This window comes from Monodon monoceros, unplaced genomic scaffold (assembly GCF_005190385.1).
Source record: "Monodon monoceros isolate NGI ecotype Baffin Bay Population unplaced genomic scaffold, NGI_Narwhal_1 Super_Scaffold_14, whole genome shotgun sequence".
Classification (NCBI taxonomy): Eukaryota; Metazoa; Chordata; class Mammalia; order Artiodactyla; family Monodontidae; genus Monodon; species Monodon monoceros.
This window is the reverse complement of record NW_021703770.1, coordinates 15,519,957-15,664,135: the sequence shown is the minus strand read 5'-3', so window position 1 is coordinate 15,664,135 and position 144,179 is coordinate 15,519,957. Positions and strand designations below refer to the sequence as shown.

The window sequence follows — 144,179 nt, the reverse complement described above, 5'->3', positions numbered from 1 at the left end:
ACAGTCTGAACACAGGGCCAGTGGCTGCATGACACCCTCATAGATCCAAGCAAACATTCCTAGATGTTTGCTTTTCACCTCATGGTATAACATGGCAGCTATAGCTCCAAACATTGTTCCTACATTCAAGGCAGCATTAGGAAGGACAAATGGTATTGCCTGCTGTGCTGGCTCCTTATATTAGGAATCTATATATATATATATTTTTAAAAACAACATGCATTTATTATCTCACAGTTTCTGTGGGTCAGGAGTCCTGACATGGTTTAGTTGAGTCTTCTGCTTAGGGCCTCACCAGCCTACAATCAAAGTGTCAGCTGCTCTGTAGGAATATATAATTTTTAGAAATAAAATCTTATTAGACTTTGTCTGACCTGTCAGTAACCAGAAATATGTAACACGGCCATGTCTAGCTGAAAAAGGGGATATAAAGGCAAACGTAGACCTGGGCACATTTTTCATTCCAAACCCAAAGAAGTGCTATTAACAAGGAGAAATTGGGAAATGACTAGTTTAATGCATGTTTCCCTCACAGGGATTACTAAAGTCCCTTTCAAAACTCTATGATGGGGAAAGTTAGGATAGATAAAGTTTAGTGGAATTGCCAAGCTGGTGTTAAGAAATCATTGTTCAGTCGTTAACGACTATTTGGAGAGTTGCCTGAAACTGAGAAAGAACCCTTGGGTCTTCTCACTTATGACTACAAAATAGAAGTTTCACCAAAAAAAAAAAAAATTACATGATTAGAACACTAACATAACAGGATAACTTCTAAGCTTTTGGAAAGATTATCAGCATTACTTCTAGGATTCATGGGCTTTGTGAGAAAATTCCTACACAACTTTCAATTAACAGTTGTCAAGATGGTGCCTTTTTATATGGCAGCCAGATGTATCTTTTTAGTCTGATTGTACTCATACTTTTTCTGCCTTTCTGAAAATGGAAGTATATATATATATAAATCTGGGTATTTACTAGATTTCTTCAATCTTCTATGTGTGTGTTGTATGTGTATGTATGTGTGTGTATCTGATGACTGAAAATAAAATTACTTTGCCATAGGATTCTGAATACTGAGCATACAAAACCAAAACTTAGCTAGAGATTTGGGAGGGTTCAGATATCTTAACAGCTATTCTCTTCTGCTGAATTACTAGAATCAAAGAAGCTCACATTACCGTGCGGAACTTTGGAGCATTCATTTATGCGATCAACAAATATTTATAGAGCAATTACTATATCCTGTATGACAGGAACTGGGGGTTATAGTAATGAACAGGGTGGAAAAAACTCTTGCCTTCATGAAGCTTATACAGGCCTTTCACAAATTAGCTTCACAAAGGGGACAACTGGAGTGGAATCTGAGGGTACAAACATTAGCTCCTACACATTTATAGAGCATTACCAAACTGACAAAGCACTTTCATGTAGTATACATGTACAACTTCTTTGAGGCAAATTTTCTACATGCATCTTAAAAGTTTAAAACTTAGATACTATAATCTATCAACAATTATCTGGGTCTCTTAATAGAAGACTTTAAATGTTTTCCAATTACATCAGTTTGAACAATGAACCCAAAGAGAATATTAGATGGCTTAGAAGAGGGATGGGGAACCAGGAAATTTGGGGCAAAGTCTTGGCTTTAGCTCTAGCTGTTTGTGTTACTCTGCACAAGTAACACAATTTACCTGGCTCCCTCTTTCATCATCTTAAAATAAGAAGTCAGGAAAGGCACTATAAAGTCCCTTAGTTTCCAGACCTAGAGATATACAACAATGTTTACTTCCCTTTATAGGAATACAGAGTGTGGGTGAGAAGGAAAAGAATCAGGAAGTAAAAGAAGGTTTATGGATAGACAAGATTAAAAAACCCTATTTATAACTCCCCCCTCTTCCTGTTTGTGGAGGCCCAGACAGGTAGACCCTGCCAATAGATCACCCAGGCTCAAAACTCATTCTAAGAAGGCCTCACCTGGAGAGTTACTGTGCCTAAAGGTAAAAGATGAGAGCGAAATTGCATCCATAAGAGACTGTCAAGAATTAAAATATGGAGAAGGATGTCGAAACATGTTCTCAAAATAACAAGGGCTTAGCAATTCCAGAATTTCCCCCTCCCCCAGCCCCTGGAAACCACTATTCTATGCTTAGCTTCTATTAGTTTGACTGTTTTCGATACCTCATATAACTGTAATCATGCATTATTTGTCCTTCTGTGATTGGCTTATTTCACTTACCATAATGTTCTCAAGGTTCACACATGTTGTTGCATATTGTTGGATTTTCTTCTTTTTTAAGATTGAATTATATTCCACTGACATGTCTAGAGATAATGATACTATATTGTACACTTAAAAATCTGTTGAGAGGGTAGGTCTCACATTAAGCATTCTTACCAAAATGACTTTTTAAAGGAAAAAAAATTTACAAGGCCTTAAAGGAGACATTAGAAGCTATGTATGGGGGGAAATTAACGAAAAATGGAAGTGAACAAATGTGGGATCCAGGAGGCTAGGCTGAGCAGATTCAGCAGTATTTTGAATTGATATTTCAAATCCATTTACCAGCTTGGGGCATGGTTGTTTTTTGTTTGTTTGTTTTTTGCGGTACGCGGGCCTCTCACTGCTGTGGCCTCTCCTTCTGCGGAGCACAGGCTCCGGACGCGCAGGCTCAGCGGCCATGGCTCATGGGCCCAGCCGCTCCGCGGCACGTGGGACCCTCCCAGACCAGCGCACGAACCCGCGTCCCGTGCATCGGCAGGCGGACTCTCAACCACTGCGCCACCAGGGAAGCCCGGGCATGTTTTTATAAATGATAAAAATGGAAGCGTTAGTGTAGTCAGTGTTTCACTGGAACATTTTAATACTGTGAATCATATTCAGTTTTCAATAGCACAACTTTCAATAAGTACACAGAGAAATTTTCTACTGAATTCAGAAAGGAAATTAATTTATGTTGGGTATATAATAGGCGTGCCTCCCCCCAAAATGGTATAAAAACAATAACAATATGCCAAATGTTTAGAAATTATGTTAGATAAATAAAAAAGGCATTACATTACATAGATTAAATAAAAATATTTGCTATTTGATAGCAAGTAAAGTTGAATCTACTGATAATATTTTTGCCTATGGTAGGACTGTAGTAGAGAAGGATACGCGTATCCTTTAAAATGTTTACAGAGGCTTTGCCTACACATCTAAAGTTATTTTACAAAGCATTAAATTCAGTCAACCAGTAAATATTTTGTAATTCTTCTATAAATTGTTTTGTTGAATCATGCACAAGTCCCCCCAGATTTAGTGTTTGTTGTTGATTTTTAAATAGAACTTTCCAAATTACACACTAAGAGAGAAGCACCTCATTTTGCTGGACTTATACCATTAGTCGGTAGTTGAGTTAAAATTTTAGAATTAGATGTTTAGTTTCTACCTTTTACTCGTCTGGTTAATAGACAGCCCATATTTTAGGTTCTGTATGAGAATGGCAGATTGTCCTCCAATTATAATAGGCTAGAATTCATGATTCTACTTTATATGTGTTTTATACATAATAGCTCAGTGTTATGTGTGTGTGTGCAGGTATATGTGTGCAAGTGTGTTTCTTTTGGAGAGGGGACAGATTGTTGTGGAGGATGAAAACACTTAAGTCCCCATGTGTGAACCTTCAGCCTGCTAGAAGCAGGAGGCAGTGACAGAGAGTCTGATCTACCAAAGAAGTGTATCTGACATTTTGGGAAGTGGATTAGCTCTTACCTTAAAATTTTCATAAAATAGTTTTAACATCATTTTATATTTGGTAAGTGAATAGAAGGTATCATTTTCACAATGAAAATTAGGAGAAATATTTAACAAAGATGTTTGAGAATTACTAAGCAGTCTGCTAAAATTACTCTGGATTAATTGATTCAAAAATCAAATATTATATACACATTTCTCGTAGCTTTTCCTCTATGTCACTGTAAAGACTTTTCTTTGTCATTTTTCTTGGTTAAGATTGCTTATTCTTCTATTCTCCATCTCTCTTCCACCCTATTAGCAAGTAGAACTGGATGAAAGTTGTACTGGGCAAAGTAAACCATCAGTCTTCTAAGAAAACAAGTCCTCACCTACCTCACAGCACAGAGGAAAAAAGCAAAACCATGGATTCAGAAAGACCTGAGTGAATATCACAAATCCACAACCACAACTTAATTGTGCTACCCTGGATAAGTTACTGTCTATACATTTGTAATTTCATATTAAAATAAATTTGATAACTAAATTGAAGGTGATTTGAGGATTCATGAGAAAACTATTTGAAAAGAAGTATGCATAAGCTCAGTTTCTTTGAAGCTTAAAAAAGCATATTTGTAATATTAGTAACAACAATAATGGTAATAGTGTTATTTTAATAGAATAGCGATAATAATAGAAATAGTAATAACAATTGTTATCCATAGCTGAAGTCACCTTTAGCAAAGCCTATTTTGGTATGAAAAAAAAATCATAAGAATAAGACAGTTAATTGTAAAAATATGAAGTAAATATATATTCCTTATTTATGAGGAAGGCCTCAACCAGCAAAGTAATCTAAACTGAGGTGCATCAAAATAAACTGTTAAGTATTCACTTCAGTAATATGATCCAGTTCATTATCATAAGCAGAACCAGGCAGAGTTACAATTTTTTTCCTAAATCTTATTTTCTTTATTACCAAATATTTGTGTTTGTTTGCTCTTGGGAGGTGTGTGTGTGTGTTTGTGTGTAAGAGACAAACTCAGGACTGAGTTTTCCTTCATAGTAGAAAAAAGTATTTGAAAAAGAATGTTAGAGTGCTTCAGGAACAAAACTCTCATGCCTCACACATACTTAAGATAAAATTGCCTGTCTTTGAGATAATGTAAGGTGTCTCCTCCAACAGATGGTAAGATCTACAAAAACAAAGAACAGTTTTCTTCTTGTTTCATTTTGTTGTTGTTTGTTGTCACTTAGCACCCACCACTTAGCACAATGCCTGATACAGGAATTTGTTATATCTGGTGAATAAATAGATGAGATAATTTCAAATGAGTGAATATCCACTAGAGCACCCACCTATGTAAATAGATGTTGTCATTTACATTCATCTTGGGGACAGAACTGAGTTGTTCCCCAGCTTGTGGAAAGAAGTTCTCTCATCTCTGGCGCTAGGAGAAAGTTGGATATAAGACATGACAAGACATGACATGAAAACTGAGGCCTCTTATTGGGAATTAGCTTGCCTTCAGCTCAGTGAAGCAGCAGGGCTTTGGAAGCTACTCTGAGGGTGGATTTGGTTTTTATTTCTTAAATATATCTATTTATAGTAGCAAAATGTTCAACTAATTAATTACTTTGTTTCATAGTCTGATATATACATCGGACTGGATAATTACATATAGTTATATGTAGTATACATATTTATATACATAGTTATATATTTATTTATGCTTTAACATTATTACCCAAAGTATTTTTAAATACTATAGCCTTGAACTAGCGGCAGTTAACCTGGAGGCACAAGATTTTAGGTGATTTCCCAAGAGTCAGCTCGGAGTAGAATGACCAGTTGGAGAGACAAGTGAAATATAGGATAAAATAGTGGAGTGCATACATGTTTTTTGAGGGGAAATCTCAGACACTGCTCTAGAAGAGGGACGTGGTAGAATCAGAAAGGATTGGAGCTTGAATTTATTGAAATTTAGGTATGAAAGGAAATGTCACCTTATTTCTAAATAAAAATTGGTGAGAAAGTAGATACATTCATGATATATATGACATCCCTAGGAAAACATTGTCTGGCATGTGACAAATCCTCCTAAGGTAATATTGTTACCATTATTATTTTTGTAATTGTTACTGTCATTGAGGGTGTGCCTAACCAAACAGTACATAGAGAAGCATTTATTGAATGCCCTGTACTTTTGTAGATGTGATGGGTGATACCAAAACTTGATAACACCTGCAGTAAGAAATGCAAATTCACCTCTTCAGATAAAGCGTTTGTTCAGAAAAGATCTAACCAACAAAGAAAAAACTGTAAAATTTATTTAGTACAAATTTATTTAGTACTAAATGCTAGGAAGCTCATTCAGTTTCACTTAGTGCTTTGAGTCCTGTCTGAAAGAAGGGGTCATGAGCTCCCAGAGAGAAGTCATCTTCTCTCTAGTTGAGGCTATGACAAAGATCAAAAGATTTCTTGTAGTAGTTTTGCTGCCCACAGAACCTAAGAGTTTAATGGAGACTTAAAGAGTGACAAATTAGAGGCAGGACATGGTTTTCAGGTCTTACTTTTTTTGCCAAAGAAAACAAATGTCATTTTCCTTTTTTTTTTTTTTTTTTTTTACAGAGACACAAGCAATTGTAAGGAAGCTGTCAAGAGATCCAGATAGTGAAAATTCATGGGAAAAATAAGGTATCTTTTTCAAGGCCCAAGAGTTGAGAATAAATGTGGTTATTCAATGTGTAGGGTGTTTTAATTAGGAAATGAGCTAACAATTTCCTTTTGAGTAACCCTCTCTATTGCTGTTTGTCTGAAGCAGAAATGTTCAGAGAGGCCAAATGTGTGTTCATGTGCTGTGTGGAAATGACAACACAGGAGACAATATTTTGGCCAATAAATTCAAGCCAAAACAATTTTTGCATGAATTATGCAAAGAGAATATAAATCTCCTCTTTTCCTTATATGTTGGGCCAGCATTCCTTGAACAGAAATATTTTATATCTTTCCTTTGGATCATAAGACTTGTTAATGGAAAGGCAGGAAGGACACTGGAGATATAAATCTTTAAATCATTTTTTCTGAAGATATAATCAAAGATTGGTTAAGTGGTTTTTCTGAAGTCTCGTTTATGCTTATTACCATCCCAGTATAAAAAGGAAAATGAATTGACTTTCTTAAGGAAGGTTTTAAGAACAGCAAACCTTAAAACTGTAAGCTTTAGTTTATATGTTTCCAAATGTAAAAAGTATTTGTCTCTGGCACCTAACAGGTGCTTATTAAAAATGCTTACTGTAAGCTAAGGAAAACAAGTTGTATGGAACTGGAAATTGAAAAAGTGAACTTAAGTATAAACCTTGCACTCTTAAGTTATTAAGGGGTGGGAAAAATTTCAAAGGTAACTCAAGTTAGAAATTTGTATAAGCAATCTAAAGGAGAATAGTAAGCTTCTCCTTCTGATTTAATAACTATATAAAACCTGAAGGGTTTATTTAATAGCTAATACGTGGAAAGTACAAAATAAAAATAAGAGGTTAATACAAACATTAAGAAAAGTATAGTTTACAATAGGGTAAAGAGAGAAAACAGAGTAGATTATTCATGTATTTATTCATTCACCAAATATATTTTGGCACCTACTGAGTACTTAAAACTATCATAGGTTCTAGGGACCAAACAGTGTGCCAAAATGAAGGGAGAAAAAATGAAATTAATCTCTAGGGGAAATAAGCTTTAATAGACTCTTCCACATCTACCCAGGACCCCAACTGTGGAATAAAATCTGATGAATACAAGAAGATGTGTTGTATAAAGGCAGTCTGCCCTTCTCTTTCATTTAATTAATTAATTAATTAATTAATTTAGGTCACACCACGTGGCTTGTGGGATCTTAGTTCCCCGACCAGGAATTGAACCCGTGTCCTTGGCAGTGAAAGCACTGAATCCTAACCGCTCCCACCAGGGAATTCCTGCCCTTCTCTTTTAAACTTGTGACCTACTGGGTATATTTTATTTGCAGGTTTTAGGGTTCTGTGATGTTAAGGATCTCAGAAGAAATGATAAATCAAAGCAAAAATCTGGACAAGATGCAAAGGACAAGTGCTGTTTTCTCTTGGCCTAATGCATTGCAAGTACACTACCAGTGGTCTTTGACATATTTCTGTCAATTCAGAGAACACAACTATCATAGAAAAAAACACTATTATGTAATCTTCATAGCTACCAAATATACTCCATATTACCTTATGGTTACAGGATTCCTGATGTTCTTCTACTGTAATGTTGATTTTATTGTTACCAGATGCTTGGCCATGTGCCTTGGGTTACCCAGGTTCACTGGTCCAACAAACAAAACAAAATTGGAATCATATTGAGTACATACATCTGATGAAATAACGATATGTAAGAGAAATAAGAAGAAGAGTTTCAAATGGAAAAAAGAATTGAAGTACTATCTTATGAGGGTAGGAACATGAATGCCAAGAACCTTTAAGAACTGAACTCAGCATTCTCAAAAAGGCTTTAATGTGTGAGCAAATTCCAGTGGCTACCAGGACAAAATGTACTTGTATGTTTCACACAGCTTTGTTTTAAGGGACTTGGAGGACTGGCTGTGTAAGTGATGAAATGCACATTCCCCTCATGTCCTAAAACCCATCACAGGGATATTTGTCAAAGCCTGTCTGCATAAAATCCAATTTGTAATAATTTTAATATTTACATTAGACTGATCTTGTCAGATGTTTTTTAGTTAATCCCTGTATTCAATAAATCATGCTGAAGAACTTACCTTAGAGCACAGACTTCCCTGTGGCTCAAATAAAAAATAGCTGTGTGTTTAGTAACTTAAGGGAACGTTCAGGCAATCAAACTGAACTTGACCACACAGCTTCCCACCTTTTCTGGTTCCTACATACTAGCATTATTGACTGTTCTTCAATTAGTCCCTTAAGTTCCTACCTCCTGAAAGATGACAGATCGGAGCATCAGTGACATATATGGGATAATGAAAAAGAATGTGTCACTTGGACCAGAAAACCATAGGTAGAGTAATAGCTCTGCCATTGATGAGGTGTAGGACCTTGGGAAACCACTACCTCTTTATGAGTTTCAGCTTCATTATTTTTATCTATGAAAAGGGGATTATAATACATTCCTTGTCTATATAATAAGGTAGGCGTGATGACTGAATGAGAACATGTGTGGAAAAGCTTTGTAAATTAGCAAGTGCCTTACCTTTGCAAACTATTTGCAATGGGTGAAAATAACATTGCATTTTGAAACTTGAAACGTTAGTACATTTGACAGTGCGTAATCGATACTTCAATAAATATTTTGGAGACATTTGAACAAATCTTGTCATATCCTTCAATTTATTTTCAATTCCAGATGACTTGAGAGAACTCTGACTCCTTGTTGTTAAATGCCCATGTAATTGTACATTCAGAAAATGTACAATTGCCCATGTAAATGTACAAATGCCCATGTAATTGTACATTCAGAAATATACAATCAGAACAAGTGTTAAGCCACTCTATGTTTCCACTGAGATGTATTTCTGGGGAATACAATTTATAACAAAAGCCAGAACTATAGCCTTTGAATTCCTGATTACAGAGACCATTTTCCCCACCAGAACATAGAAAGGTGTTTAATCACTTTTTTGGTGGTAAAAAAACACATAACATTAAATATACCATTTTTAAGCATACAGTTCAGTAGTGTTAAATATATTCTCATTGTGAAACAGATCTCTATAACTTTTTCATCTTGTAAAACTGAACTCTATAACCACTAAGCACTAATTTCCCCTCCCCCCACCTCTTAGCAATCGCCTTTCTACTTTGTTTCTATGATTTTGACAACTTTAGATACTTCGTATGCATGGACTCATACAGTATTTGTCCTTTTGTGACTGGCTTATTGTGCTTGGCATAACGTCCTCACCGTGTTGTAGCATGTGACAAGATTTCTTTCTTTTTTAAGGCTGCATAATATATCATTGTACATATATAGCACATTTTTTTTATCCATCTGTCTGTCGATGGACATTTGGGTTGCTGCCACCTCTTGGCTATTGTAAACAATGCTGCAGTGAACTTGGGTGTACAAATATCTCTTCAAGATCCTACTTTAAATTCATTTGAATACATACTAGAGGCAGGATTGTTGGATCATAGGGTAATTATATTTTTAATTTTTTGAGAAACCACCATGTTGCTTTCCAAAAAAGTTACATTACTTCATATTCTCACCAACAGGGCACAAAAGTTCCAATTTTTCCACATCCTTGCCAACATTTGTTATTTTCTGTTTTTTTTTTTAAAGTGACCATCCTAATGGGTGTGAGGTGATATCTCATTGTATCTTTGACTTTCGTTTCTCTTATGATTAGTAAAGTTGAAACTTTTTTTCATATATGTGTTGGTCATTTGGATATCTTCTTTGGAGAGCTGTCTATTCAAGTGCTTTGCTCATTTTATAACTGGGTTTTTTGTTTTTTTTGCTATTGAGTTGTATGAGTTCCTTGTGTATCTTAGATATTAACCCCTTATCAGATACATGACTTCTTATAAATATTTTCTCCCTTCCACAGGTTGTTTTTTCCCTCTATGTACAGAAGTTTTTAAGTTTGATATTGTTAAAATGTTCACGGCACCCGAAGTTATCTACAGATTCAACACAATCCATATCATAATTCCAAAGGAATTCTTTGCAGAAACAGAAAAAAAATATACTAAACATGCAAAAGAATGAAGTTGAACCCTTACCTTACACCTTACACACAAAAAAACCCTCAACATGGATCAAAGACTTAAATCTATAAAATCCCTAGAAAAAAGCATAAAGGAAAAAGTGTAGGACATTGAAGTTGGTAATGACTTTTTGGATAAGACACCAAAAGCTCAGGCAACAAAAGCAAAAATTGACAAGTGGCACTACATCAAACTAATACACACTTTAAATTAAAAGTACAATGTAATAAAAATTATGGTATGAAATCTCACAATATATCAAATAACCACAGTAGAAGGCACTCTAAATTATATAGGGACCTGTTGGCAAGGCACTGGGGAAAATGTTGGCATTAGTTAAGTGAAATGGAAGGAGTGGACATAGCCTGAACCCCTGTGTCATGGTTTAGAGACCCGAGATCATATGACCCAAGTAAGAAGGTTTAAGTAGTCATCCCTTGGTATCTGAGGGGGATTAGCTCCAGGACCCCTACAGATATCAAAATCTGAAGATGCTCAAGTCCTTATATAGAATGGTGTATTATTTGCATATAGCCTACAAACATACTCTCATACACTTTAAATCACCTCTAGACCTGAGAACCAGACTCCCACCCAGCCCTACATTAGGCCAATTACCATGGATGCAGACCTTCAACCAACCCCAGCACCAGGCTGCTCCTACAACCCCAGGTTTCTTGCCTACCCCAGTGCCAGGCTGGTCCCATTGACCTAGACTTCAGTTAGTTCCTACGGACACAGGCCCTCAGCCAACTCTATCACCAGGCCAAACCCCTGTGGTCCCAGCCTTGAGGCTTGCTCCTACAGACCAAGATTCCCAGGCTGCCTCAGCCTCAGACTAGCCCCCGCACACCCAACTTCCAGGTAGCCCCTTGAGCCCCTAAGTTACAAGCCTCATTTTAACATCTGTAAAAGAAAGCACAGAACCTTCTTCTCACATAATCTGGTTGTGTAACCAGCTACTACATCTAAAGATTTTTAGAACGATGTTTGGCGCTGGTAAGTGTTCAATAAAAGCTGGCTATTACCATTAATTTATCCTAAATATTTATTTTTCAAATTTAAAGATTTACAGATGCAGGATTATGATTTATAAAGAAATACATGTCCACCTTGTTTTTATTGCTGTCAGAGATTTGATAACTCACTGCAATTTCCTTATAAGAATAGTAAGACTCTTACTCTCTGGAGTGTGAGATTCCTTGGCCCAGAGGTGAAGTAACAGAACTTGGTACAATATATGAATGCTGAGGCTCTTAGAAGTTGTGAACCATATTATCGAAAGGAAAATGTCTGGGCCATGGATCTGTGCTGATTCACATAACTTGGAGGAGATAGGAGTGGCACATTCCCTGAATAACAAAGATGTGTGGCCACAAAGGTGACATTAACATGGATTATGTGGCACAAGGATACCTGGGTACCAAACAGTTAGAAATTGGGCTTTGGGAACTTCAAGGAAAGTGATAGTAGCCAGCTGGTATGGACAAAGTGGTGTCTGTGGGCAGCATAGAAACGGAACACCCATCCGCATGCAGGCCACCAAAGCTTTGACAATACCATTTCTGTGTCAGCAGAATGGATAGACAACTATAGCGCCCTTTCCCCCAAAACGTTCTGCGTTGCATAAGCTCCAGCATACATGTGTTTGCTATGAATCAGAATCATAGTGAGAGTTTGGGTCTCCAATGAATGGACGAAATACAATGTCCTGCCAACCTTGAGAGAGATTTGTTTTGATAAAGCAAAATAATGTGATTTGTTTTGAATCTGAGAATTGTGGAGTATAATTATCCCATTATATTAACTACCAAAGGGCTCTAGAAAAATACTCTATTAGACCCAGACCAATGTCATGTTATAGAGCATGGCCTGCTTCGCTTCACGTCTGTTCTTTATTGTGGTGATTGGGTAGATGAGTGGAAATGAAACTAATAATATCAAATGTTCTTTCCACAAACATCAAAAACAGAGATTCGATGAATTGGAAACATGCTAGGTCTAAGGTTATGCTTAATTAGAATGAAGGAAACCCTGGAGAATGAGAAAGACCCCCATATACATGAGTAACTTAAACATTAAATGGTCACATGTGAAAAAAATTGACAACACCAGAAACATGTTGCATCAGGAAAGTTTTACCAGTTAGACTTGACAGAGAAATCTAAAGATGACACAGTGCACTTTGAAAGTGCAAAGTGGAAGCTGTTTGCAGAATGTCAGCATGCCAGAGTGTGGCAGAGTTTGAATCCCAACTCTGCCATTTATTAGTTGTGCATCTTTGGGTAAAACATTTTATCATATTCAGTGTCCATTTCTTCTGTAGTAAAAACCGGGATAATAATGGCCCATTGGGCAGAATTATTATTAAGAGTTACATGGTAAATTCACATAGGAAAGTCCCTCACTCAGTACATGACACATTTTAGGAGCTCAGTTGGTTTGGTTCAGTTCAACTGAGAACATTCAAATCAGGAGTAAATTTTTTTAAATGTTGGTCAAACATCTGGTTACTTTGGTGTTATCTAGACATGCGGGGTTGTTTGAATGGTTTTTAAAGAATAAAAAATTCTTGACTTTTAATAAAGAAAGGGATCTCTAGCCTGTGAAATGAAACTTCATTGTGAAACAAATAAAATATTTGATATTGAAGACTGTTGCTCATAATTCACCTTGTGAAAATAGAAGAATATATATTCACACACATATATGTATCAATTTTTACATCGCTATCAATATACTGAAGCCAAATTTAGTTGAACAATCTTGAAAAAACAAGAGAAAATGATTATCAGAAAAAATAAATAGCAAAAAAAAATCCAGTGGAATATTCAAAGTGCTAAAAAAAGACTGTCAACCTAGAATTCTATACCCAGTATAATTATTTCTAGATCTATATCTGTACCTGTATATCTATGAATATATATTCATGAATAGTTTCCTTCTTTTAATTTGTAACTGCATAAAGCAAAACATATAACACAATTTTGGTTGGTTTATTTTATACATAATGTAACATATATGAATATAATAACATGAAAGATAGTGGGGTAAATGGAACCCTACTTTGCAGGGCTCCTAATTAACACCTGCAGTAATGCAATATTAAATCTAATTAGGTTTTGATAATTTAAATACATTATAATTCCTAGAGCAAGCTTTAAAAATAATTCAAAGAGACACACCTATAAAGCAATAAAAGAAATGAAATAGAATCCAAAAAATTGTTCCACACAAATTTTTTTCCAATACCAAACAGGAAGTAAAGGAAGAACAAAGGAAAGAAACTTATTACACAGATAGTAGCAATGTAGTAAGTGGCAGACCTAAATCCCCCAATTAAAGGAATTACTTTAAATTTAAATAGATCAAGTACTCTAATCAAAAGCAAAGGCTGCCAAAATAAATGTAAAAGGAGACAAAACTATATATACTTTTAAAACTTCACTTTAAGTACAAAGATACAAAGAGTGTGAAGGTAAAAGAATGAGAAAATGCAAACGAAAATATCAGAAGACTAGAGTGGCTATATTGATATTAAATTATACAGCCTTCAAGACAGGCTTATTTATTTAGAGATAAAATTCATAATGATATAAAAGATCAATACATCAGGAAGCTATAGCACCTAATAACAGAGCTTCAAAATACATGAAGCAAAAACTGACAGAACAAATGACAGAAACACAGGTATCTTGTTATAAGAAGTACGAGATTAAAGAGCATGTGATGAGTAGGAGGCAAGTATGGAGAAGTGGGTACAAATGTAAGTGTCACCATCAGGATTTCTGTGTTACCATCATTTTCACTGTGAAAATGATTTGATAATGAACTTTGAGGGTCATCCATTCATTCATTCATTTAATAAATATTTTTTGAGCATTTATGTTTGGGACAATAAAGTTAGGGTGGTTATGTAGTGGGGAATAAAATAGACGTAACCTGCCACCATAGAACTTGGTGTTTCTTTTGGCCAAAAGCTGATTTACATAATAATCTTTTTTCAGGAAGAGGAATTCAAGTTGTCCTAGCCAAAACAGAGGCGGAAAACAGAGAAGAAATGGAGAGACTGATGACCAGACTGGATGAGACCCTGAGCAATCACAAATAGGAAGAAGGCTGGATTAAATATGCTAGAGGAGGGCTTTCCTGGTGACACAGTGGTTGAGAGTCCGCCTGCAGATGCAGGGGACACGGGTTCGTGCCCCGGTCCGGGAGGATCCCACATGCCGCGGAGCAGCTTGGCCCGTGAGCCATGGTCGCTGAGCCTGCGCGTCCGGAGCCTGTGCTCCGCAACGGGAGAGGCCACAACAGTGAGAGGCCCGCGTACCGCAAAACAAAACAAAACAAAAAATACATATATATGTTAGAGGACAGGGAGCAGTATAAACACAAATGGGATATAATCTTCTTTGGTGAGGAAATGACAATAGGATCAAGAAGACATGTGATAGACCATAGAGCTGTAAATGTGGTTGGTGTAATATGAATTCATAAGAGGCTATAAAGAAGAGTGAAATTCACAAGAGAAAATAAAATATATGTTATGAAATTAATAGGAGAAAATTAAACATATAAATACAAATATATATATGTGTATATATGTATATATAAGTAAAATAGATACGTTTCAGAAACAGGCAAAGTTTTGAGTACTGTTTGGAAAAGTGATGGAAAGCAAGAAGGCTTTTCTTGGCAAGTGTGATTAAGTTTAGGGAAGAGCATTACAAAGCAAAGCCATGTGAAATTTGAGTAGAGATCTTCCAAGGGGAAATGATAGCAGATACTCTCTGCAGTGGCTGAGGGAACACAACAGGAAGTAATGCGAAATAAGGTTGGAGGAGAGAAAGGGCTAGGAAAGAGCACCTGATGAATGCTGGACAAGCAGGCTTTAAGTGGAAGATAGAAATATGAGCAACAGAATAATGCAAGTAAAAGTGATGCTAGTGAAAAATTATCCTTGCTGCTGTGTCACAGATTTAGAAATGAATTATTATAACAATAAAAGTTGATCAAATAACATTTTTGGATGAGGGACTTTGGTGGATAATTTCCTCACCCTTGCAATATGTTTTCATAGTGAGGGAACATCTATTATTGCAATGTTCTGGTCTCCTTATTTACATTTTTCCATGGAAAAGGAAATGAATTATTTGATTAGTGAAGTTTATAAAAGGTACTGAGCATGCATGACTGAATTCCCTTTTCCCTTTGGTATTCAAATTCTTATAAGAAGCCCCAGTTCATCTCTGACCCTCCATGACATATGTTTATGAGAGTAGACTTCTAGGAAGGAATTCGTGTGGGTGGGTATATATTTAAATTTGGCTATAATATTAGACAAGCTACTGTTACCATACTCCATCTGCTTGACCTCTGTGTTTCTCAATATTTTTGAGCTTCGATGGGGAATAGGATCATTATTTACTATCTCCATCAAGCCCTAGGATAAAAGAACTAAAAATGAAATACAGGCTATTTCTTAAAATACTCCTATTTTAGCTACAGTCTTGAATGTCTAATTATTAAATGGCAATACTCTGGAAAGACGTTAGCATTACTTACATAAATTTGGGATTCATTGTTTATTTTATTCATCCATTTTTTTCTCTTTAGGGAGTCATCATGTTCTAATGGAGGCATATAAATTGTCTGGTGAAGAAATGAACAAAAAGTTTCAAAATTAAAAAAATTGGGAATTCACTATGCTAAGATAATATTTAGAGCTATGAGTGATTCCGTTGTCCAGAAAAGAAGAGTGGGAAGGTAAGAGGACCAAGGGAAGAACTTTGTGATTGAAGTCATGGACTGTGGGGAAGGGAGTGAAGACAGGAAGTGTGTATCCGTAGAATGGAAGAAAAGTGGGGTGCAAAGGACATGAGTGGTACTAAGGAAGTAAGAGAAATGGAAGAAAAGATAAATAGGTTAGAAAAAGTAATCTAGGCATTCACATATTTAAATGTAGACTAAGAGTGATGCTTAGGTCACAGATATGGAAACAGAAGTAGTCACTGGAGTAGAGTGATGGTGACAACCACTGTTACTGCATTGATGAGTTATCTCAATTACATCCTAGTAATTCAAGATGATGGCAAGGTTTTGTGTGAAGTGGTTAGATTTTAGCTATGTTCTTAAAGAACGATTAACAGTCACCATACCTGAATTGAGTTTTTGCTAAATGCCAAACACTATTCTAAGGCACTCTTGAGTCAACAAAAAACCAGGCTGACAAGGTTCCTGATTTCCTTAAGCTTATATTTTAAAGGAAGAATGAAATATTTTGTGAATAAACAAGAAAAAATGTCACACAGTGATAAGTTCCAAGTAGAAAGTTTAAAAAGAATGATGTGATGCAGAGCGACAGTCTGGCTTCTTTAATGGGTACTTAGAGAGGCCTCTGTGTATGTAAGGAGGTCCCTTAGGTTGATAAAAGATAGTGATGGGTTGGACAGAGTGTGGCATGAGCCATAACAGAAGATGGGCTCTGGTCCTCCAGTGCCAGGCATCATTCCACGAAGAATGGTTCTGCCCTTCCCTTCTGAGAAAGCAACCAGCAAAAGCTTCTTAATTTGGTCTTGCTTAGTTGTGAGCAAGTTTATATACATACCATTACGTTCCCTACAGAGTGGAACTAGATGATCAAATACATTTAAATCTGGAAGAGGAATAATTACTCAATCTCTTTGGAATACTAGGTGCCTACATCATAGCAAGTTTTATACTGTAGCTCAAGTTGGGCATATTTTCCATTAACTTTAAGAAATGAGGAAATTGAATCCTTGAAAAAAAAATGAGTCATTTAAGGCTTCATGTTGACTCTGGGGCTCAGCCCAGGGCAAGGCTAAGCTTTCTGATTCTAGTGTAAAGCATTGGAATAGTCAAACTCCCCTAAGCTGAAGTGACACTGTTGGCTAATTTTGTATTATGTATTGAATGCCTATATTGTAGTGGCCACTGGATGGATTGACAAAGAGAAATTAGACAAGCTGTTAGAATATCCAATGGCTGACTAATCCCTAAAATAGATTCAAGGAAAACAATGTCAAATACTCAGAAATACACAATTTGGACTACATTTTAAAGGCATATTGTGGGCACATCTCAGAGAACCAAAATGGCAGCTCATCAAAAGCATACTTATTTGGGCTTTAGCCACAGAGAAAATCTGGAATCCAAAGGCAATGACTCTAAGCACATATGGGTTTGTTTGCTTCCTTCTTTCAAACCCTCTCTGCCTTCTGCTTAGCTATCAAAGGTAGCCTCCACCAGCACAATCAGAGTTGAAAATACAGACTTATAAAAGAGGGAAACATCCGAATCATGTTTCCCAGATTATTTACAGGTAGTAAAACCAAAGACTCTCTCCGTTTCACCAAAGGCAATAAGTGCTTCAGCAAAATTTGTGATCTCTGCTAAGAAAGTGGCTTAATTGTTAATAATCTGAAAGCCTGGCAGAGACTTAGATAATGATAGAAAGCATGGACTCTTGATGTTTGTTTTTACAGATTACAAAGGGGGCTTGAAATCATTGTATAAGGGTTTTGATGTGCTTGAAACCAAAAAAAAAAAAAGCAGGAAATTGGGTATTATGAAGAGTCCTTCGCTGTTGAACACAAAAGGGTGAGAGATTTAGGTAGAAGATATTTCGCTTGACTCAGAGAAGGCATCTTATAACACTCAACAAGAGGAAGGGAGTGGGGAAAGAAACTGTTCAGCAAATGTATATAAACACACAATATATTGTGTGTTTATTTGAGGCTCCATAATAAACAAAAACAAATTAGACTTGATCTGTGCCCTTGAGAGCTTATAGTCCAAAGAGAAAGGCAGACCCATAAGGAGATATTTCGAATAAAAGATGGACATGCATATAATAGAGGATCGTTGAGGTTGTTAATGGAACACAGAGGGGTCACATAAACTTAACACAGAGAAGTCAGGGAAGATTTCCTTAGGAGGCTATGTATTGATATTAGCTAGAGTTTGTTAATTTTTCCTCAAATTGGTTTTTTTTAAATTAATTTTTATCGGAGTATAGTTGATTTACAATGTTGTGTTAGTTTCAGGTGTACAGCAAAGTGGATCAGTTATACATATACATATGTCTGCTCTTTTTTAGATTCTTTTCCCATATAGGTCATTACAGAGTATTGAGTAGAGTTCCCTGTGCTATACAGTAGGTCTTATTAGTTACCTATTTTATATATAGTAGTGTATATATGTCAATCCCAATCTCCCAATTTATTCCTCCCCTATCTTTTCCCCTTTGGTAACCACAAGTTTGTTTTCTACATCTGTGACTCTATTTCTGTTTTGTAAATAAGTTCATTTGTACCATTTTTTTTTTTTGCGGTACTCAGGCCTCTCACTGTTGTGGCCTCTCCTGTTGCAGAGCACAGGCTCCGGACGCACAGGCTCAGTGGCCATGGCTCACAGGCCCAGCGGCTCCGTGGTATGTGGGATCTTCCCGGACCGGGGCATGAACCCATGTCCCCTGCATCAACAGGCAGACTCTCAACCACTGTGCCACCAGGGAAGCCCTGACCATTATTTTTAGATTCCACATATAAGTGATATCATATGATATCTGTCTGACTTCACTTAGTATGACAATCTCCAGGTCCATCCAGGTTGCTGCAAATGGCATTATTTCATTCTTTTTTATGGCTGAGTAATATTCCATTGTATATATGTACCACATCTTTACCCATTCATCCATTTATAGACATTTAGGTGCTTCCATGTCCTGGCTATTGTAAATAGTGCTGCAATGAACATTGGGGTGCATGTATCTTTTCCAATTATGGTTTTCTCCAGGTATATACTTAGGAGTGGGATTCCTGGATCATATGGTAGCTCTATTCTTGGTTTTTTAAAGAACCTCCATACTGTTATCCATCGTGGCTGTACCAATTTACCAACAGTGTAGGAAGGTTCCCTTTTCCCCACATCTTCTCCAGCGTTTATTTTTTGTAGATTTTTTTTATTATGGCCATTCTGACTGGTGTGAGATGATACCTCATTGTAGTTTTGATTTGCATTTCTCTAATAATTAGTGATGTTGAGCATCTTCTCATGTGCTTTTTGGCCATCTGTATGTCTTCTTTGGAGACATGTCTATTTAGATCTTCGGCCTACTTTTTGATTGGGTTGTTTGCTTTATAAAGTAAGTTAAAATGAAGTCATAGCATCAATGCATGTTTAGAATGGGAAAGAATCTTCAAAATCACATATTGTTCCCAGACTCAGAGAGGTTTAATTCATGAGCCCAAGAGTCAATGACAATGGCCAAAATAAATTGAGCTATTACGTGGCATGTGAAGTTCCAAACACATTCTCACAGGTTCCCCCAAGGGTAGCCAAGCTAACTGCTTATTAATGTGTTTTGTTTGATTAAATTTCATTAATACTCTTATGAAAAGTCAGTGAAGCTAGTGAGGAGAGAATTATTTTCCCCCCAAAGGGTGTGCTTTAGATGTTTAATAGGGCAATTTGACTATGCTTAAAATTGTCTTTCTTTTTCCCCCAAGAATGTCCCTATCTGCAGCTGTCAAAACTGACTTCATTCAACCTCGTTTATTGAAATGTCTACTGAACTCCCCCAAGCCTCTCAGTCAACAAATAAATTTGGGGCATAGCAAAACTTTCCTCAAATGATTTTTAGTAAGGAAGAAAGGAAAGCTTTGCATATTAGCTCAGAAACAATTGAAAATAGACATATAAGTACATATGTATTCTCCATATATTAGTTCTCAGAGGGTTGTGCCAAACTATTTAGTACTCACATTCCAGAACATACTTGGTATCTGCCCCCTTCTTATAGGAATAAAGGATTCCTTCAACTCAAATGCTCAGGTCCAGCAGTTTGTGGAAGATGTGTGCTTATATGCACACGTAGCCCACTTTGACATTAAAGGTACATTTTTGAGTTTTTAGCTGGTTTTTGACTTTTGAAACAATTAAAGAAAAATCCTCTTTTTTCAGACATTGTATTGGTTTCATACTGGTGCCATAATGAATTACCAAAAACTTAATGGCTTAAATCAATACAAATTTTTATCTTATAGTTCTGGACATCAGAAATCTGAAATGAGTCTTACAGGGCTAAAATCAAGGTGTCAGAATTCTGTTTATTCTGCAGGCTCCAGGACAGAAGCTGCTTGCTTTTTCCATCTTCCAACCTTCATACCTTGGCTCATGGCCCTATATCACTCCAACCTCTGCTTCAATTGTCATGTGTCTGTCTCTGATTCTGACCCTCCTGCCTTCCTTTTTTAAAAACCCTTGTGATTACATTGAATCCACCCGGATAATCTGGGATAATCTCCTCATTTCAGTATCCTTAAATTCATCACATTCGCAAAGTCATTTTTGCCATGAAAGATAACATATTCACAGATTTTGAGTCTCAGAATGTGAGCTTCTTTGGAGATCCATTATTCAGACTACCACAGACATCAAAAGCTAAGTAAGGGCAAAAAAGAAAAATAAATAACTTTCAAGAAAGTAATAATTTTGAAAGCAATGGCTTTCAAAGGACTTCTTCCGTTCCTTTTTTCCCCCCCCCAAAAAAACAAAAAAAACCAAGACATCACAGTACCTTTACAACCAGCACAATATGAACACAATACAAAATAAATGTAAGATTTTAAGCTTCTTCCAGAAAGTAAATGAACTTTTGCCAAGTAAGTCATAGTTTCTAATTTCTGGTGTGGTTAAGGACAAACAAAAAGTTACTCGGCTATATGAGGAAACTAATATACACATAAAGAAGAGCTCATTTTAAAACACATTATCTGCCAAAATAAAATTGCAATTTTAACCTACCAACTTGAAATTACACAGAAATTTCAAAAGTAATTTAGAATTGTGAGCTGGAAGGGATTACAGGCAACGTAATACCCTAAATATGCATGACAGACGCTTATTTGTGCCAGAAGTCAATGCTCACTTATATTCTGTATGTCATCAGCTGAGCCAGACAAAGGGAGGATGCTACTGGGGGAGAAATGGATTGAAAGAGGAAGATCTGATATTAAGATACACACACAAAAAAGAGTGAAAATTAAATAAATTTTAAGAATCTCTAAAAGAAACCAAAGAGGAAGAGGAAGAAAAACGAAACAAACTACCAATAATTTTCTACAGGATCAATCTCTAAGTATATGAAAACAGGTAAGACACTGATACTTGTTGGGCATTCTACTATGCATTTGACACTAATCCTGCATTATTTAATTTAATTCTTTTGGAAGTCCTGTGGGGTAGACTTACTGATGCCCATTTTATAGATGATGATGCTAGAGAACAAAGATCTATTGATGGGATGAAGGTCACAAAGCAAATTTGGCAGCAGCCAAAGGGAAAAAAAAAATCTAAATTGGGTCCTTTGCTTCCAATGCCCTTTTTAGCATGCTATTCCTGCTATTTCCTGCTGCTTTAAATTTTCTGGAAAAAATGGTCTGTATTATGTTTTTTGTTTTTGTTGTTTTTGTTTTTACTTTAGAAGACACAACTAAGACATAGTATTTTTCTCAGTGTAACTAAAGTCAATATTTTTTTAACTGTGGTTAGAAATGATATTGTGATGGGTAGATAGGGTACCTAATATGTTGAAAAAGCTAACTTTTGCCTATATTCTCAAAACAAAACCAAAAACTATTCAAGAGTAAAACACATCAAAAATCCCTACCAGGGCTTCCCTGGTGGCACAGTGGTTGAGAGTCCGCCTGCCGATGCAAGGGACACGGGTTCGTGCCCCGGTCTGGGAAGATCCCACATGACGCGGAGCGGCTGGCCCCGTGAGCCATGGCCGCTGAGCCTGCGCGTCCGGAGCCTGTGCTCCGCAACGGGAGAGGCCACAACAGTGAGAGGCCCGCGTACTGAAAAAAAAAAAAAAAAAAAAAAAAAAAAAAATCCCTACCAAGTGCCCAACACTGCTCTAGGAGGTTGAAATCCAGTGATGAACAGGGCACGCAGAGCTCATGCCCACGTGGTGCTCACTGTTTAAGTGGGGAGGAAAGGTAACTGATTATATTAAAATTGAGAATAAGGGGAGATGAGTATTATCAGACAAGTTTGAGCTATGGTGGGTATGCAGAGCAAGGACACCTAACTTAGTTTCTGAAGAATCAGGAATGGCTTCCCAGAAGAAATGGCATTTGTCCTGAGACTCAAGGGATAGTTAGGAATTAGCTAGGAGTAAAGGTAAATGTTGGTTAGGGGATATTATCTAATTAAGCTTTTTATTTCAAACTTTTAGGTTCAGTGAGCACTTAATAAACTGATTTTAAGAAGGAAATTTAAAACGATGAGTACTATTCATGGTGGCAGTTAAGGTATATGATTAAAACCTGAAGCCGTGATAAAAGGAAATGCAAATTCTCCCCCATATCTTTCTCAAATAGAACTGGATAGGGCCTGCTACAAGAAACTCTGAAAAAAATCACTTTTTAATGTTTAGTAGCATAAAAGAACTGTGAACTTTGAAACACTATAGACCTTAGGCTCAATAAGATGCTTTACTTCTTTTTAAATTTCCAGTGCATACCCAGCAATTCACCCACTGTTTAATTAGTGTCACTATGGCTCTATGAGGGTGTTGCCCACGTGTTGCAAAGACGGAAACGTTCTGTAAGTCTGCATTATCCAATATGGTATCCAATGGCCACATGTGGCTATCGAACCCTCAAAAAGTGGCTAGTGTGACTGAAGAGCTACATTTTAATTTTTATTTAATTTTCAGAAATTTAACAAAAATCTAAACAGCACAGACCTATAACATGAGAGGATAATAGAACATATTATTTTCAAGAAGAATCTTAGGTGAAATGGTAAAAGCATTCAGATGACTATATAGTTCTATAGCTAATATATTCGATGTTGAGATCAAGGGAACTATCATGTTCTCTCACAATAGATATCAAAGTGTCAGAGTCAAGGACAGAACATTACCTGGGAGACAACATGTATGCAGTCCTGTGGCAATTTATGAGGCCTAACCCTTATCTAAGTGCCAGCAATGTACAGTTGTCTTGGATTAAGCTCTATGTAGATCCTTAGTATCTACAGATTTTTGACAAATGCTACAATCTCTTTGAGTGTCAGTGCCCTAACCTGGAAAATGAGGATATTTAGTAACCACAAAAAAATAGCATGTGTTATCTGAGTAGTTCAGTATCTCTCCTTAAGAGAAAGGAGTTGATTTCCCTTTCCAGAAGCATCTAACTCATTTGGAAGGAGAATAACTTGACCTTTGGGCCTTATTTCATATTGCAGATTCACTTACGAGTACTTTCTGAGAAGTCAATGAAACCTGAATAGGAGCGACTATTAAGACGTAGACAGTGAGGAAAGAATAAGACAACAGGTTAATTTCAGACTATCCCAAAGAGCCAAAATGGAGCAAGAACTGCATTTATCTATTACAAATCATGGCTGAAGTTAAGCTGCTTTTAATCCTTGGAACTACTCAGACTTTCCAAGGGGAGGAGAAGTTTTACCTAGAAAACTGTGTGTGGGGAAAACCCACAGAGCTCTAGGTAAAACTTTGCAACTGTTTACAAGACAAAAAGGAACTCTCTATAGAAACCAAATATAAACAGCATATGTTATTAAACTCAAAACACATGAAAGAATAAAAGAAAGTCACGTATATTTTCTCAATGTGACAGAGTCTGAGGCAAGTCTTGGGAGAAGTTGAATAAGGCCACAAAAAAGGCTTTAGCTTCTTTCAAAGATCATTAAAATAGCCCCCTTCCCCACAAAAGTATTTTGCCTCTTTAATATGGATGCCACTCAGAAGCCCATAGAATACATTAAATTCTTAGAGCATACATTCATTGTCATGTGATGGAAAGTAACTATAGCTGCAAAATGTGAATTTATAACTGGGTAAAGAAGGTCTTTCCTGCTGAGCCCCTTGAAATGGATGGGGATTGTGTCCTCGACTTATTTTTCATTTTAAAGGTTTCATTACAGTTTCATTTAAGAGGATGGTGAGTATCATTTATTATGGAATTAGTCCTCGTGAAAAAAGTGTGTCATCCTGTGCATTGGTTTTCTACTGTTACCACAAATTTGGGGGGGTTTAAAACAACATCCATTTATTAGTTCAGAGCTCTGTAGGGTTATCTGCTTGGGGTTTCACAAAGCTGATGCCAAGGTGTTGGCTGATTGCAACCTCATCTGGAGTTTGGGGTCCTCTTCCAAGTTATTCCGGCTGTTGGCAGAATTCCGTTTCCTCACTGGCTGTCCGGAAGGGCCTCTCTCAGCTTTTTAACGCCACTCACATTCCTTCTCCAGTGGTTCCCCCCTCTTCACACCAGTAACAGTGAGTCAAGTGCCCCTCAAGCTTTGAATCTCTCTGATTTCCTCTTTCTACCACTGGCCAGAGAAAATTCTCTGCTTTTAAAGTGGCTCATGTGATTAGATTAGGCCCACCCTTATCATAAGGTCGACTCTGCCGTGTAATATACATAATCACCAGAAAGATATATTTATGTATTCGAAAGATTAAGGCATTTCTGGGGGACTTGGAATTCTGCCTGTCACACTGTGTATGGAACTCACAGGAGGTCTTCTGAGGAAGGCATGTAGTATCAGCAGCATTGAAATACTGCCCACAGAGTTTGCTCTTTTATTTAAATAAACATCACAAAATGTAACCCATTTTCCTGTACCACATCACTCCCAGAAAACTGAAGACTAGCTTCTGGGTTAGTTTATCTAATTCTGAATATATTAATTTAATCAAAATCTATTTAGCCACACTAGTGGCTAAGATATATACTGCTTTCTCTAGATACCAACTTGAAGAAGACAAGGTCTGTGGCCCATAAAGAAGTTATATTTTAGTGCAGGAAATGGATACACAAACCACTATGACAAAATGTGATAAGTGTTCTGCTGAAGGCCTGGATGAAGAGCCATCCCCTAGCAGCTCTTAATAGGTGAATAACAGTACCCTGGATGCAGTGTGACAGAGTGTAAAAACCATACACCTTGGAGACCACAGAAGGGATTCATAGATGGGTTTCCCCACTTACTAGTTATTCAACCTTGAGATATTTGCTTAACAACAATTTAGTGGAAATTACTAAACGTACTTCATGTGTTTGTTAGAGGATTATAAATAATATGACATATATGAAAGCATGCAAGTAGCTCTTAGCATTTATAGGTTTTTTCCTCTTTCAGAGAAAGTCTTTGTAACCTCTACCTCAGTGTAAACCACAGAAGTTCAGACAGAAGATGTGTCAAACAAATAGCTTTGTTTTCACGCTCATGACTGTCTACCTTTTCACCCCTCAGGCTTTCGTTTGTGGCATTTCAACTAAGATTTGATGAATGGTGCTCTACAAGTTAATATGAGTGTGATAGAGAACAATAAACACTTGCATTTTTTTGCCTTTCAGAAGCTTTCAGATTACTCACAGATAATAACCACCTAGCATGTGATGACAATTATCTTAAAATAACAAAACACCAATTAACAACACATGTTGGAAAGCGACTTAAAGACAGTTGGTCAGTCCTTGTATGTCAGATATCTCTTGAGAACTTTTATTTGCACTATTGACTTGCTTATCAGATTTTTCTTCATAGGCAGATAAAAAGATATATGTCACACAGAATCTTTGAATGACTCCAGATTCTAAATTAATGGGGCTTGAATCAGTAAGATATTCATCAGCGTACATGTTCTTCCAAGTATTTTTCACTTGGGTTGTTTGTGAAATTTCAGAATTCATCCCACGGAAGACAGGCTCCATGTGAGGCTTAATTCTGAAAATTATGAACTTCCTGTGTTTATAGTAAACACTGGGAATTTGAGAGGACCGGGCTCTTTGTCAATCTCATGATGAGTGACTTTGTAAAGGTGAACAGATCCAAACGTAAGATAAGGCCAGGAGAGCTGGATCATGTATCTTAGCTGCCTAAACTTTGTCAATCTGTGAGATTTAACTGTGAAGGTTATTCACAGTTAACCACAGCAGGAAGCTCACAGTAACTTACTGGTCTTGGATTTTAAAACAACCTCAATTACGAAAAAAAAAATCTTATCGGATTTCAATGTTTCATTTTTCATTTTAAATCATATTAAACAAAACAATTTTTAAGGCAGTATATACATGACATATGAGCTCTACTTTTAGTCTTCAAGGCTCCCTGCCCTTCACAGTAATCCCACTGATCCCTTTTATTCTACTTAAAAGGTGATCAATAAGGGTTTAACACAGAGCAGTTGAAGAACCTAAGGATGTTTCCATCATTTTTATTACCTGGAGAAGACTGCTAATCCACCCTTCATTTTTCCACAGATAAGAGTATATAATATATATCACATATATATAGATCTATATGTATGTATATATGTATGTATGTATATGTATATAGATATATGAAATAAAATGAGCTTTTAAATATATCTAACTTCTCCCTGATTTTTTAAGGATTAGTCAGTGCTGCATCATGTTCCCATTAATTGTCTCTGAAAATGATTTTATCTCCTACCTTATTTTGAATTATTTCTTTGTTAGAGTATCTCTCCTGTAATTCAGTAAACTCATCCAGGGTCCATTGACTATATTTAGAATTCTACTGCAAACACATAGCTCAGGGCCTTGATTAGTAAATGTGCATTGAACTGAAATGAAATTATGGTCAGAGTTCTCAGCAGTAAATTTATGTGTCTGAGTCAATCAACCTGTCAGTATGCACCTATACCTTGATTGGCTTCTATAAGGCCTAATTTACTGATACATTTCTGGGTCTAAAGAGGAAAAAAAAACATTAAAATTGCTAACTTTTATTATAAAAGGCTGGGAAGTATGTTGTCTTAGTTGAAGCTGAATTTTAGAGGAAAATGTCCCAGATTAAAACAACACTTTGGCATAGCTACTCTCTGTTATCAGAGGTTGAATATAACATTCGTGGCTTCCTCCTTTTTTTTTCAACCTCACAGATTGTGACCACTTCACTGATAGGTAAAGTATTTTTCCATAAGTGTCACTACTAGCAAATATAAATACAAAATGGTAAAAATATAAAATATTTTAGGAAGACAATGCATCAAATAACAATTAAAATGTACTAGGTAATTTATCTATGATAGGATTTATTTAGCAATACCACAGATTCCCAATACATACTGTACAGGGGCAGCATATTTCCTCATCCATAAATTGTAAAGAGATTGAGTTGTCTGACAGATTTCTACATATTTAAATATGTAGAAATATTAACTACATATTTAAGTAATTATCCTTTTCAGAAAAAAAATACCAAGATGTCACTCTTCATCATTAAACTCTACAATTTCAATTCTTGTGTTTTTAAACAAAACCTCATAGCCTTATTTTCTACATTTTCGGAAGAAATTCACTTATCAATAATTATTCACAAACAGTTGCAACAATCCTTTAGAGTAACAATTATTAATCTCAATTTTAAAACCTAGGCTTGAAAGAGCTGTGATTCCAACACAGCTGTTTCATATTTCAATATCTCTTTTCACTATACCAGCTATCACATGGCATAGCTAAGTTACTAAGCTACTCATAAATTGACATCCCAGACTTATCAACATTTAAAACCATATACCTACACACTGCAAGCAATTTTTATTTTAGTTTCTTGGAGAAAGTGATTCTTGAGGTAGTTCTCAAAGTTTATATGTCATGTTTAGATTGATTAAACATCCATCCACTAAAGACTTAGAACTGGATAAGTTGTTGTATATTACTAGGAGTATCTTTTCTTGTTCTAATTTGAATTTTTAAATTTCTATTTTAATTTTCAACCTAATAAATAACCTTGCAGATATAAGAGACATTGATCATCGAGAGGTACGTTAACAAGAGCAAGAACGCCAGTCTGAAAGTGCATGTTACTCTTTGAAACGGAACCAACAAAAAAAGACGCCTTCGTCATAATTCCTGAGTCTTCATAGGGCCTTTTTATGCTATAGGGAAGGAGATGGATCTTGTGGTTTCAAGTTTGGTAAGAGGCGAGCTCATTGACTCCAGAAACGAGGGCGCTAATGGTGTAGAGAGAACCTCTTCGTCCTTAGGCACTTGGCATTTTGTCAGTCCAGGTTGGGACTGGCTCCTGTGGCGCTTCAAAGATATGTGCAGGGGGCTTCCCTGGTGGAGCAGTGGTTGAGAGTCCGCCTGCCGATGCAGGGGACGCGGGTTTGCGCCCCGGTCTGGGAAAATCCCACATGCCTCGGAGCGGCTGGGCTCGTGAGTCATGGCCACTGGGCCTGCGCGTCCGGAGCCTGTGCTCCGCAACGGGAGAGGCCACAACAGTGAGGGGCCCGCGTACGGCAAACAAACAAACAAACAAACAAACAAACAAACAAAAAAAGATATGAGCAGGGAGAAGGGGCCTATTTTTGATGGATGATTGTCCTCCAAGAAGAATAATCCACACCCCCCATAGTTAGGTGGAACAGTAGTTTGTTACATAGATTTAGAACTTTGAACACTTTTATCTTATTTTTGATGTTATGAGATTTATAAAAGAAGTTGCCATATTTTAAAATCTTTCATAGAAGGTTTATTAGGCAGCTTGTTGAGACTGAGCATTGTGCAGGAGGGGTTGCAACTCTTTCTCTCTTAACTCAGCCCAACTTCCCATTGCTTATTTTTGAAAAAGCCCTACGGACTCTAGTCATCAAATATTATTGAAACCCCATGTAAAATAACCAGAACATTTGTATTTTGTTTCCCTATGGATTATGCAAGGGTTTCCAAAATAATGCAAAATTTTTTGGCTAGCTTGTTTTGCACTTTGTGAACCTAACATTAAAACAAACCCACAAAATAGTTTTGTTTTGTTTTTTCTCCATGACATATGAACCTAGTACACCCCTGGCTTTGTCAATTAGGCCACTAATAAGGAAATGATAGGAAACGAAAAGCCCAAAGAATGGATTTTCTTTACAACCAAACAAAATGCCCATCTAGCAAGTGGAATGATTACAGTCAGAGAAGCGCTTGTAAAACAATGTAGTGGAATCAGTGAGGCATGCGCTTGAAGGCAGACAGACTGTGGGGCTTCAGAATTGCTTTACCTTTCACTAGCCATACAGCTGACAAATTATTTGTCCTTCCCAAGCGCCGCTGTTATTTTTTCAGGTATAAAATAGGAATAATGGCAATTATCATTCATTTATATTCTACATGTGTTGAGTGCCTATTACAAGCTACACACTCTCTGGAGCCAAGGAAATAGCAATGAAGAAAACAGACAAGAATCTCTGACCTTGTGAAAGGCACCCTTTATTGGGGGTGAAAAAAAGATAAACTTAACAATTAAATAAATGCATAGTGTGATGAAAGATGAAAAAGAGGTAAATCTGTAAGATAGGCTGTACAAGTGAAAGTTATTTCAAGTAGTGTGGTTAGAAACAGCCTTACTATAATAGTAACATTGGAGAAATTGTTTTGAAGATGAGGGAGTGAATAGATCATAGCCAGGTGAAGATATTTCGAGAAGAGAGAATGTGGGTCTGTTTTTTTTTTGGCCACTAAGTTGCTGTTCTCCAAAATAAGAACACTTTGCTCTCATTTGCAGTGTCCCATTAGGATCAACTTGGATGCAGGCTTCAGTGAACCTGGATTCAAGGTTATCCTTCCAGCAGGGATGCAGTTAGAGGTCTCTCTAAGAGGGAGATGTTGGAATTAGAAGATAAATGTATGGCCTATGACCAATATCCATCCTATGTATCATAGCAGAGAAACAGTTCAGAAATGGAGAAATGGAATTTTAAATTCTTAGATTGGCAATTTTCCTAATCTGTAAATCAATCATGAGAACAGGAAAAAGAAGGGGAAAAAAAAAAAAACCCTTGATGTTGTTCTGAATGAGTGTTTAAAATTAAACAGAATCACAAACACTAGGCTCTGGTGATTCTTTTCCTTCACAAATAATTTTTTTTTTTTTGATTCTCCAGAAAAATCCATGCTAAAAATGGCCACATACTGGAAAGTCTAGTTTAATATCAATACCATTAAGTTGAATATTAAGTCAATTGTTAAATATTATTAAACTTAATATCACTATTAAGTTGAATATTACATTGATTCTTAAATATCAAATATGATTAGATCCTATAGGATAACCTTCATTTTTAATTTGTAGGAAAAGCTTATGAAATGCCCCTTGCCTTACTTATAGGCATCCGATAAACCTATCCGGCTATTTCTCCACTGGTAGTTTAATGGGATCCTGCTGTGAATCACTTTGTAAAACAAATCAAGTGCTCTGAATGCTTAGATATTTATGTGTCGGATTTTTCTAGAATGAGGAATATCTGTTTCTCCAGCAAGAAGGACAACTCAGTGCTATAGGAAAGTAAAACTAGTCACTTTATTTCTTTACTTCACTCTGTCTTGCTCAGGCTAGTTCCTGTGTGGCCCAGGGAGGATCATAGTTGAAACAACCATTAGAATGCATTGCACCCATCATTGGGGAAGTGAGTGAGGACTGGCCTGCTGTTTGCTTTGTTTCAGCTTTCTTACCAGTCACCCTGGTGAACGGAGAGGCTGGATTAGCAGCCCAGGTTAAATAAGTCATGTTCAAACCATGACCCTGGGAACACAGAGAAAGCCTGTTCCACCTCTGTCACACATGAATCCAGCTGTGTGTGGATTTTGCTCTTTGCTTCCCCATGGATTTCCCTTCCACCTGTCCCCAGGATCATTGCTTTTCCCTCCAGAGCATGAGTACTTGATCCTGTCCTCCAGCTTAGCCTAACTCACTTTCCCTGTGTGAGCTAAATTTAAAGGAAGCTCTACTTGTGTGTGCAAACATAACAGAAGTAAAAGCATGCTGGAGAGGGTGTAGAGAAAAAGGAACCCTCCTGCACTGTTGATGGGGATGTAAATTGTGCAGCCACTATGGAGAACTGTATGGAAGTTCCTTAAAAACCTGAAAATAGAGTTACCATATGATCCTGCAATCCCACTCTTGGCATATATCCAGAGAAAACCTTAATTTGAAAAGATACATGCACCCCAATGTTCATCACAGCACTATTTACAGTAGCTAAGACATGGAAGCAACCTAAACGTCCATGGATAAAGAAAATGTGGTATGTATATATATTTATGTGTATGTGTATACACACACACACACACACACACACACATACACGCACACAATGGAATATTACTCAGCCATAAAAAAGAATGAAATAGTGCCATTTGCAGCAACATGGATGGACCTGGAGATTATCACACTAAGTGAGGTTAAGCCAGACTAACAACATGGATGGACCTGGAGACTGTCATACCAAGTGAGGTTAAGCCAGACTAACAACATGGATGGACCTGGAGACTGTCATACTAAGTGAAGTCAGACAGAGAAAGACAAATATCATATGATATCACTTACATGTGGAATCAAAAAGGAAAAAAAGACACAAATGAACTTATTTCCAAAGCTGAAAGAGACTCACAGACACAGAAAACAAACTTATGGTTACCAAAGGGGAAAGGGGGGAGGGATAAATTAAAAGTTTGGGATTAGCAGATATAAACTACTGCATATAAAATAAACAACAATGTCCTACTCTATAGCACACGAAGTATATTCAGTATCCTGTAATAAGCCATAATGGAGAGGAATATGAAAAAGAATCTATATACTATATTATAGATATATAACTATATAACTGAATCACTGTGCTTTACAACTGAAACTTACAAGATATTGTAAATCAACTATACTTCAATTTAAAAATTGTTTAAAAAAGCAAAGGCTTTCAATTTTGTACTGGACCATTTGTTGCCCCATTCATATATCTCTCTGTGAATTCATACTTAGCATTTATATCTGGCCACTTTTAACAGAGGATGCACCATAAATAGCATGTCAGCCTGGAAGACTCAGATCTATGTGAGTCATCATACAGATGGTCGGGCTGATACCACCTCCCCACATTCACCACCTCCACCTCTTCATCTTAAATAAGCTACCATGATAAAGCCACATTCTACCTATTGGTATGGTTTCTAATATTTCTTTTATTTTTCACTCACTTATAATTCCAGGTTATAAGAATTATGCATGAATGTTATTCTTAAATCTGAGAGCTGTATTTAGAAGATTTTGTTAGTACTTGCTCTAGCCAGGGCATTTTGTAGCAGTGAAAAGAAGTCCTTGGTCAGAGACACAGGGATTCGTAGTAAGCAGACATCTGTGTGTGGAAGTAAATTTGATGTGACATGAGCGAGACACCAACAGTTCTGCCCAGCCTTCCTTCTATCTTAATGCTATTGTACCACTCATTCCCACCGCTGCCCCACTCGCCATGCCAGTCCTCTATGTTACTTAGGAACTTAGGACTGCACCCATCAGGGCACAATACTGCACCGTAAACAGAGATGCAGAGAGGCTTCTCTCAGCTTCCTGGACACATCAGCCTCTCTCAGGAGGAGGACAGAGAAAATAATAGTCCTACAAACTCTAAACCCCCAACCCACAAATTGTTTTGATTTGAAACCCTCCTACCAGATCCACCCAGTAATCTGTTGGGAGTTGAAGTAATAAAACCTCTGGTGAATTAGAAACAAGTAGAATAAGCACCTCTCTCATTGAAGACCACAGAGACTGAGAATTTCCTTTCAATACGGTTTCAGACAGGCCCCTTTGAAACAACTTCTGGTCAAAACACAGCAGCCGGGCTTCCCTGGTGGCACAGTGGTGGAGAGTCCGCCTGCCGATGCAGGGGACACGGGTTCGTGCCCCGGTCCGGGAAGATCCCACATGCCACGGAGCGGCTGGGCCCGTGAGCCATGACCACTGAGCCTGCGTGTCCAGAGCCTGTGCTCCGCAACGGGAGAGGCCACAACAGTGAGAGGCCCGTGTACCGCCAAAAAAACAACAACAAAAAAAAACCATACAGCAGCCCAGGTGTATGGCACAGTCATAGAGTAAGGTCTTTCGTACTATTTTTAGATTAAACAAATGGAAATGAGAATTTGCATTAACTTTCCAATGCCTTTTTATTTCTCCTTTCTAGTAAAGTGGGATTGGACGACCAGGAGTCCCTGTCTCCCAAGCTCTTGAATTGGCACTGAATGACGCTCTGCTAAAACACTCAAGGAAGCTTCTGTTATTGTCTTCTCAAATGCATCCTAAGTTGACAGTTTAGTACTAAAGTAGACAGAAATTTAGAGATCTGAGTTCAAGCCACAAGTGGGCTTCAAATCACTTCACCTTTCTGAGGGTCAAGTCATTTATCTATACATGGGAATAAAGGTAACACTCTCACAAGGTAGTTGAAAACACTAGATGCTGTGTTTTATATGTGTTTAAAAACATATATGTGTGCATGTGTGTGTGTATAATTTTATTAGTTCCTTCTTTAATAGTAGAACTGACTTTGTTTTCTTAAAGTAAGTGATTTAACCTCACAGCTACTGAGTCTGTAAAATGGATTGGATTAGATCAGTGGTTCTCAACTGGGGCAAGTGGGCATTCATCATCGTCTGAAGACAGTTTTGTTTGCCACAGTTGGAAGAAGTATTTTACTGCCATGGAGCGATAGAGGCCAGAGATGTTGCTAAACATCCTACAATGTATAGCACTGCCTCTACAACAATTATTTAGGTCAAAATGTCAATAGTGCCAAGACTGAGAAATCTTGGATTAGATGACCATTGAAAATGTGTATCAACACTAAGAGCTTTTCTCCCCCCTGATATATTATTGCTCCAATCAATTACAAATATTTGTTGAGTACCAATGGCTTCTCATTAAACTGAAGAAAATCTGAAATCTTGGCCATGACCTACAAAGTTCTATGTGATCTGGCTCTGGCCCATCTCAAGCTACTTTCAGCCACTCTCACTCTGGTCTAGCCATGCTGGCCTCTATGCTGTACCTCCAATATGGCAAACTCCTCAGGGATTTGAATGTTCATTGTACTAGAAATCTTCTTGTCACGTTTCTGCTTGTTTAACTTTCTCTTTTATTCACATCTCTGCTCAGATCTCACTTTATCTGAGAGATTTTCTCTAACCATCTGATGTGAAATGTCATCATGCTTCATGTTTACCCCCTTACGTTTTTGTCACTGTATTTTTGTTCACAGATTCACTCCTAGTGCCTAGTATGGCAAAGGTGCTCAAGAAACATGTTGTCAAATTAATAGCCTGGGATCCTGTGCCAGACACTTTTTTTTGGTCTGTACTATTTCAATTCTGTTTTACTTTTAAATACTCGTTTTAATTTTGTAATTGTAACATGGAAGATGTCAGACATTTTTTAATACAAATAAAATTTAAAGGAAAAAAGATCTTATAAGGATTACAAAGATTATTGATTTTCTTTTCATGGAGAAAAAAACAGCAGTTCTTTTCACATAATTATTATATCTACAAGGGTAATGTTTGTTTAATTAACATTGTAGGAAAAAGTTCAAGTTTGTATTTATTTTGGAGCTAGTGATTGACAGAATAATACTTTTCTGTGTGCTTATTTTATTTGTTTTATTTTGCTTTGGTTTGTCTCAGAGTGCAAATGTTTCTCTCTCTCTCTCTCTCTCTCTCTCTCTGTCTCTCCTCTCTCTCTCTCTGACATAGTATGTGGAGTCCTGACTTCTATGAGAGCAGGGCCAGATCTTAGTTCTGCTTGTGTTCAAGTTCTTGTCTCAAGGCAAAGATTTCACAGCATTCATTAATTTGACAATCTTCTGAATCAGTATGATTCATTTGGTATTTTCTTTTACTTGCCTCTTTATTTACATGAGCACAGTTAAGAGCTGCTGATAGTACATGAAGAACTTCCTAGGGTGTGGTTAATAAAATAGTCCTAAAGTATACTAAGAGTCAAAAATGACTCTTTTTCTGGAGATTGTGTATGTCCTCTGGGGTAATAATTTGTGTACCAGAAATATCTAATTGTCTCTATCAGCTTGCCTATAGATATTAAGAACGAATAATTATTCAGTTTACTTCTCCAGGTTTAGCCTGGCCTACCCTATAGTTGCAGGAATATTCTTTTTTATTCTGAGAGCTCCTAGTTTGTCTGTGTGTCTGTCCTGCCTGAAGGAAACATTGCTCGGCTTCCTGTAAAGTTGAGGGTCCTTTAGTGATAGACCAGATAACAAGCCAATTACCACGGAGGACATTTTATGTATCACTTTTCCCATATAAATTATCTATATTACCCAAAATTTCTTAAATCAACCCATGTTTCTTCTACACATAGAAAACATATATAAAAAATAAAGATCAAGAGAATGAGAAGACAAGTCACAGACTGGGAGAAAATGTTTACAAAAGACATATCTGTTAAAGATTGTTATCTGAAATATGCAAAGAACTCTTGAAACTCAACAATAAGAAAATGGACAAACTTGAGTAAAAAATGGGCAAAATCGGGCTTCCCTGGTGGCGCAGTGGTTGAGAGTCCGCCTGCTGATGCAGGGGACATGGGTTCGTGCCCCGGTCCGGGAAGATCCCACGTGCCGTGGATAGGCTGGGCCCATGAGCCATGGCTGCTGAGCCTGCGCCTCCGGAGCCTGTGCCCCGCAACGGGAGAGGCCACAACAGTGAGAGGCCCGTGTACCACAAAAAAAAAGAAAAAAAAAGGGCAAAATCTCTGAAGTGACATCTCACTAAAGAAGATATACAGATGGCAAACAAGCACTTGTAAAGATGCTCTGCATTATATGTCATTAAGGAATTACAAATTAAAACAACAATGCAATACCACTACATACCTATTATATTGGCCAAAATCTAGCACATTAACAATACACAAATGTGGAGCGACAGGAACACGCATTTATTGCTGGTGGGAAAGCCAAATGGTACAGCCACATTAGAAGATAGGTTGGCAATTTCCTACAAAATTAAACATAATCTTACATCACACTATCCAGCTATCACCCTCCTTAGTATTTATTCAAATGAGTTGAAAAGTTGTGTCCACACAAAAACCTGCACACAAATGTTTATAGCAGCTTTATTCATAAGTGCCAAAATGTGGAAGCAATTAAGATGTCTTTCCGTAAATGAATGGATAAATCAACTGTGGTACATCCATACAACAGAATATTATTCAGCACTGAAAAGAAATGAGCTATCCAGCTGTGAAAAGACATGAAGGAAATTTAAATGCATATTACTAAGTGAAAAAGCTACATACTATATGATTTAGCTATATGACATTCTGGAAAAAAGCACAAGTATGGAGACAGTAAAAAGATCAGTGGTTGCCAGGGGTTGGGGGCCTGGGAAGGATGAATAGACAGAGCACAGAGGATTTTTAGGGCAGTGTAACTATTCTATATGATACTATAATGGTAGATACATGTCATTTTGTATTTGTCAAAATGCATAGAATGGAAACACCATAAGCATATCTAATATAACCTGTGGATTTGGGTTATAATGATGTGTAGGCTCATTGATTATAACAAATATACCACTCCAGTGTGACATGTTGATGGCAGGGGAGGGTGTATGTGGGAGAGGGGAGCAGGGGACATAATAGAAACTCTGTACTTTCCATTCAATTTTGCTGTGAACTTAAAATTGCTCTAAAAAATAAGTTCTGTTAAAAAAATTAAGCATAGAAAGATAAAGAAAAGGTGTAGGAATGTTGTTTCCCCACTCTGGGCACAGCATTTGTGAGAGAATAGCTACCATCCATTGAAAAGTAAAGCAAAAGGAATTTGGCAAACAAAAGACATAAGGAAAAACAGGTTCTGGTAAGATCTCTAATTAAGTGGTAAATATGTTCACTTGAAGGAGTATATTTTCACTGAGGTGGTCTGCTAATTGAGCAAAAGACTTAATTTTGAATGTTTTCTTAAATATCAAGACAATACCCCAAGGTATCTTTAGCTTCTCTTCCATTCTCGAGCCAGGTACATGGCATCCTCCAAATGGAGGCTAAAGACTGAGCTGCTTGATTTTTCAGAGACTGAGTAACAGGCTTTCTGCAAGGATGGATTGATTTCTGGGTCACTTTCCCCACAGGCTTAGAGTAATCCCTTGCACACAGTAGAGATGCAATTAATACTTTTTTTAAAGTGTAATATTTATTCTGTGACATTTTTATCATTGACAATTTTTAAAATAGATTAAAATAATCAGTGTTTCATAAAAAATAAATACATCAGAGGAATTTAGTTAACGCCTGTAACATAGATGGCTTGACCCTGACTATCCACTTTTGTTTTCATATCAAACATTTTTAATAAAGTAATATAAAAATGATAGATTGCTGCATTCTACACGTCCTGTGTCTCAAACATTTCAAATCAACTTCCAGTCTTTTTTCTCAACTCTGTATGTTAATGGCATTTGCTCCTGTTTTTAAATGGGAAGAGTATCCATTTTTTTTAACAGTGATATTTAGGTCTTCTTTTTCTGATTCTTCAAGAAAATGCTTCATGCCAAGTTTGAATAGTAATTGAGGGTCTGGTCCAGAAAGCAGTAGGCAATTACAGAGAGCCAGTGGTAAGAATCTATCAAAGTGCTCAGCTCAATTTCCATGAGAAGGGTGTGTGCATAACCATTCTGGAAACTTGGGATGACCATGGAGGCTACCTGCAAATTTCATCTGCTGCTGAAACACTGGACTGGCTCTGACATCCACACAAGACTTTGCAGCAAGCTATAGTCCAATTTTGTCAACTTCAGCCTCTAATATTCTACTGTTTGGTCAATCAAACATATACTCTTTCAATGAGGACTTTCTCAAAAGTGCCCAACTATCTCAAGGACAAACGGCCCAAATCACTGTGTGAAAAATCAAACCTAAGAAATCCAATAAATCAATCAAGGTAGTCTTTTATTGCAGCCTGCCCAAGTACTGCATGCTCTATTTCATAGCCCAGAAGGAAGAAAAGTTGATGAATATCAGTTACACTATGTAAAAGCTCAGTGAAGATAAACATTTGTCCATTTGGAATCACAAAGGAAGTGCTGGCTCAGCACATATACTAAAATTGGAATCACAAAGGCATTTATCTGGGGAATCAACCACATGAATAATCTCAGAGATCCCTAGGATATCTTTACTGTGCTCAGTTAGATGATAAACCACGGCTTGTCCTTAACAGTGGTATTGGTTGTTTTTCTTTTTCTTTTTTTATTGGAGTATAGTTGATTTACAATGTTATGTTAATTTCTGCTATACGGCAAAGTGATTCAGTTATATATACATATTATTTTTCATATTCTTGTCTTTTATGGTTTATCACGGGATACTGAATATATTTCCCTGTGCTATACAGTAGGACCTTGTTTATAAATCCTATATATACTAGTTTGCATCTGCTAATCCCAAATGCCAAGGGGGAAGGGTGTGAGGGAGGGAAGGATTGGGATTTGGGGCATCTTTCTGAGTTAGCATATCATTTTAAAATTCTTCCATTCATGTTTCATGTTCCAGTACTGATAAAATTCTGAAATGTTCTTTTCCCGATTATAGTAGCTTGCTCTTTCCTATGACTGGACTTACTTCAGCTGAGTAAAATAAAACAACTGCAAGTAGCAATCCAAGTAATAACTTCCAACTTTTGTCTTCTTTATACTTCCTTTAGATAGTTCCTTCTGATTAGGAGGAAGTATTTGCCACCATTTCCTTATTTCCCTGAATACTTACAATGATTACAAGTAGTTTCTGCACTGGTTTAAGAATTATCAATAAGAGAGGAATCGGTCAAGTTGAAACTGTGAAATGTGGAAACTCCTGATGTCTCTTATGGGAGAACAATTTGGAGGACACAATATTGAAAGAGCAGGGATGAACACAACTTCTTTTATCAGTAGGTGCCTTGAAAAAGAGTCATTCTATGCAGTAATTTTTGTGTAGTCATCCAAATTTCCTTACTTCTGGTACTCTAGAGGCATCCTGTTCTTTTGTTATTGAAAATCCTATGGAAATAAAAGTTTACAAGCAGAAAAGTCAACTTACCACACTGATTTATTCCCAGGCCCTGATACTGACTTACTATATGGTTCATTTGCACTAAATGACAGTCTGGTGAGGTTACAGCAAGTGTGTTACATTTTCTCCAGTTGGCCAGTGAATTAAATCAGAAGAAAACACAATTTCTACTAGCGGACTACAATCCACAGATGAAGCTTATCTTTCTTTTGCTTGATTTATCCTAACAGTGGCAAAAGTGATGAGTCCCTCCAATTAGTGACTGTGTTTGTTTATTTGCTTTTCTGGTTGAGTTAGTAAGCTTTGCAATTGTCTATATCTTTTTCTCCCTTACTGTAAACTCAATGAAAGAAAGGGTTTTGGCTTGATTCCCATTAGAACACCAACACCAGACACAATACCTGCAAATAATACATGCTCAGTCAATACGTTGAAGGAAAGAATGTATGAACAAGTAAAGCTGAGTTTTCTTTTTTTTTGCAAATCTGATTCTTGAACGCTCATTAGAGCACTATGGTATAGTCAATTAGCCTTGAACTAGAAATCAAATACTCAGATTCAAGGCACTGTTCCATCCATTTTTATTATCTATCCTTTCATAAATCGTGAAAGCTCTGAGACTCAATTTCCTTACTTGAAAAGTGAGTAGAAATCAATCTCACCAGCTAATTCTACTAAGATCTGGAGACTTTATCTACATAAGGCCAATGAAAGCACTGTGAGTTTTAAGCTGCTGTATAAATGCGTGATCAGACATGGCGTGTCACACTGACATCAATCAGGGAAATAATTTACAAAGTGAGTGGGAAGTGTCAGGAGGTAGAGAATGCTTAATTTGCCAGAATTTTCAGGGCAGTATGGTATATAGTTGGAAAAAACGTTTGATAAGCTACATGAGCTGTAAGTGCAATCCCTTACCACTCCCATTCATGTTCCACTTTCAAATAATACCCAATAAAACTTTCTTGTAAGAAGTTCTCCACTGGACTTCCCTGGTGGCACAGTGGTTAAGAATCTGCCTGCCAATGCAGGGGACACGGGTTCGAGCCCTGGTCCAGGATCATGCCGCAGAGCAACTAAGCCCATGTGCCACAGCTACTGAGCCTGTGCTCTAGAGCCTGCGAACCACAACTACTGAGCCCACATGCCACAACTACTGAAGCCCGCGCACCGAGAGCCCGTGCTCTGCAACAAGAGAAGCCACCGCAATGAGAAGCCCGCGTACTGCAACAAAGAACAGGCCCTGCTCGTCACAACTAAAGAAAGCCCACATGCGGCAATGAAGACCCAACACAGCCAAAAATAAATAAATAAATAATTTTAAAAAAAAAAAGAAGAAGGTCTCCACTTAATTGCAGATCTTTCGAAAATAGGGTGTAATATAAGTATGGAGCCAGAGGTGTGTTGCTTGAGGCACAGAGGGTGAATATTTTTCTACAGCTTTCCCTAGAAATTAATCAAAGAGACAAAATTTTATTTCTTTAAAGTAAAACTTTGAGATGATGCCTGCCTACCAAAGATACCAAATCAAAAGGCTGCCTGGGATGTACACATATTGTAATGGTCCAACCTCATATATAATCATGTCAGAATCATATTGGACTATATCAGACCTAAAGAAAATCTCATCTTTGTTCCATAAAGTCAGAATATATTAATGTAGGTGAGACCAAGCTCAGCCTTCTTAGCCAAAAAGTTAATCTCACATAGTAATGTGGGGACAAGCCCGGAGCCAAAACCCAGTATTCTACCTCATGCAGTACGAAATGTTTTACAAGTGATTATATTTTAAATATTGATTAAAAAGCATTGGACAGATCAGTTCTTTGTACCATGTTTTTCCATTCCTTTTTTCCAAATGGATGGCCTACATTTAAACTAGGCCGATGAAAACTGGTAACAACTTGCTAATGGAAATCAGAATCTTAGCTCATTTTATTCAAGTGTCCCTTCATTTATTCCTTAATTCATCAAACATGTATTAGACGCCTAAATGGTCCAAGCATCTGGAGTTGCATAGGGAATTACAGTAAATACAAACAAACATTGTGTGTATGTGTGATCTGAAATGTTTACTAGTTACGGTCTGAGATAAGAAACATACCAATAAGTAAAACATTTGGCTCTTGGGCTAATCTCCAAGACAATTTCGAGAAAATGTCTATCTTCTGTGTTCCCTCTTCACAACTGTGTTGAATCTGGAATATAAAGCCACTAGAGATTTGACCACAGTATTTCATTTCTCTTATACAAATTCAATAGAATACTGACATTCAAATTATGCCTACTCTCATCTTGATACATTTCCAAGATTACCTGAAAATTTTAAAACAGTTTGAAACAGACTCTCCAATACATTAATTCATTCATTCAGCAAACATTTACAATGCCCATCATGTGTCCTGCACAGTGAATAAGTACTGGGGGGTTAAAACACAAATGAGCCTGCTCCAGAAGAACTCATTATTTGTAAAAAAATGTGGCTAACCTAATTTAGAATTTACTATATGACTACAAAGGTAAAATTGGGAGGATGCTTTGAAATGCCTTTCTATAGCTATGAAAAATTTGTCCAAGATCTTTGGCCCTCCTTACAATTTTCCTCCCTAGCAGCTTATTTTCTAATAAGTTTTCTACCTTTCCCCTTCTCTTTCTCCTTTCTCTTCCCCTTCCCTCTCCCCTTCCTCTTCCTCCTCTTCTTCTCCTCTCCTTCTTCTTTTTCTGCTTCTTTTCCTTCTTCTCCTCCTCCTTGTCCTTCTCTTCTTCCTTCTTTTCTTTTTTTAGTGGATGACCCTCTATGTCTATGACTATATATGAACTGGACCTTCATCTGACTGAGTAGTTTTAGATCTATGTTTCCAGAATTCTTTAGAGCTTTCTGTGGAGACTCCTTGGGGATGACTAATCCAGTGGCATTCCAGGCTCACTTTCTTCACCTGATCTCTGGCAGCTTCACAAAGAACTGCTATTTAAATTGGGGCTTTGAGAAAGATTTCATTTGAAAAAAGAGTTCTTAGACATCTTTAAATTTTAAAGTCACTCTCTTTCTTGTCTAATTTTTATCTTTGGAGGATAAACTGAGGCAAACAGAGGAGAAGTGATAGTATCAATACTATATAGCTACCTAGAGAGAACTATATTTGAACATGGGTCTTTCATTCTCAGATGCTCATCCCTTTAGGTTATTCTAGGCAACAGTTCTCCTCTGCCACATTGCCCACTGTAGAGGTAGAAATCTCTGTCTGGAATTGTAATGACAAGAGTGTCACCATGTGCTGTGTGTTTCCCCTCAAGTGTAGAATTAACTACCTCTTAACTTCCTTTTAGCTTTAATCAGGAACACTCTGTCCATAATTTTCAAAATGTAATTCAATTTAGAAGACATGAGCTATGAATTTACTAAATTGACTATGCTAGTTTGTAAACACTAGGTTAAAAAATATATATAATTCTTGCAAAGGAGTTTCTTATCAACTTCTTTAGGGATTGGGGATGCAGACATGCATACATCTTCAGTGAAACTATATCTATATTAGTGTCTTGTTGTTATGAGTTGAATGGTGTCCCTCAAAAGACATGCTGAAGTTCTAACCCCCAGTACCTCATAAAGTGGCCTTATTTGGAAATAAGGTGATTGCAGATGTGACTTATAAATTAAAGTGAGGTCATACTGGAATAGGGTGGGGCCCTAATCCAACATGATTGGTGTCCTTATAAGAAGATGGCCATGTGAAGACACAGAGACACAGGGAGAACACCATGTGAAGATGGAGGCAGAGATTGGAGTGATGCACCTATAGTCCAAAGAATACAAAAGACTGCCAGCCATCATTAGAAGCTAGGAGAACGTCATGGACTAGATTCTCCCTCAGAGTCCTCAGAAGAAACCAAACCTGATCTTGACTCTCAAATTTCAGACTTCTAGCCTCCAGAACTGTTAAACAATAAACTATTGTTTTAAGCCACCCAGTTTGTGGTATTTTGTTACGGCAGCCACAGGAAACTTATACACATGCGTAAAGTTCACAGATGAGGAAGCCATTATCAACCTTGCCATGTGTCTGGCACTCTGCTGGGAGAAGGTGACATTTGAGTTGGGCACTCAGGAGGAAGTCGGAGTTGGCCAGAAAGAAAAGGGAGTATGTGTGTTTACAGCACAGAAGAAAGCAGGAGCAAAGGACAGGATTTGGAAAGGTCTTTTGGTGTTTGAGTAATGCTGAGTAATGCTGTATAGCTCCAGTGTGGAACATAAATTGCTTGGTGCTTGGGCAAAGACTGATGCAATGCCCTTTTGCAACAAGAGAGTTTACTTAAATCAAGAAAAACTTCAAGTTTTGGAATCACTGTGTGTTTGTGTGTGTTTGTGTGTGTGTGTGTGTGTGTGTGTGTGTGTGTGTGAGTTTAAATATGTACTTATCCCCAGATGGTTTTTCTTTCTTTCTTTTAATTTCTTTTTAATTATGGCAGCTATTCTCCAAACATGTTTTTGTTTATCTCAAACTAAGTATACAGTTTCAACATATGGAGCATATTTTGTTTTACTTCAGTTTATCTTAAGAAATCAGCTTTCCTAACTCTTGTTGGCAGTGAACCCAAATGATTTCTTACTTTTTCTTTCCCTCTCTACTTTCTCCTTTTTTCTTTTCTCTCAGTTACAATTTATCTCGATCTCCCTCACTCTCACTTTCTCTCCTTTCCTCTCGCCCTCCTTTCCTCCCTTCTTTCCTTTTTTCCTTCCTTCCTCCCTACTACTTTTCCTCCTTCCTCTCTCCCTTCCTTCTCTTCCTTTTCCTTCTGGGAGGTCACAAAAGATTTCCCATGTTGATGAACCAGCTCATTTAGTGGCAGAAACCAATAGTTCCTTGGCTTGTGGACATTTAATCAGCCTAGAAAATACACAAACTGGAAATAATGTTAGTAAACAAGTCAGGGATATTATTTGCTCTTTCATTTATAATATTATGAGCCTGGCATTCTAGTCTGTTCATAATCTGAGCCCAAACTATGTTATCACCCTTAGTTTTGCATGATGTGTTTTCAAACCTCAGTGTATTTGGATCTCCTGTTCTTCCTTTTCTTAGGGAGCTTATTTTCATCCTCTCAGCCTACAGCACTTCACTTACCCTTCAAGATACAGCTAAAATATCCCTCCCTTTAAACACATTTTATGATGCTCACTGGCAGAATTAATCTTTTTCTCCCCTGGATTCTCCTAGAGCTTTGTACATTCCTCTATCTTTGCTTTATTATGATTGGTATTTATTTTCATACATGTCTCCTCCATTAAACTGAGGTCAAAAATGGTTTCTCATTGTCGCAAAATCTGCTGTGTCCAATAGGCACAAAGCACTTCATAAATTCTCACTGAAGACATGCTTGAGTGGAAAGAGATTGCTATCCTCATACAAGAAGCAAAAAGCTTGTCTTTAATATCCATGCAACTCTTCCTTAAAATCATTTGCAAACTTCCGAATGTGAAGGGCACTAGAAATGTCAGAAACTGAGCATTTGAAGAGAAAGCCACTTAGAAAGCTGAGTATAATATTGTTAAGGAAACATAAAATAAAATAAAATATAGATAGTGGAACTTATCCTTTCTTGGTGTGTATATTCATGTAGCAGAAACTGGGCATTCTAGTGGACTTAAGTACAGTGTAGGAGCTCAGTGATATATTCATGAATGTTTCTGCAGTGTCACTAGAAGAAATAGTTTTACCGCTCATACCAAGCCTGAAATCAGTTACACTATGCTGAGATAGTTTATGAGTGCAACTGTGCTGTAAGTGACTCATGAGGTCTGCCAGAAGAATGAAAGTATAAGTAGGGGCACATGTGTCATGTATACTTAATGTCTGTACTCCCCAAAAACAGAGCCTATGTCTTTCTTCTTAAAACCCCCAGCACATTGCTTGACACATTGAATATGATCTACAAAGGGCTTTTGAATGAATGAATGAAGATTGTCTAACCTGATACATAGCAGGAATGCAAAGTCACAATCTTCATGGTTGCAGCTCTATAATTCCTGCATCTGTCCATTACTATTAGCATTTTCAATGACTTTGCGATATAAGAAACTTTTAAAATTATATTGCATGACCCCTAATTTCAGCAACTTATTTCCAGCATCAATGACCTTGATCATGACCTTATCTGTCCTTCAAGCATTGCTTAATGGAAGTCTGTGCACCGAGTAGGGATAATGGCCCATGGACTAAGTAAGCATAGGTTCTGACCATGTTACTTACAATGACTATAGTCCCCTATCCCTAACTACCTCCTTCTAACAAGGGCCTTGGAAGTCTCAGTGATATAAGCTGCTAAGGAGAAAAATGTGGAGAGGATAAAACAGATGAGGTGAGTTCTGGTCCCAAGTAGGGAGGTATAATGGACAGTAGTATGCGTGGTGGAGGGTCTGATATAGGAGGAGGAATAGAGGTGTAGTGGTGGTGTACAGGGACCCATAGGCACCATGGATCAGCCTCACCACACCGCCCCCCGCAAGTCACTGTTCCCCTCCCTGGGGTCCTCACCTTCATTTCTCATGGGCAAATTGAACAGTTTCTTATCTTAGAGCAGTAAGAGATATTTACATGAGTATGACACATTTTCACTGAAGAGCTTGTGTTAGGGTGTGCTTCTGCCCCATGAGGACAATTTTGAGATTTTGTTACCTGGGAAAACATTGTAACTTTCCTGTACCTGGGTATTCCCATCCTTATTGGAAAGGTGGTGTGTGAAGGAACTGAGATTACAAATGAGGAAGAGTTTATAGAATGTCAAATGCTACAGAAATACGTCTTGATTATTATCTTGATATTGTCCTTAAGGTAGGATAGGATTGGGAGATTGGGACTGACATATATACACTATTGATACTATGTATAAAATAGGTAACTATTGAGAACCTACTGTATAGCTCAGGGAACTCTACTCAATGCTCTGTGTAGTTGACCTAAATCGGAAGGAAATCTAAGAAAGAGGGGGTATATGTATATGTATAGCTGATTCACTTTGCTGTACAGTAGAAACTAATACAACAAGATAAAGCAACTATACTCCAATAAAAATTAATTTAAATAAAAGGTAGGATAGGATTTCTCAAATGAGGAAACAGTCTCAGCCAGGTCAAGGACCAGAGATGAAGGAGCACACAGTTTACCAGCAGCAGAGTTCTAGAACCTGGTGTTGTTACTTTCACCCCAGTCTGTTTTTATTTTTGCTTCCCCCATGCTCATCCTCAGAAACCAGGTTGTTTCTGATGTAACAACATATGAACTTTAGTTAGGAGGTGTTTTTTCATTACAAAAGGGTAACTTTACCTGTTACATTCATGATCATTTAGATAGCTTGCTTTCTTTTAGTTTAAACCTAAAATTAAATAATCTAAATAAGGAATATATTTTTATAGTTAGAAGGGAATTTTCTGGTTAAACGTCTCACAGAGCTGGATCCTGAGGCTCTGAGTGGTAGATAAATCACTTACCTGGTGACAAATGAACTACAGTGGTAGCACCAGTGCAATAGCCCCTTGCCCATGCATGTCACCAGGCCCCGTGCTGCCTCTCCTTTACAGAGCACCAAGTTAAATCAAGGGATAACAATCTTCAGAAGCAACATTAAACACTTCACGCAGTACCTGACAGTAGACTCCTAAACCCCCGACACGGTCAAGCCAGGAGTCTTAAGAACATTTACATACATATTTGGAAGCTGTATTCAGCAAGCAATTGTTCTTAGGTGCTCTGAGTGAAAGAAAATAGTTTTGATCGGGAAGGAGATGAGTCGCTATCCCCATATCTTGCATTGGAAAGAAGGTGTGGTGCAGTCCTCACTAGAAAGCAAACCTGGGAGGAAGGTGGGCAAGACTCCCAGGCGGAAATTTGTTGTCTTTGCTGCAGGACCACTCATCTACCAACCCATCAGTCACCAACTTATATGTTTCTCTCCACTGCTTCCTTCACTCTCCAGTGGGGAGAATTCTCCTCTGTCCTTTGGCTCATGAAACAACCTGGGTTTCTCTGACTCTCCCCACTTCAGCTAAGAAGCCCACATTTATGGTTAATCAAACTACAAATGCAGAACTGTCAGTCTCTGGGTGGCTTCTTTAGAAACAGCCAGGGGCTGCATATTTGATGCTTTGAAGCACATTTTCACCCCAGGAGTTAAGCTAACGTCTGTTGAGAATTGTCTCCAGCTCTGTCACTGTTGAAACGGAAGCTCCTCCATAAACCCCACTTTTATGCCATGAAAAGACTCCACTCTACGCTAAGACGTTAAGAATAGTTTGGGGGAAAAGTTCTAGTCATTTAAAATAAGAAATCAGCAAAACTTCCACAAACCTTCATGTTAACATAGTGATTCCTAATTTACAAAGCACTTTCCCCTGGCTAGCCTTGCCCCTGTTTGACTTTAAACCACAGAACAACTGCATTGGTTAGAAAGAGTTTGTTGTGGAAATCTCCCTTACACTCCATCCAGTTCCAATGACAAAACTCGGGTCCTTGAAAAAGCCATGCTCCTCTCATCACCAACATCTGCTCCCACTATTTTCTCTTTCAGGACTTCCCAAGGGAAACTTGCCCACCCTCTCCCCCTCTATCCCTACTCCAAACATTCCTTATGTGCATAGGAATGAAACATAGAATCATGTTTCTATCTTCCAGAGTATCTGAAATCAGTTTCTGGTTATTCATTTTTCAGTATGATTATTTTAATATTTGTCACCCTATAAGGTTACACATCGTTTCTGTGCTTAGCTTACTATTATATCTTTAGCATATGTCTAGCATATAATAGCTCAATAAATACTTCAGAATGAAATGAATGACCACCACCCACCTTTCTTTTCAACTGAGAAATCTGAAGCTCAAAGCAACATGCTAAATGTCATGTTACTAATAAGGGTTTTTGATGTCAGAGAGACTTGAAATCTCCAATTTCAAATTTTAGCATTGGCATTTACGCATTTGGGTGATTTTCTTTAAATCTCTGGTTCTCTTTTCTTTTATCTGTTAAATTCATATAATAGAAATTAAAAGGATTGTAAGTTCTATAAGAAATAAATTACATATAGTGTTTGTGTACTCAATATACCCTTAATAAATCCATTCATATCTTTTAAGTCAATTAGTTGGACCACTGATCCTAGGCTATGAAGCTATTTCTATATATTTCAAAATCATCAATATCTTTTCTTACAAGAGGAAAATCTGAAGCAGAGGGCAAGCAGTCAGTGCTAAAAGCAATTGTTCCTCTTTATCTTTTCTCCTTTAGCTCATAACGCAGTGACAGAAAAGACTGTGAAATAAAATTTTCAAGGTAATAGAAATAGAAGCAAAACTAATATTTATTTAGTTTATTTAGCATCTTCCTAAATGTCTGGTATAATTCTTGTTGCCTTGTCAATTATTCACATTAACAAGGATTGTTTGAAAGACAAGCCCAAGATGGAGATGTTTAGGAGAAAATGAAGAGTTCTCATGGTAAATTCAAAGAGTGAAGTCACAGTGTTTTTACTGGCAGATTTGCTAAGGTATGGAGCTAAGGAAACAGCCAAGGTATTAGTTAAAGAAGTTGTCTGAAGAGAAGGCTTATGCAGTTTAAAACCAAAAAAGGAAAGAAAATGAAAGAAAGAAAAAAGAACAAAAAAGAAATAAAGTAAGCATTAAATATCAAGAGATGTTCCACTCAAGTTTCTTGACACTTAATCTTGTGTTTGATCCACCAGGCCACCTGTGTTGCTCTATAATATTATTATGTCCAATGTATAATTTATATTTTCTGTATTGTATTCCAAATCTATTAAAGGCAGAACACAGACCAAAGATATATATATATATATATATATATATATATATATAAATCGCAGCATAGAAATAGCAAGGGAATATAAAAATATTACCCTTCAAATATTCTATTTCAGGCTGAAAATGAAAGAAGGATATTGGAAAACCCACACGTATATGACTTAATATATATTATCTAGTTCATTTAACTTCAAAACTGCTTTAATACAGCTACATTAGAAGCAGTAATTATACATATTTAAAACTTTGGCTGGAGAGAGCTGACTGAGAACATTGACATGGGTAACAAGATGTTTGTGTAAGAGAACATGCAGGGGACTTGGAGTCAAAAGGAACTGGGATCAAATTCTAGCTCTGCCACTTATGATCTCTGTCATACTAATGTTAGAAAATGAAATCTGGGGTTAGTAATGCCTATGTCGTAGGATAGATATGATTAAATAAGGTTGAAATAAGATTGAAAATAATAATTATTAAAAATAATATGAGTAGCTTCTATATACTAATACTTGTAATACAGTCTACATTTAATAAATACTGTCTTTTTCTCCCAAAAGCATTTGTTGTTTTTAAATAGGAGAGAAAAGATAAAGTATCTTTGAAATACTAAATGATGTGCACCAGCCATGCTGCTGGAAACAAGAAAGTAAATGTGCTTTGCTTATCAGAATGGTGCCACTGTCATCTACCATGCACCGGTTTCTTTCCTTCTCCTCCACCTTTACCTCAACTATTGAAGTAAAAAAATGATTGAGGTGATACCAAGGCCTACCTTATTCTAAAGGAGACTGAGGTCATACAAACATGTCCAAGCAAGCTGGTGATCTTCAGGAAGGAAAAGAAGTCAAGCATTTTTTATTCTGCATGTATAGACACCCAAGTCATTATATTTTTCTTGACTTATTGCACTGGCTAAAACATCTATTACAATATTGAATAGAAGTGACTGAGTATTCTTCTCTGTTCCTAACTTTCAAGGGAAAGCATTTGGGTTTTTTACCATTAAAAGTGGTGTGAAGTATATGATTTTCATAGATGCCCTTTATTAGACTAAGGAATGTGACTTCTATTTCTAGGTTGATGAGAACTTTTTTTTTCAGGAATGGATATTGGATAGTGATACATGTTATTCTGTATCTACTGAGATAATCATATTTTTTAGCCTGTTAATCTGGTTAATTAAATTGATGAAGTCAAATATTAAAATATTAAGCCAATCTTGCATTACTAGGATATAACAATTTTGATCATGATGTATTATCCTTTTATATATGATTTGACTTAAGTTAGCAAAACTATATTAAGAAATTTTGGATGCATATTCATATGGAATATAAATCTGTAATTTCTTTTTCTTATAATTTCTTTGTCTGGCTTTGGTATTCAAAGAACACTATCCTTATAGAAAGATTTGGGTTGTGTTTTTTCTTCAAATTTCTGGAAGAATTTTTAAAGAATTGTGCCTTTTCTTTCTTAAATACTTGGTATAATTCACTATTAAAACAGCATGGCCTAGAGTTCTCTTCGTGTGAGGTTTTTCACTATATTTCAATTTTTAAAATAAATATAGTGCTGTACAGGTTATTTATATCTGCTTTCATGAGCATTGGTATTTATTGTCTTTCAAAGAATTTTTCCATTTCATCTAAGCAATTGAACTCTGCAAGCATTTTTAATTACTAAATATAAAAAGTAATTATGAAAAGCAACCTGAAAGCTTTTGAAATTTTATAAAGAAATAGATTATGGTACTTTACTGCTTAAATCATCCTAATACTTTCTATTGAGCTCCCTACTGAATTCGAATTTCATATGAATCTTGTAATGCAGCCCATTAATTATCTTAAAATTTGAAGTTTGCATGACCTGCAAGTTCCTCCGTGATCTTATCCTTCTTCCCTTGGCACTCGGGCCTTCTGTTTCCCATACCTACAAAGTTATCTCCCACAGCAGAGACTTCACACAGTCATTTCTTCTGCTGGAATATTTTTTCTATGATTATTATATGGCTGGCTGCTTCTCAACATTCAAGTTTCAACTCAAATATGACATCCCTAGGAAGTCTTTCTTGGCTATGCTAGTTAGAGTTGTGGGCTTACTATGCACTGAAGTAGTAAGAATTCTAAGATGACTCATAATTACCCATACCCACGTACAATCCAGTCTTTTTGAGTGTGGATAAGACCTGTGAATATGTTAGAATATCACTGTCATGATTTATGCCATGTTGTTTGGCACAAGTGAGTATGCAGATGTAATTAAGGCTCCTAGTAAGTTGACTATAAATTAATCCAAAGGGCCATTATCTTGGGTGGCCTTGACATAATCAAGCAAGTCCTTTGAAAGCAGAAATATTCTTCTGTTTATATGGGAGAGATAAAAAATCATTTTGTGAGAGAGTCTGCAGAGAGTCATATGGCATAGACCTCAGGATGGCCTCAAGATGCTGAGATTATCTCTGGCCAATAGCCAGTAAGAAAACAAGAACCTTAGTCCTACAATTGCAAGGAACTGAATTCTGCCATCAACATGAATGTGCTTGGAAGAGGACCCTGAGCTCCACATGAGACTATAACTCCAGTTAGCATCCTGATTTCAGCTTGGTGAGATCTTGAGCAGCTGGCCCAGTTAACTCATGCCCAGACTCCCGATCTAGGAAAACGGTGAGTTGATAAATTGTTCTGCATTAAATTGCTAGAATTCTAGCAATTTGTTATGCAGAAATAGAAAATGAATACACCCAAAGCCACTCTCTATTACACTGCATTATTTTATTTTCTTCATAGCTTAAAACTTTGAAGTTATATATTTTCTTGTTTATTTCAGTATTTACCCCAGAATATACATTCTACTAGAAAAGCAATTTTGGTTGTCATTCTGCCAGGTGATTCTTGCCATTCTGGCTATTTGAGAGGTAGATTGGAGAGAATTATAAATCTGTTTCTGTTTTTCTGTTTAAAAAAGAGAAGCTAATATATACTGCATAATATTGAGATTTTTCTCAGTGGGACAAAATAATCTTTCTTTGGTATTCCTCAATTTACTAAATAATTAAATATGAGGGAAAGTCTAAAAATTCTTCAAATTGAGAGAACCAAGCCAAGATTTCACATAAATCAGAGGCATGTAGCTCTGTTATTTTTCAAATAATACAATTGTTTATGGAAGCCATGCAACATTTCAGAACAGAATTTTATTTTGCATAATGAATATACATAAAATTTTTTTGGATTTTTCCCTCTGTTGTTATTGTGACCACATGTGGCGATGGTGCCAGAACATTCCTCCCTTGTGTGTTTCATGCCCAAAGTGATCCTTATACTCCGGGTTTCCAGCATATCTGTCTGTTTTGTCAATTCTTGCTATTGTTATCCTGAAAAGGTAATCACAACTGCCTGAGCCAAAGAGGAGGGAGAGAGAACCACATGATTGTCTTTTATCCTCCAACGGGAAGAATTTAACTCCTTTACTTTTACTGAACTAGCAAGCAAAAAATACACTGATTAATTGTTTTTAAATCATCATACTTCCAGGTAATATATCCCCTTGGGTAAAAATTCAAGTCTAGAACTTTGTGGCCCATTATATTCATGTTCAAAATCTTATAGCTAAACAAAGAAATGTTGCATTTGTTATCACCTTGAATTCAAGTGTATTGAAACATCCAACCTGTACTCTTCCTGAGTGTCTAACATTTGTGGCTGTTAGCAACTGCAAACTTGTGAAATATGTAATGTCACCTTCAAATTCCAGGTCTTCAAAATGTTACAAGATTATATTGGATAAACATGTTTTGCCTTCAGCTGGTCAAGCTGCTTGGTAAAAGCCCTAAACCCCAAACTCTCCATTTAAACCAGTTTCAGTAACATCATCAGAATCCATTCCAAGATTTCAAACATGGTAAACATCTTCAAACGTATGTCTAGAAGTACTAATATCTTTTTTGTATGAGTTAAAAGACTCTAGAAATTACTCTATTCAAAATAAATACATTTCCCATTGATCCTCATTGGTACCTAAAATTTTACCATTAAATTAAAAAAATTTTTTTGTGCTCAAGATTTACTGCTTACAAAATGATGGGAAAGTAATACACCAAGTCCCTTGTGTGTTTGCAATTTGTTCCCTGAAACAGAAATCTAGCTTAACCTGGTAGGTAGAAAAGCATATTGGGAAGGGAACAACAAGGCAGTCCAGGCTTAAATCTTGTATCCATTTCTTATTGAAATGAAAACTTCTGGACCAGAGTATCCTCACATGTTAAAACCTAATTCAATAATGCATCTTACAAGACTGCCATGAATATGTTACATAATGTAAGAAAAAGACCAAAACAAAACATGATTATTAGTAGCTATTATTGTTTTTATTTTAGGTGACCTGCTAACATTTATTGAGTGTTCTCTATAGACAGTCTATACATACATAGAGATGGAATAGGTTTGTTTTATATGAATTCCAGGACAAATTAAGAATCAAAGAAGAAAACCATAGGGAGAAACAAAATTTACTTCATTCTAAAGAAAAGAAAAAATAAATTATTATTAATCATTTTAGTATTGTTGCTATTACTTATTGACTGACTCCTTTCTATAGTCAAGTTATTGCGTTAATTGCTTTCATGGATTATCCTATTAAATTTTCACCACCCAACATTTATTACTATTTTTTGGAGAATCACACTGAGTAAGTTCACAAAGAGCTTTGCAGCTATGATCTGATCTCAGGTATGTTGAATTACAGGAAGGTGTTGACCGGAAACAAATAGACTGCCAGATATTTCTCCAGCAAAGACAGGTGTATTCATGATCAGCAGAGAATTGCAATTTGGGGTCTGCAACCATGAGACACAGGCAAGTCCTCCACACAAAGGAGAATGTTTTTATAGAGAGGAAGAGGAATTTGGGAAGTCTATCTTAAACAAAGAGCCTATGGCTTTTCATTGGCCGAGTCCCTGCAAAGAAGGAAGAGGAGTCTTTTCTTCCTGTTGGGCTTTGCTATGTTCGCAGGGTGTGAGAGCACCCCCTTCTGGTCTCCCAACCCTATTTAATTGAGGTTTCTTTTTATTAATTTTTTTCCGGAGGATAACAATGGGATCTGTAAGACAGCTAACTTGGAGGTACAAGGTAACTCTCAATTAGACTTTGTATAACCTCACTTAAGTTGCTAAAGATTTATTAAAGTACAGAGTCTAGATTCAATGTCATGGAGGTCTTACTTGACCCCAGGACATTTATTTCACATGGACATTTGGAGAGTTTTGGGGATGTGATGCCAATCACATGGTGGTAAAATTTGGGAGTATTTTGTGATATTGTGATTTATAATAAGAAATGCTTATTTGGTCTTTGTCCCCTCTTCTCGCACAGACCTCCATAAAAATCTTGGAACTTCTTAAGTGATAAGAACAATAAAAGCGTCTTTTGTTATGTTAATGAGGCGGCTTTTGGAAAGAACTTAAGGATGAGAGCCGGTTGCCAGTGGATCCAATCATGTGATTATAGGGTTGGAACTTTCAATCCCATCCCTCTGACCTTTAGGGAGAGAGAAAGGCTAGAGATTGAATCAATTCCTAATGGCCAATGATGTAATTCATCATGCCTATGTAATGAAGGCCTATAAAGACCCCAAAGTATGGGGCTTAGAGAGCTTCGTGGCTGGTGACTGTGGAGATGGGGGAGAGTGATGCACTTAGAGAGAGCATCAAAGCTCCACACCCTTTCCCTCTACCATGTTCTGTGCATCTCCTTCATCTGGCTAATCCCGAGTTATATCATTTCATAATAAACCTATAATCTAGTTAGCAAAATGTCTCTCTGAGTCTTGTAAGCTGCTCTAGCAAATTAATTAAACCCAAGGAGAGGGTTGTGAGAACCTCAAATCTATAACCAGTTGGTCAGAAGTATAAATAACAACCTGGGCTTGGGACTGGTGTCTGAAGTGTGTGGGTGTGGGTGGAGGGGCTACTGAACACATAACCTGTGGAATCTGATGCTGTCTCTGGGTTGGTAGTGTCAGAATTGGATTGAATTCTTGGACACCCTGTTGGTGTCCCAGAATTTCTTATTGGAAGTGTGAGGGAACACTACCACCACCATCATATGGGAAGTGGGTCTTAGAACAACAAAATAATTGAAGACAGTAAGAGGACATAGCTGTGGATCAGAAGATGGCCATACATACCATATGACCATACCATATGATGACCATACCATAAATACATATCTAATGACGTTTAAAGCATACCATGAGAAGATTAGTTTTAAAATGACTTAGAAAGTATAAATAACTTTATAGGAACTACAATAAGTCTCTAATAGAGTAGTTACATTAAGGAGATAAATAGTATATAGATGACAATTTTTAAAGCACGTCATGTGGCATGAGATCTAGAGTTACAAGACTTGAATTAGAAAATTTATTTTGCTATCTATGTTATGCTAGCTATACTATGCTGTATCTATTTTACTCATCTTTGTAAACTTAGACAATCCGTTTCACCTACCATGAATAAGTTTCCTTCCCTGTAAAATGAAAATATTATCTTGACTAAGTTATGTAATTACTGACCAGGGTAAAAAAGAAAACAAGATAGCATATACGAAGATACTTTATAAATAACCCAGTGATCTGCAGATTTATGGAGTGCTGAAGATGTTGATGATCATGGTGGAGGTGATATTGCTGCTGCTAATGGTAGGGATAATGGCCAAGCAATTCAAATCAGCATGACCCTATAAATAAGTTTATTGATCTGCAAATTGTATCATCTATCTCTCTATCTCTCTATCTATCTTATCTGCTTATCATCATCATCTCGGGGGCCAGAAAGGCCCCTATAATTGTCAAAAATTGGGACTGATTCTGTTCAGCAAGTATTCAGTTAAGCTTTAGTCAAACTATAGCCATAGAGGGCAAGAGATCACCCCTGAAAGCCTGGAAAGCTGGCTACAAAAGTTAAACTTGATCGAGATGGCTTGGGTACTTTTCTTGGTGGACCTTGTGAGTTTTTGCACATCTGTGTAGATTGGGCAGCTGCCCAAGGGGTGTGGCTTTAAGTATACCAACATGAACACATGTCATGCAGATAATTTTCTGGTCTTTTGAAATGGTGGTATTGAGACAATATTAATGGAACTTCAATATCAACGGATTTGCTTGATTGTTCTTCTGGTTACAAACATAGAGATTTAATTGTTCCTTTCCAAAAAACAATTTTTAATGAGAGAGGAAAATGAAAATCTTTAGTGGAGAAGAGAATATTGGAAGAAGGAGTTAACACTTTCAGAATGTAAGTGTAGGTTGCAAAGCCGGAATTAAGTGGAAAGAAGATACTTGAATCAGACAGCAATTGATTCAGTTCAAGGATTCACTAGGGTTTAAATTCCTGAATTTTAGCATTGTTTTGGACTAGATAATCCATCAGAATAAAAATGTCCATAGTTTTAAAATAAGTAATCACAGTACATACTTCTCTGAATTGGTGGAGATCAAATGAAATAGTATATGAAAATTACCTTCTACAAAGTATTGTTTATCCTGCCTTACCCAAAATAATTTATTTTCTTCTCAATTCTGCCAAAGTTCCAGAAATTATCTTTGTGGGTCTTACATTCTTTTAACACACAATCTTAATTAGATTATTAATTTTTATATTTATAATAAATATATTTTATTTATATTTTCCTATGCTAATTTTATTTTTATTGCTATAATTTAATTACCAAGCATTTATTGATCCCATTATTAGGAATTGTTGCATTTGTATGTGAGTTTAGGATGTGAGAACAGGACACAAAACAGGAGATGTTTTGGGAAAATGTGTTTTAATTTGATGGTCAGATATTGATAATGACTGAACAGTACTCTTATAGCTTACATCTGATATTTAGTGGAAGAAGAGTCTAACATGTGTTGTTCTTCCAATATGACTTTTTTTTTTTGCATGATCTGTGAAAACTTACAATATCATGAAATTTTAGGTTTTAAACCTGAAAGACACTTAAGGAAAGAGTTTGTGTAACCCCCCAACTTAGAGTTGAAGAAACTAAGGCCTTGTATTTATAGATAGTGTCTATCATCCAGGTTACAAAATAGAATATATAGTATGATATGTACTTATGTATAAATAACCATAGATAAAAACAATCTGGAAGATAATATGCAACACACAGGGAGATCAGCTTCGTGCTTTGTGACCACCTAGAGGGGTGGGATAGGGAGGGTGGGAGGGAGACGCAAGAGGGAGGAGATATGGGGATATATGTATATGTATAGCTGATTCACATCGTTATCCAGCAGAAACTAACACACCATTTTTAAAGCAATTATACTCTGATAAAGATGTTAAGAAAAAAAAAAAGGTAATATGCAACATGATTCTTGACCCCAAGGCTATCATCAGGAACATTCTTCCTCATTCCTCCTTTGCATTCTTTAAGTAAAAACCAATAGAAAAAACCTCTTCTTACTTAAGATTTCTGCTCAGTTGGCCTTCCTCAGAGAGGTCCCTGAACCTTCAATCTACGTTTAATACCCACGCCTTTGCATGGTCTGTGGAATGGAATGCAAATAGGACTTCTCTAATGTCAGGTTTTACACGTTAATTTAAAAAATAATTGTGGAAAGAACACAACTTCACACCGACCTTCTTAGTAAATATTTAAGTGTACAATGTATTATTGTTTACTAGAGGTATAATGTTGAACAGCAGATCTCTAGAGCTTATTTATTTTGCTTGATTGAAACTTTAAGCCCATTGATTATAATTTCACCTTCTCGTGTATTATTCTCTCATTAATATCTGCATCCCCACTAGACTATATACTCCAATAGAGCAAGGGCACTGCCAGATGTTTCTCACCATTGAATTTCCAGTCTTGAACATAAATGTTGGCTCATTGTAGATGCTTGATAAATATTCATGGACTTAACAATACATAACAATCAAAATACAATCAAATGCCATTTTGAAAACATCCTAAAAATTCTAGAATTTCCAGAGCACTTTTTCTGACTACATTTGTCATTCTGGTGGTCTTTAGAATCATGTCAGTCCCCAGTTTATTCCTAATCATAAATATTTCTGAAAGAAATCTGAGATACCTTTTCTGACTGTATTACAGTGCAACTGTGCACACGCGCGTGCGTGTGTGTAAGTGTGTGTGCTGAGAAAGAAAGAGAGAGAAAGGGAGAGAGAAGGAAAAAGGGAGAGAGAGGGAGGGAGAAGAGGAAGAGAAACAAAGCATTAGGAAGCAGGGGTTAACTTTTTGCAAAAAAAAGGGAACAAATTCAGTAAGAGAAAAAAATAAATATCACTTATGGTAAAACACTAATATTAAAGACATTACAACTTAATGTATGGAGAATATGTGGATAATAGTCATTAAATTTAGCCTCACATATATTATATATATATGAACCTATATAATATATGAAAAAGGATGTGATAATACAGGTTTCCCCCACTATCCGAAAGTAGAGAGTTCCTATGAAACCTTTCCTGAACCAAAATGGCATAAAGTGAATAAGCAATTACCTTAGGACACCCCTTGCTAACGAATTCACAAAATAAATTGAGATAAAGCACAAATGCCCACAGACACAGCTTAAAGCTATGGCAGCTCAGTGCTGAGATGCTGAGGGTAGTTCCCCGGGGAAGGAGCTTGGCGGGACCACTCTCACTGCATGGGGTGTGTGCTGCCTCTATAGCAGCTCCCTGCAAAACAAATGCTGAACACTATTTTCACTTTTTGCCTTTTGTTTTTTGTAAAAGTGAAGATGCCCTTTGGATGCCCTTTCTTTCAGTTAGTGAAAATAGGTGCTAATGCAGATACTTCATAAAAGTGAAGTGGTGTAAAGCAAACCTACAAAAAGAGGGGGATACCTGTGAAACAGTAGAGAAGAGAGCAGGGCACAACTTTAAAAGAATGATACAGCCCTAGGCCATGACAAAGACTGGCTAGAACCAGCTGGGTCCCTGATGGCAGAAGATTTGACTTCCAGTAGACCTTGAGCCTCATTATACACTCATTGTAATACATTAGCATGCTAACTGACACACCCACCAGTACCATGACAGTTCAGAGCTAACCACAAAAGGCCGAAAAGTGGGCAGTGGCCCAATTCCTGGAAATCCCTGCCCTCTTCCCCGAAATAATTGGAATAATCCTCCCACTTGCCTATGAATTTACCCAGCCCATAAAAACTAACCACACCATATTTTGAGGCTCTCTAACCTTCTGAGATGGCCCACACTCTGTCTCAGGAGTGTTTCTCTCTAAATAAATCCACTTCTTACTTATCACTTCGTCTCCGAATTCTTTCTCAACGAGGCAAGAACCTTAAATTCACCGAGAACACCTGTAACTGCTTTTCCAAATATAACAGTAACAACTATATTACTTTTTGAAATTTACTCAAAGATGCATGTCCATTTTCTCATTCAAATCTCTATTCTTATTAACCCAATTTCAAAACAATAAACTAAGGGTAATAATAACTTATACAGTGCTTGCTATGTAGTCAGATACTCTTGCTAAAGCATATACATGTATAAACTTATTTAATCTTCATGAAAAATCTTACAATATAGGTATACTTCTTTTCCTTAGCTCAAAATAGGAACTGAATCTTAGCTAAATTTAGTTTAATGTCACAAAACTACATAGTTGCTTACCTTAATACCCTTTCTGCCTCCTTCCCACCTCCTGCGGGAAATGTAGAATGGCAACAGTGGAACCAGCCTCTGTAGAGCAGGGCCAGGGCACAAGTCTGGATCCTTGGATAACCTTGTGAAGTGGAAACATTTACTCACATTGGACCAACCACCTAATTTGGGGCTGTTACATCTAAGGAAAAGAATTTTTATCTTATTTAATCCACTGTAATTATAGGACATTACCTTGTGCTCTAACAAAAAAAAACCACGGCTTCTACCAAGTATTTTGGGGAAGGCTAAAAAGTTCTTAAACCAGATAGAACTGAAGTTTCAGCTAAAAGAAAATCCTCGTAAGCAACGTCATGGTCTTGTCACAACAGCAAAATCCTGGCTTATCATTTCTATAAGGAAAAGGTATATACTCTACTGAATGTACCATGTCTCAGAATCTCAGTATTGCAGTCTCATATATCTACTTTTGTCATCATCACACAAAGAACAGACACATCTGTTGAGATAGATTAAAATGGTCCAAGATCACGAGATTGTTGTATAAAAACAATGTCAATTTTTGAGTTTACAATGAGAAGTCACACAATCAGAGACACTCAAGTTCATGTAACCAATTTATTTTCTTTGCAGAGTAAAGATAAACAGGATGCCAAATTGTAGTCAGACGCTACTGCACAGTTTTATGAGAACTGGATATACTCAAAGTCTATATGATCAGCCCCGTGAGTCCCTGTAGGCAGATGTACACCGGAAGCCAAATCTTAATCAGAAGTTGCTTCGTGAACATGGAATCAGATGTAAGGAGTTTGATGATTCAGGCATCACGTGGTACATCTCACAATGTGATTCTCTTGGCAATAGGAGCAGATAAGCTATGGTCCATCTTTAGCTAAACTCATTGTCACTATGGTAAGCTATCTCCACTTCCAGATTTGGAGTGCCTTAATCATGAGGATAAAAAAAACTCAAAGTGAAAACAAAGGCTAATGATTGCCCTTCACTTCTACACTGTTTCCACTTCATGTTTTTTGCCTCCTTTTCTTTTGATTCCTCTTTTGATCTACTTATTCTATTTTTAGCTCTTACATTACTTTGAACTAATGTCATACTTTTGCTACAGTCAAATGAGTTGATTTACTGCTTAGTTATCAAAGGGCAATCTTGTTCCAATCATTTCTGCATCTGGAGGGCCCATTAATAGAGGGCCCAGGTATTCACAATAAAAGAAAGTTTTTCAGAAGTTATTTTTTTTTTTTACTGGAGTAAAGTTGCTTTACAATGTTGTGTTCTTTTCTGCTGTACAACAAAGTGAATCAGCTGTACATATAAGAGAAATATTTAGGTCAGGTACTATGAATTACCAGAATTTTATCACTCCTTCTTAACCCTATTCTGAGATTTAACTTTGTTTTCTTTTAGCTTTCTTATGGCATTTGACTGTGTATTGCTTTATAATTTGGAAATTTTTATACCTTTATAATTCACACTTCAGTTTACAAGTGGCTTAAGGGGAATGGCCATTGGTGATTTAACACTGCAGTTGCTTCAACACTTAAGACAATGTCTTAAAAAATAGGTTCAACTAACATTTGAATAATTAATTCAGTTAAAAAGTTAATAAAAACAATTGAGATGAAAAGTGTGCTAAGTTCTTTCTGTCCATATCCCATAACTAGAGGAGCCTGGCTAACAGGGTAACAATGTTTCTAAGTCAATACATATCACTGTATACAAATGCTGCAAATTACTCAGAGGATAATAAAAATTCATATGATTGTGCATTACATCATCATATGTTAACATTACCATCATGATAATGGACTAAAATGAGCACCTAAAATATGTATTACCTCAATTATTTTCCCCAAATGTTTTGAGGTGTAGTATTATTATCCCCCTTTTCAAATACAGAATCCAAAACATAGAAGGGGAAAGTCACACAAAATCCTGTAACCTGCTATTTCTTTCTCTTTTTTTAATTGAAGTAGAATTGACCTACAACGGCTATGTTAATTCCAGGTGCACGACATAGTGATTCAATATTTCTATACATTATAAAAGGATCACCATGATAAGTATAGTCACCATCTGTCACTATACAAAGATTTTACAGTATTATTGACTGTCTTCCCTATGCTGTATAGTTCATCCTCATGACTCATTCTTCTTGTAACTAGAAGTTTGTATCTCTTAATCTCCCTCACCTATTTCACTCAGCCCCCTCACCCACCTTTCTTCTGGCAACCATCTGTTTGTTCTGTGTATCTATGTGTCTGTTCCTGTTTTGTTATTTGTTTATTTTTTTGTTTTTAGATTCCACATATAAGTGAAATCCTACAGTATTTGTCTTTCTCTGTCTGACTTATTTCACTTAGCACTATATAATTTGGGTCTATCCAAACTGTTGCAAAAGACAAGATTTATATTTTTTATGGCTGAATAATATTTATATATGTATATGTATTATATGTGTATGTGTAGATGTATATGTGTATATATATATATATATATATATATATATATATATATATATATATCACATCTCCTTTATCCATTCACTTATAGATTGGCACTTAGGTTGCTTTTATATCTAGGGTATTGTTAAAGAAAAAAAAATGCTGCATTGAACACAGGTGTGCATATATCTTTTCTAATCAGTGTTTTTGCTTTCTTTGGAAAAGTACCCAGAAGTGGAATTGGTGGATCCAACGGTAATTTTACTTATAGTTTTTTGAGGAAACTCCATATTGTTTTCCATAGGGGCTGCACCAATTTACATACCAACCAACAGTGCCTGAAGGTTCCTTTTTTCCACATCCTCACCAACACTTGTTATTTATTGTCTTTTTGATAATAGCCATTCTAACAGGTGTGAGGTAATATCTCATTTTGGTTCTGATTTGCATTTTCCTGATACGTGATGTTAAACATCATTTCATGTGTCCGTGGGCCATCTGTATGTCTTCTTTAGAAAAATGTCTTCTCAAGTTCTCTGCCCATTTTTTAACCAGGTTGTTTGAATTTTTGATGTTGAGTTATATGAGTTCTTTGTATATTTTGGATATTAACCCCTTATTGGGTTTATTAACTGCAAATATCTTCTCCCATTCGGTAGGCAGCTTTTTGTGTTGTTGATAATTTCCTTTGCTGTGAAAAACCTTTTTAGTTTGATATAGTCTCATTTGTTTATTTTTACTTTTGTTTTCTCTTGCCTGAGGAGACAAATCAAAAAATAAAATTGCTAAGACTGATGTCAAAGAGCATAGTGCCTATGTTTTCTCCCAGGATTTTTATGGTTTCAGGTTCCACATTTAAGTCCTTCATCCATTTGAGGTTCTTTTTGTACATGTTGTGAGAAAGCGGTACAGTTTTATTCTTTTGCATGTAGCTGTCCAGTTTCCCCAACACCTTTTATTTGAGAGGCTGTCTTTTCCCTGTTGTATATTCTTGCCTTCTTGCCATAGATTAATTGATCATGTAAGTGTAGGTTCATTTCTGGGTTCTCCATTCTGTTGCACTGATCTATGTGTCTGTTTTTGTGCCAGTACCATACTCTTTTGATTACTGTCACTTTGTAGCAGAGTGGGAAATCAGGGAGTGTGATATCCCCAGCTTTGTTCTTCTTTCTCAAGATTGTTTTGGCTATCTGGAGTCTTTTGTGTTTCCATACAAATTTCCAAGTTATTTGTTCTAGTTCTGTGAAAAAATGCCTTTGGTATTTTGATAAGGATTTCATTGAATCTGTAGATTGCCTGGGATAGTAAGGTCATGTAAAAATATATATTTCTGTACATAAATGCAGTCTCTCCACCAGAAAAACACCTCCTTTTCCTGACTTCTTAGCTTTAATGAAAAGCATTCTTTCTGCCATACTAAGTTGATTTCTTGTTTCATTTATTTTTCTTTTGCTAGATTTTAATTTTCATGAGGACAGGATAAGATATTTGTCTTGTCTGTTGTTGTTTCCCAGAGAAAAAAGATCCCACAGTGCCTAAGGCATATTAGTCACCCAATAAACATTTGTTGAATGAGTCAATAAATTTAGAGTTTCAGAAAAGTGTAACAAAGAATATTTTATCCATTTAAAAATTGAGGTGGAAAGAGACATAAAATGATGTAATAGATTTTTATATTAGTGGTTAATATTGCGTTAGATAAAATGCTTCCATAGGGGTTTAGGAATATAAATTTACGTTATGAGTAAGTTTGATTTCTCATAAAATTATCATACTAGATTATTAAATTTAATTGCAGGCAAAGAATCTGAGAATAAATAAACTGCCTTTAATCTTCTAGTCTCTCAAACTCTGACTCTCACAGTGGCTGGAATAAAAAAAAAAAGAATTTCAGACAGTGGTGGATATTATCAGATATATTTTCCCAACAGGATACAGGTAAACACGTTTGGAAACTCCAGCAGGAAACCTCTAGCCAAGATTTGCTGCCTATGAGACCTGGGAAAGAGGATATTGGGCTAATCCTTGTCTGATATTTATGTGGGTGTCCTTAAAAGGGAGGAAGGAAATGGACTTTTTCCACAGCTGAATTCCAGATGTATCCAAAGGAACACATTTTACTCCTACTGATGTCAACTGTCTCCTAACTCCTTTCACTAATTATTACAGATTGGGCATTGTAAACCCATGTCATTTCAGGCAACCACTCTCAATGTTCTTGGTGTATGGTGTCTCTCTGATCTCTGCTTCTTAGCTTAATAATAACAAGAATAGGAAAAATAACTGCCATGTAATGGGCATCTAGTGTTTGGCATGTCTTTGCATACATCACCTACTGTAATCCTCATGGCAAACCTGGTAGTAGTTACTACGATCTATATTTTACAGTTGATGAAATCAGGGGCCAGAGTTAGTGACTCTGTGAACTGTTTAGTTCAGTAGAGTCTCAAGCTGAGGGTTTCTTGTAGCAGTGTTTCCTACAAAACTTAAGAGAGACATCCTTAAAAAATCCTTAAGAAATGAAGGTCAAGATTAAGTGTGAGCATGTTAATTTCAGTTTTTTCTTTCCAGTCCCTGTGTCTATGTAATGTTGAAGCAACAGCTCCATTCAAACCAGCCTTTGGACAACTGAACCATCCAATCAAGTGATCAACCAACTTAAAAATAAATGAATTGTCAGTTTGATATTTAGAGTCAAAACATACAGTTTACAAACAACATATCCTTGGTTTCATTGGTCTTAGCATTGCAGGTGATACATAATTATTACATAAATTAGAACTACCATGACTTTTGTGCCTTCCGTATCTTATTTGGTCTTCTTTACATGACTTCAGAGATTTGATGGTTAAAAAAATATATTTATCTTGTCCAGCCAAAAATGTGTTTTCTCACCTGCTATCTAAGAAAGGTTTCAGACCTAAGAGGCAGGGAGATGGCCAATTCAAGCCTTCTTTCAAATGTTTGGGTTTTGAGACAGCCAGTGCTATTTGCCAGCTGGAATGTAATTGGATTTGGGAAAGGATCATTTTCACCATGAAACTTGAATAAGTCATTACTTTAGCCTTCAAGACCCCTGATAGAGATCTAATCCCAAAACTCCAGAGAAAAAGAAACTCTCCTAAAAGGAGAATGAATTCACTGGGGATCTGATTTCTCAAAGAATGTGATTCTAAAGGATTGATCAGTAAGACACAGATAATGCCTTATGCCATAATGATTCTCTAACCATCGATGGACAATTGTTATTTTCATCCTGCATTACTCACAATATAGATCTCTGCCTGGCTGCCAGTCCTCACTTACCACTGTTTTCCAAATCCAGAACAATTTCAGCCTCACTTGTAGGCCTGACCTGCCTTTAGGGATTTTCCTAACTCAAGATAGAAGAAATATAACTTGGGACTCAGCCTCCAGCTCTGATTGGGTACTCAGTTCTACTCTACTTCTGAGACATGGTCCATATTTGTTCCTCATATTTGGTAACAAGATTCCTCTTTTGTATCTTGTACTTGTTTTTATATTTGGGGACCTATACCTCTAAAACTGGGATCTGAATTTATTCTTTTCAAGCCAGCTTCCAGGAACTAAAGCTCTGGCCCTGTTTCTTGCCCGTATGCCTGAGGCATTTTTACTCAATTGCAGATTTTCTTTGATACCTACCAAGCTACCCAGATTCCTCACAATTATTTGCTCTGGATTCCCATCCCCTCAGTAAGCCCCTCTATTTACTTCCTCCAATCCCTATCTCATAATAACTGCTTCCTGAATACCGTTTTTGTAATTAACTTTTTGCATCCGTGGTTGTTGATGGACTGGACTTACTCAAGGTACATGTGGCTGCTCTCTTTCCTGTGCCCATCTCTCCCAGAGCACTTGTGTTTGCCCTGTTCCATTGCATCACTCAACTTTGGGTAGACATATGACACATAGGGTCCCATAAATCCTAACTGCTGAATATGCATACAAATATCCCATTCTGGTCAGTGTGTGGGATTGCATAATCCCACATGCCATATAGCACTGCTGGCACAGTTCTTGCAGGAACAATTCCTCTTCCTGGAAATAATCACCACCAGAAGCATTAAATTTTGCATCACCCTGGGAAACCACTTGAACTATTCTGTGAGCGTGAGGAAGATATCAAGTATCAGTCCTGGAATCAACTTTTCTTAGAACAAAAAAACTGTGTTTGTGCTATCCTGATCACAGCAATTTTTCCCTGCATATTTTGAAAAAACACATATGCTTATATTATTTTATATATTTAGGTGTATAGTGCCGAAATTTCCCAATTCAAATTATGAGGATATTTGAGCAATGGAGGTGCTTGCTTCTCCAGAGGTCTTTAAAATTAGGATAGGTACTCACTTATTTGCGATTTAGAACAAAGGCAAAAATTCTACCCAAATTTCTGGCTCCATATCAAGCCCTGTATCTGTAGGTTGCATTTTGTGGTGTTCATTTTGGCTCCTGAAGGTCTATTTTACATATAGAATTTATCATTAAAATTACAAAAATTATAAATAAGTTAATATATGTAATATATATAGACGTATTTATACATATATACACATATATGTGTGTGTAGTCACAGAACATTTTACCAGGTGCATTTGCATATAATATTTCATTAAAAGTCTCAAAATTCACTGCAAATTAAATATTATCTCCATTTTATAGATGTAGAAGCAGAAATCTTAAGTGAGTTGATTAAAATCTCTAACAAAACCAGGAGCTGATTTCAGGTACTGTAGTTCCAAATCTCCCATTGTTTCCTCATATTCCACTTACCAAGCTTACTGCCTTAGCATCACCTCTCCCTATTAGGGTCACCAGTACATAGTATGTTACACTTTGAAATACATGCTATAAAAGGAAGACTCAGACCAAACCTTCAACAAAGCATCCAGTCTGGTAAATTGTAATATTTTATATTTCAACTATCCTTGAGAAAAAAATTATTAACTGCCTAGATAACCTAGGATGGAAAATTTTATTTTTTCCCCTTACCTAGAATGGGAGAGGAAAGTAGCAGAATCATCAAACATCTGTTCTTGAAAATGAAGTACTGATATTTCATTTCTTTTTTAACTTAGTTTTTCAGATAATACATTTTGTTTGGGCATTTATTAAGTATTAGGCACAGTGATAGAAACTGAGAATACAAAGATAAGAAAAAGACAGCATCTCTTCTGCGGTTGTTCATAGTTTAGTGATGAATGCTGTAATGCTTTTAATAGAGGGGTCCACAAAATGTTCTGAAAACTTCAAGGGGGAGAATGCCACTCTATTTTTGGAAGTATAAAAAACTGAATTGAGTAAAAAGTCACTTAAGAAAGGAAAAGAAGAAAAAAAATAAATCTGTTGAGTAAGGAATTCAGATTGAAGGAAGTCCACATATTAAGGCTTAAAATAATGCAATTATCAAGAATATTCTGGAACTGGTGTGTTGTGGACAAAGAAGGGTTATACATCAGTCTGTAAGTTAGTTTAGGCCAGGAAGAATCACAAATATCATTCTGAGATTTTTCTAACCATTCCAACAGTTCAAACGTGGAAGCATTGAAGGAGATCCTGAAATCTTCTGGCCAAGTCCCTAAATTTGATTTCCCTCAAAAGCGGAGCCTGAGACAAGGATTTTGTTACAAGTAATTTATTTGGCATGCGATCTCAGGAATCCAGGTGAGGGAATGGAGAGGGGAGGAAAGGAAAGGAAGAAAGCCATTAGTGGATGTCAAAATGAGTTGGTTACCACTGTGACATCTAGGGCCCAATCTGGCTTGGGATTCACTGGGAGATGCAGAATAGACCATAGTGTTGCCCTAGCAAGCGTGAGGAATCTGGAGCATTCATCTACACTCTCTACTCTTCATCCACTGTGGGTAATTCCTAGGGCATCCTTCCCAGAACTTCTGGCTTGACCTAAACTAAGAGCATTCTCATTAGATAAGCCTTTAGGTGGAGAGATAGAGGACACGTTAGCTCATAGGAGAGCCGTGTGTAGGTGATCTCTTAGGTGGGCCTGTAGTTTTATAGGACTACAAAGAGGATCATATTTATTTCTTTACAAAGTGTGAAACTAGCCTATTCTATCTGGGAGGCAACAGTGGAGACCCCCTTGAAGAGGCTGTGAATTTTAAGTCATTAGGGTTTTCTTCCTTGTCATCTCCTTCAATGAGTCTGCCTCCATGGTAAATCTGAAACATGCCCAAACCATATCATCCATGATAGAATCCCACTGCCTGCTGAGAAGGTTAGTTTTTAAAATCTGGGGTATCCTAATTGCAGTCAGCAGGCTTCCTTTGAATGCCTATGGGGCCTGAGAAAGCAAACTGTGTTTGTTATTTGTCCTCCTTGGGATATACAATATCAAGAAACAAGGCCCACCTTCCAAGGCTTCAATCTCTTTTCTTGCTCCAGATTGCAAATGACATCCTTGTGTGGGATGCATTAAAATCCTTTGTGTCCTGGTATCAGCCGGAGGCCTGCTCAGTGTACACCCTGGCAGCTCTCATAATGAGGAATAATAGGCAACATGTTTCCTTAAGATTTGTTATCTTTTCTCACTCAGCCCCAGCCAATGGGTCTGCTGGGCATTTTCTGAGCCCTGCTTTGGTGCAATAATGTGGAAGGCGAGATAGTAGAGCAGCATTTGTTATGGGATTCCAGCTGCAAACCTAACATCTGCTGAGTATTCTGTAACTTTCTTTGAACATAATTAAATACAATCACCAACCTTCCCCTTGGCCTCCCACCATAGACCCCATTAGAAAAGGGGAAGAAACTGACATCAAACGTATGTGGAAAATGCTGAACAATGAAACTAATTCAACCTCAATTTACCCATCCATTTCTGCTAAAGAAGCATTTGAATCATTATTGTCCTGAAAGCCTTTCTGCTTTTCTTCCTTTCTTTTTTCCTTCCTTCCTCCTTCCCTTTCTCTCTCCTCTCTTCTCTCTCTCTTTCTTTCATCATTTTCTTAAACAAATATTTATTAAGTACATTACAGTACCCATGCAAGATAGACATCTGCCCTTATAAGTTTAAAGTTATTTAAAACAAGTTCAGAAACACAGTATCATGATTAGTGGGAAAAGCATTGACTTTGTAATCAGATGTACCTGGGTATAAATGCTTCTCAGCTATTTCCTAATTATTTCACTTCCCTGGGTCTCCTTTCCTCATGTATAAAATGGCAAATGTTATTCTTTTAAATTCACAAGGTTGTTGTGAAGTATAAACTAGTTAACAAACCATAACACATGAAGCAACATATTACAGCTTTTCTGCTTGTCTCAGAACAAGTCCCTTTGTTCTTTGAAAAGAGTTAGACACTCCCTGTTTTCTGAATAAATGAGGAGGGGAATGTTAATCTTTTAACATTTTAAGAATATACGACTGTCTCTGGCCAGAAGAATATATTCCCATATTCATAGAAACAAACAATTTCAGAGTCAGAAGGGACTTTTACTCTATATAGATGAGAAAATAAACAACTTTAACGAATATGCCTCAAGTCATACAATTAATTGAGGGTTGAGAGTTGGCTGAAACTCAAGTCTTATGGCTTCTCTCCCAGTACTCCTTCAACTCGCTGCTCTAGAGAGTCAATTTGAGATATAGGCGACTGGCCGAACGTGAAAATGGAGAGTCTGTTGTAATCTCTCTCTTACATCTGCTACTAGATTCCGTTTTCTTTTAAAAATATGTTTGTAACGTAATTATGACATTTTTGTGGTAGAGAACATTGATTGCTCATAGAGCAGTCATCCCCATCCTCTTCTTTTCTGAAATAGCCTTCATTCCACATAGAAGCTAAAAAGGATAGCTTCTTCCTTTCCCAGTCTCTTCAAAAGCTAAGATATGGGTATGAAATTAACGTCAGCTGATGGTACATGAGGGGATGGCTGATGCTGCATGGGGGGAATGTGTTCTGTTACTTACAACTTACAAGCTGTTTATTAAAAATATATATGCAAAAATAGTAAAACTAATCTATAATGTTAATATTTTGATTTTGTTACATTTGTTTGCATGTCTTTGCATATACGCACATCTATGTGAGCTCAAACATGTACATACGTATATATACATGGTCACTTGTAAGTAGTACTTTGAAACCTTTTTCGTGTGGTATTACCAATTTCCCATACAATTTAAAATTCTTCTACACCATTATTTTGGCTATACAATACTCTAACTTTTGACTAACTGGATGTTTATTTAAGCAGCTCCCTACCATTGATCATTAAGCTTATTTCCAACATTTTATATTATAAACAACATCTTCATGACTATCCACAAAACTAGAGTTGTCTTTCTTTCCCATAGCATACTAGTTTTCTCAAAACTGCATTTATAATGGCATTATTTTACTGAAAAGCCTGGAAAGAGAAAGTTACTTTGGAAAGTTTTATACTTTCTAAAGTGCTTTTATATTCATTGTCTCTTTTGACCCTCACAGTGATCTGTTGAAGGTGATTGGGTAGCTATTATTAACTCTATTTTTTAGGTGTAAAAACTAAGGATTACTGTTTGATTGGCTTTCTTAAGAACTAAGCTAGTATGTGGCATGTCATTAAAGGTTTTTTTGATTCTAAAGTATAGTATCTTCTAACTTTCTTTTCCTTTTATCTTCCTACCTGTCTGCTTTCCTCCGTTTTTATTATTTTTTTGACTAAAGAAAACATTATCTCTGCCCTTGAGTTGCTTATAATTCACTGGGGGAGAAAGGCAAGTAAATTGACATTTACATTATCTTGTGAAAAATGCAACTATGGAAGAATGAAGGAGTAGCTCTTAAATCAAACAGGAAAAGCTTCCTAGGAAAAGTAAAATTTAAGGAGAGCTACTCCATATCAAGCTCATAATTCTCACTGAGGTGTTTAAAAGTCCCTCTAATCAATTATAACCTCACTTTAAAATCTCCACTTCTTTGGAATTACGATATTACATTCAAATAAGGAAGAGTCCCTCCCTGTCTTTGGCCGTCGACACTGCCCTCATCCTATACTCCTTGACTATACCAGCCCTCCTTCATTATGTATACAATCTGTTGTCTTATGAATACTTATTCCACTTAATACAATCTTCCCAAACCACCCCCCTCTCTAAATCCTACTCATCACATAAAACCCAGTTCAAGATTTATGTCTTTCATGAAACCAGAATCAGCACCTATGGCTGTGCCTGAGAAATACAGAATTCTCATATAGTTGGAGAAGACTATAACCTTCATTCTGTAAAATTTTCCATTCTCTGACCACAATTAAAGAAACACTAGATTGCCTACTATTATCAGTTATTGTGCCTTGGACCAGGGCTACAGAGATATTTAGGGTATGGTCACTTCTAAGAGAAGGTCATTGTAATAGTCCAAGGATAGTGAGATGGTAACCTTCTGAGAAATGAGTTCTATATGTGTCCCCTTTTCTTCCCTTCTACAGATTTCTGTCTTTCTAGCTTTTTGATACAGGTGAGTATTAAATGATAGTGGTCTTGCATCTGAGTTTTCATACTCTTCTCAGAAGCTTAGAAGAGCTTCACAACTAGGACAAAATATCAGAAGGCTGAAGAGATGCCACTCAGAGGAGATTGAACAAAGCTGATATTAAAAGAGGCTGCCTGAGAAGGTGCTGACTGACAAAGACGTCCATTCAATGGACTTTGCCTTTGGAAGCCACTTCCCCTGGATTCTCAGAGATCTCTTTTTTTTTTTTTTTTAATTTTATTTTATTATTATTTTTTTATATGGCATTTTCTTATTAGTTATCTATTTTATACATATTAGTGTGTATATGTCAATCTCAATCTCCCAGTTCATCCCACCCCCCCCACCCCCCACTTTCCCCCCTTGGTGTCCATACATTTGTTCTTTACATATCTCAGAGATTTCTGATAATGCTTGGCAACACTGTTTTGGAAATGGTATTTAGATTTATGTTAATAGACTTCACTGTAATTAACATCTATCAAAGCATTCAGGGGAATTTGGAACCTTTACCTTCTTGGCATGAGATCAATGCAATAGAGAAAAGGCATTTTGGTTGACAACTAAGCCAAAGTCCCAGAAATATCACTCAAGAACTCGGGATTTTGGCACTGAAAACAAAAGTACATAAATATATTGCTGAGGGCAATCTCCATAAATTGGATTTGAGTTGCCAAACCATGACGGAGGGCCAAAAGATAGGCAAGTTATGCAGACCATTAGAAGTTAAGTGGGCAAATATAAATTTAAAAAATTGATTACAGAAATACTTTGTTTTCTGAAGAACCTGACCTGTCCACACAGAGAAATGCATTTAATTTTATAATAAATACTTGCATTAGTAATCTATTGTTGCAAAAAAACATTACCACAAATTTAGGGGATTAAAACAACACACTTTTACTATTCCAAAGTTTCTGTGGATCAGGAGTCTGGGCGCAGCTTATCTGGATTTTCTGCAAGGCTGTAATCAAGGTGTCAGCTGGGCTCCATTCTCATCTGGAGGAAAGACTGGGGAAGAATTCACTTCTTCCACTTTGTGAAGAAGTTCACACAGGTTTTTGGTAGAATGTATTTCCTTTTGTAGGATTGATGGCCCTAGCTTCTTGCTGGCTGTCAGCTGGAGGCTGTCCTCAGCTCCTAAAGGCTGTTCATAGTTCCTTGATATGTGGGGTTTTCCAACTGGCCTTTTAATTTATCAAGTTGACAAGGAGAATATCTAGAGCCAGTTGACTAGTAGAGTCATATATTTTAACATAATCATGGGAGTGATGTCAGATTCATCCCTTTTGCCATATTTTATTGATTAGTAGCAAATCACAGGTCCCTCCCAAAATGCAATAGGAGGAGATTGAACAAAGCTGTAACCACCAGGAGGCAGAGATCATGGATATCATCCAGATCTGTCTGCCACTATAAGGAATAAAAGGTTCATGGTTGTGTATGGATACACTGAGTTCTAAACTCAAGCATCATTTTTAAATCTATACCTTTCCTCTCTGGACTACTGCCACAGTTTCCGAATTGGTCTCTTAGCTCCTAATTTTACTCCTAAAAATCATCCTCCAGAGAACAAGGTTTATTTAAAATCCAGTTTTAACATGTCACAGACCTGCTGGTTGCTCTTCCTTCCCTAGTCCCCCACCTGCCTTCAGGTTAAATCCAGAATCTTTAGAATGGAACTATACTGAATGTATACAGCACATCTCTTCAGTTTTACTTCTGGCCTCTTCAGCTCTGCTTCTTATCACACTTCCTATGTTACCCTGCATGTAGTATGCTATTTCTCTTCTTAGCCTTTGCATATGATCACTACTTTCCCTCAAATAACTTCCTTACCTTCCCTGGCACTTCCTTCATCTGGAAAATTCTAACTTGTTCTTTAAGAAAATGCTGGCTTCGTCTCCTGTAAGAAGCCCTCTCTGTTATTTCCGTGCAGTTTCTCAAATTCTTTAACACTCTTTGCATAGCTGAACAGCCTAGTACCAACCCGCTATGTTATGTTGATTATTTTGTTTTTCTGTCTCCTCCAACTTGTCTCTGGACAAATTCAGGGGAGAATTATGTTTTGCTCACTTCAAAGTTCCTGATATTAGCATTGTACAATGTCATTTGAATGAATCGATGAATTAACAAAATAGTCCTTGTCAGTAAATATATAATGTCGATTTTGGCTTCAGGATTTTTTTTCTTGAATGCACATCCTTCGTGAGATATCAGTATGTTGTAATTTTAGTAGTAGTATTTTTCCACGTTATTGGGTGTTTGAATTTCACCTATCGTTTCAGAAAAAAATTTAAAAGCCGTGAACGTTGGATTTTTGAGATACAAGTTGCAAATATTCCCCCTTAATTTATCTATCATTTAATGTTGCCTATTATGTTTGGCAATAGTTTTAAAAACTTTTTATGAAGGTAAATATTTTCTTTTGATTATTTCCATGTTGTTATCTTCTCTGATTGACACAGAAAATTAAACAGTTCATGTGCCAAAGTAGAAGAGGGAAATTTACTCATTCTTTGGTTAACACTGATACCATAATCAGAATAGACACATACAATGTAGTGGTTTAAATAAACATATCTTACAATGCCTTGCACACATCAGGTGTTCAATAAATATTAATTGTGTTCCTCCATTATTTTTAGTCACACATAATACCCATGTATTTGTAGGCAAATACATACAAACATAGAAACACAAACTCACCTATTCATATATTCTTAATTCAGAAATCGATCATGTTTAGGGGTTTTCTCAAAATATCATATTTTGCTTTTCAACATATATGGCTTAAAACAACAAAAACAAATGTCTTACCATTCAGTGGGATGGGTCTGCTGTGTGGTTCCTCTGCTGGGGTCACCTGGGGTCACATATGTGACTTCAGCCATCTAGTTAATTACCAGGAGCTGGATGGTCCAAGAAGGCTTCACTCATATGTCTGGTGATTGGGGCTAAGTGATGTCTGGCTTCTCTCTCCACGTGGTCTCACTGTTCCAAGAACGCAAGTGCAGAAGCTACAAGGACTCTTGATGCCCTTCTCAGAAGCTGTACAAAATCACTTCCACTGTATTCTACTGGTCACAGCATATCACAAGGCCAAGCCAAAGTCAAGGGCTGGGAAAAGAGACTTCTTGTGAGGAGCTGCAAAGAACTTGAGGCCAATTTTGATCCACCAAATTGTATAGTTGGATTTTTAGACCAAGTCCTAAAGGGGCTCTATTCAGTCACTTGAACAAGTATCAGAATATAAGAGGAGCTTAAATACAGCCGTTAGTGAGTCAAGGAAACTCCTTAAAAAGTGAATATTCTCCTGTTCATTAATCATTATAAAATGTTTTGTCGTGTTAGGTGCACCCTACACATATGGGGGACACTTGGAAATCTTAGGTTTTAAACCCCACCAACTGGTTTCCTTTTAAACTCCTAACTTTATGTATAGATATGTAGGTACTCATATACATAGAAATATATAAACATGTATTATTTACATATAAGCATACTGTTATTGACAAACTGTATATAAATGTATTCCCATAGTTAAAAATATTTTAAAGTTTCAATCCAACTCCTTTATTGTGATTACATAGAGGGGAAAGTAATTTATATAAATACAGCCTGAAAGCCTTTCAAAAATCCCCTATAGTATGGATTTTGGCTTCTCCCATCATTTGTTGATATGATGTGTATGATAAAGACCACACAGGATTTATATCTATATATTTTTTTAAATCACATAAAAATATAAAAGGAAAGGTTGGATGCTTTTTGCCAAAGTGCCACATTATGAGATATTTCAGTGTAAGGTATATTAGCAAAAACACGGAGTGCGTCTTTGGGTAAAAAGAACACAGATCAGTATGGAAAGACTTTAAGAGTTATGATTCATTTTTTGGAAACTTCAGCCATGTGCATTGTTAATCCTTTGTAGTTTTAATTGACCCTCGCCCTATATCTATCTTATTTCAACTTCCTGTATCCCTAAGTGTGGCCGCAAAAATATTGGGCTGGCCAAAAAGTTCGTTTGGGTGTTTAATAAGATGTTATGGAGAAATCCGAACGGACTTTTTGGCCAGCCCAATACTTTGATCTGCACATACTTCCTTTCTTAAGGAGCAACTAAGCAATCCTGTTAGGCCAGAGAAAATCATAAGTAACAGTGAGATACAGAATGACGTTAACAGGAGATTAACAAAGAACAGAAACAATTTTTTATGATGCAACCCTTAATTTAAAAAGCATTCATGAAGAAAGAGTTTTAAAGAACAACGAGATGAGCAAATCGACCACTTTTGAATTGTATCTATCACAGACTGTATATGTCAATATATCACAGATTGTTGTGTAGATTCCTCCAGCTTCCAGGGCAGCAGTTGGCAAATTGTGGTCTGTGTTCCAAATACAGCTCACCCTCTGCTTTTGTAAATAAAGTTTTATTGGGACACATTCATTTGCTAATGTTTTCTCTATTGCTATTTTTGATATACAATGCCAAAATTGAATAGCCTTGAAAGAGATCACGTAGCCAGCACCACCTCAACAATTTACTGTCTGCCTCTGCACGCAAAAGTTCACTGATCCCTGCTGTAGGGCCTTGGATTTCTTCTGGCGAGGTGAATGAGAATCAGAAGTTGCAAACAGGGCTTCCCTGGTGGCACAGTGGTTGAGAGTCCGCCTGCCGATGCAGGGGACGCGGATTCGTGCCCCGGTCCGGGAAGATCCCACATGCCGCGGAGCGGCTGGGCCCGTGAGCCATGGCCGCTGAGCCTGCGTGTCCGGAGCCTGTGCTCCGCAGCGGGAGAGGCCACAACAGTGAGAGACCCGCGTACCGCAAAAAAAAAAAAAAAAAAAAGAAAGAAGTTGCAAACAAAAGCAGGAGGCGTTTGTGGTTTACTGGGAAGAATATTTTTATCGATCATTGTCAAAAGGTTTGGGTTTGAATTTTGGTTGGCTATCTGTTGGCTGTGTAACTCTGGATAAGCTATTTAACCTGGGATTCTTCTGTTTCCAAAGTCTCTGCTACTTTATCTCTGACCTTAAAATGGATGTTGATAAGCATCCTGGAACAACTTTCTGAGCTGTAAAAATGCCATATATGTGTGAATTACTATTAATTATAGTAACCATTTAATACTGTTGACCAAAATATTTTTCTTTCATAAGCCTTGTAAAACTGCAGTCCTCTGTCTTCCCAGAATAAGGTATGGTTGCAAAGGTGGTTTTTGCCAATGAAATAGGAATCAAAGTATCACTGTGTCCCTTTGAAGGAGGAGTCATTTGGTAGGATCTTGGAACATATTAACTAAAAAAGAAGAAAATCCAAATTAGGTGTTAACTTTAGTTAGCAATAATGTACGAATATAAGTTCATTAGCTGTGCCAAGTGCATCACACTCATGAGCGATGTTAACAATAGGGAAAATAAGGTGTCGGCTATACGTGAACTCTGTCCTATCTCTGCAACTTTTCTGCAAATACAAACCTATCCTCAAATCAAAAGTTTTTTGAAAAGATTATCTTGACCAGAATTCCTAGGGACTCATACCTTTTCTCAATAATCAGGGCTTTCGGGGTCATGCCAAGATTCAGAATAAAATATTTCCCTTGCCCTTCACATATGTGTTAGCTTTATTAATTCATGCAAATGTATTAATTCATTCAAACTAATGGATACTGTTATATAGCTGCCTTACAACAGACCACATAGCAAACACTGCGCCAGGCACAGGACGGATGGATTACAGAGCTTAATCAAATTTTAATTTTTTACTTGAAAAGAATAATAATCCTTGGGTCATTCTGAATTGTACTTGTTTTTCTTCCACTATCATTACTATAAAATATTTAGAAAGTAAAATCCTCAGTTTTTAAAGGGTATACAACTGGGTCTACCAGTTTTTAAAGGGTATTCTCTGTAACAGGAAGAGTTCTTAGATTTTTTTCCTGCCAAAAGGAATGGATATAAACTTCAACCAGTCATCCTGGCTCAAAAGCAGAACAGAGGGGTCATTGTTAAGAGACGAAGATGTAATGCAGAAAGAGAGAGCAGATCAGTGCGGCAGACACAAGTAAATGCAATTCCCTGGTGATAAGTAATTGGCAGCAGACATGCTGCCGAATGTACTGAGGACAGAGAGAACCTTCTTAAATTCAGTGAATTTTAAACAAAGACCCCAGAGTAGTTAAAGACAGAGAATGAGGACTGAACTTCAAATGATTGCAAACTAGGGGATTAAGTATTCTCTGCAATCCCTGATATGTGCTCTGACACATAAAAACAGCGCTGGAAATGCAAAAACAACTGAGGCATAAGGAAATGCAGCAGGATATGCAAAGTAGAAGAAGATAAAGGGGCTACAATTCTTAGTGCTGAGCAATTCAAAACTGTTAATACTATATATCATTTATATTTTGTTTTGTGAACACACACACACACACACACACACACACACACACACTAGAGTTTATAAAAATCTCAACTCACAGTGTGAAGTTCAATTAATCTAAAGTACCAAAATCTCCCCATGAAACATACTGTGTACATACAGGCTAGTTGGGACTCATCTGACAGTTCCTTTTAAAGCTGTGATTTAAGTTTTGCCAGATGACGTGCTCTGTGGTGTTGTGTGCATTCTCACCACAGCACTAAGAGTTGGGAATTAGGAAACCCCATTTACAAATGAGGAGTCTAGTTCACGTAAGTAGATTAAACTACCAAATATAAGATAGCAAATTAGCATTGGATCCAGATTCAAACCCATCTTCCTAACAGGTACGACCAAAATTCTGATGGTCAGAGTAGGCGAAATTAATTCTGATCCCGTTATCTCCCATATAATCTGCTTTAGCCATAATTGTGCCTGTGTGGTACACTGAATGAATACATATGATTCTCACCAGTGAAACTGATCACGATGAGCTGGTTAGAAACAGTAGAGTGGAAAGTCTGATTATTTGCCATGGTTTCTCGTGAAACACTAATGTTGTTAACCTGGAATGTGTGGACTGGGGCTGAGTGGGATGACGGGATGGCTGGGCCAAAAAAGAACTTTCTTGAGAGATAGCAACTTCCTCGAGAGATATCGCATCCTTGAGAGATAGCACAATTGAGTTAGTGGAGTAATGCTTGCATCATCCAGCAGGATACATAAAAGTCTTATCTTCCCAATCTACTACTTGTGCTGTTCTTTCTCTTCTCCACCTTACTGACTTTGGGGGCATTTTTATATTGAAAGATATCAACAATTAAAAAGCATATGGGACTCATTTGAATGGTTAAATAATAATAATAAAACAAATACTTGTGTAGCCAATACCAAGCCAACAGTTTTGTAGCCATTAAGATACCTTTACCCATCTCTTTTCCTCCCTACAAGAGGTAACCCTAATCCTGAATTTTGTCTCAATCTTTTCCTGGCTTTTCTCTGTAGTTTTACCACTTACTATGTATTTGTATTTAATAAATTATTTAGTTTTGGTTGGTTTTAACCTTTTATGTAAGTAGGATAATCTTACACACTTATTTTAGCCATCGTATGTTTGAGATTCATTCCTGCTACTAATGGATAAATTCCTGTTTCCTGCAATTACTATCTCATTTCACGAACGCTTCAGTTTATTTACTCATTTAGCAGCGCTGGGCAGTTAGGGTTTTCCCAGTATTTACTAATAAATGACACTGTTGCTGTGAATATTCGGATACCTGACTCCTGATCCATGAAAAAAAAAATCTCCCTGCAAGTTTACCCAGGATATGTACCAAAGAGAGGAGCTGCTGTGTATCATGGCATGTACATGTTCAAATTCACTAGGTAATTCCACTTTTTCCCCAGAAGACTTGTAGCAATGTATGCCCCACGAGCAATGGGTAATAGGTCCCCATTGTTCCACAGCCTCATGAACATTTTCTATAATCCACCTGCATAGTTTTACCAAATTGGTCCATGTGAAATACTGGCTTAGCGGTTTAAATTTTCTATTTCTCTGATAATACAATTAAGCAATATTCTGTATGTTTATGGTCATTTGTGTTTCTACTTCTAAGGAATGCCCACTTGTGTCTTTTCTCATTTTATTTTCATTTCTTTCTTTCCCATAAATTCTTTGTATATTCTGGAGAGGAGCTCTCTGTCAACTATATGTATTAAAAGTATCTTCTTCCTGTATGTGGCTTTATCACTCTCTTTGTGGTAACTTTTGATGATTAAGAGTTTGTGTTTTTAAATTTAATGTGGTCAAATTTATCAAGGTTTCCCCTTATGTTTTATATTTTTATGTCCATTATAATTTCTTTCAATATCCCTTTCGGAGGGTTGTTTCTGGTTTGTAAAACTATGTTCCTCTATTGCATAGGTAATGTTTATAGCTACCGAAGCCTACTTAAACTCAGTATTCAAGTTTTCCTTTCAGTTTAATCCTTCTCAAAAATTGTTCTGACCTTCTCTTTCCCACTTTCCTGTCTGAACCTTCTTTGTGAAATATTACCATAACTAATTGAAAATTATTCTAAATACCTCTAGAGTCTAAATTAAGAATTACTTCATATTGGCTTAAATAGCAGCTTCTTTCCGCCAACTATCCCTCACATCCGGTACACTTCCTGAAAGGTCAGGAACTTCAGGGTTCTCCTTTCTTCTGCAATCATAGCAATCAGGCTCCGTGAGTTCCTTCATCTCGTCTGTGGAGGAATATTTTATTTCAAAAAAAGAGAGAGAGAGAAAGAATGAAAGAAGGTTTTCTTTCTAATCCCACACAGAGAAACATTCCTTTTCGTAGCCAGATCCACATCAAGATGCAATCATTTGTTCTGGTTTTTAATCACACTTGACTGAATTGTTTACCTTAAAAATGGTACAATTAAAGATATTTTCAGGTTTCTATTCAGCCATGCAATGTGGCTCTCAGCCCAGGCTTGCTCCTAACCACAAAATCTTCCACCAAACAATAGATGTGCAGAGATGTTTGCAATACTGATAAAAGATACAAATAATCTTCCACATAGTTTTTTCCTTGTTATGAAGTGAAGAAGCAGTACTCTGGAGAAGTCTTTGGGTTGCAATTTAGAAGATATATACATTCGTCCTTCAGTATCCATGGAGGATTAGTTCCAGGACTCCCCTGGATACCCAAATCTGCAGATGTTCAAGCTTCTTATATGTAAACTGGCTCTGGTTTCCATGCGGAGTGGTTAAATCCAGACATGGAACCCACAGATACTAAAGGTCGACTGTATTCTACCCTTAGTTCTCATGTTAGGATCACTCTCTGTGCCTCACTTTCCTCATCTATCAAATAGGAGTGTCGAAGTAACAGTTTTAAAGTCTTTTGTTGATGTTGTTTAAATATGCATTTATTGTTTTAACTCTGTTTCTGGAAGACCCCATATTTTCAAATAGTCAGTCACTATATGTCCTTCTTATTAGGTAAGCAGTTTTATTAATGGACGAGGGGCAGTAAAGCCCTTCAGACCACTAGTATTTGGGAAGAGGGTTGGAGGCATTTCATCAGGTTGACTAAATATAACCAGGCATAGTATCTTACTCCAGAGCCTGACCTCCTTTACTGCCATGGAAGAAAACAAACTTAATTCTGTCCAGCTGTTTTTATTCTAGCCATATTTTCATTGTCAGTGAGCTCAGACACAACTTACAATATTATTTTCAATATAAGCTGGCCTTGACTATATATTGGTACACCAAATTTCAGATTCACTTCCAAGGAAGAAAGCGTTTTGATTAAAACATGTTTGAATTTCGACCTTTTTACTAAATCTTTTTCTTTCCCTTTTTTCTCCTCCACACAAATATATAAAACAAATGTTCAAGTCTAAGACAAAGATAATTCTAAAGTTCTTTTTTCTATGTGGAAAGTATAGTGTGAATTAACATACAAATGCTTACTATGGGATAAGAGCTTAATAAATAGCTTCTCTAGTCATTCATCTAAAAATTTTTATTGAAGATTAATTTATGAAAATTGTGGCAGGCTAACTTTTGTCCCAGCAATCATAAAACTTCTCATGAGAGACAAAGACAATAAACTAGTTTTAGTGGGCATTATTGCTAAGTCTAGAGCTAAGAAATAGAACTTCATTTTCTAGAGCTTAATATTTGTTTCCAAGTCCCATTCTGCTGGAAGAAAATGGCCTCAGGTCTTCCCAGGGTTTTATGTCTCTAGAGTTATGCCACTGATCTTGGATCACTGTGGGGACAGCACTATGGCCCTCAGCCCTGGTCTGGGTAGCCCGAGGATTACCATTGTCTGAAATTTATGGCACTTTGGGGGTTTGTAGTTTTTTTTCTGTTGCTTCTGTACTGTGTTTGGCGCGAAGTGATGTTTTGGTAGAGTTCCCATTTGCCTGGTCATTCTGTACAACCATTTCACTCACTGAGTCTTTATTGTTTCCCCAGCAGAGCTGCCAGGAAGTGGTCCTCTGATACCTCTTCATCTTGCTACTCACTTTCCTCACACAGGACCTGAGAGATAGGTCACGTGGCTGGAATTTCTTTCTACTCTTGGGTGAATTCTTCTCCTTTCCTGTTTCCAACCAAGACACCTGTTCTCTAAAGAGATCACATTTGAAACTAAAGGAAGAAAAGGGTTGAGTCATTCACAAATTGAGAGAAAAACGTTTGAGTAGGTTCAGCACGGTCTGGTTGTGTTTGGAGAATTATTCTAAATATACACTTTCAATTCTTTCTTCTAATATTCCCATGAGATGAACACTTATGATTTTATTGATAAAAATTAAAGCTCACTTTGTTAAGGCATGCCAAAAGCTCTCAGCTAGTATACAAATATAGCCATTTTAATTATAAAAATTCATAAGATTGAAAAGAAAAATAGGTGGGATAGGGTAGAGTGGGGAACCTGACCTTGGAGGAGAGGAAGAGAGTCCCTGAGAAGAGATATATACCAGAGTCTTGAGGAATTGAAGAAGCAGTTGAATGAACAGTTGAGAGAAAAGCTTCAGATTGAGAGGACATTGTGTGTGAAAACCCTTATATGATAAAGAAGTGAAATGTTTGAATTCTAGTCATTAAGAAGACTAGAATTACACCATCAAACATGCAGGTGAGTGGGTCACAAAGTGAGCCAAAAGAATAAGGCAGCAGACATACTGCCTACCCTTGAGAACAGGGATGAGGGTTTGGAACTTCAGATGGCTTTATGGTTACCTTAGTATATGATTCTAACTTCACCATAAAGCTAACACACAAAAAAAAAACCAGGAAGGAGAAAAAGAAGAAAACCTGTATTAATCTCTTATTGCTGTTGTGACGAATTTGCACAAATTTAGTGGCTTAAAAGAGCACAAATGTATCTTCCAGTTTTTGAGGTCAGAAGTCCAAAGTTATGTCTTTATGCGATTAAAGTCAAGATGTCAACAAGACTGAATTCCTTTTGGAGGCTCTAGCTAACAATCCATTCTTTGCCTTTGCCTGTCTCTAGAGGCTGCCTGCATGCCTTGACCCATGGCCCCCTGCCAACAATGACATCACTCTGACATATGATTCCACTGTCTTGTCATCTCTTTCTCTGACTCGGAGCCTCTTGCCTCCCTTTTATGAGAGGACATGTGATTGCATTTGGTTCACTTGGATAATCCAAAATAACCTCTCCATCTCAAAATCTCTTTTACCATGTAAGGTAATAGTCACAGGTCCAGGATTAGCCCACAGGCATCTCTGGGGGACTATTGAAATGCCTACCACAAGGCCTACATAATTATAAAGATTTTAGAAAGAAGACTATTTATAAAATCAAATATATTACGTTGTGTTGGTGTAATGTTAAATGCTAAATAAATGGACTACTGGAACACTATTCAGGGGTAGAAAAAAATGGACTGGAATAGATAATAATGAACCAGGTCTTATTTTACATAATGATTTACTAAAATATAAGGCATATACTGAAGAATGAAAATGGGTTAGGTGACTGAGAATTGATTAAAGACCTTTATTTTTTCTCACATAAAGAAAACTATTTAGAGGAATAGGATAGTATCAAATGAGAAATATTTACTCCTTTATTAAAGAAAGAATCCAGATAAAAGAGTGATAATTGATTTAGCAGATGTGTTGGATGTCTTCTCTTTGCCCTTGCAAATCTACTTTCTACCTCTTCCCACTCTGATCTCTGTTCTAAGACCTGACTTTCATGGACTAAATCAAAGAGTGCCCTTGTCCCCTGACTTCTGGTAGGGCTCATCCAATAGGGAGTCTCAGAAAGAAATTTTTAGGGTTAGGGGATTTATTTTCCCTGGCACTGTCCCTGTGGGGTTGCTACGGACTGACTCATTCCTGCATCAAAGACAACCCTCCCTAAAACCTCTCTCCTATTGGCTTCTCCTCATTACTCTTTTCCTCCATTCCATTGGGTCTCGCCTATCTTTTGTGGTTCCTTACACTGTACCCACAGCTTTGTTAATTTTATTAGATCCTCTTCAAATGATCTAATTTTGTAAAATCCATCTGTTTCTTGCTGGGTCTCTCATAGATGCAGCAGAGCAGAGAGAGCTATGCAATTGGAACTTATGTAGCAAAGAACATGTGTGAAAGGAGAGGTGATGCATGCTAGAGATTACAGGAAGGGCTGCACTTTGAAAGCAACAGATGAAATGGGAAATGGAAGTTAAACATGCGTAGAAACAGAGATAGCAGGTAAAAGTCCATGTACGAGAACACGCAAGCCTACTTTTTTACCTCCTCATATAGGAGTCTAGCAGCCAGGCTACTATTTAGCAGGAGATTTGCATGTAAGAAAATATATGAAAGCAAAATATATATTTAAACATTCAGATATTTAAGATTTATCTTAAGATTTATCTCACACGTACCTATTTTAAGAAAGGTAATCTAGGATGTGTTTCAGCAAATGAGGGAAGAAGAAATAAGAGAAAAACAATAATAAAAGAAGAGGTAAGATCTGTCTAATAGTAAGAAGAGTAAATAAATATTCCATCTGGAAGCATCTGGCTCAGATGGGAGCAAGAGAATGGAAGCCTCCAAGTAATGAAAGATAATGGTTTATTCAGCTTTTAGCCTTACTTAAAAGCTTCATATTAGTTCTTTTTTAAATAAATAAGAATATCTTAAAGTGTTAATTTATCATGATTTTGACAAATAATTTTCCCAGTGTGAAGTGGACAATTAATTTGTTCATTATTATCTTGTTGTAGTGACATTTGAAGTTTACATTTAGTTAAACATATGCATATTTTTATAATTTTTTCTATCACATTTCTACACAGAAATTTTTACTTCCATAAGGTTTAGTCAAATATCTACCTATATTTTGTTTTCCTTTCAAATTGGATTTAACCCTTTAATTTTCTAGGTATTATTGTGACTTGCAGTAGAAAGATAACGGTTTACTTGAGTTTTTGGAAATAACTTCCATTACAACTGGTCAGTGACTCATTCCCTTTCACATTGTTGCTGTTTTTTATAAGATTATATATTAGAATTCAACACATATATAAAAAGCGTGTAAGAAATAAATGTTGAATTTATTTCTAGGTGTGCACTGTGTACACACCTAGAATAAGAACTATACCATGACCAATACCCCAGATGTCCCCGTCATGCTCCTTCCCTGTCACTATCTCCCTAATATCTATCACACAAATATAACTGTTATACTGAATTCTAACACTGTATATTAGTTTTGCCTACTGTTGAACTTTTTATAAATGAGATTATAAAATATCGTAAATTACATCCGGATGAGTTCACTCAACATTCTGTCTATGTATTCTTTGATTTTCAAATATTTGGGGATTTTCTAGTTATCTTTTGATTATGGCTTTCCAGCTTACCTCCTCAAAAATCAGAAAATATCTCCAAGAAAGAGAACACTATACTTATTTAAATTCTTCCTTTCCTATCTGACAAACTGTGCAGTTGGGAGACCAGTCACTCTTCCTTTGGCATGTAGCGTTTGACTAGGTACTGAAGCTGCATTTGGCCTCTGTACCCTGACACCGAATTAAATTTCAGAGACAGAGTTTTGGGTGAAGTAGAAAAGAATAGCTTTATTGCTCTGCCAGGCAAAGGGGGCCCCAGTGGGCTAATGCCCTCAAAACTGTGTCCTGACCTGGGGAGGGTAGTGAGGAGTTTTATAGTAATGATTCAAAGAGAGCATGATTGGCTCGAGGACTTTCTTCTGATGGGTTTGTGGTGAGGTAAGTGGGAGTCAGCATCATCAACCTTCTGGTTCCAGCTGGTCTGGGGTCTGTGTGCTGGTGGGCACCATACCCTTAACTTCTCTCACCTGGTGGGGGTTTCAGTATCTGCAAAACAGCTCAAAGATGTTGTTATATATATCGCTTGTCGGGGAACCAGGACCCTGCCCCAAGCCTGCACTATTGTTTCTTGACGGTTCCTCCCTTGTCTCTGCATCCCCTCCCTTCCCTAATTAGCAAATGTTTGAACCTGCACAGTTGGAACCCAGGGAAGGTCATGGAGGCTGAATGAAGCCTATTTCCTGTAATCAAGAAATGGGGTCACAGAAAGGCTTTTGTGCCCAGGAGTCCCACAGGGTGCTGCTCAGTTTCAGTACTATGACTGCTTTAGGCCTTAGGAGAGGAGAGCATCATCTTTTCCTATTCAATGGCCACTATTGTTCTGAATTTGACCCATGTAATCCACAGTCCCCTAAGCTGTACCTGGAAACAAACTGCAGGGAATGGAAGATGCAGTGGCAGCCTCACGGGAACCTGTGCCTCAATGGGGTACAAATTGCTTCCTTCATCAAGGAACACAGAGGGCACCTTCAACATCAGGAGTCTGTGGATGCTGTGAAAGCAGAAAGTCCTTGAGGTGCCTATATCTACCTTCCAAAGGTAGATAGAAAAATGAAGTGTAACTATAAAGTCAGATTAACTTTGTCCATTTAAAAATGTACCCCTCAATGTATAGTAAGATATTTACTCAAATAATGTGGCCCTCACTCCAGATAAGTTGCGATTCTTTTCATGGAATTGTCTTAGGCTTTGAACAATGTTACATCCAATAGGTTCGTAACAGAGAAACCATCCTTTAAAAGTGAGTGTCAATTTTGGAAATAGATTTGAAGTGTCTCAGTATAAAGATTAGGGAATGACCTGGGTGTCATCCTGTGGGGTCACAAATAAGGTGACATTGCAAAGTAAGGAGACTGGCTTGTGTGGATGATAACTATCTTAATTTAGGCTGGTGTAACAAAAATATCAGAGACTGGGTTTTTCAACCAACAGAAATTTATTTCTTACAGTGCTGAAGGCTGGGAAGTTCAAGATCAAGGCACCAGCCCGTTTGATTCCTGGTGAGGGCTCTCTTCCTAGTTCGCCAAAGGACTCCTTTTTCTGTGTCCTCATGTAGCAAAGAGAGCACTAATCTCATTCATAAGAGCTCCATCCTCATGACTTTATTACCTCCAAATGCCCACCACCAAATACCATCACACTGGGGATTAAGGCTTAAACATATGAATTTGTGTGTGGCATCAACATTTAGTCCATAACAAAAACTGACTGAAAGTCGTTCACAAAAGAAAAGTTCTGCTGTGTTTAGAGAAATGACATGATGCCCTTGCCCAAATCTAGTCTTTTCCTAGTCTTCACTGTGTTAATAAGTAACACACTACTGAAACCATGCAACTCAGATTGGGACGTGAACCCGTGGTCTTTTAACTGAGATCACACACCTGGTCTCTGGACTTAATGGAGCTCAGTTTATTGATGTCTTATCGCAGAAAGAATTCAGTGAGAGACGAAGTGATAGGTAAGAAGTGAATTTATTTAGAAAGAAACACACTCCACGGACAGGCCACCTCAGAAGGCGAGAGCAGCCCCAGGGTATGGGGTTGTCAGTTTTTATAGGGGTGGGTAATTTCCTAGGCTAATAAGTGGGAGGAGTATTCCAGCTATTTTGGGGAAGGGGTGGGGATTTCCAGAAATTGGGCCACCGCTCACTTTTGGCCTTGGAACTGTCATGGTGCCAGTGGGTGTGTCTTTTAGCTTGCTGATGTGTTATAATGAGCATATACTGGGGCTCAAGGTCTAGTAGAAGTTGACTCGTCCACCATCTTAAACCTATTTGGTTATAATCAGTTTATGTTGTGTCCTTGGGCTATGTCATTCTTTTAAAGGTTGTGCCCTGCCCCTTCCCTCCTGTTTCACTATTATTTATTAACAAGTCATAAATAATTTTATTTATTTATTTATGTGTTTGATTACTGGTATATTTTCAATCTAGCCTCTTAATATGTGTCCCCTATGGGGAATGATACCTTATTTCTTATGTTCCCTGATGCTATACAATAGGTATCAAAAACTCTTTGCTGAACAGAAAAGTAAATATGGTATTTTGGTTTCATGAGTGCCCAGTATTTCTCTCTTTTCCAGCTTCGCTGTGGCACCATGGGGGGTCAGAGCAGTCTTGATCGACATAGCAGTCCTGTGCAGATAATGGGCCCTTTTTCAAAAACTTCTCTCAACCCATTGCTATGGCTGTGTCCCTACTTCTAATCATCTCTGTCCAGAGGGACAGAATGGTACCTTTATTAAAGTTTCAGGGAGTTTTCAACTGATATCAGTGTTGAAATGTGAAGAATTGATTGAAATGAAGAGTTTTCAGCTCTTAGACATAGAACTATTCTATTTATCCGTGGCTATGTAACAAACCACCACAGAACTCAGTGCCTTAACACAACAACAACTTAGTATTGTCTTTCATAGTTCTGGAGGTTTGGAGGCTCAGCTGGACATTTCTCATTTGGTATTTCTCATGCAGTTCCAGGGAGGTGGCAGATGGGTTTGGGGTCATATGGAGGCTTCTTCACACACATCCGCTGCCTGAGCAAGGGGCCTGGTGCAGCGTCTTTCTATCCATATTCTCCACATTTCTAGCACGGTGGTCTCAGGGTTCCGAGAAAGAATGTTCCAAGGAAGTGGAAGTTGCCAACATTTAAGGAGTTGGCTGGAAACTGGCCTCGTGCCATGTTTACAATATTCTATTGGTCATAGCAGTCATAGATCTCCCCCAGATTCAGAGTGGGAGGAGTGTCATTACAGTTGGATTCTGATTGGTCCCATCCCAAAAAGGGCAGTCTGCAAATGAATGTTTACTCATTGTGTGGAGCACAAATTGGGGGAAGGGCAGAGGCTGACAATTAGCACCTGCTGAGGTTAAGTATTTGTATTTTAATTTGAAAATATCACCTAGGAAATCAATGAAATCTTGGTAGTTAAATTCTCAAAATATGAAGAAATTATATTTGAGCCTTCAAATTATAAACACAATAGTCATTTAAACAGAAATCTATCCATTGAGACAATTCAAAACCTGACATGTAGAGTCCATTAGGTTTTAATACCTTTAATGTTCAGAAATCCAATCTTAGCTGACGTGTAGTGGAAGAAATAAAATACAGTGCTTGATTTGAACAGGTCAGTTATCAAATTATCCCAAATAAAAAGGTCAATTTGTATTCCTGAGTTATATTCAAACAGCACTCTTCTCTTTTCTCAAGGTAATTTGAGAAGAGTTTTCTGTTGAGAGCTGAGAAAGATCTGCTCTCTGGTACAGTCATAACAGGCAATGTTATTGGTTGTAAAATGTTCATTTAGAATGGCTTGTAAAGAAAATATTTATGTATCTCAATACATAGACTACATTTCCTTGTAAAGTTATCTTTGAATGCTATATAAGGAAACCTAGAGTGACAACCAAACAGATATTTTACATATGGGAAGGCTGAAGAATTGTTAAATGCTGACCCAGGACGGTCAATCTCTCCAGTAGACACAAAAATGTGAGACTATGAAATAAGCTGTGGAAGAAGAGATCATCTGAGTTATTGGCAGGAGTTGAAACAACTTATTCATTGGCAATTACAGCTGGGAAGTTCCAATATCCTTCCTGCCAAGCAGCTCAAATAATCTAAATATTCAGTTTAGCAACTATGAGTTAACACTGTTGCTGAGAAGGAGATAACTTCCAGTGAATCTTGACATTGGACCTGGAAGATCTCTCCAGTGCCAACCCTCTAATTCAAATTTTAATGTGTATCTGAATTATTTGGGCATCTTGGTAAAAATAGACTCTTTCTTAGTAGGTCTGGGCTGAGATTCTGCATTTCTAACAGGCTCCTGGGTGATGTGGGCATGGCCAGTCTGTGTACCACACAGGACTGTAGCAGGACTCCAGTCAACATATCATTTTAATGAACTGTCACAATTGTAGGTAAAGTTGAGACTGAAGTAATATTTTATGACTCCAAAAGTCTTGTGAATCGAGACAGCAGGTCTCATTATGGAGGTTAAATAAATCATAGATAAAGTTCAGAGTTCTAAAGTTCAGAGTTCTAAAGCTGTTAGAGATTCCTTGCAAATTGTTTAATAGATTAACTGAAATGGAGAAAGATGATCCAGCTAATCAGTAACGTCACGCTGTGCAATGTATTTGTGTTCTAGACAGCCACTAGTGATCTAAGATGGCTCAATGCTTTGAGAAGGGATTATCAAATTGTTAAGAAGGACAAAAGGACTGATGACATCCATCAGTTTTCCATTAGAGCTGATCGTAAGTGTAGTGATAAAAATGTAGAATCATTACAGTGATATATTTGGAACCTTATGGCATACTTCACCCTGATTATAAGAGCTCACTGTGTCATTTTTATGATAAAGATCTCATTTAAGAAAAAAGATATCATATACCGTTCTTGTTTTGGCAAGCCACCCATACTGCTATTAGAGGAGAAAACTTAGTGTGAGATAACAAGTCTCCACATAACCATGCACGTCTGTCAGATTCTTTCTCATACACACCCTTTGTGGTGGCTTGAGTATAACATAGCCTCAAGCTATCTATCACTCTGCCCCTTAATTAGACGAGAAAATTGACGTGCACATAAGAGATAGTATAGGATCTCACATTAAGATGTGTTCAGGCACGTGTGTGTGTGTGTGTCTGTATGCATACGTATCTATGTATTCATGTACGTATCTATGTATTCATCTATCTATATCTTCCTATATCTATATCTTCCTATATCTAAGGCTTATATGGATATATAGAAACTTTTTTTAAAGAAGACTCTGTAATCTGAATTAGATCACAATAAATCAAGAGAGGTGACGGAGAGACTTTTCAGGATTGGCTTAGGGAAAAGGAATTTTTCTGAGGAATTTTATGGAAAACTCAGTTATTTGGGTGAGTCTGTTTTCCCAAAGAGAGGCTGGAGAAATAAACCCCTAACTACTCAAGTCTATCCAGAAGGATCCTCAGCTGTGGTTACATGAAAAGGATCTGATCTCAGGACTATAATTTCAAAGTGCAGGAAAAGGAACTTGTTTCCAGATACTTCCTCTTCCTCACGTTAAGAAGCAAATTGTAAACGTCAACGCCCCTGTTGATAATTGACTTTTTTACTTCAAAAATTTGATTTAACTTAGTATTTCTGAATTTATTGAGGAGTACAATGTGTCCATTATTGTTCTAGCTACCGTGGAATAGGAATGACTAATACATGCACTTTGCCTAGGTTCTGTAAAAGTAAAGCTCAGGGCAAGGATAAAAGCACTGATTTGACAGCAGGACGCAAGCTCAGTTGAAAGGTGTTAAAAAATAGAAGTGAAGGGCTTCGCTGGTGGCGCAGTGGTTGAGTCCGCCTGCCGATGCAGGGGACGCGGGTTCGTGCCCCGGTCCGGGAAGATCCCACATGCCGTGGAGCGGCTGGGCCCGTGAGCCATGGCAGCTGAGCCTGCGCGTCCGGAGCCTGTGCTCCTCAACGGGAGAGGCCACAACAGCTAGAGGCCCGCGAACCGCAAAAAAAAAAAAAAAAAAAAAAAAAAAAAAAAAAATAGAAGTGAAGCAAAAAAAGATGAGAATAATCCATTGAGTTAAACTGCGGCCACTTCCTTACTATAAGCCTCAGAGAGAAACCACTGGATGCTATGAGGCTTGCTTTCTAGCACACAGCACTTTCTCTGGAGGGGCTACAAGGAAAACTGCATCTAGGAGTAGTTCATAGAAGGAAGAAGGAGGAGGAATTTAACTGCCTGGATCCCTCCTGTCTCCTGTTTAATGTCGGTTAATGTTTACCCCGTGGAGATGGGATTCCCTCAGACCTCCAGTTCACTTCACCTGAACCCTCAGTGACCACTCAGTAAGGCAGATCCCACGTTCCCTAGTGTCACATTTCATCCAGCTCCAGAGAAGAAGGGTACATGGCGCCAACAGAGCTCAACCTGAGGCTCCAAATTAGACTCCACCCAACTAATTTGGGAAGCTCAGTTAAGGTGCTGGAACAAGCGGCAATGGTTTAAGGGTGAGGTGGGCGGCAGGGGATGCACGGTCAAAATGGAGCAAAGATATCAGAGATGGAGCAAAAGGCTTATGAGGAACACAGTTGTCTCCTTAGGGTACCACATCTCACGCCTTCCAAAACATCCAGCTACTATGCTACAGTATCAGACATCCTTTTCATTTATTCATGTTTTATTTTCTGAGAGGGTGAAGATAACTTTTGCTCCTTCCTCCAAAAGATAATTACATGCCACATCAGATATAGAATGTCCTTCAATATGTTAAGTAGTTGTCATGTCCTGGAAGCCAAAGGTGGAAAAAAACAAACAAATAAACAAACTATACTGCCTGCTACCGAGGTAGTTTTAAGGCTGTCATTGGCGTTTATTAAGTCCCTCCTCCATTACTCATTTTATTTTATTTATTTATTTATTAAATTTATTTATTTTTTGTGGTACGCAGTCCTCTCACTGTTGTGGCTTCTCCTGTTGCGGAGCACAGGGTCCGGATGCACAGGCCCAGCGGCCATGGGTCACGTTCCCAGCCGCTCCTCGGCATGTGGGATCTTCCCGGAGCAGGGCGTGAACCTGTGTCGCCTGCATCGGCAGGCGGACTCTCAACCACTGTGCCACCAGGGAAGCCCACCCATTACCCATTTTAGATTCTCCTCACCCTCAGGCAGTATTTGGTATTTACCATATCCTGAAGGAAAGTGCTCTAAGCCAGCTGGTTGTCCTCCAGCTGTGCCTCAGCTGAACCACCAACAAGCTGTTTTATTATTCCATCAGGCCAGCTGTTTCTGTGTGATTGGGTACAGGGTCTCGGGCCCAGAAGTGAATTTCCTTATCAATAAAAGTGTACCTTGGCCCAGAGCAGCATTATGTATGAGAACATATTGATAAATGAGGCATTTTGTAAGTCTTTCAATGGTGGAGGCATTTCAGGCAAAGAAGTACCTGTACGTGAAGTATAAACTGAATTCTCTAACAACAAATGGCTCCCCACTCTAAAGCCATTCTATTTCGGGTTGCTTCCTTTGAGGAATGTTGTAAGTCTCTGCTGATGTCTGGTTGGGCATTTTATAGTTGCCATAGTGATGAGTGGATTAAGATGGCATGGAAGTCCGCACCATCTGCTTACACATTTATTGATGCCTTTCAAATATCTCAATATATACACTATTATCTCAAATATATTTCCGTGGCATGATGGAGTTGCTGCTGTGCAGACTCAACGTTAGGACTTAGTGGATGCAAGAGCTCTTAGGTCACTTAGTCATTTAAAGGTCCATGGTCAGGTTCTCAGTCTCTACTAGCACATCAGGAGCCATATTTCAAATGGAGAGTTGTTTCCTACTATAGAAAGCATGACTTTGATGTGGAATCCTATAGGTTTGCATTATGATGTTCTTATTGGGCCTTTTAAGGACTTATAGCATCCTTATTCAGCACAGATACCTCTTCTACTATCACACCTGTTAGATCATACTGGTTAAGGGGTAGAGCCAACTTCAAACTAGCAGCTTCAAACTAGCCAGCTTCAAACTAGATGCTTCCCAATGAAGCATCAAATATTCTCCCAGAGTTCAGTTATCTTTTACTTTTAAAATATAAAAAGGTCCATCGATGGTGGAGGAAGTACAAAGTACGACAATTCATATACTTTAGAGAGGATTGCTGACAAGCCCCAGACCAAAGAACTCCTAAATTTTTAATTAGCATAGAATGTATGCCTTACCAGAACATCTAAGGATTCAATTATCCTGATATCTATATATGACCAGCTTGAGATCCTAAAATCTTTTGACCGTAACTTCTCACTGGACAAAGATTTTGAAGGATGTTATTAATAAAATGAGTAAAATCTTGTTTTGTCTATGCTTTGAGATTTTTTTGTTTCCTGTCATTGGCTTGGAGTTATTTTGTTATTGTGTCTAAGCTTTGATGAGCTCTCAAACTGGGCAAGGAATACAGTCTATAGGGATAACCTGATCTAGGAATCAAGACAAGGTTTAAGAGACTGTCTAGAATCCAGTGACAGAAGACTGTGTGCACACCCTGGCTATGGGGTAACTCTGAAGTTCTATGTACCTCACACATTATTCATCAATAAAATGGGACTACATGATCTAATTGACCATGTGGTAGGGTTCATGTTGATCGCAGGAATAAAAGTATTTGCTTAAAACATGATAAACATGCAAGAGATTAAATTGGTTACTAAATAAGCTGTGTTGAATTTCCCAGCTATCTCTTTGTCTAAGAACAAACCATCACTTGTTCTGTGAGGGTATTTCTTGGGATACGTAGGATCAATGTGAGGTTATTCAGAAATGTTCACGTTGTGGAGGCCACATCACTTTGACAAGATAGGTGACTTCCTGAATGAGAAAGTCATTTGTGCCATCAATGCTCTGGATAGAGGTAGTGTTCAAATAGAAAACCTGTTCTAACATACCAATCTATTCATAGGCCACAGCAGGAAAATAGAAAAACACTGAGGTATTTAAATGTTCAGGAAAAAGGTCCCTTGTTCTAGGGAACTATGTCTGCCATGTGGAAGGTGACCAGGACCTATAAAATAGTGATAGATCCAGACGGAAGATGTCGTGCTGAAAAGTAAAGTCAGTGTATTTATGTTCATTGGCTTTTCTTCTCTATAGTTATCTTCGCTTCCAGTGCTGTCCTAAGATAAAGATGTTCAGATACAAAAATTGGTATGCAAAGTCAGAGGATAAGCTGTAGACAAATTAGAGAGATATGCACATCTTCTCTGTTTCTCTACACTAAGAAACAGAGGACAGGCTGATCTCTTAAAGGACAGGCTGATCTCTTAAAGGACAGGCTGTCTCTTAAAGGTCAGGGTGATCTCTTGAAGCTGGGGTAAAGTTTACTAAGGGGGTAAGTCATCCTCAATGTGGAGTCTGGGAGATAGTGAGAATCAGGAGCCCTCTGAAAGTTCTTTTTTTCACCCTTTGAATAGAAAGACATCCCTCATGGCATTAACACTAGCCTTTTACAAGAATTTATCTCAAAACAGGCAGGAAAGATATTTGTCTTGGGCCCTAGCCATTGACTAAAACATAATTACCTCACCTGATAAACCATTGTATATTTGCCAGGAAGTCATATAAAAGATAGCAGTAATGAATGATGAGTTTTATTATTTCCTCTATGTATAGCAGAGTTGGAAAGATATCTATTGATGGAGGTCCAAAGGTTGTGAGGTTCTGGACAAGGCAGTCTTATGTAAAATTGTGAAATCCCGATTCCTCTTCACATGCCCATTATATTTTTGGAATCCACAGAAGAGTGGTGTAATTTCATTCAAAGTTCACCACATCTCTCTGTTACTCCCATTTTTCAGATGAGTGAACCAAGGATCAGGGAGAGCCACTGACTTGCCAAAGTCAACTAACTCTTACATGTAGAACCAATCAAGACCCTAAGCCTTCTGATTCTGGATTTTACGACTTTCCCATATGTACCAGCTATTTCCACAGTAGTAGCTGGGTGGAGAATAAGAGATGAGACCAAAGTCTGTGCTGAAACTTAGTATCAATATAAACATTTCCCTAATATGGCCTTAGAGACTCACAAGTCTCTAAGTCACACGCCGCAAGCAATTTTTCCCAGTTGACTGGAAACTATGTGACATATATGAAAGAAAATAGAGCACAAAGGATCTATAACAGAAATCCAAGCACTGACACTGAATCCAGAACTCCTACTGTACACAGTTGAAAACCATGCCTAAAGTGTATTAGAGACACCATTTCATTCCCCTCCCCTCTGTCTCTTGTCCTCTACATATAAAACAGTCAGTGAGGGAAGCCGGGAAAAGGGGCTGCCTTCAGATTCCCTTTCAAACTGGAATGAACATTGTACAAGTCTGTACTGGAAGAGCTGTGAGGAATCAGGGTGGGGAACTGAGAAAGAGAATTTGTCCTTGTTCTGCCAAAGCAAGATGAGTTGTTGACTGTAGTTTGTTGGGGCTCCACTAAAATCCAGGCTGCGCTGGTGTGTTGGCCTAGTGGATGCCCACGTGCTTTTCCTGACACATGAAGGAGGACACTGGAAATATAGCAGAGGAACAGGAATCTGTGCACAGATTAGGTTTGAGCCAGTGCCTGCCTATGGCAGTCGTTCACAGAAAAGACCTACATGTCATGCAAGAGAAGCTTGAAGGGCCCTTGGCTCTAGGTCAGAGCAGCAAGGGATGCAAATGTTTGGTGACTAGTTGGAGTAAATAAAATCTTTCTTGTAGGAAAAAAAAAAATATTTGGCAGATCCAGTGCCCACAGGATCTCAGAGAAAAAAAAATGTGCAGTTAATCAGACAATTCTGAAGCAGACCCTAACTCTGGCATTGACCCTACAATCAATGCCATCTTGTTTCCCCTCTCAATTCCCTCAACTGCCTCTTGGATGTAAATTCACTGAGTATATGCATCTTGTTGAATCGGGATCAGCTAATTTGTATTTTTATTTTACTTTAGCTCTGAAGAAAACATACTTGGGAACCTAGTAGGAAGATCAGGGTTGAAAGTATAGCCAGCAACTAGCTTTTTTAGATGAGGAATTTGAGGACCATGGGTGTGAAAGACTATTTCCAAGGTCATCTAGATCATTAGTGGCTGAGCTAATAATAAGAGCTACGTGCATAGGGTGTTAATAGGCACCAGGGCCTGCAAAGCACTTCACACAATGTTCTCTTAAAATTACATCACAATTCATTTTCTGCAAATAAAGAATATGAGAATTAGAGAAGGGATTTGCCTAAATGGTAATAGGTCACAGAGATGACTTTCAGCCCCAAGATGTGATATGAGCCAGCCATGCTCAAGCCTGAGTATAAACTGACTTCTAGGTTAGATTTCCAAAGCACTCAGTTTGCTGACTACTTTCCAAGAACAGAACTGGAGAGATATGGTCCCATAAGAGATTGGTTATGGGGTAAAATTAATAGTAAGAAAGAGAGAGGAAGAAAGACTTCCCTTCTCATTTTCGCTTTTCCTTTCTCTCTCTCTCTTTCCCTGTCATGTATCCTCAAGCCAGCTGGCCTGGATAATTATTAAGTTAAAAAACAACAACAAAAAGCATATTCCAGGTGTTGGAATTCTATTTTTCAACCTGTTTAATATTTTCCCTAACTTCATTTCATTTGGAACCCTTCTAACTTTTTATATGATCTAAGATTATTAAGCATCAGAGAGAATCTTACATTTTCAGGACTTCCCTGGTGGTCCAGTGGTTAAGACTTCACCTTCCAATGCAGGGGGTGCGGGTTTTGCTCCCTGGTCAGGGCCCACATGCCTCGTGGACAAAAACCATAAGAAAACAGAAGCAATATTGTAACAAGTTCAATAAAGACTTTAAAAAAAATGGCCCACATCAAAAAAATCTTCAAAAAAAAAAAAAGAATCTTACATTTTAGAGCACTGCATTATCTCAGCTCCAGGATCATTCTTTGAAAGCATAGCCTCTGTTATATAACTCCTCTACTAAATAGACTCTCTCCTTTTCCTTTTGATCTCCAATTTAGTGCACTACTCTTAGCCTAGATTTTAGGACCCTCCATTACATACACTCTTCCTCCTTCCCATCTGGATCTTCTAGTGCCCTGTGACTAGGTGTTTCACATGGGCTCTCTGAAATTTTCAGAGTTACATGTCTCATTATTGATCTCTGAGACCTCAATTATGCTATTTCCTCCTAACATACAGTTGGCTCTCCATGTCCAAAATTTCTATCCGTGGTTAGTTGAATCTGAGGATGGGAAACCCATGGATACCGAGGGCTGACTGTATTCATTGTACTAACCTGTTACATATAAGGGACTTGAGCATCTGCGGAGCCCATGGGGGCTCCTGGAATCAATACACAGAGGATACTGAGGGAAGACTAATAATAAATACTTCTTTCCCTACTTTCCCTTCCACATTCTCTTTCAGTTAGACCCCACATATCCATCACACCACAGCACAAACACCATCTTCCACAATCAGTTTTTCCTGTCTCATCTTCCCAAAGCGGGATTTGCTAACTTCCTTTTGTGAATTCCCATAGAACTTCTTTTCCTGTTTAATTACCACTGGTCAGGTTCCCGGATAAGCAGAGTCTGAGATGGGGATATCCATGAAGGGATTTTTCTGGGGAGTTCTCTAGGGGTCAACAGGCCTAGGGAAGTGAAAGAAGAGCCTTGGGCTGTAATAGCATCTCTGCAAGGGCCACAGCCAATCCCATGGAGAACTTTGGAGCTATGAGGACACTTCAGAATTATTCTGAATTATTGCAAGACGGCCAGGGCCCTAACATCCCCCTGGGGCAAGGATCAAGGGCAGTGGCAGATAGGCAGGTTTAGTGTGAACTGTGAACTCCTCAGGGAATGAAGGCTTCTGCCTGACAAGGAAGGGGGAGGGGTAGAAATGTGAGTGGCACACACACACTATCCACTACATCGGCTTCTGCGGAATCTGGAGTACTCTGCTTTGCAGGCCATGTCTTTGGGTCTTGGAAACTAGAAATTGTGTCCCAAATATCTCTTGAATGCCTTGCAGCTGTTAGTTTAGTACATAAGAGGTGCCGGATAAATAATTTGCTGAGATGAACTTATTTTGTGCTCTTGCACAGAACTTTCACTTTAGAGACATATTAATGAGGTATCTCAGACATGTACCATCTCTGCTTTACACAGGAGAAAATTGAGGCATAGAGTGACCATTGGAGTTGGTCAATGGCACAATTAATTAAAAAGTTTCAGTGAATAAATCTAGGTCTCGGGGCTCTCAGGCTGATTGTCTTTGCAGAAGAAAAAAATAAAAATCAATTAACAAAATATAAATAGTAGCTCAAAAAGGGCTACAATCAGGTCAAGGGTTAATAAACTTGCTCCCTAAACTCCTCAAAAATTTCTGCTCCTGGACCTCCCTGAGGTGCCTCAACTTGATAAGTTATTAGACTTCCTTTTGGCACATGTCCACATGGAAAGAGCCAGAACTTTCAACTGAGATTTAAAACAACTTTGGCCTATTGCCCAGGGCTCGTACTGTGGAGAGAACAAAAAGCATCCTTCAAGACTCTTTAAAACAACCACAACGAGGAAGATGACCCCAAAGCACAATTCGCGAAATCATTTTCAAGAGACTCACTACAGTCATAAAATCAGGTGAAGTCGTAAAGAAGCTTTCCTTAAAACAGCAATATCTCTTTCCCTCTCCCATTTCTGTTCCCTGCCCCACCTGCTATAACTACATTATTACACCCGCCCCACCACCATAAATCATAACTTTAGCAGAGAAAGTCACCTGCAATGTAGCCTATTTCTGTGAAAACACTGGCAAACGCCGCATTGCCGGGCCCCAGCCATGTGCATGAATCTGTTTATGTTGCAAAGATGTGGCCTGTTACTTAGATGACTTTCTCTTTCATTGTCATGCCTGAGAACCCCAGATGACTAGGGCCAAGATCAGATCTGGTTCTACTACCTGCAAAATCAAGTTCTGGGCATTGTCACCTTGGCTGGTTACCTCCTTTTCTCTGCATTATTGATGAATGGACAGAGACATGTACATAGAAATTACATATAAGCACTTGTGCCCTGGCCTTATTTTCTGAGTTGTTAGAACAGTTCTATTCTTCCATTCAATATCAGGCCAAGGGTCCTTAAATGAGGCTTTTTCCATGTCATACCCTTGCTCAAAGGCTGTCAGACACTCCTGACCATAAGCATAATACCAAATCCTTAACCTAGACCTCCTGACTCTCTACAAACTAATTTCAAGCTGCTCTTTAAGTTCCATCGTCTACTTCTCCGTGGTACAAGTTCTACATTCCAGCAAAATCATCCTATGGGTTCAGATATTAGACGCACTTCCCAAGATTGCCAGTTCAGGTCTCCTCAAAATACTCTGGCCAACAGCATGCACTTCATGATTCCCCAAACCCTGAAAGTGCAATTTCAGAAACCAAAGTCTGTATTCTGTCGTTAGAGAAAGTTCAACAGATTTCAAACTCTTGCTTCTCAACTTACTGATATGTTTCAGTGACCATTAATGCACATTCTAGAAGTGGAGATGCCACTCACAATTTTCACATCAACCATATTCGTAATTTATATTTCCATGTACATCACACACACACATATACACACATACCTTACATTTTCACACTTGCATGGCTTTTCGATGCTTTTTTTTTTCCCCTGCAGAGAAACCACTTCTTACCTACACTGGTCGAAATTCTGAGACTTCAAAGTCCAACTCAGATGCCATCTCTTCCTTGAAGACTCCTGGTGGCCCGCTCTGTGGTCCATAGGTGGTTTACAGGACTTTCTGCCTTGTATTATTGTTTGTGCTACATCTCATCCTGTCTCTGTTAAACACTAAACTGGACAAGGGCAGAAGCCTAATGTCAACCATTCTTCTGTTCCAACAATATCTGGCACAATTCACTGGACGAAGTCAATGTTCAATGAAAAGTTGAAAAAGCATTAGTCATATCTTCTAATAGTCACTGAAGTATAAACAAAACAAATTTGGGAAATACTTTGAAATATTTTTACCTATTTATTGAAGTTTTACAAATGTAAAATGTACAACTGTTAAGTATATAGGTTGAAAATTTGCAGAAAGTGGTGAAAGGCTTGTAACCATCTCTGCGATAAAAATACAGAACATTATTTACACTTGAGAAACAGCCACCTCCCCTTGCCCCACAGCAACTTCCAAAACTAATTACTATCCTGATTCCTCTCGCCTTAAAAAATTTTTTATCTGCTCATATGAGTAGAATGGTATGGTGTGCACTCCTCTGTGTGTATTTTTTTGTTTTGTTTGTTTTTAGCACATTATCATGATTACAGATTTTATTCATTTTGTTGCTTTGTATAATCTTAACCTTTTCATTGCTAAATGATCTCCTGTTGTATGAATATGTAATGATTTAATGATGCTGATGGACATTTTGGCTGTTTACAGTTTTGGCAATTACGAATAAAGTTGCTCTGAACATTTGTGTACATGCCTTTCAGTACAACATGTATGCATTCTGTGACATATTTGGCAAGGGCTGAAATTGCCCAGGCACTGTGTATGCACAAACTCAGCTTTACTGGCATTAACTTACAGTTTCCAAAGTGATTTTACCAAACTGAACCACCATCAACATTGTGCGAAAGATCCTGCTGCTTTATTTCTTCACCAACAGGTGACTGTCAGATTTTTTAAACTTTAGTCATTCCGGGGAGTTTATAGGGGTAGGTTAGCATGGTTTTAATTTGCATTTCCCTGGTGATAAATAATGATATGGTATTCTCTATGATCACTTGGATAACTTTATTTGTGAAATGCTTATGTAAGTCCTTTGACCCATGTCTATACGTATTGTACTGTTGCATTTGTTTCATTAATTTATAACATTTGTTTATATATTCTGGATACAATTTCTTTGTCAGAAATATGATTACAAATAGCCTCCTCCACTCTGTGGCTTGCATTATAGCTCTCTTCATGGTGTTTTCTTGATGAATAAAAGTTATTATTTTAATTAAATCTAGTTCATCAATCTTGCACTTTATGATTATTGATTATGCATGTATGCATGAGCATGTGTGTGTGTGTGTGTGTGTGTGTGTGTGTGTGCTCTCATTCAAGAGATCTTTGGGAAATTCAAGATAGTGAAGTTTTTCCTCTATATTGTCTTTTAGAAACTTTCTAATGTTACCTTTCAATTTTAGGTCTAAGGTACAACTGGAATAAATTTTGGTGTATGGTATGAGAAAGGTGTCAAATTAAATTTTTCATAAGATATACAATTAATCTTGAGGCATTTATCTAAAAGACCACTCTTTTTCCATTGCTCTGCCACAGCACTTTATTGTAAATCAATGGATGCTTGGGTCAATTTTGGAGTATTATGTTCCATTTGTATATATGTCTTTCTTTGTGCTAAAATCATAGTTTTAAAGTACTGTCTTATTGTTGTTTTATTTTTAGATCTGTTAGTGCATGTCTTCCAACACTGTTCATCTTTTAGATTTCTTCGATACTTTTAGCCCTTTGGATTTCTATATATATGTTAGGATTTAGTGTGCCAATTTCCACAAAAATAGCCATATGTGATTTATAATTAGAGTTTCATTGATTCTATAAGTCAGTGTAGGGAGAATTGATATCTTTTAAATATTACATCTTCAAATATATGAATCTGATATATACACCCATCTATGTAGATGTTTAAAAATTTTTCACTTAGTAATATTTTACAGTTTTTAGTGTAGAAGTATGGAATGACTTTTGTTAAGTTTAGTCTGAGGCAATTCTGGTGCTACCATAAATGAAATGTTTTCTAAAGTTCAGTTTCTTCTTGTCTGTTATCAATGAATAGAAATGATAATTGAATTTTAATGTCACCTTATATCCAACAACTCTACATCCAGTTATTACATTTGGCTTTCTATCTGTAGAATTCCTTTGCATGTTTAATATACACAATTAAGTTGTACATGAATAATGACAGTTATATTTCTTTTCAATTTTCACACTTTTATACTTGCTTTGCTGAACTTGTAATGATATAAAAATATTGATTTGATGTGATATTACCAGGTATCCTTACCTAGACTTCATGGATATCTTTAATATTTAATAATTAAATAAGATCTAGAGGGTTTTTCTTTTGGTAGCCCTATCTTATTAGATGATTAAGGGAGTTTCTTCTTATTTCTATTTGTATTTTGTCATGGATTTATCATTGGTGATGAAATTTATTAAAGGCTTTTTTACATATCTATTGAGATCTTCATATGGTTTTTATCTTTTTATGTTAATTTATGATTTATTCTCAAATATTAAACCAACATCTCATTCCTGAAATAAACTCAATGTGATCATAATATAATATAATTTTTCTGGATATCTGGATTTAATTTTCTGAGACATTGTTTAGCTTTTCTTGCGTGCATGCTCATGAGATGTTGGCCTATGATTTCTTTCACTTTTTTGCATGGTTTTTGTCAAGTTTTCTGTTAAGGTCATGCTGGGCCCATAAAACAAGTTTGCAAATGTTTCTTATTTTTTTGTCCTCTGGAATAGTTTGTTTAAGACTGGTGGCTTTTTTTTTTCTTAAATGTTTAGGAGAATTCACCAGTGAAGATATTTGACTAGATTTATTTGCAGAAATGTTTTCAATTAAGAATTCAACAATTTTGTTCATATTTTCTATTTCTTCCCATGTTTGCTTGAGCAAATTTTTAATCTAAATTGTCAAATGTATTATAATGAAGGTTTCCCAATAACTATTTTATTTTTTAAACTGTCATATATGTAGTGATGTGTTCTTTTTCATTCTTTAAATAAATAAACTTTATGAGCAGTTTTAGGATTACAACAATATTGAGCAGAGAGTACAGTGAGTTCCCATATATTCCTTGTCCCCACACACATACAACCTCCTCCAGCATCAATGTCCTGTGCCAGAGTGAGACCTTTATTACAGTTCCTGAACTTACGTTGACACATCATTATCACTCAAAGCACGTAGATTACATTAGGGCTAATGCAAAGTGTTGTGCAGTCTATGGCTTATGACAAATATATAATGACGTATATCTGCCACTGTCGTATTATACAGAATGGTTTCACTGTCCTTAAAATACCCTGTGCTCCATTTTACCCCTCCATCCCCTTGAACCCTTGACTATCGCTGATCTTTTTACTGTCTCCGTAGTTTTGTTGTTTTCCAGATTGTCATATACTTGGAATTGTAGAGTACGTAGCCTTTTCAGACTGACATCGTTCGCTTAATAGGCTTCAGGTATTCCTGACAGAGAGAATAGCATCATATTTGCCGTTTATAATATATTTTTCGCTTACTTTACCTTTCTTTACTTTCTTTACTTTGGCTTACTGTCAAAAATATAGCCTCCAAGATAAATCTGGAAGAGATACCATCATTCTCTTTTTTTTTTTTTTTTTTTTTTTTGCGATACGCGGGCCTCTCACTGTTGTGGCCTCTCCCGTTGTGGAGCACAGGCTCCGGACGCGCAGGCTCAGCAGCCATGGCTCATGGGCCTAGCCGCTCCGCGGCATGTGGGATCTTCCCGGACTGGGGCACGAACCCGTGTCCCCTGCATCGCCAGGCAGACTCTCAACCACTGTGCCACCAGGGAAGCCCACATCACTCCCTTTTTGACAGATGAAGAAATAAAGAATTGAGTGTCAGATTCAGTAAGTGACATAACCAAGTTTACATAACCAGTCAATCAACAGATCAGGGACTTGAACTTGTCTGTGCTTAGGACTGTTGCCAGAACCTCCAAGAAGATCTTGCTGGCGCAAGGCAGGGAAAGCAACTTTGTTGATGGTCATGAAAAGCAAAAACAAAGTACCTCAAGGTGTTGAAATGCTGTAAACAAATCTGAAATTAACAGTAATGAATAAATAGAATGATGAGAGTAATAACAGAGGGTGTTTTATGATTTTAGAAGACTTGATTGTCACTAAGTCTGTCATTTCAGGGTTTATGACCTTAGGCAAGATCATTGTATTCCTTAATTATCAGTTTCCTCCTTTGTGGGATGGTGACAAATGACATCAGCACCACCAACAAAAGCAAAAAACACGGATTGCTCTAAGAATAAAGTGAAACTACATATGCAAGAACACTTCAAAATTATAAAAAATGTCACTCAATCCCTAGCTAATTTTATGCCAATTATTGTCCCTCTTAGTCCTGCCAAAATTGTCATACTTTAAAATACAGTTGTTTCTTGTTTCTATAAAACAGATTCCTATATAATAGGAGAAGTTTGGCTTTATGCATCACCTTATATCTCTTTGCTTATTTTTGGTATTGAATTAGTACACATGTCCATGGGCCACAGACTGCTGGAGTAATAAACCTGGTGCTTGAAGAATTATGATTTCAGGTGGGGAGCATGAAGCAACTGTACTGACATAAGTCTGTGTTCCTCCAGATATCCTAAATCATAAATATTGTGGTGCTGAAATTCAGCAGAGACATTACATACACTCTATGCCAAATTACTGTTCAAAATAATTTCCCTCTAGAATTACTGAAAGTTAGCAATAGAATGAGCTATTCTACCGCTATTATCATCTTTTAAATAATAGTTATAATAGCGTTAGTGTAATATAATGAATCTCACATGAACTCATTTTATTAGAATTAGTCTTGTTGACAAAGAACATTAAAACAATATTCAATAAAGACTTCAATAAATGGAAACCTAAATAAAATTTTTCTCCATATTTTCTAATTTAAGTAGTAGAAGAAATAGGAGGGAAATAAAAAGAAAGGAAAGCAAACAAAAACCAGGAAAAGAATGAAGAAAGAAAATGTTGATTTTTTATGGAGGATCCATGATAAGAATCTGAGATTGGATGGGCTCAAAGTTTTGGCACATATGAAAAAAAAATTCTGAAGCAATAATATGAATGGCAAGTGTTTTCCTCTTTATATAGAATTGGGCAATCATTGTTGAATTAAGAACAATAATTTACAGGAGATATTACAGAATCACAGGATTGGACAGGAAGAAGGCGGGTGCCCTGGATGAGAACATATTAAAAATGCTTTCTGTTCACTAGATCCTTTAAACCTTACAATTACTCATTTTGAAAGTTATTATTTAAACCATTGCACAGATGAAGAAATGGGGTCCTAAGAAGTTAAATTATCTGTCCAGGGTGTGATGGAGCCAGGATTCAGATCCACCCAATTCTGCTTGAATGTAAGTTCCTGCTTGTTTGTTGATATCATACTGAACTAACAAAGGTAAATATAAAATTCATAAAATTTAAATGGAAAGGAGTTTGTGTTTTTTCACACTAAATGCAATATGAAGCCATTAAAGGACTTCAAATAAAATTACATAAATTACTAATATCAGTCAAAATGGAACCTAGAATGAATTAGGTATTCTATTTTATAGAAAATAATGTTATTTTATTAATATGTGTAATGTAGCTAAATGACCAGAAAGGAATAGGTAAGAGGCATGATGAAAACAAATAGACATTTCTAAATTAAATTCTGAGATCATCTCAAAATGGATGAATCTGTGAAAAAGAGGGAATTGAAATCATATTATCTTTCTCGACTTAGTGAATTAGATACAATAGAAAAACATAAGTTGAAATAAGTTTGTTACTTCTCTTAAGATAACTAGTAAAGAAAATAAATAAAAATATAAATTTCATGTGATTACATGAAAATAAAATACAGAAAACTTTATCAGTCCAAAGACATGTGAAAAGCAAGACAAAATACTAGAAAAAATGCTAAAATGCTAAAAAGCATGTCAAATAAAAATCGTTAAATAAAATGGCCAGAATAATTTCAACTATGCCAATAAACAAATTAAAGATGAATGGATTATCTGTTTAGTAAAAATAACATCACACTAGTTAAGGAAACAATGTTCAACTGTATCTTATATATTGTATATATAAAAGATAAAACTAAATAAAAAGTTGTAAAAAAAGAAACATAAAGGCTGAAGATAAAGGGATATATATTAGTCAGTCTGGAATGACTTGGTGGCTTAAGCAACAGAAATTTATTTACCAAAGTTCTGGAGGCTGGAAGTCTCAGATCAGGGCGCCAACCAGGTTGAATTCTGGTGAGAAGCCTCTTCCTGGCTTGCAGGCAGACACTTTCTGCCTGTGTTCTTCCATGGGAAAGAGAGAGAGAGAGAGAGAGAGAGAGAGCGAGAAAGAGAGAGGGCACTTTCATGCCTCTTCTTATAAGGGCACTAATTTCATTATGAGGACCCTAACTTCATACTTCATCCAAACCTAATCATCTCCCCAAAGACCCCACCTCCAAATGCCATCACATTGGAGGTTAGGGCTTCAAAATATAAATTTGGAGGGGACACAATTCAGTCCCTAACAGCATGTAAACAAGTTATACTAAGGGTGATATCAGTAATAGTATCAGTCAAAATATAATTCAATATGAGTTAAAATAATCTATGTTAGGGAATATCCTATCGTTATTAAATGATACAGCTCCAAGTTATTAGAAATGAAAAATATTTGTGACATGTTTTTAAGAGAAAAACACAGGTCATACAGTGCAATGTGTAACATGTGGTTTGATACACATGTTACATAGATATGCATTTATTATTATATATAAATATATAAACATAGTTGAAAGGCACACGAAACTGTTGATAATATCTATATGGCTGGGTCCTGGCAGGAACTGATATAAAGTCCCATTAGTTTCTGTATCATCACGAGGTGATGTCAATTCAGTCACATTATCACCTTGAACATAAGCTTTAACATAACTTAATCACGATCCGTACTCTTCGTATATAATAGCTGGAAAAGTGGGACTTTAGAAACAAAATAACATATTAATTCACTGGTTCTCCCTGCCTTCTCCAGCTGGTATGAAGCCTAAATTGATAATTATAACTTCCTTCTCCTACCACTTGTTTTATATCTCCTTTCCCCTCTTACAGCACCTCAACTAGTCAAAGTTTCTTACCTGAGGTTGACCCTAAACTTTACTTCCAAAAGATGCAAATCCTGAGAGGTCCTATTTCTATTGCATTAAGACTGTTTCCACCAGACCATTATTGTCATAGGCACCACAGCTAATCACCTGCATGCCCCACGTGATCATCCATGCCATACAATGTATGATCAACTTACTTCCTCTTGGTAATCAGGATCAATCACCCAGTCCTAGAAAGTTATCATTTCTTAGACTGTTAGTTCAGCAGTATAAAGAGTTCAAAATGCCAGAGACAGTCTTCACTTCTACTTTATTAGAAAAATGGCAGTTAGCCCTGGTGCAATATCCTCCTTGGAAACAAGAACCTCTGAAAGTATCATTTACCAGAGCAAGAAAAGAAAGCAAAAACAGTAGAGTATCAGGTGTAACAATGAAAGTGGCCCCTCCTAATTGTATCCCTTTCATTTTTTAGTGTTATTTTTGAATTCAATGTTTTATATCCTTTTTTAGGCACACAGGGTGAGCATTTTTGGGTGTTTCTAATGTGCTTTTAATATTATTAGAAAGCACAAATTTAGGACTCTCATAACACTTGTGTGGAATTTGAAATGTTTACCCCAATCCCTTCCTGGTGAATTATTAGATCATTTTAAAATAGTTCTATTAAGACTAATGCTCCAGTGAATAGCTTCCTACATAAATCTTTATATCAAATAAGCAGTATTTGGTGTAGAGAAGGTAAGAGACAAGAGTACTAGGAACAAAGCCATGAAGGCAAATGGATACATTTCGGAAAACAATGATTCTCATGTGCCTAAAGTTTGTGCATGAGTGCGGGACTTAGACTTGCAAAGAATTTGCTCTGTGAGGGTGATAAAATGGATTTGTGAGAGTTCATATGTCATGGTGACAGTAATTAGAACAGCTGGATTGAATCTCTGGCCTCACCATTTACCAACTGTGTGAATGTCGGTGCATTCATTTTCCCATATGTAAAAGGTGGGAAATCGTACTGACTTTATTGGGAGTTTATGAGGTTAAATGAGATAACGTAGGAAAAGTGTTAATATCTGCCATATAGAGAGCTATCAACAAATGTTTGCAATGATTATTATCATTTTTATGAACTTCACCATCGTTATCAGTGTCAATTTTACTATTGATGCCCACTTAACAAGTTTCATGTCCAAGATTTCCATTAGGCTATGAAGAAAAAAATAATGATAACATTGTTAAAATAATTTTTGCTTTGATATCTGGTAGATTCAATGTCAAATTACTCACTCTGTGGCGATGGACGTATTATTCAACATCTCTGAAGTTCAGTTTCTTCAACTGTAAGATAAGGATGTAAACATCAACTAACATACGATTGCTCTGAGAAAAAAGTAAGGTCCTTATTAGAGCACCTGATCTAATAGACACTTGATAGATAATAGTTTTGTTATTAAAAATATTATTAGTATTTTTGCAGTTGCTGCCTTTGTGTGTGTTATGTGTGGTTAGAATGTAAGTCTTCCTTCAATACAATGATTTCAGTGTAACCAGGACTCCAGAAATCCCAGGAGGGTCTCCACTAACAATCCATCTAACAATCCATCTTTATTTTACAACGAAAGGCTCAGAGGAGAAAAAGGACCAACACTCCAGAATTAATATCTCTGAAGGATAGTTTCCCTTCAGTCAATTGAGAGTCAGTTGTAATAAAGGAAAAATGATTATTTTCCTGATCAGTTTTGCTAATCATCACAGACAGATGGAACATTAGGAAACCTTGCAGGGAAAAGAGCAATGGTCAGATGGGGAAATGGTGGCTTTCGACACTGGCTGCCAGTGCCACCTTGCCTGAGATTTAGACCTTTGTGTGTTTTCCTGCCCACCAGTCTGAGAGTGTGAGTCAGTGATATTTTGGCCTCCTTCAATCAAACTTTCCTTCCACAAAAATGGGAATGACCTGAAGACCATCTTAACTAGCCCCCCACACTTCCCTGATCAGTCTCTAGATAAAGTATCTTTTCCCGGCTCCCAGTTTCCTTTGTTATCTTCCAAAGAGGCAAAAACATATGCTTCATGAAATCAACAATTCATTCCCACTCTGTGGCTTTTTATTGTGGGATTAGATAAAAAAGGGAGACGAAGTCAAGAAATCAGTCTCAGCTGAACATCGTCCAGCCCTAGGTGGAAATACTTTCTACCTGTGTGTATGAGGCAGGTCTCACTGCTGTGGGCATCAAGAGATCACCAACTCACAGGAGGAACAGCTTCTCTCCTTTTATTACAGCCTCTACAGAGGTACTTGTGACAATGTTCCATTTATAAAGAAATATGGATATTTGCATATTCACTTGTAATAGTAATAATTATAATAACGGGTAACAGTTACAACACTTTCTATGTAGCAGCCTCTGAATTAGTGTTTCCTAAGATATCTGTGATAAAGGATCAGAGTTTTTACCAAATTAAATTAAATTAAATAATATAAAAATGAAACAAAAAGACATTCAAAATGCACGTGCATTTTGAATTATTAGATTTAACATACATAAAATTACCACCAAACTCATTAAAAATTTCTGAATGTTTATTTAAATTTCCACACTTTTCATGGAATGGTCACAGGTTGTGAACCAGCTCTATTTGTGAACCACGCTTTGGTGGTGCTGCTGTAAACAGAGTGTGCATATTATAACGTGATTAATCCTTAAACTACCTTATTATGTAGGTGCTTTTATTTTCTCCATTTTACAACCAAGGAAGATGAAGCATGAGGCATTAAATGACTTATTCAAGGTCATTCATCTTATAAATGTGAGGCAGAATATGAACTCAAGATCCAGAGTTTACACTCCTAACTACTATACTATATTGAAGAAATAAAAGTTTCTGGTATGTTTCTAATACCAAATAATCAAAGACAGAGTTACCGCAGTTCTGTATATTTGTGTCACACCCTGTACTGTCTAAAGTACTTTTACGTATATTTGATCATTTGATACTGACAGCAGTCCTGTGAGTAAAAAAGACAAGAATCATTTTCTCCATTGTCATATGTGGACACTTGGGTCCCTGAGATGTTAACTGACTGGTCTAAGGTAAAAGACATGATTTGAGCTGAATGTCCGGACACCTCATCAGCTGTTTTATAAGAATCATACAGTAAGGAATGTGTGGTTTAGACAAGAGAGACTAAGGCACCAGGAACCTTTACTAAAAGTAGCAAAAATCTGTATGGTGGAAATAACAAAACGTAAGATGCATGACTGTGCTTACAAGAAAAAAAAAAAACAGTTGCTAGAAATCAGAATAAAGATGTTACTTAAAAGTAGAAAGCTAGGCATGTGATGAGGCTCTGGCTGCCTTGGTGCATTTACAGTTGGTTTACTCTAGAACAACTAGAAGTGGGCATAGAAGTGAAGCCTCATAGATAGTTAAAGCATGGGTATAACTTTAAGACCTTTTGTTTTCTAACATGATCTTCAATCTATATAGCTTTTGCATTCATGTCAATTAATTTTTGCAAAAGCAATATTAATTAGAGTGACTATATCCATTTGAGATGAAGATACTGAAAATGACAGGGTTTAAAGAGATCACCAAAGCTAAGAAGTAAAAGGGTTGGAATTGAGTAGTGTTCTTTTGGCTTGAAATCCCAGATTCTTTCCTATTTGTAGCAGTGTCTACATAATCTTCCTGTTTTATAGATACTTCTATGATTTCCTCCGTCATAAACTGCAGGGACAGTGGAGGTAATGTATAGGGTGGGTAGAAATGGATTAGTTAAATTTCAGCTTTGGTCAGGTAACAGTTTAAGGAAAAAGAATCTAAATAATAGAAATGTCCTTTACAAGAATATGAGACCTAGGTTATAGCACAAGTTTTACTATTAACTAATCAAGTAACTATAGGCCAAATTTTAATTTTTTCATTAAAAAAAAACTTGAGAGCTTGTTATACACAAACACTGAGATAGGACAGGAGGATAAGATAAATGGTATATGGCCTTAGTTTTTTCATGGGATTCATGGCCTATTGCAGTGGGCTCATTAGCCTTTATGAATAACATACTCCTTCAAGAATTTATTGAAACCTTTGGATTCTGTCTACAGAAAACTGTAGAGGTGACATAGACATACAATTCTGCTTACAATTTCAAGGGTTTATAGATTGTACCACTTTCTGAAATGAAAGGCATCCACAGGCGCTCTCGGGAGCTCTAAACATCACCCAGGTAAATCACCTCAATTTGAAGGGGTGGAAAAGAAAAAATGCATAAGCCAATTGGTAATATTAAAGGTATGGATTACTAGTCCCAGCGGTGGCCTACAGAGGAATGGTGAGCTCTGCTAACAAGAAGTCAGGAGCGGCTTCCGAAAAGAGGAGATGCTTGGGCTAGATCCTCAAGAATGAGCTCAGAAGTCACGAAGTCTCTTTGGAATTTCAGATTCTTAAGTTGTAAAATATAGGGTTAGAAGATCTCTGAGGTTTTTGCTAGCCATGATATTTTATAATGTTATGGAGTTCAAAAGATGTTCATAAGCTGATGTCCTCCCACCCACTGGCACCTCTTGACCTCAATCTTTAACACCACTATTATGCTATGGTCTTTCTCCCAAAAAGGCATGGTCAGAACTGGTTTAGAAGAAAAAGGAGATACGTTATAAGACTTCCTTACATGTTTGCAAGAAAAAGTCCATGACTCTTGAATAGAGACAGGAAAACCCTCTTTTTCTCCCCGGTTCCTGTCTTGAGGATGTCTCAATTGGCAGATCTTGTGCCAATAGGTAAGGGAAGGCTTCCATCTATGCTGCTGGAATTGTGGACAGGATCACCAGAGTGCCCACGTAGGGCAGGAACACATGAAAACATTTCTCAGAAAACAGCATTTCTCCCTTCTCAGTTAAGACAATGTTTTGTTTTTGTTTAGGAAACATAGAAACTGAGAATGAACAAGCTGGATTGGGTCATCTAATCTTTCCTCCTGGGAGTGGATGAGTTGCTGCAGCATATTCATTCAATTCTTTTCCAATTTCACATGGAGACTCCAGGGGGGGTTTTCACCATACTCTCTGGACGATCACTCTGTGCTCTAAGTCAATATTGCATGAGGATTGTTATGACATTGGAAGGAAAAGTGAAAAGAACCTCCAACAAAAACATTTGTTGAGGGGGTCAATTTAAAAGGAGTTAACTCTGTACATAGATGTTAAAACTGAATAAGCATAAGGGGCACTATATTTCCCTATGCTGAAAAAAGTAGTTTCATAATTTTGATTAACCAAAGATAAAAATGTAATTACGCTTCTGTTTCCTAATTGCAAGTGCACTATCCTGTGTGTGTCCAAGACTGAGAGATTATTGAACTTTGTAAGTTTCTTGATTTTTAAAAAATTGTGGTGTTTTTAAACATATTGAATATGATAATAAATGCTTTGAGCTTACAAGGAATTCATTATCATGTGTATGTTCTAAAAGGTTAAATGTATCTGTATTCTGAGTTTTGTTGAATATTTGCTCTGTGCCAAATTGTTATGTTAAGCATCTTACATGAATTTTCTATGTCAAACCTCATAAAACAGTGTGATGGATTTTATCCCTTTTCCAGGTAAATAACAAAGAAACAATCAACAATTGAGCTTTACAAAAGCTAACCAATGTGCTCAATTTCATAACTACATATGGCTGGGTGGAGTTTTGTGGTCAGTTCTATCTGATTCCAAAGCGCTGAGCCACTGTGTTTTACTTTACATTCCCCATTCTACCTAGCAACACATTAAGTAATTATCAGGTATTTAAAAAATGTTTTTCCATGCACTGTTCTTTTAGATAGAGAAGAGCAGCATTTGCTATTGGATTTTATGTTTATAGGGACCTTGCTTCAGTTTAGAAATATATAGAGTGTATATTGCAGGTTCCTCCCATGACTGACTTGTACACCTACTCCATTTCTTTGACCTCAGGCACGCCACATAACACTTATGTGTCTGCCTCAGTTTCCCATCTCTAAAATGGAAATTGAGTACATCTTTCATGAGGTTGTTGTGAGAATTTAATGATTGGATATGTGAAAGGCAGTTAGAATATGATTTAGAACTAACATAAAATTAAATATTAATTACAATATATTTTATTAGTACATAGTTATGGTTATACTAATATCTTCATTAATGCTTTCATTGTTCAGTATATGTTTACTATTTATATTATATTATATCCATGTACTTTATTTATATTAATTATTACGATCAGTACATATTTCACCCCTGGTCATTCGATCTGAAATCTCTTCATTACCTGTGTATTCCTTTAGATCCTAGAATCTCTTTAGTTTTGTACGGTCTGCTAATTGAATGGAAATACCTCTAAGAGGAATATTAGTTTAGTCTTTATTTGCAATCTAATTGTGCATTAATATATCAAGTTGTGTCCTTTTCTACCCAGAGTCTGGAGAAGGGATTCCAGATGGATGAATTTAGCAGCATACGGTAGACACTTGAAAGAAGATGCAAGGAGGGAAAATGGGCTAAAATTAGAGCAAATAGGCTGCCTAGGAAAAACGAGCCTTCCTTCTTCACAGTTTGGTTCATGTATTCCCTGGATTAACTGATATTTAATATATGGGGTGATTGTCCTTTCACACATGAAAACGCAACTTTCACTCATCCCCTCTGAGTACAAGTTTTTTGGATTTTTTAGCAACTTCAAGGATCAGGCAGTTAAGTTAATAAGCTGACATTAAAGTGTTTTTTTGGCTGGAATTCTATAATTATATATTGTATCTTATAATTATATATTGTATACATTTTCAATGTTATTTGAAAAATAAAATTTATTTTTATTAAAAATAAAGTCATATTCAATATTAGTACTTAAAATTTATGCTCATAATGGAGTATTGGGAAAATGCATTAAGTGGAAACAAAGGAAAATAGTCACTTACAGTGCCAATATTCAAAGACAAGCACACAACACTTTTTTGTATTTTTATTTTATTTTTTTATTTAAGTATGAACGTTTGTCCTGTTCTCTTGCTCTGTTACTTTTTTATGCATATGATAATTTTTTAATTTTTTTCACATATTAAATATTATACACATTTTTCTTATTGTTACATAATGTGTAAAACAATTTTAATGGCTGCATAAATTTGTTCAGTAGATGTGGTTTCCATATTTTATTTAACCATTTTTCTAATTGCTGCACACTTATTTTGTATGTAGTTTATATATTATTTTGATTTATTGTACTTATAAATAATACTATGATGAGCATTTTGTGTATAAACAAATGTATTGAGCCCTGAATATGTGCTAGGTCCAGAGCCTGGCCCTGTGGAATCAGTACTGAATAAGTCATGGTCCAGCCTGTGAGGACCTTATAATACATTGGAAAAGATTGACAAATAAACCAGTAAACACCTTTCTCTGCACAACTTGGTAAGAGCTTTAATCTGATGTTAAAAATTTGCTTTTGAAGCATAAAGGAAGAGCATTTACCTCCAGCAAGGGCTTGAGACAACTACTTGGATGGAGTAATGCCTGAACCAAGATTGAAAGTTGAGTAGAATTTAACTGGAGAAAATAGTGGGACCAGAAGAACTTTTTTCCAAGAGGAAAAGAGATTGTGCAAATGTACATAGCTCTCTGAGCAATACGGACTAGTCCAATATGACAAGAGAAAAAAAGAAAAACAACTAGTAATAAGTTACATATCTTACTTGCTAGGTGCTGTGTTAACCACTTTACAAACATTAGCTTATTTAATCCTTATAACATCCTTCTGTAGTAGATATTATTATTATCTCCATTTTTAGATGAAAAAACTAAGGCTAAATCAAATTTTGTAACTCGCTCAAATACAGTCAATATGCAATGGATCTTGGATTTTACTCCCACAATCTAATTCCAGACACCAGGTTCAACCAGCATTTAATTTAGCGGTTGGAGATAATATTGTGAAGGCCTCAAGCATTAAACTGTGTCCCCAAAGCAAAGAGAACAACTTAAAGATCTTCAGTAATACAGTAGCTGTCAGTAGATCTTTTGATTTAGAAATATTGCTAGGCAATTATAAAATTTATATGGAGCATGTAAAAATAAATGAATGGGTCTGAAATTAAGGAAGAGGTTTTTGAAATATATAGGAGAAAGTTTAAAAAGTAGGATAGAATTTATTGGGCTTAGTTATAGATTGGCCATGGATGTCTAAATTCATTTCTTTACAAGAAATTCCTAAAATACATGTGTTTGTTCATAGGGTACACATATTTTTGAGAATCTTGAGTGTATTTTCAGAGGTTTCGTGTGTGTGTATGCCAGTTATTAAGCTACTTTTTTCTCAGCCAAAATCCCTTTTATAATCTGCTTTGTGATGCTGGGTCTGGTTCTCTATAAGCCATATTCCTCCTTTGCCAGCTGGATTTCTGTAAGATATTTCACCCTGGCAGGAACGTCTTGTTCTAGTATTCAGCATCTGTGGTGTGTTTTAACTCCAAGAACCAGCCTCACTGCACACTCTGGGAAGTAACAGCACCAGGTAGGTTCACCTGTTGTCTTGAGTCTGAAGGTAAGCTCTGTAGGGTGTCTTCTCCAAGTTTCAATGCCCCAACAACTTCTTCAAATTGTCCCCAACTCTAGGAAGAGTAGTACATCTTTCAGTTCCTTATCTCTGTGTTACCACAGTATATTTTTTTGGCATTTACCATTCTCCACCTCTTTACATTAAATATGCTCTGATAAAATAACTGGTGTGAGTTTTATATTCCTGACCAGATCCTGACATACTTTTCAATTAGGTGATGACTATTTCTCTGTTAGCAGCAACATATTTCTGAATTAATTAAAGAAAAGCTTATCACAAGTAAAATATTTGTAGAGGATGCTGTAAAGAGAAAAGTCCTCATAAGAACTCTATCACCTTCCATTTTTTCCATTAATCAATACTTAACAATGAACTAATACTCTTACCAATCTGTTAACTAGAAAACATTTACATAGCCTATAGCTTTGAACCTAATCTGTTGATTTTTATTTTGGTGGGCCCTTAAATTTGCATATATATCATCCAGACTTAAAAATCAATTCACTTCTTTGATTTATTAGTGTTAAAAATATTTCCAAAATCAAAGTTGTTTGGTTTGGAATTTCTAATAGTAAATTTGTCTTTGGTGAAAATACAGAAGATAAAAAGATGTTTAAACCTCTAAATATTATAATGGAATCTGAAATTATGTTAAAGTGAATGATAAATTTAAATGAAGCAGAAAACTAAGAGAGATATTAATAAGTTTCTGTTTGTTTAAGTACTTCAGCTGGGTCCAGAAAAATTTAAGATAGATAGCAGAGAGGCCATGGGTATCACAGAACAGACAAATAGAGCTGCAGAATGTTAAAAAGGGAGTTAAGCTACAAAAAAATACAGAAAACTGTATTTTTCCTCATTTTAATATTTCTAATACTGGTAAGTGAATTATAATTTATATAATTATTTACTATAGAATTTCTTTATTTTCCTCTAGAATATATTATTAGATTGCTGTTGCATTTTAGCATTTGAATGCATCTTAAAGTCAATGACGTGATGAAAATGAATATATATATTTTTGATCATTTATCCATCATTTTGTATATATTTTAAATTTTGACTACCCCCTTACTCTTATTTATATGACTGAGTTATTAATAGTACATATCATGTTATCTTTTTTCTACCTAGGTCTTCTGTAGTAAGAAACTAACCTAACTCAAAAAAAATTTTTTTAAATGTTATGGGAAGGATATAATTTGGGAGGGTATGAATATATGTAATTTTCCATGAAGTCTGATTTTCTATAAATGTATTTCCCCTTCCCAGTTATTAGGAGTTAAGGTCCTTGAATTAATCATGCTAAGCAAATTCCATTTGAAGAACTAAAGAACATCTAGTGAAAAGTATAAAGAATGAGCTAAAATGCGTTTAAGTAGATTTTCTAACATTTTCTTCCTTCGACTTAATTATTTTCAGATTTTCACATATCTCTGGGATGCAGGCACCCCACCTTGGAGACCATTACATTGCAAAGGTCATGAAAAGATTAGTATAATGATTTCCTTTACATTATGACTCTTGCATTAACAAGATTTTGAGTTAGTTATTAATTTTTTTTTTTCCTTAGAACTGATGTGGAGGAAAATTTGGGATAAAGTTCAGTTGAGAAGAATGAAAAAAATGAGTAAAAAATTATCTCTGTTTTCTTGAAGCCTAAAATCTAAAGAAACAAACTGACATGAAAGCACTGGAGTGTAAAAAAGGCTTAATAGAATACACAAGAAAGAAAAGAACAAATAACTTGCTGTATGAATATAAGGGAGGAAGAAAATCATTCTGCCTGGAGGCCCAGAACCGATTTCAAAGAGAAGAGCCACATTTTCCCACAATATTATCAACCCAGTCCAATCCATACACTACTGTCTAAGTTGTCAGCAGTAGATCCTAGGACATTCTTTATCAGAGACCTGACATTTTGATATTCTGGAATAATTAAAAAGAAACCAAGTATGTCAGGATCACAGAATTTTTGTTAATTGTATTGAAAAATGGAAAGAATCAGCCCAAGAGTATTTTTACATAAACTAGAGAAAATCCTTTCTCTCACTGCTATATTTCACGATATCACTTCAATGTCAGCCTATTCTGCAGGACATCATGATGGGAGAGGAAATGTCTGAAACCTAAAGAATAAATCTCAATGCTACAATGTAAGGGCAGTGAGGAAAAGTGAAGAGTTAACTTTGATCAAAGGAGTTTTCTAGTGCCTCTCAGTTCATACCATGCAGTTAACTGTCAAGCTCATCTAAACATTTCAATATAGAAGGAGACAGACATTTCTGTGTATTTAATAAGAAAGTGGGAAATGTCAATTTAATTAAACAAATATTTATAGAATCAAAAATATGCTAAGAACTCTGATCAGAGCTACAATGAAGACCTATTTCCAAGGAACTTAGAATTTACCTGAAGATGCTTCGTACCTAGAAATCATTTGCCTGTCTATATCTATATTCCCAGGAAAAATCAGTATGGATACTTTAACTTCTGTTTTAATTGTATTGGAAAGTATTGCTCATTTAAGTACCAGCTACACTTATAGACCCACTCCAGCCAAGAAGAATACTAAGGGAGTAGGGAAACTGACTCAAAAAAAAAAAAAAAAAGAGCAGCCTAATAAAAGATGTTATTGAGCCCCACGCAAAGTTATAATTCTCCTGAGGTCTAGCTGTTTTGATTTTCAAAAAGTTTTCTTCTTGTTTTTGACCTCCCTGTATATTCTTGCCATAATCCTCAGTTTGTTGTGAACTAGTTCTGGCCAATAAATAGCTTTAGAGTTAAGAAATGACTTGCTCTGGTGTTCACCCTCCCTTTCTTTACTTGTCTTTGTCATGGGATTTTTCCTCTCCTAAGCCCTGTTTGTACTTGATTTTGTGGAAGATCCAGAGCAACTCATTTTCTCTTGCCTGCAGGGGAAGGAAGATTTACAAGGCTTGCATCAGTCAGTCAGAGGAGAGGTGTCAACCGGCCGATTGCTTCTAAGTCACTTTCAAATTGAAATAAGAAATAGCCTTTACAAGTTATTGTGAAAGCTTCTGCTATCCAAGGTTACCACTCTCAGTATTTAAATTTGCCCCTGAGAGCACATCTGTCTGGCTTTTCTCATAAGCCCCATCCCTGTAGCGCTAATGAGAACCTCATGCCTTCCAGTCTGAGAGCAGGATTTGGAATCATTTCTCCCTTGTTAATGTAAAGCATGTCAATCTGGGCCCTATGCAGTATGATTGGCTTTTCTTGCTGCTGAATCTGGCTCGTAGGTGGTTTTGTATCACCTACGAGGTTTCATGTCTTAGTATCATATTGATTCTTAATTCCCTTAATACGAAGATACTAAGCTTCCTCTCATATCCTGGTGAGATCCGTAAGAGATAAAGGTGAGCTTTAAGAAAAAGAAAAAGTCCTTTTCCAAATGCCTATCTTTTCCTTGGTCTTACAAATGATTGTGTTTGGTAAGAGATTAAAGCTGGTATGGACAGCCAGCAAACACAGGAGTAGATTTATAGCCTCTAAAACAATACTTTCAAAGATTTCCTTTCAGAAAGCATAGCCCAGAGGCGTCCCTTTGATTTTTCTGAGTCTCTAAGGAGTTGCTTCAGAAGCAAAGACGTTATGCTTCTTTCCTAAAAGATTTTGATATTTTATGGCTTTATATGAAAATACTGAGCAGGAATAAATAGTCAAGGATCCTTGCAGCCTTTCCTTGTCTGAATTGTAGGCATGCTCGGCTCCAAAAAAAAAAAATTAAAAAGTAGCATCAGCTACTTGTATTCTTGTGACTTTACACAATTCATTATCACAGTTTACTGTGTAAACAGCCATTAGCCTCACACTTTCCTGTTCTCGGGAGAAAAATTAGAATTTTGCATTTGGGAAATTTTTCATGTGGGAAATTACCTATACCCACATTTTGGGAGGTGATAACTTGATAGCAGGGAGAAATGAAACCAGTCGTCTACGCTTCCCCTAATATCAAGAAAGGTAAGTAAAAGAAAGATGTCACTTGAGGAAAGCCTTTAAGTCTTTAATATTTTAGGACTTTGCCTATAATATTTTTACCAACTCTATGTAAAATTGTGAAGAGCTGCTCCGAGAAGAGGTGCAACTTTTGAAGTGTTCTGGATAGCTCAGAAAATTATAATCACTGAAGAAAATTCCTTATGCAACACTGTCTTCCTATAATGTAGACAGTTATCTGCTTCACCCTCTAGAATGTGATCTCTATTAGAACAAGAAGCATTTTAGTTATTTGATATTATGTACAGTGAGTGCCTAACATAGTGTGTGCCAGGTAAATAGCAAGTTTAATAAATTCCGGTTGAATTGAAAAATCCTTGTTCAATTGTTGATTTCTTTTTGCAGTATTGAACAAACACAACTTTGTTTCTCTGTATATGAATAATGAATCTAATTCAATTCTCTGTCCTGGTCACCTATCTAACCAGAGAATGGGGGTGATGGGCTATGCTTTAATGCTATTTTTCTGTGTTTGTTGTCTCCACCTCAAATTGTGGTTTTCTTGAGTGTAAGAACAAAGCCTGTTTCAACTTTGTGTCCCCAGCATTGAAGACGTCCATGTAATACTTGTTAAGTGAAGGAGTGGAATGATCAGATAGGATAAAACCATGGTTCTTACACAGGGATTAAACTCCTGACATACGCATTAGCACAAAAGTCTAAATAATAGGCAGGCACAGTAATAGATATGACAGTTATGGCCCATTAACTGGTATCGCATACAAAATAGATGGTGTCGTGGATCTATATGGTCCTTTTTATAATCCACTGTCCTTGACCTAAACTCATCTGTGAAGTGTTTCGATATTAATATACACCTTGTATAAGTATCAACCAGGCTCAGCAGCGTGAGACGTGCATGGAGCAAGCATGTGCTGTTTACCTCAGCTGTTCTCTGGTGAGAAAGATCCTTCTTTTCATGGTGAGAACAGCTATTATCTGTTGAGTAATTACACTATATCTGATGATATGCTGAGAACTTTACATAAACACCCCTGTGTAATTCTCTTCTTATGCTTACGAGATAAGTACTATTATAACCTCCTTTAAAGAGAAACAAAACAGAAGCTTTGAGTATTCAAGTATCTTATCCATTGCATAACAAAAAGCAGGGTTGGAGCTGCAACACTTTTATTTTTCTGATGTTATAGTGAAAACCCCTGAGTCTTCTATGTTAAATTCTGCTGAGGGGGCGGTAAAGCCTGTGCTGTGTGATCATAACAAGTATAACTAGGGTCAGTGCCTGAAAGTTACAGAGGGGAGAGTTCCACTTCAAAGAAAGAAAGATATTTCCAAAGACTAGAGCTATCCAGACTAGGTTCTCTTTCTAGCATAATGCCTGATGCGTCATAGGTGCTAAATAAAGATTGATCACATGGGGCAGGTCACCTCCAGATGCAGTGAGATGATTCATTGTAACTCTTTAAATTGAAGCTGAACAAATCTTTTAGAAGTGGGGCCTTGCATCACAAGATTAAAATTCAATAATCTCTAAGTGGTTTCCAAATCTGTGATCTAATTAGCTTACAACTACATGACAAACTAGATTTAAAAAAAAAAAAATAAGAGAGGAGGGAGGTTGAAAAAGAGAAGGGGGGAGAGAAAGAAAAAGAGAGTTGCAGGATCTAATATTCAATTATTTCTAGGAACCAGGAGTAAATAGCCTAAATTCTTACAGATTTGCCAAACCTGTTTTGATGGGTCATCCTACCTTGAAGGGAGGTAGCAGGAGATATATCCTCGATTTATACAAGAAGTTGAGGCAGTGATGGAACTAGTCAAGCCTCCCATGGGTCCCCCAAATAATTCATAATTAGGTTCTCCACAAATCCTCCTTTCCCTATTGCCACATGTAATGCAATGAAAGCCAGCACACAGCTTTCTAACCTCCCAGGGTCAGATTGCCCCATCCTCCTGTAAAAGAGTATTCTCCTGGTGGAGTTCTTCAAGAGTTTCAGAGTTTAGAAACCAAGCCAACTGTCAGCAAACTTTCTCAAATAGGTTTGAGGTTATATTCAGCAAGCCAGCCATTTGGACAACTGAGAATCAGTGTTCACTTTGCTGTTTCTTTGCCAGTTTTGTGTAACATACACCTGCTTCTGTGCTGATCAAGGTTGACATTTATTCAGTGCTTTTGGATCTTCTTCCAACAGAAGAGGGTCTAGACTATTTCAATAAAATTAATTAAGCTGGCTAGTGTGACATAGATTATAAAGTACTATATTATTTCTTACTCAGCCAATTCATTGGCTGCTTTTCTTGTTTTGATTTGTTTTGATTAAACTACCTTCACCAGAGAAAAGTCTCTTTGATTTAGATTTTTGAAAAGAGACATCATTCCCTCTAACTAGGACCTAACTCCAAGGAACTTCCAACTTCTTAGCATACAACGCCACTTCCCTTTAACTGTTATCTTTGTTGCCAGCCCACTGTGAATGTCTTGATCATGATTGATTTCTTTGGGACCATGAGTTGATTAAAGTTCCAATTGCTGAATGATACAGGCAGGGAGGCCTTGTCCATTGACTAGCAAGATGTATGATGTGGATATGAATCTTTCCCCAACTCTGGGGAACTTTGCTCCCACGAGAAAATTATAAATGTCCAATGAGCTAAGAGCTAAAGTTCAGAACATAACAAAAATTCCATGTTTGGTTAAGAATATGCACACCAGTACTGAAAAAAATAAAATTTTAGAATAGTGGAAGCTAATACATAAAACAGAAATTTTTACTAGTTACTGAACGGCTATCATTTGCAGGGTGCTGTGGTAAATGCTGTGATGTGACACGCAGATCTCCCTTTACACGAAGTGCCTAGCTGCTGTGAGTATAGACTGCTGATAACTCATAGCTGATTACTTCCCTGGGAATTGCTTTAGTGGAAGGAAGCTTTCTTGCCCAAGTTTGTAGGCTGTCCAGCAGGCCAGACCATACCCAATGAATGGTCCATGCAAGAGTATAATGGGCTGCTCCCTTTGTCTCAAAGTGGGCAACTCTGAAGCTCATTTCTAGAACACCCTGGGTGATGAGCGAGGTCTTCATTGCAATTGTGAGTCATAGCTCAATATTCTTCCTCTGGCCAGCCTTGCTCTCCTACTCCTTTAGAGATCTTGTTGCTAAGACTCTTGCCCAATAATGTCCTGCTTATAAATCTCCATCTGGGAGTCGTTTCCCAAGGAAGCAACTTGATCTAAGAAAAATATTCTTCTTGGTACTAGATGGTAATAGAGTTGGTTTTGCTTACAAAGGTGGATACTGATGTACCTCTGCTTACTTACAATGGTCTGGAATAGACAAAATGATAAGTAACTAACTATTCTATAAAGAAGAAGCCCACTCGTCCCCCTGCAATGCAGAATTCTGCTGTCCCTTTTCTTTGTTTCCGTGGTATTCCATGCAAACTTATACTTCTATTGTATTCTATTCTAATTTCATTTTGTTGTTGTAAGTTGTGAGCATTTTGGAGGCAAGGATTTGTCCGGCATCTGGAATGCTGCCTGCAATATGGCAGGTGCTAAGCAATTTGTGTGGAATGAGGAATGAATCAATGAACAAAAGATAAGTAAGACAATTTGAAAGTTGAATGCAAAAAATATGCATATAGAATGATAAAAATTCAGAGAAGAAGTGGAATTTAGATTTGGCCTTGAAAAAATTTAGCAGTTTGGGGGCATATGGGTATTTCAAACTGAGAAAGCAACATTGACTGTCACACAGAAATAGTGATTAAATTACATATTTGTGTCATAATAATGAGAGCCTATTCAAGCTAATTTAAGGAACAAGGTGTCTAGAGACTAGACCTAGAGATTGTCATACTGAGTGAAGTAAGTCAGACAGAGAAAGAGAAATACCGTATGATATTCCTTACATGCGGAATCTAAAAAGAAATGATACAAATGAACTTATTTACAAAAAAGAAATAGACACAGACTTAGAGTTGAACTTATGGTTACCAGGGGGGAAGGATGGGAGAAGGGATAGCTAGGGAATATGGGATCAACACATACACACTGCTGTATTTAAAATGGTTAACCAACAAGGACCTACTGTAGAGCACAGGGAACTCTGCTCAATGTTATGTGGCAGCCTGGATGGGAGGGGAGTTTGGAGGAGAATGGATGCCTGTACATGTATGTCTGAGTCACTTTGCTGGGCACCTGAAACTATCACAACGTTCTTAATCAGCTATACACCAATATAAAATAAAAAGTTACAAAACAAAACAAAACAAGGAGTCTTTACTGAAATACAACAATGTATTTCTTGGAACCACCAGCCGGTATTTCAATAGCATTCCATGAGGGCTCAGAACCAGGAATTTTAATATCAGAAACATCTGTTGCTTTGATCGTTTCTCTAGAAAACAAGCTCGCATCTCTTTTGCCTGCTCACTCTTTTGTTTCTTTGCAACCCTTTACCTTCAGGCAACTTTGACTCCTCCATTCAAGAACTGAAAAGAGATTATATGAGGCTGTGACTAGGTGAGGAGAGATAATTGCCCCAGCAGTGGCCAGATAACAATTCCTGATTCAGTTTTTGTGGTCAGCAGGGGTGGTGGGAGATGCTTTGGTAATGGAGCATAAGCTAGTGTATGATGGGCAGAGGAGTGGACATGACAGATGAGGAATTCTGAGAGGCATTTGCTAAGGTGCAAAGCTCATCGCGGTTAGAAGAATGTCCATTCTAAATAGGTAATCATTACGAAATTCAACAACAATTTGCTTTGTCAAATTTTATAATCCAGGGTGTGTGTGTGTGTGTGTGTGTGTGTGTGTAAAGCATCTTGGATTAAATATTTAAATTGTGGCAGCAGACTTCTGTTCAAGATTATGTTTAGATCAAACTAACATTACAACCATTCTGAGTTCCTTGAGTGAATTTAAATGCTAGAGAGGAGGGCTTCCCTGGTGGCGCAGTGGTTGAGAGTCCGCCTGCCGATGCAGAGGACACGGGTTCGTGCCCCGGTCCGGGAGGATCCCATGTGCCGCGGAGCGGCTGGGCCCGTGAGCCATGGCCGCTGAGCCTGCGCGTCCGGAGCCTGTGCTCCGCAACGGGAGAGGCCACAACAGTGAGAGACCCGCGTACCGCAAAAAAAAAAAAAAAAATGCTGGAGAGAAGTCGTGTTAAATAGAGGACCTAGCTTTGTAAGATGACCTTGTCTAGGCTAAAGAGTTGCCACATATAATCCTCAAAATGGACAGATTTCAAAACGAGCAGCATCTGTAGAAGCTTTATATGTGCCAAGAACCCAAAATATGAGAGTGAACAAAGCATCACTTTTTATCTTCAAAAACGTATAGACTAGCATGTGTCAGTGACAGAAGCTCTAGGGGAGCAGTGACACGTAAACAAAATATTACAATATGCTAAGTGACGTGACAGAAAGAACAAAGTGCTCTGGGAGCGACTCTCCCTGTAAAGGTCAAAGATGTCTCAACAGAGGAGGTGGCATTGGATCTTAAATAACAAGTAGCATTGGCCAGATGGAGAAGCGGGGGGAAGGAGAATTCAACAGAGGGAACAACATGTGCAAAGCCAGGGCATCATAAAACATCATGAAATGTTTGTACAATGAAAAAAATTTTTTTTGAAAAAATTTAGTAGCAAAAACAAAATAAGTTATTTTGGTGTGTGTGAGCATGGTAAAGAACAGGTAGAACGATGTGACAAGAAGGAGGATGTCGCCAGAAGCCACTGAGAGACTGTAACTTCCAGTTGACCCACAAGCTGGACACCGGCAATTGAAGGCTTCTCATCCCCTGACCTGTCCTTGGAATATCTGCTCTCCCTACCATTTCCACAGTGGGAGGTGTTTCCAAGGATGTGGTCTTTTTTTCTTTTTGGTTGCACCCTGCGGCATGTGGGATCTTAGTTCCCCAGTCAGGGATCTAAGCTGTGCCCCCTGCTTTGGGAGCACGGAGTCTAAAGCACTGGACCACCAGGGAAGTCCCAACAAAGACATAGTCTTGAGAGAGTAAGATGTTGTTGAGACCATCAGGAGAGTATACATGACTGAACTTTATAATCTATGCCAAACTAGTCAGCTTAATTCATTTTATGAAAAACAATCTAGACCTTCTTCTTAGCCTCTATATAAACTTTTAAGATTCTGATGGGCGAATGCAGAGATCTGCTAGTCTTGTGGCTGGCTGACAGAGACAAGAGCCATGTATATAAGTTCCCTTGCTTATTAAAACTACCACCCACCAATCTGGAATGGTTTGCCTCTGTCTTTGGCCTCTCTCTGCCTTTCGTGTACAAGGGCCAGTGTGTGAACCAACAAGAACCTTGAGAAGTTTGGAAGGATAAAAGAATTCCCGTACTTTATCAAAGCACTCTGGATGAAAGTTTTTTAGGCTACTGGATGCCAATAAGAGGGAGGAAGGAGGAGGGAAAAGAAGGAGAGAAGAGAGAAAGAGGCGCAGGGAAAGGTTTCCAGTGTGAAACCATTTAAAAGAGGACTAAAAGTGAAAAATACTTGAAAAGGTCTGCTCATTTCCATAGAGCAATAGGAAACCACTCCTCTGCAGTATGTGAACCTCCTTGCTGCAAATGGCAACTCAGATTCTTGTTTAATGATATAAATCAAAGGACACTTATGCATTGAAAGCTTTATCTATAGGATGCCAAATAGTCTGGTCATATTTTCTCATTGCCTTTTCTTTAAGATCTTCAAAATAAAAACAAAAATTAAAAGTTAGCTCAAATGTCCTGTGTGCATAATTCACCCTGAACACAATTCTTTTCAGAAGGGAACAGGTCCCTGTGTACCACCAAGGGGCAGCCGGGCATTGTGGAGAAGGGCATGTAAGCTGGAGCCCTAAATCCTGGGTTCAGAATCCTATAGTTCTTCTCCTTTATCTTCCCCTTGTTGCTGTTGTTGTTCTTTGTATATTATTATTATTTTTATTGATGTAGAATTGACTCACAATATTATATTTTGTGATTCGATATTTTTATAGATTATGCACACCATACAAAGTTATTACAATATTAGTAACTGTATTCCCTGTGCTGTACATTACAGCCCTGTGACTTTTTTATTTTATAACTGGTAGTTTTACCTCTTAGTCCGCTTCACTCCTTTTTTACAATCACCTGAGCAACATATTAGTCCCTCTGTGCCTCAGCTCCTCATTTATAAAATCAGAATAAGAAAAGTACCTCTTTCCTGGGATTGTTGGGATTAAATGAGTTAATATATGTGAAGGGTTTGGAACAAAGCCTGGCACATACTAAGTGTTAGGTAAGTTTTCCTTATTATTATAAGGTGAATTTTTATTTTATTTTATTTTTTGCGGTACACGGGCCTCTCACTGTTGTGGCCTCTCCCATTGCGGAGCACAGGCTCCGGACGCGCAGGCTCAGTGGCCATGGCTCACGGGCCCAGCCGCTCTGTGGCATGTGGGATCTTCCCGGACCGGGGCATGAACCCGTGTCCCCTGCATCAGCAGGCGGACTCTCAACCGCTGCGCCACCAGGGAAGCCGCATAAGGTGAATTTTAAAAAGCTTTTATTTCCTGCCTTCTTTTCAACATCACTTGGAGTAAGTATAGTTCTTTGTTTCTCCCTTAATGGTTTCTCTGTGTCTTTCAAACAAACCCTATTTTGGGAAGAAATCTTCCAGATAAATGGCTCCTGACTGACTTGAAGATGTCACTTCCTGCTGGGGAGACAGGACAATTCCTAGTGATTGACCCTCAGTGACTCTCCTTCCCTCCTAACAGTTCTCAGGTTGCAGCCAAACCTAGAAGAACAAAAGGTTTAAGGTCAGATGATTGGAAATGCTAATTGTAACCACTAACTTTGGCACCTCCTTGTATATATGGTCTTATACTCTTCATTAGACATTATCCATATGCAGGTCTTGTCTTCCCAAAGAATGTCAAATTTTTCACAGGCAGATTCCTCCCTACTTTTCTATTTGCCATCATACCTGTCAGCCTGTTGGCCGAAAGCAGGTGTCCAGCAATACATGCTAAATAACACTCAATTGTAAAGCTTTGGAATGCAGATTCACTAGTTGACTGATTTATACAGATAGCATATCTATATCTTCTGTTGCACTGCCCGTTTAAACGTTTCAAAGCCCCCCATTTCCTTCAACCACAAACTTAAATTTCTGCAGATTTTCCACAGTCTGCATAATCAATTCTACTGCACCCATAGTTTACTATAACAACAACATAACAGCTAATATTTATTGATTGCTTACTAGGTGGTGAGCATTGTTCTAAGAAATTTATCTTAATTTTGTTATTACTCACAATAAATTTGTGAGCTAGGTAATATTATTACCCTCATCTTATAGATGAGAAAACGGAGGCACAGTGTTTTGAAGAAACATGGCCAGTTCAGTTACGCAGTTTAGCAAGTAGAGCTGGGATTTGAAATCTCCCCAACCCCCAAAGAGTGATTCTGGTTTTCCCCACTAAATTACTATCCCAGTGCATCCACAGGCAAACCAGTCTTTTTCAGAAATGTACCATTATCATTCCCCTCTCCCTACTTTTACTCCTATTATTTCACTGACAATAAAAGGCAGGATATCTCTATGACTCTCTTTTTCTTTTTTTGATTTTTCTTTTTCAGGAAATAACTTTTTACTTTCTATTGGAGTATAGTTGATTCACAATGTTGTGTTAGTTTCAGGTGTATAGCAAAGTGATTCAGTTATACATACTCTCTTTTGCTGTCTACTACTAACAGCCCTCCCAATACTCGGACCATAAAGTGTTTCCTATTATCTTAAATATTCTGAACTATATTGTTTAATTAAATACCCTCATATATTTCTTATATATGTTCTACCAACAGTTTCCTTTGCTAGGCTTGTCTCCCTGGAAATATATCCATCCTTCCTCCACTTTATAGCACTGAGCTCAGTGCTAAACCTGTATTCAACACTCAATACAGACAAAACGTGGTGGATTCTCAGCGTAATTGTAAGCACACTGGATCCTGAATTCCATTATCAAATAGCGACCTGGTGGGGTGTCTCCACCCACGACACACGAAAACTCTGACCCACTGAAACTTCTTTATCCTCTATCTGTGCAGCTCTCCATGGTGGCAACTGCAGGCACAAAAGTGGATTGCCAGGCTGCCGTGAATTGAGGAAAGCACACACTAGTGATGGGCATACTTCCGTGTAATTAAATGACACCTATCATAGAGTGACACATCAACTTCCACAGAAGTGAAAAAAAAAATCACTCGTATTTAGAGAGTCTGTATCTTTTCCAAAATCTATTCTAACCTAGATGATAGGCAGGCTGGAGATGATGTAACAAAGAGCCCAGAGTCACAATGAGCAAGGTATACACACCGTCTCTAGAATCAGTTTTAAAAAGTTATTTAGCAGCCTGTCTTACGTGTTTGCTTTTTCTCTCAGCTCCGGCGGTAAAGGTCTGAATTTCGTAACTGCAATACCCCTGCATCCAGTGTGCCTGTCAGAATTCCCTTTGGTAGCAGTTAGCATTTATTTTACAAGCCTTTATTTGTTGGGAGAAGTTTTGGCTGGAATAAGCTAAAGTAGAGAGTGGGGCAACAATAAATGGATTCAAAGTTGAGCAAAAAAATTAAACTCTATGACATTGTAAAGCAAACTAGTCTATGTTAGAGATGTTTCTCCAGAAGCTTCTATTGCTTTTATATCTGATGTTTTTAATCTAGACTCAAGGCCAAGAGTCCTTGCTACCCCTACTCACTGATTCCTCCTTGCGAAGTAACAAACACACAGAATAAAAATTCGGGAACTGCTTTGTAACAAGGTTGACATGTGGTTAATCAAGTTTCATGTGGACTGTAGAAAAAAGTTCATACAACCTGCTCAAAAATAACAAATGAACATATATCAAGAATCAAACAAAAACCAGAGCTGAAAAAGAGAGAACTTCAGAGATTCTCTTTTTAAGTGCATTTATGATAAAGAGGATTAGGTTAGAAAAAACACTAGTCTGGTGGGCTTTCGACTGAATTGCAGTTTAGCTCAGGGCCAAATCTGTCCCCCTGCCAACTGTATACTGGGCTCTATCAGCGACCTCTGCCACTTGATGGAGTTAAGAGCACACTGGGACATAAGGTTATTGAAAAAAAGTCAAAGGTTGATCTCGGTGGTTAGAAACCGTTAGGGATTAGAGCAGGAGTGTGAATGAGCAGGAAATTTTAAAAATGGCCTGTGGGCCCTGTCACTTTGCATCTTGTCTTGATTTAATCTCTTTCTGTGGGTTATCCACGCCCACGCCCCATTCCCTCAAGCATTATTCTACTCTTTTGTGTCCTTAAACCATCTCTACTCACATCTGTACCACATAATTGAGACCACATAGGAACCAAGTAGGGATGATGTAAAACTCTTATGTTTAAAACAAAAAAAAGTGTATGTGACTTGAGTTAAAAAAAAAAAAATAGTGCTAAGACAGGATTCAACCTTAAAACACACTGAATCAAATTCTCCCAGGGCAGACGTGGCTTCCTGGGGAAAAGGAAACTTACTGTGTTTACTATGGAAAGCCCTGCTAATTCTTTTATGCCATCAGAAGTGGCTTATGCCTAAGAGTATAAATCATCGACTCTTTCAGCTAACACAGTCATTCTCATTCATGCTTCTACATCTTTATTTATGTTTCTTCCCAATGCCCCTCTTGATTATCTTTCCTGGTATTCTGTATTCCATGCCTAAGCAAAACCTCTCATGGTACTGGAGCATTGCTTCCTCTGGAAAGCTACGTCAGCTCCAGTTTCGTCAGTCTCTGACTCCTCTGAACTTCCAAAGCACAAGTTATTTTTGCCTTTTCGTCCTATGGACACTTCACATTCTGATGTAACCTACGAGTCCCTCTTAGAAAGAATGAAAAATGTCTTTTAAATTCATAACACACAGGGGATTATAATAGAAACCAATGTATGGAAATACAGTTATCAAAATATTTTTAAAATTTGTGATATAATATATGATTCTTTATTAAGGAGAAGATCTAGTTGAAAATCTAATTACTGTAATGTCAAAGTATGGTGGCTTAATACTTTAAAGTATCCGCAACACTGAAGTATGATACGACAAACTAGAAATCTAATGACAACTCGCGAGTGCTGCTAAGACCACCGTGTGTGTGTGTGTGTGTGTGTGTGTGTGTGTGTGTGTGTGTGTGGTGTTTTCCTACATTCATAATGGAAGAAAATGCAAGATTTCAGTTACAGCCTAGTGAATATTCCTGAATTCTACCAGGTTGAGAACCCCTGATTTATAACTTAGAGAAATCTCTTATCACCTGTCTTATTATTGCAACTAGTTGGTAAAATCATGACACTGACACTCGTTTTCTCTATAACTTCTTCAGAGAAGAGACTAGTTCTTAGCCCTTTGTAGTAGCTGAACCACAAGTTTTTGAGCATAATGAAATGAAATTAAACACCAACTTATGTGTAGCTAAAAATGTGCCAAGCCAACCACAAGCAGTCCCAGAATTAGTTTTATTTTTCTTTGACGTAATTTCTATTTTGCTTTGTAACATACGTCATTGCTTTCATTCCTGTCTCTTCTGGTAAATGGTGTATTCTTAGGGATGGATTCTGCAACAGGCTCTCTCTGTTCAGGTAATGAGAGCTTAAACTCAAGTGGCCATAATAGGACATCTGTGGAATAGGTTAATATAATATAATGAAAAGGAAGAATTGACATATTTCTCAAGAGAGTAAGGAGAGTCAAAGTTTGATGCAAGATTTTGGACTAGAGATTCTTGGAAAATTAGTAAGAAAGCTAAAGTACAGTGAATGTGGTTGGGGGCTCACAACATAATATTCTTTCATTCCTTTCTCAATTGAAATTACAATGTCTTCCTCCTTTAGAATGCAACACAATCTGTACTCATCTGAAAGGTGAACTATGATAATACAGAAAATTGGCTTTGAAAATTCTAAAACATGAGTCACATTTCCACATAAGTATTCTGAAGAAACCATACTTTTTTCTTTCAATCATAGTGGGTAAAAACAAGATCAACTAAAATCACCGTCTTGTGGTGAGATTTATGCTCATATATTGTACTTTCCATCTTTATTTCTGGAAGGTGGCAGGTAGGGGCTTTTGGTGGGAATTTAAAACATAGAAGAAAGGGATGTTGTGATGCTTTCTTCATCTATTCTATGTAGGATTATCCATGTTGCACAATTAGAATTAAAATATATCTTTCTAGGGAGATAAATTTATGTGTGTTGAATTTGCAGTGTTGAGATCACATGCAGATCACTGGGAAGTTAGAAAAAAAGGACTGGAATTCCAAAGAGAATTAAACAATTGCTTCCTTGTCCAGGAATGTAGATATTTTTTGTTTGCCATACTTTACGTAGTGCAAGGTATATTAATCGGAGTTTCTATAATGTAGTCGTTAAGAACATAGACTCTGGAATTAAACAGACTGAGGTTATATTTCAACTTACTACCTATAATACACTTAGTATGATGTCTGGATCATAAAAGGTACTCAATGAATATAAATATATTGTTACTGAATGGTTGACTGAGGTCATAGGCTGTGATGAGGTTTTGAAAATCTTCCTTTCAGAGGATAGCTGACTTCTATAAGGAAAAAAAAAAAAGTAATGCGTAAATTTGCTGAAGATATTGTGGAAAGAAAATGGAATAAATTATCCTTGTGGAAGAAACCAAGAGTAAGGTAAAAGAAAATCAGAAGAGAAATTGTAGAAGGAGTTACTGGAGAGCAGAAATGGAATTATGATAATGTGGTAACACTTCAGTCTTATAGAGACAAAATTTCAAGAAAAATTAAATCTGAGAAATTTCACTGAATTTAATAATTGGAAGAATATTGATAAAAGTGCTGGCTTACCAGAGTTCTGGAAATATGATTGAGGAACATGAAGGAAGTTGAAGCAGTAAATATAGAACAAACTTTTTGTCAGTGACTGGAAATTAAAAGATTAGAGAGTAGATGGAGGTGTGGCAAAGTCATGAAAACTTTTTGGTTTTGCTTTTGGTTTTGCTTTTGAGACCAAACAAAGGTTAGACAAACCTTTGGAGAAGGGGTGGAGAGGACTAAGGATACGAACAAAAGATGAGATAATTGATAAAGCTATGTCTCAAAAGAAATGGGAAAAGGTGAATGTAGAGTCAAATTGAAGGATGACTTTTAGAAAGGGGGAGAGACACATATCTTTCTGACTCAAGAAAGAATGATTTAAAAATGGGTGGAGTTAGAATTGAAGGTCATAAACTGGTAGATGAAGAAATTCCAACCAGATGACCTGAACATATTCACTAAGGTGTAAGGTGTAAAATACAAAGAGACGTGCACTGCTGTCCTCCTGGTCCAAGAGCCAACCCAGAAGGGTCAAACTTAGTACTCCTTCCCATAGAAATTCCTGAGGCCAAAGAAAACAGGGTAGTGTGTAGCTTTCCCGCTAAGTATGAAGAATGGCATGAATGAAGAATAGTGACTGAAAGTAAAAGGGACAATGTACAAGGAAGTACTTCAAAAACAAGAGAAATTTCTAAGCAAATGGTGCATGGATATGGGTCAGTTAAATCAGGTTTGCCTACTTCACAGTTAAATATAAATTCTAAGAGTTAATGGATATAAGTGTAAAGTTAATTTCATTAGACCAGATGGAGGGATAGGGTGACGGAAAAGAGTTACTTTACTTTTACATGTTGGCATTCCAAGAAGCCACGATTTACAAATGCCCCATATGAAATACAGCTTTTAAAATACTGAGACCCATTGGACTTCAATAGAATTCTGACACGTACGTGTAGAACAATTCTAATTCCTTCTGGTTTCCCATTCTTCTCTTGCATTATGCAGTGCTGACAGAGCAGCCACATTTCCCAAGAGCTCCCTTTTCCTCAGCCCAGATGTTGCTCCAGTTGTGACTTTTAAAAACTGAATATTTCAGATTTACCCATTGCTTTCTTTTCACGATGTGACTAATTCAAACTATGGCCGAAGGTTGACCAGGTCTCTAAGACAAAGAGTCAAGCAACTGCCTTGCTCTTCCATCCATGAAGAACTTCTCAGGGAGTCAGGGGTTGTCCCTCAATTACTAGATACTTTTCTGTAACAAGTCAAGTACCAGTTGAGACACATTTTTACTTACAAGTTAATTTTATTTTTTTATTATTCCTGACATGTGCACCATTCTTTTACCTTAGAGGAAAATGCATTATATTAGATAAGTGCATATTGTAAATTTTATTTTACAGGACATCTTTCTTCTCAGAGTGAAAGAATAATCCTAATGTATTTGTGCTGAACACTCTTTACATGTAGATAGAGGTGTTTTATTTCTGACACCTCCCTGGGTCAATCAGGTGTGTCTTTGATCTCCTTGCAGACTACAGGCTTGAGGTTTGAATGTAAAATGCTAAGAGATATTTACATCCATTCAGATTACTATTTTTAGAAAAGCGTGGATGGTACAATGGGTAAGGGAGTGGAGGAGAGTAAAAAATTCTAAGGAAAACAAATGCAGACCAGATGTTAGTTGGCAAGTTTCCACTCTGCAGACACTGGGCTGCCAGATGAGGTTAAAGAGCATGGATACCAACTTAATTTAATAAAGAATTAGATGCTCTTCAGTGGTAAGGCCAGTGCTAATTGAGACAAATAATGATGATATGAAATTGCATTTTCTTTTCTTCTTTATCCTTGTCCCTCATTTTTATTTGGGAAAAAATAAATATTCTTAGACATGATCAGGATTCACAATGACCCCCAACTTGCCTGCGCTTTAAACATCCAAAGACTGTTGTAAAGAAGGCTTAATGTCCCTATGATTTCACTTCTCTGGGGTTCCTTCTAAGGATGGGGGCATGGCTCAAGAGCCCCATAGGAAGGAAGAAAATGACATAAAAGGGAATACTATGCATAATTAACACACGAACTTGGGTTCATCAATATTCTTTTGAACACATGCTATGTGTCCAGCATGTGTTTCACTCAGGTTCAGAGAAGCTCCATATTGCAGTTATATTTGTTCAGGTTCTAGATGGGAAAACTTGAGTACACATATACTGTGCGATCTGATGAAGTTCACAGTTCTGAGTGGCAGATGAAAATTTTAATCACAAGTCCCTTTACTACTAGCCCAATGTATTATTACTCTTCCCCATACTTGCCATATAGCTGGTATCAGCATTGTATTCGTTTCATGTAGCTGCTGAAAGTTACCGTAAAGCTAGTAGCTTAAAATAACACATATCTATTGTTTTACTGTCCTCTTCATTAAAAGTCTGATACAGGTCTCACTGGGCTAAAATTAAGGTGCCAGCAGTGCCATGTTTCTTTATGGAGACTCTAAGGGGTAATTCATTTCCTTGGTTGCTTTTTTATTTTATCTATCATCTATCTATCTATCTATCATCTATCTATCTATTATCTATCTATTATCTATCAATCTATCTATTATCTATATATCTATTATCATCTATTATCTATCTACCTATTATCTATCTATCTATTATCTATCTATTTATTATCTATCTATCTATCTATCTATCTATCTATCTATCTATCTATTTCAGCTTCTGTGGACCAAGAGCATTCCTTGGATTATAGCCACCTTTCTCCATCTTCATAGCCAGAAATGTTGCATCTCTCCTTTATTTTTTCATCACATTTCCACCTGACTCTACTAACCTACCTTCCTCTTCCACTTTTAAGAAAAATTGTAATTATTTTAGGCTCATCTGAATCATCCAGGATACTCTCCCTATCTCAAGGTCCCTAACTGAATCACATCTGCAAAATCCCTTTTACCATGGAAGGTAATATAGTCACAGGTTCCAATGATTAGCACTTAGACATCCTAGGACATTATTCTGCCTACCACAAACATATAACCTCTCAACTCCTTTAATGAACCTTCCCCACTACCCCATCCAACACTGTTCCCAGGATTCATCTTGCTATTCTGTTTGTGCCTTTTCTTCTTTACTCAGTTCTGCCTACTAAATGCCACTCTTGATTCTTATGTTCTAGAATAGATCCATGGTGAAGGTGTAATCTTCTTGATTCTCTTTATGGCTTGTGCAAGTGAGTGTGATACTTCTTAAGGAGAGAAGGATACAGAATAAGGTCTTTTCTGTGGATAGTTCATAACACAGACAAAATACGTGGGCAACATTGTTGTTACAGGCTGACTTCTGGGAAAGCAGGCTCTGAGATGGAGTTTAACATTCAAGTTATTCATTAAAAAGTTAGAACCAACATCTGAGGAAGGGATAAAAAGGAAACAGAAGTGAGCAGGGAGAGAAGTTGAGCTGTGAAGCAGGACTCAAAACATCCTTGAATAACCCAGTGGGGCTGGAGAAGCAGGTTTTTACTTCTGCAGTGACTGCTTTTCGAAAGCATTGACTCTCTCAGTTGCTGAGGCTCGTCCTTTCTTTAAGGAGGATCTGGGTGGTACATCACAGTGTCCACCAATTTTCTTCTTTTCTTATGTTCTCCTCTTTTCTCTTCTTGGCTTTGTTTTCTTCTCCCTTTTTATTTTTACTTTGTTGTTTTCCTTCAACTCGCATTTCCTTACCTCCAGTAGTTTTGTGTCTATAGAGTTTTCTGTGCATAAATATTAAATGTGCTCATTTGGGTTATGCAGAAGACACGGGGCAGGTTTCATGGCTTACATGGTATGCCCCTTACTCAAGATATTATACAATAGCATATAATCACATCATAGAAGGTAACTAGGGCCAAGAGTATATTTAGTGTGGTTTATAGCCCTCCAACAAGTTGAAATCTTTTTTTTTTTTTTTTGCGGTTCATGGGCCTCTTGCTGTTGTGGCCTTTCCCGTTACAGAGCACAGGCTCCGAACGAGCAGGCTCAGCAGCCATGGCTCACAAGCCCAGCCGCTCCGCGGCATGTGGGATCCTCCCAGACCGGGGCACGAACTCGTGTTCCCTGCATCGGTAGGCAGACTCTCAACCACTGCGCCACCAGGGAAGCCCCAAGTTGAAATCTTTTTGTGTTTAATCTCACAGATTTTCCTTTGAGATCTGATCAAAATATGCAATTTTCTCCATATTTTATTCCTTTACTTGTTTCCTTTTATCATGTTATCCTTCTGCATTTCACCATCCACCCAAAGGCAACTATTTTAGTGTATGTAATGGGTATAGTTTTGTGTGCTTTTTGTGTTGTTTCAAAGACAGTATGGTACTGGCACAAAAACAGAAATATAGATCAATGGAACAGGATAGAAAGCCCAGAGATAAACCCACGCACATATGGTCACCTTATTTTTGATAAAGAAGGCAAGAATATACAATGGAGAAAAGACAGCCTCTTCAATAAATGGTGCTACACGTAAAAGAATGAAATTAGAAGACTTCCTAACACCATACACAAAAATAAACTCAGAACGGATTAAAGACCTAAATGTAAGGCCAGACACTATAAAACTCTTAGAGGAAAACATAGGAAAAACACTCTTTGACATAAATCACAGCAAGATCCTTTTTGACCCACCTCCTAGAGAAACGGAAATAAAAACAAAAATAAACAAATGGGACCTAATGAAACTTAAAAGCTTTTGCACAGCAAAGGAAACCATAAACAAGACCAAAAGACAACCTTCAGAATAGGAGAAAATATTTGCAAACAAAGCAACTGACAAAGGATTAATCTCCAAAATATACAAGCAACTCATGCAGCTCAATATCAAAAAAAAACAAACAACCCAATCCAAAAATGGGTGGAAGACCTAAATAGACATTTCTCCAAAGAAGATATACAGATGGCCAACAAATGCATGAAAGGATGCTCAACATCACTAATCATTAGAGAAATGCAAATCAAAACCACAATGAGGTATCACCTCACACTGGTCAGAATGGCCATCATTAAAAAATCTACAAACAATAAATGCTGGAGAGGGTGTGAAGAAAAAGGAACCCTCTTGCACTGTTGGTGGGAATGTAAATTGATACAGCCACTATGGAGAACAGTATGGAAGTTCCTTAAAAAACTAAAAATAGAACTACCATATGACCCAGCACTCCCACTACTGGGCATATACTCAGAGAAAACCATAATTCAAAAAGAGTCATGTACCACAATGTTCATTGCAGCTCTATTTACAATAGCCAGGACATGGAAGCAACCTAATTGTCCATCGACAGATGAATGGATAAAGAAGATGTGGCACATATATACAATGGAATATTACTCAGCCATAAAAAGAAATGAAATTGAGTTATTTGTAGTGAGGTGGATGGACCTAGAGACTGTCATACAGAGTGAAGTAAGTCAGAAAGAGAAAAACAAATACCGTATGCTAACACATATATATGGAATCTAAAAGAAAAAAAAAATTGTTCTGATGAACCTAGGGGCAGGACAGGAATAAAGATGCAGACATAGAGAATGGACTCGAGGACACAGGGAGGGGGAAGGGTAAGCTGGGACGAAGTGAGAGAGTGACATGGACATATAGACACTACCAAATGTAAAATAGATAGCTAGTGGGAAGCAGCCGCATAGCACAGGGAGATCAGCTCAGTGCTTTGTGACCACCTAGAGGGGTGGGATAGGAGGGTGGGAGGGAGACATAAGAGGGAGGGGATATGGGAATATATGTATACATATAACTGATTCACTTTGTTACACAGCAGAAACGAACACACCATTGTAAAGCAATTATACTCCAATGAAGTTGTTAAAAATTTAAAAAAAAAGTGTATTGTTATTTTGTGCACTACATTGACTACTTCTCTCAGATAGCTGAGTAAAACGATTCTTCCACTAATGTTGCCATGCTTTATCCAACCCCAGCAACCAGAACTTAATTACATAAAATCAGAAGTCAAATATTATAACTCTATGCCTTTAATGTTTCTTGCCTTCAACAGTTTTTTATACCCTCTTGCTAGCTTCCTAGTTCAACCTGTGATTCTCTAACTTTTCAACTGCAGCAACCTCTTTCTACTTCCAATTTCTGCCTACAGTTTACTCCCAATCATTTCCATTCTATAAGTTTCCAAAAGGACAATCATCCTGTTCCACAGGTCTAAATATGCTTGGAAATCTTTAATATGCCTTTGTTGCTTATTTTATTTTCACAAAATATCCTGTTTCTATCAAATATTCACCAAATACGAGACCTTGTAAAATATACAAGTTTATACTACCCAACTGTATCTTTGGTTTTCTTGTTACCATGTCTGTGTCTTTGTGAGCCTCTTTGCTTGTCATGTTCTCCCTGAATATGACGTGTGAATCTTTCTTATACTTCAGAGATTTTCTCCACAATCCCTGCTCTCTAAATCCTCCCTTTATTTCTCTCCCAGATATCTTCTCTCCCCCCCTTCTGTCTCTCTCTCTCTTTCTCTCTCCCTCTCTCTCATATTTATAAGTGCTTGCTTTTATACTCAGGTAGTCCAGAACACGTTCTGTTTCGTATCATATGAGCCAATCCAATCAGAATATAAACCCCATGAGGACAAGGACACAATCTCTTATACAGTACACTCTGCACATCTTATACAGGGCTCTGAAAACATTAAATGTTGTATAAATTACTGTTGAGTTGCATTGAAAATGTAAATACTCTTGCTGATTGAACTGAGCTTAGCCTAAAAGGAGTTGGAAATTGTGAAATAAAGAGTCATTAAGTATTTAGAAAATCACCAGAGAAGAAACTACAGCCAGAGTGTTCATCCTCAGAGGTCATATTTGGTAACTATTTGGTTCTTTTCTAAGACACACTCATTATTTTTACAGCTGGAGAAGCCTGAGAAAATGTTCTGGTTTGAGAGATCACCTTTTTCACAGGCTGATGCCAAGCTAAAATAAATTTCATGAAAAAAGAAATATTCCAAAGCAAACCAGGAAATAACAAACAGAAAATGCCCTTTTTTTTTATACTTGTGAGTTTATTTTCTTAGCATTGACCTTTTTCCTTTCCTCTAGTTTGCTGTGTCTTATTATTAGGAAAAATTGGCACTAATTATTGGTTTATTCTCTACAGATGCCCATTTTTCATATGTTGCAGATTCTGTAGTGTGATTATTTATCAGAAGCACTTTGTTACAGGAAATCTTTTCTCTCTCTATTCCTATTTGGATCCAGATTGGATATATTTCCCCCCTGCTCCCAAGCTCCTTTCTCACACAGCAGTATATCTGGGTGTCTCATGGTATCAGTGACCATATTTTCTCACAAACAGAGTAGAATTTGGTGACATAAATAAAATTTAGAGTGACAAAGAGTTAAAAAAAAAAAGAAAGAAACTCTGGACATTAGTATAGCATGTGTAAACTATAAAAGAGCTTTTGCAAAACTCTATTGTAGAAAACATGTATCCTGACTCCACCATCTACTGGTAAATATGATATATATCCTCCTTGGAGATTAAACATGCTTGTTCGTATTTAAGGTTCTGAGAAGTCCTACATAAAGGAAACCTGTTAAAATATTTTTTTCATAACCAGGGCTTTATTTTTGCCTTATATTAATTTCCACTTTTTAAAAAATGGACAGTTTATTAGCATTTATAAAATACCTGAGAACTGAAAATTTATACCAAATTAGATTTAGCTTCAGATAAAAATGACAAGAATATTATAGTGTTTGTAAAAGATGGCAGTTTATTTCTCTTTTATGGGTAAATAAGTTCAAAAGTAGACATTACATAGCTAATATGGTGGCTCCATAGTGTTACTGGGGACACAAGGTCCTATTTTTCCAGCCTATCATTATAACATGTTTTTCTTTTCATGGTCATTTCATAGTAAACAATGGTTGATGATGTTCTGATGCTTAAATTGGTGCTGGATCCCAGAAGAAGGAGGAATAACAAGATGACAAAACTGGGATGAAATCCTTTTTAAGGGAACTTTCTAGAATTACCACTGGCCATTACTACATATAGTACTTTGAATGGCACTTGGTCACATGGTTACATGTAGTTCCAAAGGTGGAAGAAAATGCAGTCCTTAATCCTGGGTGGGAGAAAGGACAGTTTGGATGTAGTGGAAAACTATCAATCTCTTCGAAAATTACTATAAACCTAAAGTGTTGAATTAAGTTACCATTGTGCTGATTAGCCTAATTTTCCAGCCTTCCTTTATTTATAACTTCTGGTAGTTTCTTTTTGCATGTGGAAGATAGAATGAAAAGATGATGCAATATTGGAGGCAGGGAGACCAATAGGAAGCTTCTATGCTGTTCTAGGTAAGAAATATAAATGTCTTTGATTGCAGGAGTGTCAATAATGTTAAGTGATCAGATTCAGGGTATGTTATGAAGGTACATCCTCCTGGATTTTCTGATTTATTAGATGTACAATATGAAGGAAATAGATGAATCCAAGATAACTTCTAGATTTTAAGACAGAACAACTGAGTGAAAAAAAAGTGCCAGTTACTTTGATTAATGAAAGCTTGTGGGAAGAGTCAATCGGGGCATGTGGAGAAAAATAGCTCTTGCCAAAATACTTTTGAAATGCTTACTGGACTCCCAAAAGCAAGCATAAAATAAGCATATGCACTTATGACTATAGGGAAGAAATGGTGTCAGGGAACAGAGCCCTGGAACACCCTAAAATTTATTGAAGAGGTAAAAGAGAGATAGAAAAAGATCATGAGAAGGAGCATTCAGTAAGGTTGAAAAAGTTTGGGTCACACAAACCAAGACAGGAAAATGTTTTTAGAACAAAGGAATAAGGCCATCAACTCAAATGAGTATGTGAGTTTTGGTAAGATAAGGACAGAATATTACCCGTGGGTTCTGACAATAACGGGTTCACTGGTGGCCTGGGTGAGGGAGATTTTAGTGAGACGTTGGGATTAAAAGTCCCATCAGAGTGTTCTGGAAAGGGATTGAATGGCAAGGAAGAGGAGTCAGGAAGAGTAGGTGATATTAAAGAGCTTCGTGTTGAAACGTATCAGGGGCTTAGGATCCTAGCTAGAGGAATCAGGAGGTCAAGATTTCGTTGCATGTGCGTTTTGTTTGTTTGTTTTAACAGGTCTGCTCTTAAAACATGCTTTTTTATGCCCATAGGAAAGACTGATTAGGAAGAGAGTAATCTGTGACACAATAGAGTAAAAGAAAATGGGTGTACTGGTAAATGTCAATGGTACCAAGATAAACACAGAATTATAATCAATTTTTCCAGACCAGAAATACTCCACATAATAAAATAAAATGATAACATAGGTTGGATTTCAGGATGTGGTACAACGGTTAAGACTGACTTAGCCCATCATGCTCCACAATTAATGATGTGCAGTTGATAAAGATGAAGAATTTGCCCTAAAAGAAGTTGAGAAGAGTCCAGAAAAAAAAAAAGTGTTATGTTTTAGCTACTTCTTCAGAAGAAAACTGACACAATTCCTAGGGAAAAAAAACAGAAGAGGGAGGTCATGCAGTGCCCTCCATTTCTAAAACCACTCTAGGGGACACAAAAATGAAAAGGAGCCTATGGTTTGAGATGATCTTAATCATTTATAAAAGATAAGGGGTCAACAACTATAGACATGTGGGTAAAGATTCAAGACTGCAGATGAGGCTCTTCTTGAAATCTATAGTATGAAACTCACTATGAGGATACAAGGGAGGTCAACCCCAGTGAATCTCATAAAAGTGAAATTAAAAATATGTGAAATATGTGTGAAAGCAAAGATTAAAGCATATCTCCAGTGAAAGTGATACAAATAGTCTGAAAGGAGTTATAATAAAATCAATGACTTTAGAAGGTGAGTTTTTTGGTGTTGGTCCAGCCCTTTCCCCAATTTTGAACAGTTAATAGACAAAATTCCCTATGCACAGTTATCATGTTGCAGAAGGACACTGTGTGACTTGGGGGTATATCTGTGACACCAAGTCAACAAACCATGTCACAGATTCTAATCAAGATGCTTGCTATGATGGCTTCGCTGTAGTTTCTAGTTCAAGGCACCTAAATGGCTTCAGCATACAAATCGATGGGTTACTAAAAAATATTTGGAAATAATGTGAAAACTAATTCACAAATTTCTGTTCAGATCATTTTGGTTGATAATTTTATATTCTCAAGTACACAAAAAAATATTCCTTGGGAGTCATTTCTGTTCAGTGTTTGAATTTCATAACACTTATTAGACTTATGCAATCTTTCTAATTCCTCCTGCCCCCCCACACCCTGCCCCAGAGTATTTTCACCTTTCACATGTGGATTTGCTTTGGTCTCAGGACATCTCAGGGAGGTGGATTGGATGGCCATATTCATCTGCATTTTATAAACCAGAAGCTTCTTCAGAATGGGAAGTACTTGAACTCCTATAGCCAAAGAAACCTCCATGAATGGCCTGTGGAAGACCTGTCATTCCAGTTGGAACTACCTATATCTGGTCATATCTGAACTCTTTAAAGACATGTTCTTTAGCAAAATTGCTTCAAATATTAGAGATCTGGCATTTCAGCCATGCACGCTTATACATGCAAATACATTGACCTGGAAGTCATGTTACAGAAAGGGAGCAAAATATAAATTCATACAGCAACTACATAATTTATGTGTAAGATTATGTATTTCTTTATAAGACATAGAGAAAGTATAGATACTTTAAAATATCCTCAAAGATCTCACTTTATCAAAACTAACTGGACTTTAAATTCACAAATAGTTTTCTCTCATACAACAATTAAAAGCTGCTGTTACTTCTCAGAAAAAGAAAGAAAAGAAACAAGAAAATAAATTTGAAAGAGATTTTTCCTTCTTTTAGTTATACTTTTGGTATACTTTTCATTCTGAGCTTTTATTGTGGTAGTCGTAAAATAATCATTTTCTGATTATTTTTCTCCACAATCTTAATTTTCTTCTCTTTATCTACTTAATTATTAGTTATAATTTTCATTGTCTTTTACATAAATAAGAGGGAGTAATTTTGAGATACTAAAATACGACTCCAAAGAAACTTCTATGGAATGTCTTTTCTTGTAAATTAATGTTTAAGCAAATT

At 37.1% G+C, this 144,179-nt stretch overlaps 1 pseudogene; it reads right to left on the bottom strand.

Moving 5' to 3' along the window:
• Positions 1-37,755: 37,755 nt before the first annotated feature.
• LOC114895670 lies at positions 37,756-80,499 on the bottom strand (annotated as a pseudogene).
• Positions 80,500-144,179: the final 63,680 nt, after the last annotated feature.